This window comes from Cololabis saira, chromosome 13, assembly GCF_033807715.1.
Source record: "Cololabis saira isolate AMF1-May2022 chromosome 13, fColSai1.1, whole genome shotgun sequence".
Taxonomy (NCBI): domain Eukaryota; kingdom Metazoa; phylum Chordata; class Actinopteri; order Beloniformes; family Belonidae; genus Cololabis; species Cololabis saira.
Window position 1 is genome coordinate 22,022,400 of NC_084599.1, and position 144,179 is coordinate 22,166,578.

General features: G+C 40.8%; 4 protein-coding genes across 6 annotated transcripts; 2 read left to right on the top strand and 2 right to left on the bottom strand.

Moving 5' to 3' along the window:
* Nucleotides 1-7,214: 7,214 nt before the first annotated feature.
* tnfaip8l1 (tumor necrosis factor, alpha-induced protein 8-like 1) lies at nucleotides 7,215-32,812 on the bottom strand. Its single transcript, XM_061738291.1, has 3 exons — nucleotides 32,470-32,812; nucleotides 10,728-11,007; nucleotides 7,215-10,260 (listed from the first exon to the last, which is right to left on the bottom strand). Exons 2-3 carry the CDS (start codon nucleotides 10,997-10,999, stop codon nucleotides 9,972-9,974), a joined length of 561 nt encoding a protein of 186 aa, XP_061594275.1. The 5' UTR covers nucleotides 11,000-11,007; nucleotides 32,470-32,812; the 3' UTR covers nucleotides 7,215-9,971.
* Nucleotides 32,813-37,497: 4,685 nt separating this feature from the next.
* cope (COPI coat complex subunit epsilon) lies at nucleotides 37,498-46,700 on the top strand. Its single transcript, XM_061738292.1, has 10 exons — nucleotides 37,498-37,617; nucleotides 37,812-37,874; nucleotides 38,005-38,105; nucleotides 38,698-38,850; nucleotides 39,885-39,938; nucleotides 40,168-40,249; nucleotides 42,966-43,121; nucleotides 44,869-44,937; nucleotides 45,945-46,019; nucleotides 46,398-46,700. The coding sequence occupies exons 1-10, from the start codon at nucleotides 37,516-37,518 to the stop codon at nucleotides 46,449-46,451; spliced, it is 909 nt and encodes a 302-aa protein (XP_061594276.1). The 5' UTR covers nucleotides 37,498-37,515; the 3' UTR covers nucleotides 46,452-46,700.
* Nucleotides 46,701-47,491: 791 nt separating this feature from the next.
* On the top strand, nucleotides 47,492-89,802 carry cers1 (ceramide synthase 1). The gene is made up of 7 exons (XM_061738296.1): nucleotides 47,492-48,700; nucleotides 80,453-80,612; nucleotides 82,332-82,512; nucleotides 82,982-83,143; nucleotides 83,291-83,438; nucleotides 83,551-83,711; nucleotides 85,931-89,802. The coding sequence occupies exons 1-7, from the start codon at nucleotides 48,440-48,442 to the stop codon at nucleotides 85,971-85,973; spliced, it is 1,116 nt and encodes a 371-aa protein (XP_061594280.1). The 5' UTR covers nucleotides 47,492-48,439; the 3' UTR covers nucleotides 85,974-89,802.
* Nucleotides 89,803-91,199: 1,397 nt separating this feature from the next.
* ncln (nicalin) lies at nucleotides 91,200-101,210 on the bottom strand. 3 transcript variants are annotated; one of them, XM_061738294.1, is made up of 15 exons: nucleotides 100,949-101,210; nucleotides 98,440-98,630; nucleotides 97,555-97,696; nucleotides 97,293-97,387; nucleotides 96,317-96,397; nucleotides 96,042-96,145; nucleotides 95,516-95,604; nucleotides 95,160-95,299; nucleotides 94,562-94,788; nucleotides 93,184-93,271; nucleotides 93,049-93,087; nucleotides 92,577-92,740; nucleotides 92,338-92,391; nucleotides 92,044-92,122; nucleotides 91,200-91,835 (listed from the first exon to the last, which is right to left on the bottom strand). In XM_061738294.1, the coding sequence occupies exons 1-15, from the start codon at nucleotides 101,121-101,123 to the stop codon at nucleotides 91,773-91,775; spliced, it is 1,731 nt and encodes a 576-aa protein (XP_061594278.1). In that variant the 5' UTR covers nucleotides 101,124-101,210; the 3' UTR covers nucleotides 91,200-91,772. The 3 variants fall into 3 exon arrangements, with proteins under 3 accessions (XP_061594278.1, XP_061594279.1, XP_061594277.1); XM_061738295.1 differs by having other exon boundaries at nucleotides 94,610-94,788; nucleotides 97,555-97,699; XM_061738293.1 differs by having other exon boundaries at nucleotides 97,555-97,699.
* Between the last annotated feature and the right edge of the window lie 42,969 nt (nucleotides 101,211-144,179).

Here is a 144,179-nt window from a genome sequence, read left to right on the forward strand (position 1 = left end):
GGTGAGCAGTTGAACTTCAATAAAGATGCCAGCATTATTAATCCCCCGTTAGCGAGCGTGTACCCACGTGACTCCTCCTGCCTCTGTTCTCATCTGATTACTCCTTTCGCTGGCTCAACCCCTCACAATTAAATGCTGCTTAGGATACTGGAGCGGGTTTTAGGGAAGAGGGCGGCAGCAGCGAGGGATCAAGGAGAAATGGAAAAGGGGGCATATAATTGTGACCTACACAACTAGAGACCAGCAGTTGTTTGACAGAAACTATAAGCTGCCTGGCTGCAAACAACAGCCTGCCACTGGCACAGCCCTCCCCGGCTCACTTCAGCTGTCAGCAAATAGAATCACATTACATCCCTGTTGTTTTTCTTGTTCTTGTTTTCTGACACACATCCAACTTCCATTTGTTCCAATTAAACAGAGACAGCAGCTATTTTCATTTTTTATTTTCTCATTCAAATTCAAATTCTTGGCTGTCGGCATTCGATTTTTTCGTGTCTGACAAGTTCAAAGATGCCTCCAAGGTACTTTTTCACACAGTTGCTACTGCAATGGTGGGAACCTCCCTCTCTGGCAGGATCTGAAACGAGAGAGAGAGACAGGGAGAAATAATAAAAAAAAGAGAAAACACCAGCAGAGCCACACAAAAGCCCTGACAGTTTGCTGTCACTCAGCAGTGAGACATTCAAAGCATCCGTCGTGCTGTTAGTCAGCACAGCAATCTACTCCTGAGGTATAGTGCTCTTTTAAAATGTGACTTCATTCGCTGACATACTGTACACGGGAGAAGTCAAAAATATAGACACAGGATTGATGTAATCTGCAGGAATAGAAGATTCCCTGCATGGCGACAGACTGCTGACAGCCTGTAGTAACCATTAGTCTGGATTATGTATTAAAAAAAAAAACAACAACAAAAAAAACAGTTATGAGTGGGAGTAATAAAGCAGCCACTATTAATCCTTTAGTCTCTTGTTGCACAATGTGCTGCATCACACAATGAAGTTGGTTTCCATGTAACAGTGGGAGGGTGTCTTTGTGTGAAAATACTCCCAATCTTTATGAAAGCATACATAATGACAATTTTAAACCGAATTGTTCTTTATAATAGCAGATCATTCAAGTTCAGGATCACATTCAAAGGTTAACTGTTCTTTGCCAGCACTATGTTCTGATAGAAAAAGGTAAAAACATCTGATTCGGGAGGGCTTTTAAACCCAGTTGAAAGCATGCTTTTTCTTTTCTTTTCTTTTTTAAAGTGTCACAATTAATATGAGGGAACGTATGTTACGTTTCATTTGAATGATAGAAAAAATAGAAATTTAAAATAAAGCTGCCAACCTTTCCAGCTGTAGCTGCTGTTGTCATCCTCAGACACACATTAGCACGCACAGAGAACTATTTACTCTTTGGCAAATGCAAACTGACCACAATAAGTATAAACTGTGCATCTCTGCATGAAAAGGGATGAAAGGGATACACGGCTGGCCGCAGACCTCACGAGTTGAGGCAATATGCCACGCTCAAACTCAGTCTGTCTATTTAAACTTAAAAGGATTGTGTTTTTGTGTACCATGCCGACTTTTTACAACATGTGAACACCCTTGGTCAACATGTGATATAAAATATTGAAACAGTGTGTGTTAGTTTCAGATGAATCAAACTTGTGTTAACGTGATTGTTCAGTGATTTTATATCTTTTTAAAACTATAGAAAATATTTCACACTGATCTCTGCACATGCTGAGAGCATTTCTCTTTAGCATATGGGTGATTTTCTTTCTAGTTAGTTAAAGGTCAAAATATTTCGATTTTTTTTCCTACAAGCCGATACAAACAGTAGATGCAGTGGTGAAGTTTTATTGTTTCTTTGGTAGCAAATATTTGTGACATTATGAAGTCTAGCATCTAGCATTTTCTAGGTCATTTACGTGAAATGCTTTTGGGGAAGAAGTAAAGTAAATAAAAATGTCATCTCCAACAACAGGGATCCTGCAGCTTCTAAGCTTGAGCAATAGACTGTACACGAAGAACTGTTGATCCAAACGTGTGCAAAAAGAGCCGGGAGGCCACGGTATCTTGGTTACCACCAGTTAACCATTTTAGCTTGACTCACATCCCACTAACCTATGATGTAATCCTATGTTATTTTACGTCATTCTGAATGTATCTGTCCATACATCTTTCTTTCTGTTGTCACTACCCAGACAACATTTGAAACAAGTACTGACAGAGCTGAAACAAGGACAGGCAGCTCTGATCAAAACACCACCAGGATGCTCCACTCACTGACAAATAGAGCGGACAGTCTTTGGGTCGACTGGGCAGAGACCTGGGTTTTGCTGAGCCATGATGCTCACTGCAGGGACACGCAGGAAAGCCTGGTGGATTCGACTGCTTCCCAGCAAGAAATATAGCTCCTTACTAAGCTTTGTCCTCAGACCATTCGAGGCCAACTCACAGCCAGTTGTTTGTCAGTAGCTGCATTAAGAAGCACGGCAGAACATGTTTAAAATAATAATGATTATGCACTGTTTATGTTCACATTTCAGAGGTGATGTCATGGCAGTCCTAAGTGCTAAGTAACTAAAGTGATGACAGCTAGCCATTAACCACAGATGGCCGTAGTCAATCAATTATGCAAACATTTGTGGCTTTATATAATTTTACCTGACAAGGCATATAAAAATCAAACTCTATACAGTTGCCATGGATGTGATATCTAGCCAAGGAGACCAAACCCAGTTTTTGAGCCTGGCTTTAAATATATTTATTTCTACTGCAAAGTTATAGGCCTACATTTTAACATGGAGGGTTGATCTAGATCAGGGGTTGGCAACCCACGGCTCTAGAGCCGCATGCGGCTCTTTAGCGCCGCCCTAGTGGCTCCTGGAGCTTTTTCAAAAATGTTTGACCTTTTTTTTCTTCTTTTTTTCCTTTTTTATTTTTTTTCTTCTTTTTTTTCTTTTTTTCTTCTTTTTTTCCTTTTTTTCTTTCTTTTTCCTTTCCTTTTTAATCTCGACATTTGGACTTTTTTCTCGACATTTCGGCTTTTTTCTCAACATTTGTACTTTTTTTCGACATTTCGACTTTTTTCTCAACATTTCGACTTTTTTCTCGAGTTTGTACTTCAACATTAATCTCGACATTTCGACTTTTTTCTCGACATTTCGGCTTTTTTCTCGACATTTGTACTTTTTTCTCGACATTTCGACTTTTTTCTCAAAATTTTGACTATTTCCTCGAAATTTCAACTTTTTTCTCGACATTTTGTCTTTTTTCTCGAAATTTTGACTTTTTTCTCAACATTTCGACTTTTTTCTCGAGTTTGTACTTCAACATTAATCTTGACATTTCGACTTTTTTCTCGACATTTCAACTTTTTTCTCGACATTTCGCCTTTCGCCATTTGCCTTCATTCTAAGGCTTATACAAGACTTTTCATTTTTTGCGGCTCCAGACATATTTGTTTTTTGTGTTTCTGGTCCAATATGGCTCTTTCAACATTTTGGGTTGCCGACCCCTGATCTAGATTAACTTGCTTTTGGAGTCAGCTCCCAGTGGTCAGTCGAGGAACTGCTTTTTTTCCACTTCATGGTTTGTGTCGGAGCAGCAAAGCCAATGTAACCCAGAACGCCAGGAGTCAAAAACAGGGCTAATGTAGACTAATTTCTTTCTTACATTCTTTCTGAAAAATTGCCTAGAGTCTCCCCTCTGATGCAAATCAAGAGTTTAACCTCATCTATTAAACATATTTTTTTATGTATGATATCTACCACCAACATGGATTTCTGTTTTGAATCTGTAAAGCACCACCTACAGTCTCGGAAAAGTAACATCATACAGCTTGCATAGTCCACATTCAGCATTGAAGGAACTGATCCTGACTACTTGCTGGCTGGAGTGTTTACAAGCGAGCAGAAGCTATGAGGAGAATTTAGATCAAGCTCAATGGAGACCTTAGCAGAAGCGAGGAGGAGTAGCAGTTTGGTATGTTTTGCTGTTGCTGTGAAGCCGGCTGAGCTGATAGGATCTGTTTATAGCTGTGACAGCACAAAATAAAATTCTGTAAGCTCTCATATCTTCCAAAACTGGTAAACTCCAACAGAGTGGATTCGGTTAATTTAGAGAAATGTGAGTGTCCTGTCAAACACATCAGAAAGGAAACAGATCTGGAGTCTTTATTTTTCAGACAGCAAAGAGCAAAGTTTACCAGAAATCCTCAGGGGTTTGATACTGGGAGCTTGAAACTGGAGGTGGAGATGTGGGTGGAACCTGATTAGAATATTTGTTTTGTCTGATTTACTCTCTAATAGCCGACCTTGTTGGGACCTTGAGGGAACCACAGCCTGCTGAAGGAGGAAACCATTTCTGTGGTTAAGCTGTATACGCTGCAAGTGTCTTCATAAGCATAGCTCTACAAACTCTTGGGTGTGTGTGTATCCATTAAACGCCTTGAATTCATTAAAAGTCACAGTTTTCTACAATCAGCCACCCACCAAGTGTAAGACACACACATAAAATAACTGTGAAATACACAATCATTGCTAATTTCAAAGTCAATGTGGAATTTAAAAAAAAGGAAGCCGTCATAGCTACTTCCATTTATTGCTGGCTAAGCAGTTTTTAACCCATTATATTAATGTACTGAATGTGTGTGTGTGTGTGTGTGTGTGTGTGTGTTTGAAAGGAAAAAGAGTTGACGAAGGAACAGGAGAACATGCACCTTTTCAAGTTTCCAGCATGTTCTGTTGTTCTCCAGACTCTCATTTTCAAACAGGAGGCTCTTTTTGTCATCGCTGTGTATCAACTGCGGAAGACAGACACAGCATATGGCCTCCTTGAAACCTCGTCCCGGGCCTCCTGTAGGGCTCCCTCGCTTGCTCTGAATACTGCAACCAGCTGACTGATCCTCAGGAAGCAGCACGTGTCCTACATGTGTGTCTGCTGAACTTAACTATCCCTGCAGGGGCAGTCTCCAGGCTGTCTGACCGTCCTCCACACAGGCAGAGAGCATGCTGATGAAAACATATATAACTTAGGGGTTGGGGGGGGTGGGGACAGACAGGTTTAAAAAGAGAGAGCTTTGAAACGCAGAGAGTCCGGGTCTGTCAAAGGGTCCTGTCCAAAACGGCTTTTAGTCACAGTAAGGATGCCTCTGGGCACTTTGAAACTTTATAGAGCCGCCTGCACAGCAGAGGAGTGTAGTCGGAGGAGAATTATACATGTTGATGTGTCTGTATTTAGCTCTGCATTTCAAGTGGAAATGAGAAGTTTCTTGAGAACATAATGTTCTGTTTTGCCGTATTAAAAATGTAAGTGAGCAGATGCTGTCTTCCCTGAAGTGTCCAGTGTCAAGTTGATGATAATCCTAAGTGGTTGAGGCACAGTGTGCAAGTATGTGTGTAGAGTACAGCAATGTCTTTCTCATCCTCTCATGTGTATATATATATATATATATATATATATATATATATATATATATATATATATATATATATATATATATATATATATTTTTTTTTATAAGGTTGTTTGCTTTTGGATTCCCAGCCCGCCATGCTTTTCATCCTCAACAACACGTCAGGCAGGTGCTCTCTGAGGACTACAAAGTGAGAAAGGAAGCGAGAGACGCGGGGACACCGACAAAAAGTAAAAGACAGACACACAAAAAAGGGGAGGATGACAGAGTTGTGAAAGACTTCTAACTTCCAAGCTCACTGTCATAACTGTGCTTGCCAGAGGGGAGAGCACCTTTAAGAATACTGGATGAGTAACGATGTGAAGGGACTACAAAAGCAAAGTAATACATAATAAGCAGCACCAACACTGCTGTGCTCTGCCAGCTAACCTACATGAGACTGGTCTGGAGAAAAAAAGAAAAAAAGAAAACCGAAGCACTTAAAATGTCAGCAATGGCCTCACGTAAAAGGAGATCTTTTATACGGCAGCAAACGCAGCCTGTAATAAGATTTGGAAAATGTGGATGAAGTTGTTCGTTTGGGATTTTGGCCCTCACACAATGATTTCCATTGAAATGATGAACAAAAAACAGATGACGTGATGACTAAACATAAACCCGCTGCTACTCTGAGCTGCAGCACAAATGGGCAAAAACATGTCTTTGATAGCATTCTACCAAAAACATGATTAAAGCTGGGATCATAGAAATAGGTAATTGAATCACTTTGCAGTTTCTTCTTTAGTGCTACTCATCCTTTGACTGCACTCCCAGTCCTGTTCACGCTCATTAAACCTAAAAGGATTTCTCTCTCTCTCTTTCTCTCTCTCTTTTTGGCCTTGATGCTAAAGAAGAATCAAGTAAGGCTATAGGTTGAGTGCAGCAGCCGCAGCCTGATGTTTGAGTACAAAGTCCTGGGGTTTGTTTTGTTGCACCACCCTGAACTCAAACATTAGGGTGTTTGTGCCCGCATTGACATGCAGCCAGGCTGTGCAGCGCCGTGCCAAAACTAACGGCCTGCATCCTAGTGGGGATGGACTGTGAAAATTGTGCTCAGTTTGTCCTTCCTCACTCAGCCGTACATGCACACAGCTGAGCAGGGGAATAATCCATTTGTCATGTTCTATACCTAGAGACAAGCATCATCCGGCGGCAGTTAAACTCCAGCTTATTTGGTTAATGTTAGGAGTCTAAACCACTGATCATAATGCTGCAATCAAAACGGTAAGAGGGAGAGTGTGAAGTCCTCCACATGCTTTATCTATCCGGCTCCCATCTTTAAGATGCAGACCAGCTCCTTTTATAGTCACTTCATTATGTAGAAATGATAATTATGCCCCAGTGGAGGATAGCTTCACCAAAATGTATTACAGCACCTCATTCACCTCCACTGATAATCAAGTCGTGACTGTCATTCCAAAAAGCGTGTTGGGTTTGTTTTTTTAGGCAAAAAACTAATTTGTTTCTATCCCTCGGGGGCAATCTGTTGACAAGATGCATTTCCTGGCCATCACAGCTGAATGTCCAACAATAGCCCCTATCCTAAACCAAACACAAATGAGTCTCAACCCTTAAAGAAAACACTTTGGACGTGTGGGCTGGTGTTTACAGATGTTCTGATCATGAAATAAACGCACCCCCCAAAAGGGGACAATGGGCAAATTCTTAAAACTTTTGACCAACTCTATTAAATACTTTCAGCTCTTACACAACTTACCCGTAACTGAGGACAAATGAGTCATTCAAGTGAATCTCTGCTTTATTTAACATCACAGGAGAAAGGATGAGACCCGTGAATAGAAAATAAGACGCATCAGAGCAGCACTTTTGTCACAACATGGAGCTCTGAACTTAAAGCCGCGCGCGCACGCGCACACACAAAGAAATGGATATTGAGTTAATGATCATATTAGAGGATAAATGGGCACTTGGTTCTGCAGTAGCCTTTCAAGTGTGCTACAGGGAGAACCCGGAGACACGATGTGGGCCATATTATCATTTCAAAGTCTCAGAAGCAGCAGAGACAAAGACAGATTAGTCTCACTCTAAAACTCCTCAGTGCTCCGTATTAAACTACGGCCAAGCTGAACGTTTAAATGTTCAAAAAACAGAAGCAAAGTCTTCCCGGATTACTCATTTCCTGCTCTACCTTTGACCGTGGCGCGGGTTTGTAGGAAGTGGAAAAAAATGACCCAAGCTTGAATTGTTTCTCACTCACATTAGGTTTGCATTTTTTTTCCATGGGGTCCTGACAAATCCAGGCCAGACACCCATGATCACCCTCCACATCCGTCTAAAAAACCCAAAACAAAAAACATCCAACATACTGAATAGGACACTGCGCATCATTAAGAAAAAAAGAGTCAAAGTTTATTGTTTTAAAAAAGTAATTTGCATTATACTTATGTTGGAATAAAATAAGACGCCAAAACAATTAAAACACAAGTGAAAACAAACTTTATACTAAAGTGAAAATGCAAAATTAAAAAGGGAATATTTCACATGAAAACTTCAGTAAAATAAGTGACTGTTGCAGTGGCTGTTGGTGATTTTAAACAGGTTTGAAAACAGAGCATATAGAGGTGGATTTGAGAGAATGGCATTGAAAAAAAGAAAACTACTGTTAAAATAAGTCACCTTATGGAGGGAAAAGGGATTTGCTTCCAAATGTGACTAACTGAGGAGAAGGTGAATAAAATTAAAAACTACAACAGCCACTTCCTTTGTCCTCGTTATCACCAGTAGCAGGACTATAATTACCAAGTGCATACTGTTTTTTTAATTATTCCACTTAAAAAGAAAGAAAAAAAGAAGAAAAAAACAAGAGGATGTTTTGAGTTACATCAGTCCTATTTTTCTTTGGCCGCGCTACTGTGGAAGAAGTTTCAGCAATCCTATCTGGGAAAGCACAGTGCTTATTACACAGCTCAATTTCCAATTCTCTCACAGGTACATAAACAAACACACACACGCACACACACACACACACACACACACACTCAGAATACAAAATGAAGCCACAGCACAAAACAATCTCCCAGACAGACCGTGTGATACAAAAACAGAGACAAAAAGAAAAAAGACAGCCATTATGTGAGGTTACAGAGGGACAGTAACTATTCATATCCTCCTCAAAAAAAGGAGGGAAGAAACAAAACATCTCTCATTCCATTAAAGATCTTGCCTCACGCGAACAGTGATGGCCGTGACCATCCGTCTGCATGAGGCTGCTGTGTGGTGAGATGGACTGGCTGCCTGACAGAAACAAGCTCCAGGCCATTACAGCGTCCCAGAGTTGGGAGCTATAATTGCAGTGGGAGAGTACAATCAGGTAGTGTGTTTGTCTCTGCTCTCATTCTTATGCCTGGCCTGGCCCTTCACACAGAGCTGGAGTTTTCGGACTCTTTTCATCTGACGGCTTGAGGGGGGGAGTCATTTAAGTTCAGATCAGTCAGAGTCCTTGTAATATAAATGTGTTAAGAAGGCTACTCTGGCTTTCTGCATCTATGATGACAAGCAGTTTAACTGAGCTTGTGCTGAGTTCCCTTCTGATGAAACACCTGAGCATCCTTTACAGCTGGCGCAGCATTGTGTTGCATCCTCTCTGTGATTTTTATTTATTTTTTCTTCCTGTACAGCCCGACACGCATCCGAGACAATCAACAGGACACAGCACAAACACATTCCTTCATGTTTATGGTCTTTCCCTATAACCCAAATACTTCCACTTTGTTGTGGTGGCTAGAAACCAGACACATCAGATGCAAACAGGGTTTACAGTTTCCTTCAAAACAACAAAAAAAAAAAAGGTCTGGCTCTCTGCAAAAAGCAGTTCAGTGCATGGTGGCGAGAGCGGAAAAATGCAGGCTAAGCAGGAATATTCAGCGGCTGTGCTTCACTTGGTTTCACTACTACAAAAGAAAGACAATACAGCGCTTGTTAAAGATTGAGTGCAACACTACAGTACTTTTAGGAAAAAAATTAAACATAAAAAAAACAAAACTAAAAGAAACTTCTTTAGATCCTGTGAAACTCCTTTCTTGGTGCATGTCCCTTAAAGGCACAACACAGAGATACAGCTGAAGGCCTGCGCCTGGATTCATGCCTTCTCTTTTCTTTGTTTGTTTGTTTTTTATTTTAGTGAGAAAAAGAGAGAAAGCAAAAAAAAAAAAAAAAAGACTACATGTTTCAAGGCACAGTTGTCAAGACTCCAACACCTGAATATACTGATAAAAGCCTGAAGATTTACATTCATTTTGGAAACAAAAAACAGAAACATGTTAGCAGAGGGTATGGCTGAGGCAGAAATAGTCTTTGGAAGAAAAAAAAAACAGATCAAGAGAATGTCAGTGTTGCAATAACATCTGAAAGGCACACAAACACAAGCCAAAATATGAAAATACAAATGTTCATGATTGTCATCTTTGAGGGGGGAAAAAAAAAGAGAAGGAAATCCCGCAGGACGCGCTGACGAGAGGTAAACGTGCCTGATGGCAAGGCGAGGTAAAAGGAGGTCAGAGGCTCCCCTCATCAAGCATCTTATTGACCCCGTTACAGATCCTCTGCAGGTAGGCGCGATAAACCTCGGAGGGGCCGTACAAAGCTGCCAGGAAGTCACAGTCGGCAAAGTGATTGAAGACATGATTGACTCGCGAGTGGCTTTTGGCTGTAAGGTGGCGCCTAATGGCCTGGTGCAGGAGTTCGCGGCACTCGTTCAAGATGGCGCTCATGACACGACGGTCAAAGGTGAACTCAATCTGGTGGAAACTGACCGCCGTCATGGCCAGAGTGTGGACCTTTTTCCTGTTGGCGAGAGAGGAGATGTTGTCAGTGTCCGATTTTGACCAGAACAGCAGACGTGAGCAAAAATAGAAACTGCTGTCTTGTGATTTTAGAAAACTTTCACAGCTTCCATGCATGAGTTACAGTACAGTCTTGTGAGAGCAGACAGCTCCATTCTCCAGACCGAGCGCTGGTATGAGCCGAGTTTGATCATTTTTACAGAAACTATACATCTCATGTTACACATTACTCAATACAAAGTCCACAAGCAGGTGAAATATATAATTCGTGAATAGATTCATGATTTGAATAACATGAAGCCAAACACACAAACCTGAGCTTGACTCTTAAGTTTAAAAAAAAAGAAAGAGGAAAAAACATCATGAGGAGGAGACATGAAAGTGTCTTCCTTCCATGCCTCTCTTGAGAAAAGGAGATAAGACTTTGTACGATGTTCTGCTGTTTCCTTAGTGAATCATTCAGCTCACCTGAAGTTCTCCACCAAAATCAGCTCCTCGCCGTTGAACTGGTTATTTCTGTAAAGCACCCCCAGCTTCACCACCATCTTGATCAGGTTTTTGATGATCTTCTGGGACTCTTTGCGGTTGCGGGTGTACTCCTTGGTGACGCGGTACAGCTCGTCCAGCACTTCGCTGCTGGTGTCGTCGATGAAGAGGCTGGCCACGCTCTTGGTGGCCATCTTGCTCATCAGCTTCTTCTGCGCCTGGAGGGCTAAGCTCTTGGTGCTGAAGGAGTCCATGGTCAAGGCTGGATCAGGATGAGGCAGAGCAGGAGAGCAAAGAGAGAATTGCAGCTCGGTTAGATGAATATACGCAAAAGCAGATGCATTATTGTACTACAGAGGCCTTTTAAAATGATGTGTGAACACACATTTGTTCCATGAGGTCCTATAATTCACATAAAACTATAAATGAAAAGGAACCTTTTCCTTAGATATCCACTTTGACTATGTTAATATTATACTGGCAGGCTGCTATGTGTGAGGTTATTGCAAATAACATCTACACTGACACCGTTTTAACTGCAGGGCCACGAACAGCATCTTTTATCTGATAATGAGCTGTGGCAGCTGTCAAATTAGTCCCAGCACCCCTCTGGCTTGAAGCCTACAAGGTGGATAGAGAAGAGTGTGTGTCATTATGCATGTAGGTGTAAAGTCAGTTACGGCACGACCACGCAAAGCTGCCAATGTAATCTGGATGTGTCATCAAAGAAATGCATCCAGAAAACAACGTATGCATGCGCGTGTGTGAGTGAGCGTGAAAGTGACACAGGGAGCCAAATAAGTCGCTGCATTGTGTGTGTCTTATTTATGCATGATCCTGTGTGTTTGCATGCCGAGTGAGGTGACACAATGACAGGCGGCGCAAAATGAAGTAAGCTCATAAATATTGGGAGGTCATGAGGCTGCTGGCTTTCATAGCAGGTTTGTATTTTCCTCTAAAAGAAAAAAAACTAAAGAAAACAATAAAACAGAATTTACTCTCCAAAGCACTTCCTCTCCAATGTTTGCAAATTTCCAAGGTTCATCTGGGAGAACACAAGTGCAATAACAGGCTACAAAAAGGCTGACACATTTTCCACAACAACCTGCTTTCAATAACCACAACAAGAGGAGGAGCAAGCATGATGAAGGGAGGAAGCCTGTAGTACCATTTTCATTCTGAGAAAAGAGCATGACGGGGTCCACGTTCCTTAGGAGGGGAGGCGAACACGAAGTAATCACAAATGATTTCTTCAGTCAAAAATATGATATTTTTTAACTTGTGTGATGATAAAAAGTTGTTCATAAGACTCATAAGACTATTAAAAAAAAGGTAAACAAAGTAAGATCAAGTTAAAGTCCCATTTATGACCATCCTTCCAACAGCACTTCTCATAACCATAACTCGGAGACAACTGTGTGAGAGAAGAGGATGCAGAGGAAAGATGGAGCTGGATGACTTGCTATGAGACCCTGAAGTGAACAGCTGACAGGAAAAGAACATTGGAAAGCAGAGAAATTGGGCTTTGCTTGCATATACGAGTCTTTACGGCACCCCCAGGACTTCTGAAATATGACTACAGATAAGATTCACCAGCGTGTCATACATATTCACAGTCTATGGTCACACATTTGTAACATTAGTTTCTGACTTCTGTTGCTCCAAACAGCTGGTGCAAATCAAACATTTGAACGGTTTCTGTTTACACAAAATCTGAGATTTGGATGTACGTTTAGCCACCACCCCAGCTTTGAGAAGTGACAGTTATGAAAAGCTTTATCGAATTTTCAGAGAGCAAATCGTGAGACATTTGGGCCTTCATCTCAGCAGACAGAGGGCATAGAAAAAAACAGCAGGTCGCGTCCACCACATCAATAAAAATATATGCGTTTTTAAAGATGTTTTAAGCCGTATGATGTTAAAACAGCATGAAACAGATGTGTGATGACATAACCAACTATTTATCGATGCAATGCGAGCTGCCCAGTCAAACTATGACCTGTTCACGCTAGGCACTTGGGGGATATGTGTTATATGGAGAAATGTGTGGTTGATTAGGTCAGTGTGTGTTTTTTCAGAAACCTTGAAAGTGTATCATGGAAATATATTGGTTAGGTTTGTGTGCTCTCAGCAGCCTCGACAATCAGCTTGAGCATGTTTTCTACACTATAACAAGTTGGAGCAGCTAATCTGTACAAAGTTTATATGGGTAGATGGCTGCATGTCTTAAAAAGCAGTCAAATATAAACTTGTATTCATACCAACTACCAATGAGCTTACTCACTGATACATCAGTATTTATGTTATCAGATGTGTGTTGACATGAAAACCACACAGAAGCAGATCCTTTCCCGTCATCCTTTGTCCAGCAAAGCTGCTCAGACTCTATTGTTTACACAGTGGGAACAAAGTTGTTATATTTCAGTAGAAGGCTCCCATTCATATCATGATAGGAGTTAATCCGCATTGGATTTGTATATCTCCACGTGAAAGGAGCCCCAAACTGTCTATCCTGATTAGGGGTGGGCAAAAATATCGATATGGCAATATATCGCGATACTTTTCCAGCCGATTCAATATCGATATTCAAAATTTGAATATCGATTTTTTTTTTTTTTTTTTTTAATATTTTTTATCCCCGATTTTTTTCCCATTATATCACCCAGTGCTCCTACCTAAGTGACAGTCCTGGGCATTGCCACTCTCTACCAACCCTGGGAGGGCCTTGCACTGAGCTCAGGTTTTATTTCACGCTTTATTTCATTTTATAATTTATTTTTTATATAACACAATTGCCTGTCCTTAAAAAATGAAAAATAATGGACAGAGGTTTATTTAATTATGGATTTATATCTATACTGACTGATCACTGTGCCTGTCCTTGGTTTTAGTACCATCTTTCTTGTGTTTATTATCATTTGCCACATAATTAAAGCAACCTCATACTAAATTTAATGTTAATTTCATATGATGTAAATAATATGAAAAACATATACAAATATGTTGTAACTTTAGCTTGTATAGTTATAATAAAACATTGTTTTGACTCAGTTTGTCCCATGAATTGTCACTATAATCTGATGAACGTGCAACTCGGATTTTAAGATCCATCACTATCATCTGATGTACATATATACAACTTGGATTTTAAGATGTGTAATGCATTTTTAAATTTTTCGGTGAACTATGTAGAATATAATAATCGGGATATCGCATAATCGGGATATCGCAATGTGTATCGTATCGTGGCTCAAGTATCGTGATGCGTATCGTATCGTGAGGTCCTTCCCAATACCCACCCCTAATCCTGATGCAGAAGAGAAATCCCAATCCAAAACAGGAGAAACCATGTTAGTGCAGCAGACGAAACGAACACTGACATTTCCCTACTTGGTGACTGGTGTTTTTACTGTTGCTGGTACTAGAAGGCAGTGAATCTGCTGCTGCAGTGTCTGACTTTCATTCCTCTCTATCTGCCCGTCTGCAACGCCTCTCCAAGCATATCAATAAGACTCCTCGGAGAGAGTGTCAGCAGGATGCCTCCCAGAGAGGAAACTTGTAAGGAGAGGGTGAGCAAAGACTGAGGCAGAAACTTGGAGATAAAAGATGGTGTAGGTGTGCTATGTATTTATCCTGGAACATCAAGGAAATATAGGTGTTGACTGAGAGGTCATTTATATCAAATCTCATGGAGAATTTAGTGTTTGCCCTCTCTTGTTTGGGTGCTGGACGTTTAATCAGGCCTCTGGCTGTGCTGATCAAGGAGCGCTGGCAGATCCCCTTCAACTGTTTCAACATGGTTGTAACTAACTTACCGAGCTTCAATCCTCCTCTGATGCAATGTGTGTGAAATGGATAACAAGGAGAGACACTAATGACTGGACTGAAAGGAGAAGAGGGGAGAAAAAAAAGCGCTGTTCAAAATCTTAATTTCTATGCGAGCGGCAGGCGCTCAGTCCTTCAGGTCAGCCTCCAGAGGACGATCACTTATCACAACACTTTAAAAAAAGAAAAGGTCTCTATATTTATCTTCCCCTCTTCCTCTCTGCAATGGATGCTATCAGTTTTGAAAAGTGAGGATGGATAATGGAAAGACCATTTTCTCAGACTGGAGCCAGATTTCATAGTGCTCATTAAAATCCACTCTCGTCAGGGACCGGAGCCATCATAGCTGTCAACTCTTTGAAGCCCTGTGCTGCGCGACCAGAAATACAGAAGAAGAAAAAAGAAGGTGTGGGGGGGGGGGTTGCCTGCCATAGACGTGTATACAAACTGTTCAAAGGCAGAAAAGTGTGTCTGTGATTTCTTTCAAGGCTCAAGAATGACACACACTGACATGCCAGAGTCTGGGAAACCCTAACCAAATGTCTGTTATTAAAAACACTGACGTCAGTGGGATCTCCAAAAAGACTACTTTCAATATCTTTTTTAAAGAAAGGAAAAAAAGAGTAAAAGGAGAACCAAGGGAAATGGGTGCACCCCCAGTGACATAAGCCATCATAAATTTTACAAAAACGTCTCCAAGTTTTTTCCTAGTTCACAGTCATCAATAGGAAAAACCAAATGATGCACATCTCAAAGCTTTTATAAAAAAAGACAAATCAATAACAACAGTAGTAATAAAAAAAATAACTACTCCTCCAGAAACACTATTCAATAAGTAACTGATGTGTACAAAGCGTATTATTACTAGAAGTACAGCTAAATGTTTTCAGATAGCCGTTTCCTAAATCTACAGCGTGCTTGTAGGATTGCCATTTCATGACAAGAGCACCTCAAACTGCCCAGCATGGAGGTGAATCAATCATGCTGTGGGCTTGTGTTGCAGCCACGGCCACAATGAGCATTTTGTGGCAGCAGAACAAATTAAATATCAGAAATTTCTGAAGGCATCAGGTGCACTCTTGGTTAATATCATACATCCTTTGGGGTTGTTTAAAATTTGACCCAAGGACAAGGACAAACACCGTCTCTTTGTCTCTCTATCATGTCCCTCTGCAAAACCAGGTCCTGCACGGGTTCCTGCATCTTTGGTGTGTAGACAATATCCAACAATAGTCATTCTCAACAGCTTATTTATTGCCACATTACTGTATTGTAAGCATTGTCGCTCAAAATACTACTTTTAATCTAATAAATACTATTAAATCTAATGTGTCTCGGAAGTCATATTTTACACACATAGCTTAGACATGATGATCAAATGCCAAAATGTTTGCATTTGTAACAGAACTTTAGCACTTCATCATAATTTTATTCATAAAATAACATTTTTAAAAATAAACCCAGTTTACTCCCTCTATATGGCCAAGGCAACACATACTCTCAAGAAACAAGTGTTGAGTGATGAAAAGGTTTCTGATTCAAATCTTTATTTATATGGGGTGTGTGTACCACAAAAAATGACAAGTGCTGAATCTTACTTGGTCTGTGAATTGCAGTGGGCAAACACAGCAGGTCTAATTGTGGCATGGCATTTCCATAGTATCTTGGGAAGCAAAACGTCAATGAATTTGAAGTAATAAATAAATAAATGAGTCAGAATTACTTTTTGTATCGTTATTGTAACACAATAAAAAGCCAGGGTGATCAGTGCATACAGACAGCAATCTCATGAGCTAAAAATTAATGTAGAAGAGACTTGACAAGCTAAGAGCCCAGCGCTTATAATTGAAGCATTTAGATAAGCTACAAACTCTATACGTACTCACTCAGAACCAGCTAGCTCAATCCTATTCACTAGGATATGCGTCTTTCATGAGGAATGACTCACAGAAAGGAGACTAGACCTGACAACTGTTTGATGGATGCCTTGTGACAGTGACGCACCTGGATAATGGAACCAGACTCTCTTACCCTCCTGCAGGTACATCTGCTCTATCCTGCTATGGTGACATCTCGGCTGAGGAATTGAGTTTAAAACAGGCTGCGATGATGAATAAGCTTTCTGCCCTCCTCTGTAGTCCTTGGAGGATTATTGAATCTGGATTATATGAAGCTGGATAAGCATTTTATTATCATCCATATTTAATTTGCTTTGTCCATCTGAGTTTCGGGGCAAATAAAGTTGATGTCTGCCACGGGGGACACTTATCCTGAATGCCTTTGCAGTTCATTGACAAGTCCTACCAGCTGTCACCTGCATTTAGCATTTCTATAATGTGGCTGACTTGACCTTTAAAACTAATTCAGTGAATAGGACCTGGACAAATTTTAACAACTCCTTGACCTCGCTAGCACAGCAAAGAAGGGTTGTGTAATAAATAGAAAGCTGGACATTAAAATGTCCCTTTGAGACAACCATCATTAAATAGAGTTGTAGTGGATTGTACCACCATCTTCATAAACATATTTTAGTCTGTATTATCTAAACAGAAGCATAACATAATACTAAGACTCTTCTCAAACTGTCAGACTAAAGATCCAAAGAAGGGTAATCCTTTCGTAACTAGGATCTCTAACTGCGATAAAAGTCTTACTAGAGGCCTTTATTTTGTTTTATTACTGAGAAAGAACAATTAAGAAAATGTTTATTGAATGTAACTAAGAGGGGTTTTTTTTGTGCAATTAAGCATAAGTAGTGGAAGAGATGTATCCGACTGAGAAGCCAGTTACCTAGTAGATATGTATAGTTTCACTAACGTAACACACATAAGTAATAGTTGTCATAATCTAAATTATAAATAACTTAGGACTGTGCAATTAATTCCTTCGTTTGTGTGGAAAAAGAGTTATTTAATCAAATATCAACATCACACTGGTGTGCGTCCAAAAACATTTAGGGGATTGAGAGGCTCCACTAGCATTTGCTAGGTTGGTCCAAATAATTCTTTAGCCTAGAATTCATTTCAGTCCACGATTAAACTTTTCTTTGAAACTTTCACCATTTTCAACATCAAATTTATTAAATTAAACATGCTTTAAAAGTCAGTGCTTAATCATCCCATAATGTATAATAATATGCCCGCGCTCTCAGCAGCGGTACTCGCATCGTTACGGCTGATTTATGGTTCCGCGTTACACCAACGCAGAGCCTGAGGCGTAGGGTACGCAGCGAGCGGCCGTACGGTGCACGCCGTAGCCTACGGCGTAGGCTCTACGTCGATTTAACACCGAACCATAATTCAGGCTTTTCTAGGCAACGAAGCAGGTTGACTCCCGTTGCAGAACAGCGCTGCAGAGGCGCTCCTAAACGTAAATGATCATTGATTTTTTTTTTTTTTTAGGCCTGGCGGGGGGTCTCGTTGGCCTGGCCGGCCCCACCAGGCCCATACAGTGGTAGGGGCAACACTGTCCAGCGGCGCTACGTTCCGCTGCGCGGCGGAACGTAGCGCCGCGCAGCGTTCCCAACATTGTGTGCGCTACTGTACATACTCACCGGTATTACGGTATATGAAAAATTCATATCATAAGAAAAATAAACACCGGTATTCGGTATCGACCGGTATACCGCCCAGCACTAATTCCTTATCGCCCGTCTAGATCCCTTTTTAATTCTCTCTTCAGCCACCAGGTTTATGAACATCTGCACCTCAGAGTTGGATCACCAAACAGACTTTTGCGCTGCCATTGCATGTCGAATAAAATGAACAAGAAGCCGCGAGTCGCTCTTTCGCTGATTTCCGCCTCCTGACTCAAACGTCTGACTCCAACCCCCCGACCAACCGGTGGCCTGTAGTGTGATGACGTCAGATGCAGCCGACTCAGCCGCTTAGAACCTCGGCAGAATAGATACAGAAAAAGTAGCAACTCAGCATGCCTCCACCCGCCTTGACCCCGAGTGGAGAAGCGCAAAACCGAGGGGAGTCGAGTCGGACTGAGTAGGTACTAGTGTAAAAGCGCCAAAAGTGGTACTTCAAGACGTGCCTGAACACCCTCTCATGATAGTAGCTATATGCCCCCATGTGATCGGACATGGCATTGCTACATAAACTGGCTTTAAATAATCTTGATTTCAGTGTCGACAAAAATAATTAGGATTTTTTTTCTGTAATCAAGCAGCCATGCCTTAAAGCAGTTCCAATAAAATAATTGGATTAATAAAAAGCAGGGAGATGCTTTATTACTCATTGATTCTATATGCTCATGTAAGCAGTTGCAGTATCATTAAATGCATACGCCAGCTGCATTAAACATCTCACACCCACACAATAGAGTTCGGCAGCAGTAGTTGCTGAGCTGCTTGCTTGTCAAGGTTTACATGGTTTTTAAGGATCGTCTTATCTTTATTTCCCGGTAATGGTCCTGTAATATACAGTTGGCAAACCAGGGAAGGATACTTGGTGACCCAGAAGCAGCAAACCATGAAGAGGATTGTGCAACTAGACTGTGGTTCCTGAATGCCTTTGGTTGTCTATTCACTTGAGAATACCCACGGCTGCACTTACAAACTGAAACGTCTGCAGTGCATGAAAACATTTTCCATTTCTGAGGATCCAACTTGACATACCCGTGTGGATGTCAGGCATAACTGAAATGAAAGTTCAATGTTTTAAAATATATCCAGACTAATGTGGACTAAGGCTTAGCCTGGGATTCAACGGAAATTAATAGTTTTTGGAGCCAGCCCCAAGCGGCCAGGAGTTTGACAGTTCTTTTTTTCCCTCTCTCTTTCAGCTCAGATGTCGTCATTTGGAAACGCCTTATAGTGGAAATTGGTGTATGGTCAAATTCTTAGAAAGTTTACCTACCCACTGAAAATGACTCATAGATATCACAGTGGAAGACATGATAGGGGCTTTTCAAATTCTATAATGGAAAGAAGCATGATAGCTTCATTTATTGTCGGGAATAGTGGACTGACATTCCTTGTGTCTGCAACATTTAATCTAAAGTGACAGCAATAACTTCTGGAACGTTTTTGAGCGCTAATGAAAGCTTGAATGAAAGAAAAAAAAGGACAAAAACTTTGCACGTAGTCTGTTATCAAGCAGAACAGATGACGGTGGTGAAGAAGAATGTTTAACTGATAAAGATTGTCCTCAGTCTGTAAATAGCTGTGTGTGCAGTTATACATTATTATTTCTGTGCATGATTTATTCAGACTTATTCCCAGTATTATGCATCGCCAACTGTTGACATGTTACTTGACGTGAACATGTCTGAAGATCTGTGACTAACACTGGTTACTAAAAAGGGAGCATCATGGATGTAGCCTCTGCATCAACTACTTGCTTGTCAGTCACAAGGAAGCTGAAGTGTGACAGGTGAGAAAAGGCTTCCAACGGGATCTTGACAAGTGTGTGGATGCTGATAACAGTCAGCATAAAGAGAAAAACCAACAAATAAAGTCTGTCTACAGCTCGGCCTCCACAAGCTGATAAAAAAAGCTTCAGCTGTGGTTGTGGAACTTCCCACGACACTTCATCCTTCAAGTGATTGGTTGACGGCAGCTGAAAATGTCACGACTTTCATACTCTTGGGGGATTTGCAATCACGTGGATCGGAGCACTGTGACCCAGAGAAAGAAAACTCCATCAGCAGAGAAAATCCTCCTTGCTTTAGGATGCAGGAGATCTCTAAACATACAAATCCAAGCAGTCACGCAACACAATAAAAAAAGCCTGATAATCTACTCTTGGTTTTAGTCCTTCATATGTCAAAGCATGAACCCAATGGTCAAAAACACAACTGTATCATCAAAACATCACCGGTTTAAGCAGCCACCCGTGATTTCAATAGGTTTCTTCCCATCTCTTCTTTTTTTTTTTTTTTTTTTTTTTAACCTTGTCTGCACACATATTATTGATTGATACCATGACGGTAGAAACCAAAAGTGTATATGTGCATTATTACTATATGTAATATATACATATATATACGCACACATATGCGTACACATACATAAATATACACATACAAACCCAGTTTTTTTTTTTTTTTTTTTCCTTTGTTTTGGGGGGGGGTGACGACATCCACTGCCAATCCAGGAAGCAGGAACACACGGAGACACACGTCAAGCACTGTAAATCTGCAACAAAAAACCACAAACAAAGCACGAAACCGGCACGGAGCCATCCAAAACACGAACAGCAATCGACCTAAATCTTGAGATCTGATCGCAGTCTGAGCTAAGCTATCGCTACCGCTACCTAAACCCAAAAACTAGAGAGCCAGCATGCAGGTGAACAAGCCAGTGTGTATGTCTATGTGTGTGTGTGTGTATGTATATGATCATGCATGTGTGTGTGTGTGTGTGTGTGTGTGTGTGTGTGTGTGTGTGTGTGTGTGTGTGTGTGTGTGTGTGTGTGTGTGTGTGTGTGTAATAAACCAAACAAAGCTCCACCTGAAGTGTATCTATAGTGGGGGAGGGGGGGGAAGCAACCCCGCCACCCGCGAGACCAGAGGCCGACAAGGAAGAGCCCGGAACCCAGGCCACCGGCAACCCCACAGAGGGGAGAAGTAGGAGGGAGGCAACCCACCGCCTGCGAGGCCCCACCCCCACCCGGCGGAGGCCGAGGGGGCTCCGCGGGCGGGGCCCCCACGGCGCGGAAAGAAGCAGCCAGGGATCCCGCGGCGGCGGACCGCGACCCAGGCAATCCCCGGCCACCCGGTCCGGGCCGGACACGCGGCCAGGAGGCCCTCACCCTTCAGGCCAACGACCCCCACCCGGCAGGGGGCCAGCCTGCCCGGAGAGACAGAGCCGCCCCGGCCGCCGACGCGGGCAGGCGCACCCGCCCCCACGAAGTGGCCCTCCAAGACCAGAGGGGCGCCCCGCCGTAGAGGCAGCGGGGGGGACCGGAGACGGGCCCGGAGAGAGGGAACCCCCCAACAAGGCGACACCCGCGCAGGCCCGACAACGGAGGGCCCCAGACTCAGGCATCCCATTCATTCATCCATTCACCTATCCGATACCTATACTAATAATAATAATATAATATACTATACATAATAATAATAATAATAATACTAATACTAATAATAATAATAATAATAATAACCATCTTTGTATAATATAATATTGATAAATTATTAATTTTTTGATGTCCTGCCAATGGAGGCTCAAATCCTCCATGGCAGGACCCTTCCATACCGCATTCTCACCGACACAGACATACAATCACGGACCGTTTCCCCCTCCCCGGGGGGGTCCAGCACCGCCAGAAGGCACCCCAGGCTGCACGGCGGGCCCCGCCAGGCCCGGGTAACCCGACCCACCCGTCCCAGGCCCAGGCCGGTGAGGGAACGCGGGTGATGTGGGACCCCCTCCCGCCCCTTGTGTTGAGTGCATGTGATTAATGCCATAAAAACAGGGAGGAGGGAGGGCCAAGTATCGATTGACACCGACCCCCCCCCCCTCCCGAACTACGTGTCCTTGTCAAGTGTATTTATAAAGTGTTGAATGTGCAGTGTCTATTTTGCTGTTAAAACCGTGAGGCGGGGAGTGCCAGGCCCCGCGGGACAGTGCCCCCCACGACCCGGACCCCCCGCCTTTCGCCTATGTGCGTATGAACCGTGTAGGGGGGGGCAAGAGGGGGAGCGGAGGCCGAAGCCAGGAAGCAGGACCAGCAAAGCCGGCCCTGATAAGACACCCGCGTCCCCCCACCGGCCGTCCAGTAGACGGGGGCCGGCCCCCCGAGCCGGGCAAGGGCCCCACCGTACCTCCAAGGGCACCCCCGGCGCCGCCGGAGCCCCCAGACGGAGGGGGAAACGGTCCAACATCCTCCCATTCATACTGACAACATAAGACATAGATACCTGGGAATGGTGCCACCCCGCCGCCGCGCCCGCCCGTGCACCCCCCGGTCAGGGGAGGCCCGCTCCCCGGACCCGGCCCCACCCACCCCCGAGGCCACCCCGGCGGACACCCCAAGGGTCCCGGAGTCCCCACATCCGCAGGGGCACTTGGCCCCCGCCCAGCGACGGAGGACCAAGGCAGCAATGCCCCCCCAGCGCAGACAGCCACCCCCCACCCAGGCAGGGCCGGGCCCTCCGGGTGGGACCCCCACGTCCACGGCCCCGCCATCTCTTCTTTTCTAATTGTCAACAGACACTACATAAGGAGAGTGAATATATCGCATGAAATTCTCTGATAAAAAAAACAAGACAACTTGTGAATCTGGGATAGACTGAAAAAGGTCCTTAAATTTTGAACCCTTTCTCAAAACAGCTTGTGTTGTAGAGGCCTTGCCCACAAATCAGAAAAATCTGCCTTTTATTTCAAATAATGTATCTAGAAAGCATACAGCATACAATTATTATACAAATAACCATAATAATTACAACATTATAAAAACAGCAACTTTTTTGTTCTCTGTATGGTGTACTCATACAATTTGAAAAGGATGTTAAATGCTTCACACACGTGGATACCATGAAGGAATAATCAGACAATAGATCTTAGTTGTACAAACAACACTTGTACAATTCTTTATAACTTTGTGAAATAACATATGCAGCAATATTTCTCCATTTAACTTAAAAAGAATGAGTTAACATCCACCTTAATTGTAAGAGTGTTATATTATTTGAACTGGACTGTCAAGCTTGAAAACATGATCCTGGATACAGGAAGTGGCCTCAGCTCATGAATGTATGATCGGGAAGTCCCCATTTGTATTTGTTTGTCTTTGTTTGGGGATCCATGTACCTTCAAGACAAGTTCTGCTGTATTTGTAAATTGAATGAATTCAGATGACTAACATGTCGGGTTGGACACAGATGTTTCGATAGTGGGAGTGAGCTGACACACCATCAGTCAAAGACTAACTACTTGCTAGCGTAGTGACATAGAGATCCTGTTTCCAGCTGGGCTCCACACAAAATCATTATGTCACAATGTTAAAGCAGCACAAAGGAATTCTTCGTATTTTTAGCTCTTTGGGTCACTTTAGATGTCTTAAAGTTGCTTTAACAATGCTCTCAGGATTTACTCTTGTTTGGTCACTTTTGTGGTCATCTTTTTTTTTTTTTTTCTTTTGAATGCTTTGGTTATTACTTTCTTGAGTCAGCGATCTCTGACAATGAGTCTGCTGTAACTTTGAAAATGACGAGCAGTTCCAGTAATTCCAAAATTACTTTGGTTGGTCTATGCCCATAACAGGAAAGGAAGATGGCTGCAGTTAGAAGACGCTTCTAAAAGTATGCAAATATTCTGTCATTGAAACTAATATTTAAACATCATAAAAAATAATTTGAGCTGCTTTAAACAGCGATTTTTATTTCTACCTAGCAACAATCAGCGTAACCTACACACATTGTAGCTAGAGTTCATACATCATTTTCTCTTGCCCTCCACCAATCCAAATAAAATATGGAACATGCCCCCTTGTGTTCAATGCAAGGAACTACTGTTTATTTCTTATGAATGGGTTGGCGCTAATGCTCACATCACAAGCTTGTTGCTCCCTCTAAACTATTTTCATACCAATTTTACCATATAGTCAAACAACGATTGCAAGACAAATAATGCTCTGAAGAAAAAAAATGTATTACCAGGAGTTTTGCAAGTATGCCAGGAATTACTGAGGTTGTCATAGGAATGAATGGAAATGTTGCTTGAGTGCACAGAAGGAAGTTGAAACGAGGTGCTGTATTTTCTGTTGTGGTTTGTGTTGATCTGTAATTACAAAACCAAAAGATATGTGGGATTCTTTTCTGCAGTGCTGTAGCTGGCAGGGCTCAGCTTCCTTTTGTATACTTCCTTTATGTAGCTCAGTCATAGCAACAGAGAAAATACACCATATCTTGTGTAAGTTGAAGCTGATAAATATTGCAACAATACATTTTAGTGGTAAAAGAAATAGCGAAAGATGTGTTTGAAGGAAATACATTGCTGCCCAATAAATGAATCACATTTGTTGTGAACCGCATCGATGCGATGCGTACGGTACTTAGATTTCGGGGGAAGTGTGTGTCAGGTTAAGGTGGAGGTTACGAGGAAGGGTTTCCCACTACGGCAGGCGTTTGTCCTTGGTTCAACGTGGAGGTACAAACCACACTTAGGAACATTAAAGACAAACTCTTGCTTAAGCTCTCCCCCATCTGTACAGGAATACAAAACAAACACACGCAAGCATGCTTGCACACACTTTGTTCATAAATAATGAATATAGCTTTTCCGTTATTTTTGCTATTTTTCTCTTATTTTAAACAACTTAATCAACTGCATTGTGATCTCATCTTACTTTGTTTGTACGGTACTAAATATAATCCAACATTTCTGAACCAGTTAAATGCAAATAATCATCATAGCGTCTACTCTCTTGAAAGTAAAAACAAAGAAAATGTATAAACTACCATTGTAAATATTGACCACTTTGGGAAGTTATTTGATACATTTTCAATAAAGCCATTTCTTTTTGAGAATATTAAATTTTGTAACTTACCAAAATGATGTTAGTTACAAAATGATAACTTCAGTAGTGTTCAGGTAGTTTTTTTTTAATTATTTTACTGAGGCAAGCATTCAAAGATCCTTGTCCTTTTCCTCTAAAAACAAACAAACAAAAAAAAAGCTCTTAACAGAGGTTGAAATGAATGTTGGCATCTTGGAGTCCAGTCTTTGTGGGGGTTTGATATTTGCATTTGAATCATCACTTGCAAAAGGAAACAAAAGATTCTCAACATCTTCAGATACAAAACTATCCATCCGCAACATAAAGGTTAAATCTGCATTTCTGACATGGAGCCAACAAAAATATAACATGACTACAACTTCAAAAGCACTTAAGGAGAACTGTTCAACTGGGTTGTGTTATGTCACGCATTACATTTGCATTTCTGTCATTTGGTTAAACTGCCCCTGAGGGACAAAAAGTAAAATAAAATAAACAGAAAATAATCACTGTGTGAAAAACAAAGTCTGTGGGACCACTATTCTACATCCTCTTTCACTGAAGCAGCAAATATGACAAACTATCAAGAGAGTAAGACGCTTGAAGGATTTATATCATTATTTTCTTTCCCAAGCTTTATCCCATCAAGCACTACAAATGTGACAACAATTGTTGCAAAGAAAGGTGGACTCAAATAAGATTTTTCTCAATAGATTGTCCCCAGCTGTAAGATAAAAATCAGTCTGTATTTAGATACAATAGTAAATCCTGGTGGTTACATAAGGCACATCCGTGCTTTGTGTTCTGAGAAGACAAGTAACCACTCAAATGAGCTGCTCCACTGAAACCACTTTACCGTTGGGGAATCAACAGCAGGATTTCAGGACAAGCACATGCTGCAATTTCATCTTTCATCAAGTTTTGTAGGGTTTGTCTCCCTCCTCTCTTGGGATGTTGCATAACAGAGGACGTGCTGACTGCTAATAGGATCGTATGAGTTAGAGACATTGTATTTGCTAGCAACTGACTCCAGCAGCGTATGTATCCAATGATCTCTTTGCACACATCCCGTCCAGAGGATCTGGACTGACAGTCATAGCTGCATGCAGAACAGATGCAGCGCACATGTGGGTAGAGACAACATTCATCCTCTGCATGGAGTAGATCTTTCCATGGAGGTGAGGTTCTTCCACAGTAATTGTCTGCAAAGACTGTTGCAGTAGAGAACCAATCAATGCCTTTCCCTCAGAAACTATACCCTGCTCCACCCTTTTTTTAACCGTTTTCTCAGATCTGTCTGTGCTTGCTGAACAATTAATAATTAAACACATCGGCACATAATGGATCGGGTTTTAATAATTCAGCCTGCCAATTGGAACTAAAATAGACTGCAGGCTAAGAGCAGACTGCTATTGTGCAACAGGTTGTAGGGAAAGATGTGAGAGCAGGATAGAGGCTGAACTCAGCATATACAGTAAGAGACAGTAGCTGTGAGCTACTGGCATTAATTTAGGAACATCAGTCAGTGTTAGGCATGTGTAATAAGCCTGGGAATACAGTAGCTGCTGCGCTGCTCCAGGGCCACCACAGTGCTCACTGACAACATTTGCTCTTATATTAAAATGCACAAGTTGATAGTTATCTAATGGTGACAAATTAGCTCATTTAGAATAAAAGTGAAAGATTAATAAAGAATAAAAACATCAGCCTACCATGCGACTTCACTTTAATTGCCATGTCTACATTTGGATTATATATTATTCACAATATAATTAGCATCTCAACAGCACTGCAAGTGCTGCAAGTGATGTAAGACATAATCAAGGTGCTAACCAGAGCTTGAGCTATGACTGATGTACGGTCCTTTGACATTTTAATTAAGACCACCATAAGTGCAGGATACATTATGACTAATTTTCCTCACAGCAATCCCTGAGAGCTTAATTTGTTAATTCAGTATTTAATAGAGCAGTTAATACAAATATGCTTGGTTGCAAATGCAACAGGGATGGCGATGAGTGAAAACAGAAGGAGACAATGTGAGTCAACAGATGACTCAAGTGGAACCTAAAACGAGTCCAGTCAATTTGCAGACACCAACCTTCACACGTTATTTCAAACAATTGCACGATATAACCCTTTCATGCTGCCCTCCAAATTCAGATAAAGCTGCTTGCTCTGCCTTTTGTGCTCTTATGTCTCACCTGTGTGTTCAGTTAAACTTTGAAGCCCAGTAAAACAATGCTAAACACCTCTTTTGTCTTGTTAATGAGTTACCATGGATTCTCTTAAAACAGGAATGTCAGTGTTTTGGATTACTGCTGCATTTTTTAGCTCTGCCCTTCACACTACCAGGGAATACCATGCAACGTGACTGCAATGTCCTATTTTAAAAGACACTTAGAGGGACCTGCAGATAGAGTTACACTGTAATATACATAGATAAGGCTTACCAGACTTTGCTTAATCCTGCTGTGCAAGTAGTACAATATTATTTATTGCTTTTTAAAACCGTGCAGCCATGATTAATTGGGTATAAAGCATAGACTCTTGGATGAAAGCTAAGCCATCCAAGGTAATGGAAACACAACTGAATATTTTAAATGGCACTAACAATTATTTCCCTTATTGAGTGACTAAATAATCTTTGATAAAAAGAAACCACAGGAAATAGTGATTTCAGCTCCCACTCACTCAAAATGTTTGCTTTCATTCCATTCAAACATATCCATTTGCTAGAATACCTTCAAAAAGAATAAGAACCACTACCTTAAATAAAACAGGGTGAGAAAACTGAGCATAAATGACACCTCGAGGTCTGCAGTTGCCTCATCAAAAGTGCAAAATCCAGAAGGATAGAAGAGTAGCTAATCAATTGTCGCATACGAATTGCATCAACAGCAGCATTTTGTATTCAAATTATTTGACAGCTGTTGTGTATTGTTTCAGCTCATACAGACAGTAACTTTACCATTGCATATACAGTAAATGATTAAACAAAGTTCTGCAATTATTCTGTGATTTTTATTTCACCTTTATTAACCAGCTGGTAGCTGCTGCTACTGACAACAAAGGCACAAAGGGAACCCTGGCAACTAAACTCAGAGAGGGTAGGTTGAAAAATGCCAAATCAATTAACCACACACACACTTATTGCAATGAAAGTTCAGCTCTGAACTGAACTCCAAATCCCAGGCTGGGATTTATTTGACATGTCGGTCTGAGCTGTTCGTGATCATGTGTGCCACTACCTGCCAGGGGCCCGACTGCACAGTGGGGCCATTCATTTGCACTCCAGCCTCGTTACGGCAGGAAGCTTCACAACATAAACATGGAACATGTTACAAAACATATCAGTGTTTGCAAAACGCATGTCCTCCCGCTGTGCAGTGGGGGTGCAGGGATTGAATATGCCTGGATGTGGATGATAACCCGTTTAAACCAACACGCCTCTCATTCTTTTGAGCTGGTTATTTTGAATTTTCATTATACATTGGAAAACAAGAAAATTTGTAGTTTCTGATAACTGATACTAATTCCGATAACAAAGAGGATTACTGTTTTCAAAATATACGTTTGCAATTAAATTAACACTGGTAAAAATAAATAAATTAAATAAATAAAATAAAATTAATTATATAAATGAAATAAATTCATCTCTTCAAATATTTGAACCATCAGAAAGACAAGACTGGAATTTAGAGTGAGAAAGGAATTTGCATTTACTGGATTTACTGGAGTTTGATTTAATAACCTTTTATAATGCTTTATACTTTCAATCTATGCCATTGCAGATGACAGAGTGGACTTTCCACGCAGCTTTAGTTACCAGTCACTTTGAAGATGTAGAGCTTGCAGAACATGTCTAAAATACAAAACTTAAGTAGTGGTTTCAAGCCCTGGGATCGGGTTCTGATTGTACCAGTTGATCTGCCAATACTGGCTACTGATGGCGATCCATAGTGGCTGATACTAGGCCTAGGCAATAAACTGAAATGATCACAACCGACATTCACTGCGATGACCAATGTCAATTTTCCCACGTCGGTAAATTCTGTGTTTTGATAAAATAAAAAAAATGTATTTTTGTCCGTTTTGAGTGAGGATGTGGACATTGTTTGAAGAGCGACTCTGACGGCGGCTTCTTGTTCTATTCGAGCAGCAATGGCAGAGCAAAAATCTGTTCCGTTGTCCAACTCTGAGGTGCAGATGTTCATGAACCTGGTGGCTGAGGAGAGAATTCAAAAGGGATCTGGACGCAGCAATAAGGAACGACAGGATCTACCAGAAGCTTTGTGAGTCCATAGGTGCTTACGGCTACCAACAGACTTTTCAGCAGTCCAGAGACAAGCTAAAAAAAAATGAAGAAGCCTCACTGCTTGAAGCTTCTCTCACTCTCATTTTTTAATTTGATATTGAACACACGCCACAGACCCAGCAGCACAAATACCATCTCCTTCCTTCTTCGTTTGCGTCATACACACTCAAGTACGTCACAGCAGCTTCGCTCCAAACCTGCCTACTTCTGCTCCAGGTACTGGATCGTAATGGAAAATAAACTAGGCCAAGTTGAGATGAGTAGAGCCGAGTAGGTACTAGTGGAAAAGCACCTTAAGTTACATCACGCATCACTGTCTCTCACACACACACTCACAATATCCACCACCGTTCAAGGGGCCCATTTAGGGCTAAACGTGTTTTTCTTTATTTCATTTTTTGTTTATTTATAGCAGAATGAGAGCACTGCTGTTTAATTATTATTATTTTACATCACTAACACAAATTATTTAATAAAGCATGAATATTGTGAAGAGACAATGGGTGGGGGTATCGTGCGTTTATCGTTATCAACGTAAAAGTGCCAAATTCATTGTGATATTGATTTGAGGTCATATCGCCCAGCAACAATTGACTGCTAAGCTGCGAATAAAAAAAACAAACCCTAACAGAACACAATCAACTGTATTTTAAAGATAAAAACACATGTTGTGCTCTTACTTGTACCAGCAAAACATCCTGACTGGCTGTGGGTTGACCAGGAAGGGTCAGAGAATGAAGCTTAACTAAGCAGTGAGTATTAACCATGCATCAGCTGTTGGAATTAGAGCGGTTCGATGTGGAACAGCAAGTGCTTTAAAAGCAAATGCTGCATCGTAAATAAAATAAGTCGCGCAAGTAGGTAGTCTGTATACTTCTGAACAAGTCCAGCAGAAGGGACAAAGTGGAAAAGCACAGTGCTAGAAGTCATGCAGTACAACAGACCAATCACAGTCCTTGCAGTTTGCATTATCACGCTGTGTAGTCAGAAAACTTTGAAGGTGCACATTGGGCGGCGCAGAGGTTCTGTGGAAGGGGGTTCACGTTGCATTGCAATGCTCGATAATGAAGCCTAAATAGGCCAGTAGGGTCTAACGGCGAGAGCGTACGGGCAAGTTATCATTGTAGTCCTTTCAGATATGCCAGCACCTATTTCACCACCAACACTTGAAATGGGGATGTTTGGACAGATTGCTCTGGAATTAATGTAAAGTTATGACAATTAGCATTACATCATAACATAAGCTTAGCCAGTCAAGCGAAATGAAAAAAAAAGAAGCTCATTATGACTGAAATAAGTTGGGCAGGCTCATTCCACCCATCTGCAACATGGCACTGTGCAGTACGTGTAAAGAGCCTATAGCACTCTTCACAAAACCTACATCACAGGGGGTTATCCAGTTCTTCTTATCCAGTCTGAGGGTAAGAGACTAAAGACAAAGCCATTAGAGCACCAAATCCTGAGGCCTTTGCTGTGTGTCATTGTAAATAAAATAAATGTACTAATACAGCTTATTATAGTTAGAAAAGAGGAAAACTTATGCTAAAAATTATACTGGTAGGTCTGCAACAAATTTGAAGTCTAGTCTCACAAGAGTCACAATCATGATACATAAGAACTAGTGCTGGGCGGTATACCGGTTCATACCGAATACCGGTGTTTATTTTTCTTATGATATGAATTTTTCATATACCGTAATACCGTTGAGTATGTACAGTAGCGTACACAACGTTGGGAATGCTGCGTGGCGCTACGTTCCGCCGCGCGGCGGAACTTAGCGCCCCTGGACACTGTTTGTGAGGGGACTGTTTAGAAGTAGTGATGCACCGATTATTCTGTTACCGAAATTGTTCAGCCGAAAATGGCAAAAAAACACTTTTGTAACTGTTGCGCACCACAAACATAAATCGTTGGCCAACCAAAAAGTAACCAAGTAACTGTTGCACACCACAAACATAAATCGTTGGCCAACCAAAAAGTAACCAAGTAACTGTTGCGCACCACAAACATAAATCGTTGGCCAACCAAAAAGTAACCAAGTAACTGTTGCGCACCACAAACATAAATCGTTGGCCAACCAAAAAGTAACCACGTAAGAATTTTACCTAACATTCACCAGGAGGTGGAACCAAAACAACATAATGCTGGGAAATTTAAGAAATTTCAGTTTTTTATGTTCAATATATATTTTCTACCTTGTAATTTTGTAAAAGATCAGTGAGACAACACTTAAAGTCTTTAAGTGTTGTCTGACTGATTCTCTCACTTCATTAGAATCATAAGTGCTGCCATCTCATTTTAAACAGCATCATTTTGTGAGGCCATGCAAACCTGTATCTATACCAGTGTGGACATTAATGTTTTTCTACAATATTTCCTCCTCATGACAGTAAAATAGGCCATTCTAAGCCAATTTACTGCAGCAATTCCTTTCCAAATCATTAGAAAATGTGGTTAACACCCAGTTGTGCACGAAAAAAAAAAAAATACCGTGATATACCGTGAAACCGATATAATTTTGAAAAATACCGTGATATACATTTTTGGTCATACCGCCCAGCACTAATAAGAACTGTCATAATGCAACATTTCAACTTCTGATATTTACTTTGAATACAAGCCCAAATGGCAAGATGGTTGAGACGTAGTTGGTGATTGTCCAGGGTGGAACCTCCTGTCACTTTCAGAGGAAAAAGGGTCAGGCTGAATGTACTCCACACCTTTTACTCATGTTGGATACAAGCATCTGCTAAGTGAATGTAGTTCCGTGTAAAGTGGATGTCTACCATCTACTTGTTACCCTCATGCTTGTAAAACTAACTGAATTACAGGGGTGCAAGGGGGTCTGGTTTGCAACCAGATTTACAGCCAGTCCTCCAGCACACTCTCCAGCTAATAATCCCGGAGTGTTTTCCTCTGCAGGTCAATAAAGCTGATTAGTAATGCTCATTCACTTAATCCAATCCAAACCACCGGCGAGCCTTCTTATCAAAACCCGATTTGAATCAACTGTGTCGGCCTCTTTGGTAAAACTCGGGGGGGATTTCAGCCCAGGCCTCGGCGGTGCTCGCAGCTGTTTTTTTAGGTGTTTTTTTTCACAAACCTGTTGAGATCCCTGGCATGCACTCACCTTTCTGTCAGCTTCAGCGGGACACGAGAGGCATCAAAGTGAGAAGTAGAGCAAAATCCGCTCAGCTTTCCATCGCTGCAGCTTCACAACATGTTTGTCTCCCACTCCCCCCCCCAAAAAAAGTTTAATGTCCACTTGTTTTATTGGATCTCCGCTTTTGTATCTCGTCCTTTTCCTCGTTGGCCTCGTTTTGTAACCACCAGGCGCAGATGTGTAAATTATTGAGCGGCTGTTTTTTTTTTCTTCTCCTTCTTCTCCCTCTTGGCTGCTGCGAGATAAGTTACAAGTTTGCTGTTGCTGTAACCAGATTCCGCCTCCTCCTACTTGTAGAAGAGAGAAAAAAAGTTTCAAACTTGAGGGGGGGGGGACCTGCTGGAGAACTGCAGATTGATGTTGGCTCGGACCAATGGAAACGCAACCAGGGGAGGGGTCCGGCCCAATCAAGGCAAAAGAAAGGGCCATTTAGAGCCTGAGTTATGGTTCTGCGTTAAATCGACGCAGAGCATACGCCGTATGGTACGCGCCCACGCGTGCCGTACGTTGCGCATCGCCGCGTACCCTACGGCGTATGCTCTACGTCGGTGTAACGCGGAACCATAAATCAACCTTAAGAGCCAGCACATTCCCTGCCCCCCATTAGGGTTTCCAGTGATTATCCCAGGAGCAGGGGTGGAAAGTAACAAAGTACATTTACTCACGTTACTGTAATTGAGTACTTTTTATGAGTAATTTGTAATTTTCTAAGTAGTTTTTGAAATATGTAATTTTTACTTTTACTCAAGTACATTTTGACCCAAGTATTTTACTTCACTACATTTGAACCCCCTCACGTTACTGAGTACAAAATGTATGGTGAAAATCTTGTGGGCATTTTATTGTGGTTTATTGTGAATAGCAGGATCCTGCGGGCGTTGGGCACTTTATTTTGTGTTTGAATGCTTTGATTCTGGTTTTAGTGTTGTCGGTTGGACATAGGGAAATAGAAATAAGGGACGCCCTGATTTCAGCAGCGCAGGAGCCAAAAGAAAAAAGCCCCCAAACTTCTAAACTGAATAAAAATGTGTTTATTTTTATATAAAAAAACAAAATGCTTTGATTTCAAGTTTAAAGTGCTTTAATAGCATTGAACTTGCATGACTGTACAGACAGCCAACCATACTAGCAACTGAAATAGCCTCCTATGCTATGTATGTCCACATCAGCCCAGATGTATAATATAGCCTACAGGTGAAGAATATGGTGTAAAAGTTAATTTATTTCAATAATTGAACTAGAATATGGTGTAAAAGTTAATTTATTTCAATAATTGAACTAGAATATGGTGTAAAAGTTAATTTATTTCAATAATTGAACTAGAATATGGTGTAAAAGTTAACTTATTTCAATAATTCAACTAGACTATGGTGTAAAAGTTAATTTATTTCAATAATTCAACTAGAATATGGTGTAAAAGTTAACTTATTTCAATAATTCAACTAGAATATGGTGTAAAAGTTCATTTATTTCAATATTTCAACTAGAATATGGTGTAAAAGTTAATTTATTTCAATAATTCAACTAGAATATGGTGTAAAGGTTCATTTATTTCAATAATTCAACTAGAATATGGTGTAAAAGTTAATGAAAATACGGTACAAATCGTGTCCCGTATTAGTTCAATACGGGACGCAACATTTTTTTCTCAAATAAAGGACAATTCCGTATTTTACGGGACGGGTGGCAACCGGTGGCAACCCTAGTCGCCGCGTACCCTACGCATGGATCTATTATAAAGGGCTCTGCGTCGGTGTAACGCGGAACCATAAATCAGCCTTAAGAGCCAGCACATTCCCTGCCCCCCATTAGGGTTTTATCCCAGTCCGGGTCCCAGTCCCAGAGCTGAGGGTTTCCCAGAGGAAATGCTGCTCAGAGGGAACAATGAGCAGGAACTGCGGGAAGCAGCTTTTCCGTCATGGCCCAAATTGATAGCTTGTTAAATTATATGACATACTTTGGCACTTCAAGTTATGCCAACCCTTTGCAAGTTTGCTACAACACTGCCGGTCATAATTTGTAATGAGAGCATGCTTGTCAGCTAATACTGTTGGCCAGCAGAGAAGGGTAAAAAAATAAAAAAAATCATTACCGGATGTTTTCAGGACAAGGGGGAGTTTTTCCTCATCAGCGTTACAAGGCCAGGGAATTTCCCAAGGTTATATCCTTCTTCTGTTGTTATGTTAACAGTTTCTCAGTTCATTTTGTTGGTATGACATTAATCTTACCAGCGATTATTAATTTTTTTTATCAGCATCTCAGCTGATGCTTAGTATTATCTTCACGTCTCCCTCTGTCTCTCTCTTTTCTCTTTCTCTCTTTGCTCCAAATCAGTCACAATAAAATCAAGACACCTGCGGTGGTGGGATCGATCTCCAGAGCCCTCTCGTGGTGGTATTAGTACATTAGTAAAGGGGAAAACGATTAGTGTCTGCACTGGGTTTCTTGGTTCTCTCTTTAAATCATAAATAACATTGACAAAACAAAATTAAATTAAAAAGTGAGTCTATACTGCACTGTAGACACTATGTCATAACTGTAATAATAGGATTGTTCCTAGTTTCAGGTGGCCAGGGAACACATTTGAGTTTGACAGTACTGTATGTGATGCTGGTCAGTAGGACATGTTTGTGAGACGTTCATACAATAAAGTTATAAGAAAGCATGGATATTGCTTTAAAGCAGCACTATGTAACTTTTCCACCTTAATATAATATTTCCAGAGTCATTGTGATGGTACATCAACTTACAACAGGTTTAATGACACCTCTGTCATGGTCTGAGGGGTCTGTATCGCCTTCACTGGTACTATGTAACTATGAGGAGCATGGTAGGAACCCTTCCACACTACTGGTAAAGCACTACCGCTTTTGTCCAAAGGAGCCGCCAAACTCAACAAAAGCTGAAAGTTACATTGTGCTGCTTTAACCACGTCCATTCTGTATGGTTTAGTAAACGGAACAGAATGAAACAGTAAATTGCCATTATATTTCAAATGAACCAAAATGAAAAGTGAATTCACACTTTCAAAAACACAAACATTTTTTAAGTCATTAAAATGTAGAAACCCCTAATTCTGCTATGTACTGGCCTTTCTTTGCTAGATGTTTGTTAGGTGTGCATGTACTTTTTGTCGTTGGCATGAAACGCATACCTGTCAAGTCTCCCGATTTGGCTGGGAAACTACCGTATTTTACCCCTCTTTCCCGCTGTCCTCCCGTATTAGTACTTTCCCGTAAATTTCCCGTTTTATAATAATTTTTAAAAAGCATTCCTGTGTCTCTCCAAACTGAATTGTCACTAGCCTCGCGAGAGCTGCCACCTGCTGTAGCCTGGTTGACAGTTCTCGCGAGGTTAGTGGCAACACGGGAACAAACTCGGAAAAACATATCAGAAATGGATGGATGAAACGAGAGAGGAGGCATTTTTGCCAAAAAAGCGAAGACTTCGTGTAAATATCTGTAAAAATGGGATACTGAATTTACGTTCTTAAAGAGGAGCAGGATGGAGCTCAGAAACATGCGTCTGTGTCATCAGTCATTAATACCAGAGAGCCACATGAGTGAAAATGACAAATTAAAAGAACATGTAAATATTTCACTTGGAGACAATCAATGTGTATATACACTGAAAATATTTCAAATAAATAAGTGTGCTTTAATTCCCTTTTGTGTTTTCATTTAGGCTCTATTATAAGAATTACATACACGTCCACAGCATTCCAGTGTCAACAAAGGTCGGCCTGTCAGATTCTGAGCACCTAGTTTTAGATTGTAAGTGGTTGACAGGTAGATATTTTAGATTTCTCTTAAATCTGTCTTAAAATGGAAAGGGGTTGGGCTGGTAGGACAGCGGGTGGAGGAAAATATCCCTTATTTTTAAATCCAAAACTTGACAGGTATGGTTTTTATTGGTTCTCTTTTTATAACATAAATAACATTGACACAACAAAATGAAATAAAAAGGTTAGTCCATACTGCACTGTAGACACTATATTATAACGCTTCATTATATTTCAAATGAACCAAAATGAAAATTGAATTCACACTTTCAAAAACAACTTTTTTTTCATAAAAATGTAGAAACCTCTAGTTCCGCTATGTACTGGCCTTTCTTTGCTAGATGTTTGTTAGGTGTGCATTTACTTTTTGTCATTGGCATGAAATGGCGTGAACTCAGTACTCGAGTTGTAAAAGAAAATCAGGGGGGATGGTGGATTTTATCATATGGGGACAGATAATTTGTGCTGATTACAAATAATATAATATATTACAAATAATAGCACTGACCAAAACACCTGCAGAAATACTGCAGGAATGACATAGCAGCAGTTAAATGCAGCCTTCTGTAAGCTTTAAATATCCACTGGGCTTACATCAAATACATCAAAACACAACAATAAAAAACAGTTTTCTGAACTTATCAATATGACTCTGTCCTTCACAGGATAAGTAAAATGGATCACTGCAAAAACTCAAAATCTTAACAAGAATATTTGTCTTATTTCTATTTAAAATGTCTCCTTTTAGTAAAACAATCTCATTACACTTAAAACAAGACTCATCACTGGAAAAAACAACAGTTTCCACCTGTTTCAAGTAGATTTTCACTTGGAAGTGGAACAAGATTTTTTTGCTTGTAATAAGAAAATAAATCTTGTCCCACTGGCAGATTTTCCTACTTATTTCAAGTGAAAATGTACTTGAAACAGGTGAGAATTGTCAAATAAGTTATTTTTCTGGTGATGACTCCAAATGTTGAAATAGCAGTAAAACCACATTCATTGATGAAATGGCATAAGGGATGGAAAGGGGGGATGGCAGTTTTACAGGGGGGATGATTTTGACCGTTTTCATTTCAGGGGGGGGGGGGGTGCCATCCCCTCTCATCCCCCCTCATCCCCCCTCAACTCGAGTACTGCGTGAACTCAAAAAACAGTACTACATCTCCCACAATGCTCCGGGAGGTGTGACGTATGTTCGCTACGTGTCCGGAACAAGTTCAGTAGTCAACATGGCGGGGCAGCAGGGTGATGTTGATGAACTCTTCGATGTGAAAAATGCTTTTTATATCGGTAGTTATCAACAATGTATCAACGAGTCTCAGAAGGTGAAGGTATGTGACAGAATTTGATAAACAAGGATGCTATAAGGTGTTTATGTATACTGTTTTATGTGTATATCTAGCTCACGGCAGCTAACGCTCCGATAGAGACTGTCAAATAAATTAGCAAATATCACAGTTCTTCAGTACTTCTTTGACTGCATCCTCTTAGATACTAAACTGAAGCATGTGTTCTATCTCTAAAGCCATCATCCCCTGAGAAGGAGATTGAAAGGGACATGTTTTTGTATAGAGCATACATTGCCCAGGTAAGACCAAATCATCTTATGTCATAGAAGTGAAACTGTGTCTTGAAGTAAAACTGTTATTGTACATGAATTTCTGTCTCAGTGATTTATCATATTACAATACCTCCCTTTACCTGACTTGTGTTTGCAGAGAAAGTATGCTGTTGTCCTGGATGACATCAAAGCCAACTCTCCTCCTGAGCTCCAGGCTGTAAAGATGTTTGCAGAGTATCTGTCCAGTGAAAGTAAACGGTACAAGCCTGCATTTCACATTTACTTCAACCTGTAGGAAGAGTTTATCTTTTGTTTTATTTAGTACCAGATGTTTCAGATTGAAATGACAGTGAAATCGCTGCATATACAGTAGGTTTGGAAATAATAGGGATAGGAATAATATTGACTTTATAATACTTTGCATAAAAGGAATTTAAGGCAAAATAAAGGGCTACAAGGTGCAGAGATGTCACCTCCATCACCAAAGGTTTTTGTTTTGTTAAATACAATTATTTTTTTTAATCAATTTTAATTATTAATATTGTCTCATATTGCATTGTTTTTTGATTAACTGTCCCCATTCTTATCTTGCTTCCAATTTTCTGTATTTGAAAGAGTTTAAATGATGATCAAAAGACTATTAAGCTTCACAGTTGCACTGTTTGGGTTGATTTTATTTTTTTTTATAAACATACTTGATAATCTGCCATCTTTTCTGCCAGTTATCAACCTCAGCTTATAGATGTGATCATTTTGTCCTTTCGTGTGAAACTATTACTAGCAAAACAAAATTGTAAATGATCACAGACGTGACTTATTTGTTTTATGTAATTTTTTTCCTATTGTTCAGGGATGCAATTGTTGCCGATTTGGATAAGAAGATGACCAAGAATGTGGATGCTGCCAACTCTACTTTCCTCCTCATGGCGGCCTCCATCTACTATCACGAGCAGAACACTGATGCCGCTCTCAGATCTCTGCACCAAGGAGAAAGTCTTGAGTGGTGAGAACATTTGACTTTACAACGTGTCAGTTTGATTGAATGTTAATTCCCCATATTTCACTGTAACAAATAACTACCACTAAAAGAACAACGTTGATACATTTTAGCTGTGATTATAATTCACAAATAATTATTCTGATTCAAAAGTTAGGGTAAGTAATTTGTGGATGATATTGTATCTTTTCATATTTTGAAACAAAATGTTATGGAAAAACCTATGAACACCTCAGTTTAATATGCTTTAACCACTAGGTGAATATCTGGACTGAAATTGAATGCATTTAGATTACCAGGAATAAGACTTGAGAGATGAGCCAGTAGATTTAATTAAGCAGTTGCATGCAAGTGGTCAGAACATACATCGTGCGTCTCAATGCAGGAAATGACAAAGAACAAGAGACGCATAATGATTTTAAACACCACAAAATGATGACTAGTCCTTATGATTCTAATAAACATATTGTAACATCAGAACTCATCTTTTAGGAACAAAGTATCAGTTTGCAGACTGTACCCAGGCCTAAGTTCATCACAGTAGATTTGGTAAATTTTCCATCACACAAAACATCAACAAAATGTAAAGGGTGAGCTCCTCCCTACCTCTCCCTGCAGTGCTCCTAGGTTAAAACAGATTATTCAGAGAATCACGTTTATTTAAAGAAAAAACAACAAAACAAATAAAGGACCTATGCTCTTATGCAAATAGTGTTAACTTAAAATCATCACTTGCATACAAATGGTGTTAATACTGTAACGTGAGGGTTCGATAGGCATATGTTTATGCATAACTAATTAACTACATGAACATTGTAAATATATTTTCTTGCTAAATTAACTTCACCTTTAAATCTTACAATAACATTAAACAATATTCTTTCTTGTTTTGGTAAATTTGATTATAACATTTAAGAAAAATCTAAATGTCAGTATTTAGTTGAGTTTTCTTTTTGTATTAAATTCTCATTTTGTTTTCATTTTAAAGACCTCAGTGTGAAACCATCTAAACTGACCCTAATCATGTCATTATTCATCAGCATGGCCATGACCATTCAGGTGCTTCTGGGTCTGGATCGTGTTGACTTGGCAAGGTAATGAATCATTTAAAATCACCCAAAAAACATGTTTATACATTATGTGACTTAAATTGAACTTGTAGATGAGTTTTAATAATTTCAGAGCATGAAAATTACCTGTCCTGATGCATGTATTTCAAATCAAAAGCTAATTCTGCACTTTTACACTATGCAGAGGTGAAAACTCTATATGCTGTTAAATTGAGGCCGCTGTCTTCTCATTTGAGTTACATTTCTTCGATAGGAAGGAGTTGAAAAAGATGCAAGAACAGGATGAGGATGCCACTCTAACCCAGCTAGCTACAGCCTGGGTTAATATTGCTGTGGTAAGGAGAATGAATTAATACATTTTTAAAATACCAGAACATGTTCCGTTATAAACTTTTGATAGTTGATGAAGCAGAAAAAATATCTTTTAGTTTGCCACATTGCCAATATGTGTTGTTTCTTCAAAACTTCAATCATCCAATCCACCAAACAAAAGTCAGTGGCAAAATTGGCAGAGAAGATTTGGCAAATTTCTGATGGGTGCAACCCCCAAACTCAGCTCTGCTGCTCCTCCTTACAAATGTGGTACCATTTAAAAGTGAAATTTACAGGCCTTCCAATGAAGCATTACAACAAAGAAATAATCTACCAGACACAAATTTCCTTACTTTTTGTGCTAGGTTTATGTATTCACTTACTTAAACGGCTATGGACCGACAGTAACACCTGGTGGCAAAAGCAGCACATTACAGCCATAGAACTGGACTGCATGCAAACTAATCAGTACCTATTAAACCACAAATCCCCCTTAAACTGAAGTGAACATACTTGCAATTGGACATTAATCCTTTTAAAGTGACTAAAATTGGCTTATCGTGAATTGTGGGGCCCCACGTTTTAATAGTAGCCTACTTCTAACAAAAATTCACTTGAGCTTTTATGCATACCAGAACCTACTGTTGCCTTACATGTGCATAAAACATTCTCAGTCCTTTTAGATTAAGTTATGAGCATTGATATTGTATAGTAATTGAAGCTACGGGCAAAATTGAATCAATTAAACAGGATGAAATGGTGTGTAAAAATAATACTGCTACTTTGTCATTGTGCTGGGGTTTCAGTGCACCAGTTATCCCAGGAACTATAGGGTGTTTACTGTTGGAAGCTTTACCCAATGCCAATTACAAAATAATTCAGAACAGTAATTCAAAGTTCTTATGTTAGGATGTAGAGTTACAGAGGGTGTTACTGAGTTCCCCCGTGTTGACCCGATGGTAGTTTCCCTGAACTTTAGGCTCAGGGAACAGGTCTGACTTTTGTAGGTGGTTTGGTTCTCTGTGAAGTTCAGAATAGTGAGCCATGTAGTAGGAAATATGCCAATTGGGTACTGCAACGCAAAGGTGTCAACAGTGAAACCTGGATGGATCTTATTGGAGGGACAGCCTGGCTGATCAGAACCCAGTGTTGTTTATTTATTCAGACTTTCTTGTGCAGCTGTGGAAGCACTTTTAAAGCCCTGCTCATGTGGGATCAGTGTAACCTGTGAAATTCATGAATCTTTTAATGATGAGAATAACACTTTTTTTCTACATGTATTAGTGGTCTCCAGTGAATAGGGCTTAAAGTTTGAAACTGTAGGGTTTTATTCCTGTAGCTATTACTCCTTTGCTACATGTCCTTCAGTCTCATTTGAACCAGCGAGTGCTTGGTTTTTCTATCTAGGCAGTAAGTCAGACTCATTTGTGGTTGGTGTAGCTGCTCCTGAACATTTTTATTTCTGGTTGGAGAAAAACAAAATCTCATGATCATATTTTAGCTTACTGTCTGCCCATGTAGGTGTCATTACAGTTCAAACAACCTTAAATTACACTACATAAGGGTTTCCAGTTCACATCTAAGGATTGCATCTTTGCTCTTTTACAGATTATATGGTCCTATTGGGCCATATTTCCATAATTTAGTCAATCAACCTTTTATGTATATAACACATTTCAGATGGAGGGGCTTGAGTTTGAGCAGACATTTCTAGTAATGGCATGCAGCCAGGATGTTTGGTGATTAGCACTTCCAAATCTGAAACCATGATCCTCGGTTATAATAAATTGGATTTCCCTTCTCAGATTAAGAATGAGTTGCTTCCATAAATGGAGGAGCCTGAGTATTTTGGGGTATTGTTCGCAAGTCATGGTAGAATATGATAGCGACAGATTTAATGGGGGAGAATGTCTAATGTTACAGATGCTGTACTATTCTGTTGTAGTGAAAAAGCTGTGCCAATAGGGTAGATTTTCAATTTACCTGTGAATTTCTGTTCCAATCCTCTGCTGTGGTGACAAGTTGTGGGTAGTGACCACAACAATAATTTGTGACATTGATATACATGGCTGAGATGAGCTTCCTCAGAACAGTGGCTGGCCTCACCTTCAGGGAAATGAGGAGCTCAGTCATCTGGAGAGGCTCGGAGTTTAGCTGCTGATGTTGAGGTGGGTCAGGCCTCTGGTTCAAGTGCCTTCTAATTATCTTCCACAGGATGTGTCTTGGACATAACCCCATTGGGGAAAATGGCTTTGAGTAGAATCGGGAATTACTTACTTCTTGGCTGGCTTGGGCTACTTAAGAGGGAATCTTTTATTTAGACGTCTGCAATATTGGCCAAGGTCCTGATTAGCTGCAGAAAATGAATAGATGAGTGTAAATAATCTTTATTTGTCAATGTACATCTCACGCAACGCACTGAAACGAGTCCCCTGCTTTTAAGACGTCACTAGTTAGACTAGGAGCAGTGGGCTGCCATTTTTCCGGTGCCCAGGTTGCTCAGGGGCCCAAAGTGGTCCTCCAGACCCACCTCTGTAACCGCTACCACTCCCCTTATAGGAACTAACCCAAGCATAACAGCTGAAGTATGGACTTTTTCCTGTTTTAAATTGATCATATTGAAACAAATAGTTCTTGCAAGTCTTGATAGTTTGACACCAATACCATTGAAGGGAAATGAAACAGCCTGGAGCTATTAATTTTAGTTTTCAGTGGTGAACTCTCTTCTCGATGTTCCAGGGTGGAGAGAAGCTGCAGGATGCCTACTACATTTTCCAAGAGATGTCTGACAAGTACTCGTCCACACTGTTGCTGCTCAACGGGCAGGCGGCCTGTTACATGGGTCAGAACAAGTGGGAGGAGGCGGAGGGAGTGCTACAGGAGGCTCTTGATAAGGTCAGAGGACAGCACTTTGCTTATTGTTTGCATAACAAAGTCCTTGATGAATGTCTGCCAAACAAGGGAGTTGGGCCGGTGTTGCTATTTTTATATATATAAAAAAATACACAAATCTACAATGGTACTCTTTGAAATACTCTTTGAAATTAGATTTTGAGTCATTATAGCTTTAACTGAAATCCTAAAACAAGTAAAATGATGTAATTTGTCCCTAACAAAACAAACAACTAACAAAATGCATTTCATTAACTTGAACAGTCATATTTTGACTCTGCAATAAATAATAAATTTTCCTGAAGGATCAAGATACATTTCCATAAACAACTCTTCCACTCGGTGTGAAGTCCTGATTTTAGATTTAAAAAAGAAGCCAGTTAGTTGTAGCTTTTCTCATTTTTTTTTTCTGTTTTATACCATTTTTGGCAAGTGAACCTGTAAGGTCAGCAGTTCACACCATTCAGTCCTTGTAGCGATTACATCAGTGTTTTTCTTTATTTTTTTCTTTATTGTGTGTGTGATTGTGTCTGAATGTTGTAGTTTACTGCAGACAAGGGGTTTTCTCTTTCTTTTTTCTTTTTTTTAGACTATTAGTAGACCACATGCATGGAAAATCTCTTCATGTTGATGTCGTGGGCATGTATGGAATGTGTTCCTCCAAGCAGGCACTAAAATAAGAACAGCTGTGGTTAGTGGTGCCTGCAGTATTGTTTGTATCTGAACTAGTACAAACAGCACCCTCAGTCACTTAGAGTTAAACTGTTACATTTATAGCTGTAATTTTTCTTTTTTTTTTAAATTTATTATTCTTTATTTGTGATGGAATGTAAACCAAAATGGTTGAAAGGAACAATATCTAGTTAAAAACAAACAAATAGACAAAACACCATATGAAGGGAATAACAGTAATTACAATTTACTGAGACTGTGGAGATAAACCATAATAAGCATCATATGCCTTGTTACTGACATGTGACCTGAGTGTTTTGACAGAAGAGCAGCAGATGGCAGCACATACTCTTTTGTACCCATAGGTTTCATGTAAGGTACTTCATCTGCTACAAATTTAAGTTTGACCAGTATTCAGTGTTAAGTTGCAATGTGCAGCAATTTTACAAAGGTGTCATTCTTGGTGTGTTTTGATAATTTCATAAATGTTCATTCTTAAGACTGTCAAATGTTTTTTTTCTGGTTGTAGATATCATAGTTGTCTCTCCAAATCACCACGTTCTTCTTGAGTAGATGTACTTGATACTTTTATATGTGTGCTCCATGCAACTTTAAAAACTTAGCGGTGCTTTCTTGACGTCGGATCCAGCTTCATAGTGTTTAGGTTGGCCTTGTCCTATAGTGTTAAATAGCTTACGGTTTCCATCAATGTCTTTCACTAAACAGCTACAGTTAAGAGTGTAATTTGACGTTCTGCTCTCGCGTTCAACAGAGCCAAAAACAGACAAATGCATTTATAGTAAATTGAATCAATAAACAAGATATTGTTTCACACATTCACATACAAAACCACTTATAATGGTTATATTTCCACTTGCATATAAATGGTAGAGTAGGGCATTTCACTAAACCCATGCATAACAACTGGAATATCTTATGTGACTTAGAGAAAATAAGACACAAATTTAAGATATTACTCATCTCAGTGCCTTGCTTTCTTTTTAAGAAAAAAAACTCACTCTTTCTCTCCATCTCCTTTCTACCTTTGTCTTTTTTTTTTTTTTTTAACTCCTATCAGGACAGCAGCCACCCTGAGACGCTGATCAACCTCATAGTGCTGACCCAACACTTGGGCAAAGCTCCTGAGGTAAGACTTTGGACCCAGAGCTGTTAAAGAGGGTACTGTTTTAACAGCCATCAGTTTAACCGTTTATTTTAAACCAACTTAATGAGAAACGGTTGAGACGGTTTTGTTCAGTAACTTTTGATGCTCAAATGCTGCATACTCTTCTCAGCAATTTCATGTTAACCAGGACAATCCATTCCAGGAAACGACATTCTTCATCAATAAAAAGTATCACTTCAGCATATCACTGGTTTTGCATTGTGTGAGTTGTACAACGTGGGGCTCAGAGTTCATGTGATAAAGACTCAGTTATCTGACTTACATTTGATTGACTCGACAGCAATATAGTAACAATGCTGAGCACCAACAGAACATGGTCATTAAAAAGTGCCCTGTGATAACTGGTCATTATCACGTCTATCTCAAGGTTACCGGGAATTATGGCAGCCTTTCTTTGCACTCTGGTTGGTTGGTTCAACTTGGGCCTCAAGAGACCAAGAAATCAAAACTATTTGAACATTTTCCGTTGCACTTTTCATCAACTATATAAGTTTGTGAGCTCCATAAACTACACAGTCTGTTGTGATAGCAATACATTTTTTTCTAACATGACATTTTTATGTCTCATGACTTGTTAAGCTGCAACTTCTCCAGTGGGAAAAACACATAGCATATTATCTATTAAGATTTTTGACAGAGTATGTTTTAGTTGTACCTATCTTATTGAATAGTGGACGACAACATGCAAAAGTCAGTATTTGATTCATTTTCCATTAGCTTCATCCACTTCAAACTATTGAAAAAAAACATCAGCAAAAACAGATGTAGGCGTTGCATATGTGGAATCGTGCAATCTGAAAAGGATCTCCAGACTCTCAAACATCTATTATTTTTGACACTCCATTGATGTACTCAGAAAACCTGGACAAATATTTACTTAGGAGCGTCAGTAATTATTCAGGAGGTTTTTTTTTATCTACATTTTTTATTTTTGGCTGTCATCAATCATAATCTATTTGTCTTCTCAGGTTACCAGCCGGTATCTCTCTCAACTGAAAGATGCACACAGAGCCCACCCATTCCTCAAGGATTATTTGGCTAAGGTAAAGGTGATTGTTAATCATTTAGAGGAGTATACCTCCATCAACACTTGATTCACAAAACTCATTCACAGACGCGTCCTCAGAATGCTGTTAATCTATGACTTTACTTTGTTGTGATTTAATTACTGGTTTAGTTTTTTTTTATAGTTTAGCAGCACGTGTTCTAAGATCAAAGCTAATAGAGGGCATTCAACTCTGAATCTTCAGTCTGTCTCATGCTGTGTTGCAATTACACAAGAGTGCAGAGGTACATAAACATGCTAAAACTGGGTTGCCAAACAAACTATCACATGCACAGCTGCTCTGACCGTCAGTTTTTTTTGTTGTTTTTTTTCTTCTTGTGTTTAACTGTTTCCTCTGCTCTGTGTCTTCCTGCAGGAGAATGAGTTTGACCGACTAGCGATGCAGTATGCCCCCACTGCTACAGCATGAAGCATCTGCTCTTACCAAAGCACCTTAAAAGTGGAGTTTAGTTAAATACAATGAAGACAGTACTCTCACTCATTCATGTTTTGTTTTTTATTATTGTTTGCTGTAACGTTTAGATCACATTAGCAGTCCTAATTTCTCTCAAAACATAAGGAAACCTGTTGTGATATCCATACTTTATGCATTTACATACATCAGCATTTCTGTGTAATACAACCATTCCTTTAAAATAATAAATCTTTATGAAAACTCTGTCCTTGATGTGTTGCCCAACTAAATATAAACAAATAAATGAATTCAGTTGTGAAATGTAACATTTGTAAGATCCATCTGGTGTAGGGTTGCCACCCGTCCCGTAAAATACGGAATTGTCCTTTATTTGAGAAAAAAATGTTGCGTCCCGTATTGAACTAATACGGGACGCAATTTGTCCTGTATTTTCATTAACGCCTCACACACACACACACACACACATCAACACTTAATTTAACAATACTGAACAAAATAAAACACAGGAAACATTAAGGCCAGCAAAATCTTTGTGGCAGGACAACAGGACCTGCTGCGTCTGTATATTATAGTTGAATTATTGAAATAAATTAACTTTTACACCATATTCTAGTTGAATTATTTAAATAAATCAACTTTTACACCATATTCTTCACCTTTATCTATATTCTACATCTGGGCTGATGTGGACATACATAGCATAGGAGGATATTTCAGTTACTAGTATGGTTGTCTGTCTGTACAGTCATGCAAGTTCAATGCTATTAAAGCACTTTAAACTTTAAATCAAAGCATTTTGTTTTTTATATAAAATAAACACTTTTTTATGCAGTTTAGAAGTTTTGGGGATTTTTTTTTTGGCGCCTGTGCTGCTGAAATCGGGTGTCCCTTATTTCTATTTCTGAAAGGTGGCAACCCTAATCTGGTGTGAGTTTGATGTTAATAACTTGTTTAGAAAGCGTGTCAGACATGAGGTTGCACTGTCTCTTTAAGCCCTTGCTTCTAATCCACTGGTTCAGGGTTCATAAAGAAGATAGCGGGCCTGCATACGTCACGTCCCGCTAGATGTTTTTTCTCCCTTGGTTTTTTTTCCCTTTCTACATAAATGTTGCTGAGACTCAGTCCCTCCTCCGTCTCTCCAGCGTCTCCCCGCGCTGTCAAACCCGCAGCCCCGGGCAGCAGCCGCCTCTTCCTCCGGGACGCACCACTGATGCTCCGCATTTCCTCTTCGCTGGAATAACTTGAGGTCGTGTGAAGTAGTTTTTTTTTTTTTTTTTTGCAATTTATCTTTCTTCCTGCCCCCCTCTTTTTTTTTTTTTGTGAGTCTGGGGGATCTGCAGCAGGTTACATAAAGGCGGATAACGGACTGAGATGAGCGCCCGAGTGACGGCGTAGCGGCAGCTCCAGTCCCCGCCAGTGTGGCCGGGTGCGGCGCGGGAGAGAGGACGCAGGAAAAAGAAAAGGGCGATCTGGTCCCCCGCATGTGCGCTCACTTACACTAAAACACAATTCCCCCACGGGGTCGGCTGGATGGTGTCAATGCTGGGCGGTTCAGGGCTGTATCCGAGCAGGATCAGAGCTAGGCCGGTGCGCAGCGGAGTGAAGACGCGGACCAGCCGTCTCCTCTCCGGCGCGGATGGCTCGGATTAACCCTCCAAACAAACCCGTTTAGTAATAAGAACTGTGTAATTATAGCGTAATAGCGCATGCAGTCGGCGCTTGGCCTTGAAAGTCATTCATAAAACTAGTGTTGAAGGCGATGCACAGGCCCATGTCTTAATTTGGAAACAAAGAATTAAGGCTGCTGAAGGAAGAGAGAGGCTAAGCTGGGGGAATAAGCTGATTCCGCCTGTGTTGGTTTAACCAGTCCAGCTTCCCTTTAGTGGAGTCATTTCTGTCAAACCCGGTTTTTTTTTTCTTTTTTCACGCTTTAAGTTGTATTTATTTTTTTAATTTGGGTTTGAGTGTGCCACGGCACCAGGATGGATGGGAGTGATGCCGGCAGCGCCGGCAGCGCCGGGCCGGCGGAGGTGGAGCCCATGCCGGGGTACCTGCAGCTGATGTCCCGCGGCTCCGGCGTGCTGCTGGCCGCCTGGAGGGACTGCAGCAGCTGCGGGCTGCAGCGCTCCAGGACCACCTTCCTGGATCACGCCTACTTCACCTGGACCGAGATGGCCCTCTTTGTCTTTTGCGCCTTTTTGTGGACCATGGTCAGGCGGGGACTGACACAAAGTCTGTTTAAGGTGGGTGATTTTTTTTTTTTTTTTGCACCACCAGTGAGCCCAAATTAAAAGCATCAAAATATAAAAAAATCTAAACAATTTAATAGTCTCATTCAAAAATAAAACACACTGCAAAACAATGTGTTCGAGAGGGAACAGGAGGAAGCAGAATGCTTATTTATGCCGCGTTCCATTTGTCCTCGGAAATCGGAACTGGGAACTGGGAAGGGCAGCCTTCTTGGAATGGTAACTCGGGGGTGGTGAAGCTTCTCCCACTTTCCCAGTAGGAAATCCCACTTCGAGGGGCGTTCCAGTTGAAAATTCCGACTGGGAACTGGGATATTCCTACTTCCGAGGACAAATGGAACGCGGCATTATGCTGCGTTCCATTTACCTCGGAAGTCGGAACTCGCAACTGGGAATGACGTTACGGCCGAGTTATCAGCGTTCCAGTTACAAAGTCGGAAAACAAGTTTGTAGTTCGCATATACCACATGATAAATGTGAAGTACACTATAGCAGCATATATATGCCGAACAATACTTGTATACGACTGATTTAGTGTGACCAAAACTAGAATGAAGTGCTACGAATTTTTACAAAGCTCTCTTCTACTGTTAACAACCGGGGCAGCCATCTTGGAATGTGAACTCGGGGGTGGTGAAGACTCTCCCACTTTCCCAGTGGGAAATCCCACTTCGAGGGGCGTTCCAGTTGAAAATTCCGACTGGGAACTAGGAAATCCCCACTTCCGAGGACAAATGGAACGCGGCATTAGTCCTGTCCCTTCCTCACAATATTATATCATATATAACCTATAAAAATAAATAAAAAAAAAAGAAAAGAAAAGAAGGAAAGGACAAAATAACGAAAAATAAATACAACACACGCAACCAATAAACCATATCAGTCATAATGAATTGAAAGCCCCGGTGCTGCAGACGCATGGCCTCTGTGCCCACACACGCACTCTGCCGGGAACACAGACTGGGGAGGGAGGAAGGAAAGACAGAGCCATGCGTGTAAAGCATAAATTATAGTTCTGCGTTAAAACGACGCACACCGTACGCCGTAGGCTCTGCGTTGGTGTAACGCAGAACCATAAATCAGCCTTAAGACATGGCAGCTGGCTGCGGGTTTAAGATAAATACAGAATGAATAGGTGGGGGTTTAACGCCTTTCAGATAGCTCAACTACACAGTCAACAAAATATTAACAGGCTACCACAAGCACTGCTGGTCACCCCACACAGTCTGCTGGAGGGTTTTTTTTTGGTCCTGTGAGTCATTCAAAATGGAGGCATTTTCAAGTAGGCTAAGTGTGCACATGTATCTCAGTTAAGCCTCACCAATGCTGCACATATGGCATCTCCAGTGCACATGCTCCCCGGCCCTCACACCATGTGGTGCTGGCAGGGATGACAGGAGACAGGAGAAGCAGCAACCTCAGCCGCACTTGTGTTGACCAAACATACTGTATGGAATTAGAATAAGGAATTATTTCATGTTTATATATATATTATTGTATTATATTGTATGAGATTTCCCTTTCATTGAACTGCATGCCTTTATTTTGAACCACAGGCAGCCGTTGCTCTAATACTGAGGAAGTGCTTATTCTATGGTTCAATACAGGGCTTTCACGTGACGTCACCAAACGCGAGTCGCCATTACGGAGATATACCCCCCACCCCCCCAGACCAAAACAAAGCCAGAGCGTATGAGAGACTGCACATTTCTGCTCCTTCATAAACCGTAATCACAATCCGCGTGGAAAATGGTCAATTATTGCCGTGTGTACGGTTGTACAAATCGGTCTGACCGAGAAAAACACCTGGAGTTTTACAGACTTCCAAAAGTTATCACAAATCAGGGAGATACTTGCCGAAACTTATCAGAAGGAGACGTCTGTGGCTTGCTGCACTGAAACAGAACTTCACGGGCAAGAATCTTGACAACATTCGTGTTTGTTCTTCACATTTATTGTCAGGTAGCCTAAGTGAAAAATAAATATAATAATATAATAATCTACTGTATATTTAGCGTTATTGCTCGCATTTTTTATTCATTTTTATTCATTTCATAGCCTTACAACAGAGTTTCTCAAACTAAATTTCTAGCACCCTACTCTGCCAGTGTACAAATGGGGGTCCATTTGGTAAAAAAAATGAGGTAATTCACGATGTCAGGATATTTAATCGTTGGCAGAATAGTCGGGTCATCCGTGGTCCACGTTGTTTGCTCCAGCTCGTACGGATCATGGCCACCTAAAAGCTTTAATTTCTCTTTATACCTCGCCCTTTCTGGAGGACCAAGTCCTTCCCGGTATCTGGTATCTTCCCCACGTTTTGCCGAGGTTTTCCGTGGTTTTGACATGGTCAAATTTTACATGTTAGCCGCTTTGTTGTTGTTGTTCAACCTCCAGCCCTCCACAGCCTCCACTCTGCCTACAAATAATCCCGCCGCTATGGCTGCCGGGTCGCGGTACCGCCCATTTCGTGACGTCGGTGAAAACCCTCTATGGTCTTTATGATAATCTGCACCATTTGGTGATGAGGGTTATCATCACCCAGATTGGTAAACAGTACACAGATGTTTGAATGCTCTCAGAAGTGACTCCAAACAATCGGACACCACTACTGAGAGAAAAGCTCTACTGCGCACTATTTGGGAATCTTTTGTATGGATGACCCTCCGTTCTACGAGCAGGGGGTAACTAATGTGTCTCTTCAATCCTGCGTTACATCATATGTTTATAGATAAATAAATTAAGCTCATCCAGAGATGAACACCCTATAGACAACCATGGTGGAGGTTTATCATGCTGTGGAGCTGCTTTGCTGCCTATAGAACTACCAAATATTTCAAATGAACAAAGAAATTGGTAGCAAAATGTGTTTCCCTGGAGTCAGAAAACTAGGCCTAAGGTGAAGGACTCTGTTCTTTCAGCAGGACAATGACCTCAAGCACGTATTAACGCAGAAAACAGTGATTGAAAAACAAAACATGAACTGTTGTGAACTGATCATCAGTCAGTTGCCACTTGAAAATCTTTTGATAAAACTATTCTTATGATTGATGGCACTAATAAGTCTGAGCACGTCTGCATGTGTCATTAAGAGTCCAGTGATCTTGAACTGTCGTCTTTCTGCCAATCCAGTCACAGACTAAAGCAGTTTAACAATTATTTATTGCTGAATATAATTGCAAATCTTCTAGATATCTCCTTTTTGGTTTAAAGATGAACTTTTTCTTTTTTTGTGAAAATCTGATATATACAGTAACATCAGCAGTAATTCAGGTGCATCTGAGATGAAGATGGACATTAAGTGTCTCCACATATCATACAAAATCAAATGCATATAAAAATCACGAGGTCTTTTAGGGACCTGAAAATGTGCCTTTATAGAGCTGCAACATCTCTGAATGCATATGGACAGAATCTTACCCTGATGTGTCTGTCTGAGGCCAGACACACGAGCTGTGGTCAGACACATAGTCCCCCTGCCCAGATCACCCGGGTCTCCTCTCCCGTCCCAGGCCACAGTACCTCAACCATGTGATTTCCCAAGAAGGGTTTCTTTTTCTGAACTGAGTCTCTGGCATGTTATTCTTCTGTCATTGTGGGTGGGGGTGGAGTTTCTGCACATGGTAGAGGATGAAATTATGCTAGAATCCGGTGCTCAGAGCACCATGTGCAGCAAGAGTGGCCTCATAATGTAAAGAATGAAGGCTGTTTTCCCATTTACAGTATACAAGTGGGCCACATCTGTGTCTTGTGGAATATTATCGAAGTGGTGTCTGCTGTCCAGAGGCTATTTTAATTACAAGTTGAGTTATGACCCAGTCAGGGTTCTTTTATTATTAATTATATGTGTATAATTTCTAATATAAGCACCTAGAGGGCACTTATGTTTGAGATACAGTTAAAATCTATATCAGTAGCTCATTCCTGTTCTACATAAAAGACAAACAAAGATCAGCCGGGTTGTCCGGGGAACACATCTGACTTATTTGAGATCTTATTTGAGTACAGCGCAGGTTGCTGACTTGGAGCAAAACTTGAGGCGTTTCCTCTTATGAAGCAGAATGTCAAGGTAACCGCAGTGCAGTCGGTCTAATAACTTGTCCGGGAGCAGTGATGTGTGGTTTTCACTGGGCTGAATTCTGTACAGTTGTTGTGGTTTTTAAACTGCAGTAAAGTTGCATAAGCGTAATTAATTACAGCAGAGACGACCACGTGCACTCATAGATAAAGAACACCCTCTTTCAGTTCTAAGATTGTACACATGATAATAATCATAAAAACAAATCTGTTGTTTACACATGATTCGGTGGCTACTTAGTTTTTCAAATGCTAGTAGAGTAGTTCTGGCCTACTCTTTTTTCATGTTAAGATCATTGAGTTTTCTGGATATAAGTTTATGCACAGACTGTTTTTACGGCCTGGCAAAGTATTTCAAACAGGTTGAGGTCTTTGACCTTGACCGAGCCGCTTCAACGCCTTCATTCCTTTCTTTTTTTCAGCCGTTCAGTCGTATAGTTGCTGGTGTGCTGCGGGATCATTGTCTTGTTGACCCAGTTTCAGCTAAACTCAAGCTCTCGGACATATGGCCTCACATTCGATTCTTAAAGATGTATTTATGTTTTTGAACAGCGTGCGATTTAATGACAGAGAGGTGCCCTGATCCAGTAGCAATGCAACAAGCCCAAGTCCGTCCCTCTCCGGCACCATCCTGGACAGTTGGTGTGAGGTTGCTGTGTTTGGTTTTCATGGCAAAGCATTTGGAAAAAACAAATACATGTATATTTAAAAAATATATTTAGGATAAAAAACATCATGCTCAAACACCTCCACATTTGTATCATATATTCAAAGGATATTGTTCCAGAAGTCTTGTGGTTAGTTTAGGTCCAACGTTGCAAATCTAAGCTCTGTTTCCATGTTGTTTTCAGGAAGAAAATAGTTTCTCCCGGCATGCCTTCCAAACAAACCAAACCACTTCAGTCTTTTTCGAACTGTGCTTTCATGACTTCTAACATTTAAAGTGCTAACAGAGGCCAGCGGAGTTCCAGATGGAGCTATTGGATTTATTTGCAGTTTCTGCAAGCATTGCATGTCCTGACCATGGGATGAGCCTCCAGGGACATTCACCCCTGGAGAGACTGGAAACTCTTTTCCAAGTTTTCCGCTCATTAATAATCTTTCTCACTATGGAATGACGGACTCCACATTATTTGAAAACGGCCTTTTAACCCTTCTCAGACAGACAGATATCTATTCCAAACCAGCAAAGTGGTAAAACTCCTGCTTTTACAGACTCAGTCACGCATGTTGATGATCAATTTAATCAATTTAATGTATATTATTAGCAACATCTGGCTGCTAATTACCCCTTTATTATTTATTTACCACCTTGCCTCTGTGCTTCAGCTTAGTATTTGTTAACTAACTAATCATGCAGCAGAAAATCACATTTTATTTACATTAAGTTGTATATAACTGACTTTAAGACCTGTTAAGGACCAGATTAACTTTTGTTTTTATTATAAATGTTAAATATATACATAGAGCAGAGGTACATTCTTTTTCATCTTATTGCACTTGATTGGGCTTAAAGTTCATGAGATCTTATGAGATCGACTCTGCCGATTGATCTGACGTGAGGAACCAAAGTAAAACAGTGTTTATGGATTTAAATTTACAATATGTTGTGACAGCAAAAGACTATATAAATAGTTAAATCATCATCATCATCATCATCATCATCATCATCATCATCATCATCATCATCATCATCATCATCATCATCATCATCATCACTGTTGCAGCTCGGTGTCTAACGTGCTCCTTGCAGATGTTGCTGGGAAAATTATTTATCTACACAGAACCCCGGTGATGCTGGCCGATGGTTAAAAATAATTAGTTTCCTGTTTAGTTACTTACAGCACTCGCAGTCACATTTGAAGAGTGGAAGCTGACCCAATTAAAAATGCAGATCACTTACTGGGCTCAACATTTCCCTCCAGATATGAGAAGTAGATAAGAAGATGGTTGATTTTGTAGGTGTTTTTCTTTTCTTCTTCTGTCATCAGCCCATCTTGCTTTATTTAGTCAGTGAGTTATGCAAACGTGCTCAAAAGAGGTATGTCTTTAGGAATAATTGACCCTTGTGCACTAGCAAGGTTTAAATTCATGATTGAGGAAAACAATTATCCATAAAGCCATTAAGTAGTCCATCTATTTGAAGTCATAGTTGGACTTTTTTAGTTTTTTTTTTCTTCGACTTTACATGGTGTATGAACTGTGTACAGGACTGTGCAGAAGCTTGTACTAAATAAGGTCCAGCGAGGAAATGTACGCGTAAGCGCCAGCCTCTCTGTATCTGTGTCAACCAAAAGAGGCAAAACTGTGCTCCACATGTTGCCATCATTTCATATTACGCAGAGCACGCTGTCGGCTGAGGTGAGGGAGCCTGTTGGGGGTTGCGTTTGTGTGCAGTAGGATGTAGTTTTCGTTGTGTTTTTTCAACGTACTACCAATTTGGTTTGATATGTGAATGTACGAGGTTATGATACTTGTTTTTAAGCCACTTGGGGTTGTACCTTTGCGTCAGATACCACGGTGCATCGTCAGTGTTTTCTGCTTCCTCTGTTAGCACTATTAACAGAGTGTTTAAGTCTCTTCTGAGAAACACGTATATAGAAACCGAGTAAATGTCACACATGTGGTTCTCAGGTTTGACATTAGCACTACTTCTTCCTCATTTTCTTTTTTCTTAAATTTGTACTTTGCACAAACATGTTTAATAATGTGTGTGCGACCTCTCTGTTTTTACATGCTTGCATGATTTATCTGATGCTTTATAAGCCGTGCGTTGTGTGAAGTGGTTTCAGATCTTGTTTACATGTTCTTTGTCAGTCATAAAAGCGTCTGCGGCGTTTTTAAGAAGGAACTTCTCAACCTCAACAAGAGGGGCTCAGAGAATCATCACACTTGTGTGTGAAATTGGTTGTGAAGTGATGATACTCGAGTTGGGAGGGGAAGAGATGGGGGGGGGGGGGGGGGGCGGGGGGGGGCGGGGGGGGGGGGGTTATTAAAAAAAAAAATGAATCAGCAAATAAGGAAGTGGAAGTTGGAGAAGGCAGGAGGGAAGTGAGTTGTGAGGAGTTTTTGCATCTGGGGCCAAGCTTGCTGACTCAACACGCAGCAGCCAATCATTAACCCATCTCCACACATCCATATGTTGGTTAATGAACATGTGATCTATTACACACACACACATGACACTTCTGCTTATTTACAAATGTTTCTGTCCAGAGGAATTATGTATGTGTTCTGGGAGCTACACCCGATCAGTAGTCAAGTGTTTTGAGCAGAAGCAGCAGCAGCAGTTTATAACTGCTCTCATAAATGCCTCTTATGGTCCCACACACGCAGGCACGCACACACACACCAACACACCACTGCAGTCAGGCCGACAGGAGAGCAGCCGCGTGGTCTCCAGCTTCAGCCTTGCTGCAGAGCTTTATCTCCCTGCACTGAGTGGCACCGCATCCCCTGCTGCTGCTGTTCTACATGTGAAAGCAGCCTGAGGTTTGACAAAGCTGACCACAGATCCCAGATCACTTTCCACTTACCTATACTGCTCAATCTTGCGCATTAGAGACGCAGAGAGAGAAACCTGATCCGGGAGTTGTGGTTTTAGGGGGAGAGATGTACATTCAGTGAAAAGTGCCCACTCAGAGAAAACTTCCTTGTAGTTTTGACACTGATTTGAACCTAATTGTTATTTGTGATGATGCTGTTGTTAGTCCTCTGTTCTTCTCTGCTCTCATGACTCTGAGGTCAGATTAACTATTGCATTGCAAGCATTACAAGCAGCACTTAGACCATCAGTATGCATGTGATGTGTTTCCACTATAGGGTTCAATTTATGATACATTATGAATACCCAACACTTACGTGTTCACTAAGCCGTTTCCTCTTCGTGGAATGGCTGTACCTAATGCAGTTTGTCACTGTCATAAATCATTTATAGCAATAATACACACTTATCACCTTCAACATAGAAAACATACTGATAAGTAGTGATAGACATTGTTTAATCTTCTTTTGTGGCTGTGACTTTGGCATGTGCCATTCACATTACTGCAAACTAATACCTTGTTTCATTTTGCTTTTGTGCACTTATGTGATATGTCTGTTAGTCCATTCATTTCTATGGGAACTGCTGTAATTTCTGATATAAGATGGAAGGCAATTAGGAGCAGCCTGACTGAAACTACTCCTCCTGATTTGGCATATTGTCATATGTCCAGGCCTCCTGAAAGAGGTGCAGCTCAAGCTGTCATCCATAAACCTGGTCTCAAGTGCAATACTATTTACTACTACTACTACTACTACTACTAACTGAGTAGTATTTGAAGTTCAAAGTATCTTAATCACTGGCCTAGAGCTGCAGCTGTCGAATATTTTAGTAATCGAGTATTCTTCTGAAAATTCCATCGATTAATCGAGTAATCGGATAAAACCTATTTTTGTTTAGTTAAAGAGCAATTATAAACATACATAAGATGTTAGATGTTAATTGACATTACTAAGACTAAATTATATAATACAGTAGGTTCATGGCTGTGCATTTAAAAACCCTGAACTTACACCAGTTGACCAAGTTCACTGCCTTCACTCAAAAAACTAAGGATCTTACCAAGAAATGTTCTTATTTCTAACCTAAAAATGCCATTACACCTGACCTGATAACACACATCACTTAAAAGATAAGGTGTTTTTTTAAACGTAGGCCGGGCGAAATACCTGCTTTGAGCTGGCAAAATTAAACGATTTATTAAACGATTCCTCGAGGCAGAGAAAATTCCTCGATCATTTTTTGTAATCGATTACTCGAATTATTCGAGGAATCTTTTCAGCCCTACACTGGCCCTACAGCCTAATCATAGGAATCCCAAATCTGCTGTTTTTATATCTAAGTTGTCAGAATATTTATCTTTTGCAAATGCTTAAATTAGACTGCTTACATTTGGTGATACTGCCATTTGTTAACTTTATCCCTTTCATCCCAACCTCTGAGCTCTTAGATCCTCTAGACTATTTTAACTTCTCTCAGTCTGTGAAACACTCTTAAGGAGACACTTTAGAGCTGATGCTCTCATCTGGTTTCATCCTTAACTCTTAAACCACTGGATAGACTCATCAGCAGCTTATAAGGCTGTTGATGAGTCTATCCAGTGATGGGCTGTTGTTGTTTACGTGCCGCTTAATCCTAATGGTTTTATTGCCAGAACTTAGAAATGTGCCGGCATTCTCAAAGCTGACTCTGCAGTAGAATTTTGCAGCGCATCCAGTTGATGTTTGAATCGCACTAAATCGCTGCTTGGCCCAGTGGTTTTCGTTGGAATTGTTTAATGATCACTGGCCTTTCACTTTGCTCCAAATTGCTCTGTGGAAAACCAGTAAACAGAGATCAAATAACTTCCCTTAGCTCAATGATTACACTTAAGCCCTCAAAAGACAGAAGAAAATATGATTATTCAAAGGCCATTAGGTCATTAATGATGTACATCTGGGGATCAATAAAGGACTATCTTATCTTATCTTATCTTACTGCTGAGTGCAATTAGTCACAATTAGTCAATATTGAGGTGCTTTTTTTATTTAATTGTCTTTTATTTAATCAAAACATATCCTGCAGTGTTTGAGGTTCTGGGTTGAATTTAAGGACTCAGTTGTTCAGTTTATTATGATCATACCACTTCAACAGAAGCTTTTCAACCAATTGCAAATACTTTTCCATCTCAACAGCTCAGCTGATTTGTGGTATACCCCAGGGGTCATGCCTAGAAACCCTTCTGTTCTCTAGTTACATTCTACTTCTTAATGCATTTATTCAGAATCATGACGCAAATAACTATTTTTACATTTACTTTCCACATACAGTACAGTACCTCAGCAGCCTTACAGATTATACTACTTGTGATTGTAAAATAAAATCCTAGATGTCCCAAAATATCCATATTTGGTAACTATTTTTTATTTATTTATTTATTTTTTTTGCACAGTGATAACACAATAATTTTTTTATCATACAAGGACAAAAATAATTTGTGCAGGAGAGGAAAAGAAGCCCGAAGGGCTTATAAAAAAATCCTCCCCTCAATACAAAATCACCAAAACAAATCAGTCAATAGCAAAAGAATAGAAAGGAAAAAAGAAAAGGTAAAAGAAACAAAGAAAAATACAATAAGTACACAAAAAAATATCCATGAAATGGCAATTTCATTTCAGTAAGAATAGCCTGTTAATTTTGTCTAAATAAAAGATACCCCACCAAGCTGGTCCTAAACATTTTTAAGGATGACGCTAACTTAAGAGATCTATCTAAACAGTTCCAGAGTTGAGGGCCATGGAATTTGATAAAGGATTGGTGACTGGAGGTACGACAAAGAGGTAAATGAAAGTTCTTCCCACCTCTAACTGAATAAGAATGAATATCTGATGATAACAGAAAAAAAAAGAAAAAAATTCTATTTTAATATATTCTATTTTCATTCCCCAAATTCTTTTGGTCATGTTGGTTTTAATCTTGACTATGTATCAAACAATATCACTTAGGCTGCCATGAATCTAAAAGGAATAATTAAGGTTTTATGCTCACGTTAAACATGTTGGTCAGTCTGGGCTTTTTTCAAGCTTAAAACAATCTCTAAAATAAGGTTTTCCAAGTTAGAATTTCTTTCTGCTGCTATCTTACAGAAAGCTATACTTATATTCGTCTTTTGTTTCATCTTGACCTTTGTAATGCACTTTACTCCAGGTATCAGTCACAGATGCCCCCGCCATCTCCAGCTGGTTCAAAACACAGGAGCTAGACTCATTATCAGGACTAAAATGTACCAACACAATTCCACTGCGCTTATCTCCGTGCACCAGCTCAATGTTAGGTTTCATATTCATGTAATTAAACTTCAGTTGCTCTCCTAACATATGCTCTCCTAACTATTGAGAGATGATGACTGTTTGTAGATGATTACTTGCTAACTCTTCCCAGATTACAATTTGCAACAGCGAGAGATCAGCCATTTTTCACTTACAGCCTGCATATTATGGAACTCTCTCAACACTGAAATCAGACACATTAAAGCTCTGGCTGCCTTCAAAGCTCTCCATAAAACACTCATTTCGCTTAAAGCTTTTGGCATTGTATGGTATATTCAAGGGGTGTAACAATACACTAATCTCACGATACGGTACGATACACGATATTGAGGTCACGATAACGATACGACACAATATTATAGCAGTATTTTTTTTAACAACCTTGAATGAGGAACATATGACTGGAAAAAATTGTCTTTTATTTAAAAGACACAAAATACAAAACAATGCTGTACGTTTGCCCTATTGTTCCAGTTTGTAATGCTTTATAACTGTTTAAGTTTTAAAGAGCAAGCCAGGCCAACCATTTTCCACAAACTGAACTAAAAGTAAATGTCAGGTTTGCATTATGCATCTTCAGTTTCATACAAGTACAAATATTTTGCCACAAACTGAATAGTTTCTCTCATGTATGATTTGACTTTTTTCTTTTTTCGGATGCGCGTTACTAGTCAACACAATAGATTAATATTAATATTCCAATATCGCGATACACTTTTTCACCTCCACGACACGTATTGTGACGTTTTTGTATCACGAAATTTTGTGGCACGATATATTGTTACACCCTATATTCATACGCAACCCTGAGCTTTCAAACTGATAAGTTACTTAACAGAAAAAGGCAACTGTTAAATAAAGTGCATTAAGTATGTGGCTCCTTTTTTGGCTCACTTCTGGCGTTTTGAACCATTTAAAATAGTGAATAAACATGTGATTAAAGAATTTGTAATTTGGGGGAATTTTTACAAGCTGAGATGAATGTTGCAGCATTGTTTGTGTTTCTATTGAGATGGTATGAAGACACCCACACAGCTCCCACTCGCCTCCCACTTGTCAGTTCTCTGTTAATTGTTACTGACTGTAGGCAAATGTGGACACATGCAGAGCTCAAACCATGGGTGGACAACACGAATAACAACTGAAGTCTGATTTTGAATAGTTGTGAACTTGTAGGCTTTGCTTTAACACGGTATTTGGAAGACATTGTGTTTGACTGACATTGTGGAAGGCAGGTTTGTCACCACCTGTCACCATGCTTTATCATTATCCGTATTTGTATATATCTGCAGTATACTGTAGAAATGCACAGAGCAGGGCCATGAATCAGCTCTGTTTGCTGAGTGTCTGACAGTCAGATTCCCCTCTTGTCAACTGGAATGTGCTCCGAGGCCTTGACCACTCACCATGGAGTACTCAGTCTTTTTCCTCTTCCTCTCTCATTCTGCCCTATTTCTTTTCCTCCAGCTGCACACAGTGGAAGGCTTTCATTGTGCAACAACACACAGCCACTGCAGGGCTCTCATTTGGTAGATGACTCTCCTTTAACAAGGACACTTTATAACAGCATACGAGGACTCAGTGGTCAGAGGAAACTAGTGTTTACTTAATACTGCTCTGTGTTGTGCTCACATCATATTTCATGCATTTTTAAGCCTTGCTCACCATCCTTGTGTGGTTTGTTTGTTTACTGCGGCTATGGGCAAGTTCTAAAAGCCAAGCATTCCTTGGAAGCAATTACACCGGTTTTCCTCATCTGGGTCTGTCTATTGTCTTTGTCTTTTCCTCTGTGCAAGAAACTGCAACGTTAACATGGAATTTCAATGACGACTAAAATTTGTAGAGATAATAGTTGTTGTCTTTTTCTAGAATTTACCTCACGTTCCCGTTGTCGATATTCTCTTTTTTGCTCGGTATAGCCACGTAGCTGATGAGTCCAGAAGTTGACAGTGGGACCTCAGAGTGACTCACTGACATCTGGCGGTTATTACAGTGTTGTAAATTGTCACGCCACTCTTTTCCCCTTGAAAACTTTGATTGGCTCTTAAATCTTGTGCAAGAATCACCACAATGCAGTCCACAGTCCAGCTATAAAATGTAGTGCCACTGGTATTAAATTGTCTTAATGTAATATACAGTTACAGAATATTGGACACAATGGCTATGGTCTGAGGTCAAAGTGACCTATCTCTGATTACATAAATAAAGCAATATACTATGTTTGTTTGTTTAAGATAATGTTTTATATTGTTTTTATAGCAAATAACAATTTCATCCAATTCAATTCTATTACAAGACAAGTTGTCTCTAGGATCTTTCCAGAGACCCAGAACATGACCCCTGAGCAATGATTACATAAACATAAACAAAGGCAGGTAAAAACTTCCCTAGTGGGAGAAAAACCTTAAGCCAAACAGTGGCAAAGAAAAACTCCCCTTTAAGAGGGAAACCTTGATCAGGACCTGGTTCATAAGTAGATCCTCCTGCCTGAGAGATAGTGAGGAGGGAAGGAGGAACAGAGGGAGGAGAGACACAGATATATTGTCAAAGATACACAGAAAGTAAATGGCTGTCTGTGTGTTAATGTAACGAGTCTTCTGAAATATAAGCCCATGTTTTTAGATTTGTTGAAAATCCCTTTCTTTTGTTCACACAAGTTTAATTTACTGGTTGTTACAAGGTCACGAGTAAAACTTGTTTGATACTGTCAGCAAGAACCAATCGAGCCCACTCACCGGCCACTTTATTAGGTATACCAGGTGTAGCTAATAAAGATTCTGAGAGGCTTTTGTGCCCTTTGTTTGTTTATATCGATGTATTATATTATGCATATTGCATATGTTTACAAATGTGCTTTTTATATTTCTGAATGAACCAAAGCAAGCCATATTTTTCCATTAGCTCCTCAGGGTGTTCAGCCAGCCATTGAACCCTGAATGTTTTATTTTTGTATTTTAGCTTCTCATGCTGTAGTGGCAGTATTAAGACAGGAAAGGTGAGTGGAGAGAGAAGGGAAGGCCACAGGCTGGGACTAGAACCTGGCCCAGCAGCATGAGGACTGTAGTTTCTGTTCAGAGGGCGTCTGCTCAGCCAGGTGAGCTGTCAGGTACCCTGACCCCCGAACATGGTTTGCCAGCTATTACACTAACCAGCTATGTTGCGTTTTTCCTGTGCATCACCACACTCAGCATGTGTTTTACCTTTTTGTTCAGTCAGTGCACAAACAGAAAAGTCAACATTACCCACACTAGGGCTGGGCGATATGGACCAAAAGTCATATCTCGATATTTTCTAGCTAAATGGCGATACTCGATATATATCTCGATATTTTTTCTGTGCCTTAATTGGGGTTTCCCCCAAAGCATTATAGCATAGCATCTCTGTTAGCTTAATTTTTTTCTGAGGCAAACCCTTAAAAAAACAGTCAGTTTTAATACAAAGCCTCGTGCCAAATGTCACACAGGTACCTTTATTAACAGAGGTCTGCACAATATCAAAATGTATAAAACAAATGAAATAAAAATAAACTGCCTGCATATATAGAATAAAAATGCTTCTTGAATAAAATAAAACAAATATCCCTTTCCTGCATAACAATTAAATTAAAATACACTGTGCAATTAATACAATGTAGACAGTAACAGGCAGACTTTTCCACTGAGGTTGACAGTTGTGCAAATAACAAAACATTTGTGCAAATCTCAAATAAAACATTCAAGTCAATTTGTCACAAAATAAGCTATATCAAAATCATTAAAAAAAAAATGTAAACATTTTTTTTTTTTAAATCGATATAAACGATATTGTCTCGTACCATATCGTGTTTGAAAATATATCGATATATATTAAAATCTCGATATATCGCCCAGCCCTAACCCACACTGAACGTAGTAAAACACGACAGCGATTCCACAATTACCAGGAATCAAAACACATAATTTAACAACACAAATTGCATACTTTTAAAAAAAACAACATAACCATTATATGATTTTTCCATTTCCAGCAGTCTGTTTCAGATTAATGTGCATGAAAGGTCTTTGATAGATTTTGAGTCTTTGATGCTTTGCAGCAGGTAACGGCCTGTGGGTTTCTTTGTAGCCAAGATATTCAGATTTGCTTAATTCTTCACACTTTGTCTATAATTCTGTGTTGAAAGAAAATAGCTGATCGTTAGCCCATAGTCAAATCCAAATGACATGTGTAGCCATTTGGAAATTATCAGTGATACTCAGCCTCTGAGTGGTCATAATGTTTTGCATCATTAGCTATGATTGGCCTGACACACACAGTCAGACTCATGGACAGTTAGTCTGCTGTCTTTGTCCCTGTGTTGTGAATAGTGGGTACTATATTATGAATGACCACCATATGTCTTCCAGCTGTCAGTTAAACAGAGAGCCAAGTGTCATGCAGATTTACTCTCTCATATGTAACACATACAACATGAATGCACTCTTGCTTTGCATAACTGATTACTTTATAAGGGTAAAGATATATTTAAAGGGGACGTACAATATTTCAGTCAATATTTCTTCTCTATAGTTAAGCGCATATACAGTGTATTTGAGTATTTAAAGTGAATTTCACGATTATCCTTGTAATCTTGTCTCCATGTATTAACGTCACAACTTCAAATCATGCTGCATTTGTGGTTTCACTATTTTGTTACAATAATAATCATAATAATTATGATTATAATAATAATAATAATATTTTACTTCTCATTTAACAGCTTTTCTTGTGAATTTGTTTGGAAGTTCTGGTTTGTCGGTTGTCATTGAACGCGTCAGTGTACACCACAGGGACCAGCCGCTGCGATAAGAGCCTGCATATTTCCTACAGTATGAAGCCCTTCCCGTTGAAGTGAACTCTGTAATGCTCGACATATCATACTTGATTCATTAATTTCTGAGACCTCTGTGTAAAACAATAAATGAATACATAAATAAATACATTAAACTGCCCAATGTATATTCACAATTATACAAAAAAATCATTATTTAGAATCTGTTAAAGAGACAATTTAGGTTTTTTTTAATTTCATAGTAAACACTTTAAATAACAAAAAGTATTTTCTGTGTATTATGTCATATGTCAGGAGTTAAAGAGTATCTTAGCTCCTGAAAACTCAAACAAAACTAACGGACCAACAGTTATGTCAAGTGTTTATCAGACCTACAAGTAATGGAAAAATGATTACATGACTTTGACTGGTTCATTATCCGCCAGCGGGCTCTTACATTACTTCAGTGTTCCTGTTCCACACATGACTTGCTACAAGACTGTATCTAAAAGTGGGCACACCCATAAATTGTCTGTTACCAAACTGCAGATGAGGAAATTTTAATCACTCGAGACTGAAATTGTCAGTCAATTTGCTGTTTGTGTTTGTATGAACTCTCAGACAAGCTCCCATACTCTTTACATAACTGAGCAATTTGTGTTTGAACATATGTTTGTGTAGCTGCACAAATATACTTCCTAAAACAGAATAGAGGTGTAAAGTAGGACTCAGAGGCGGACCATTGTGTATCTGTGGTATCTTGATGAAAAAATGTAGCCGAAATTTTGACGTGATCTCAATAAGTTGTGCCAACTTGAGCATATAGGGCCAATCCCAATACACCCCCTACTTTCTACCACTAGCCCTCCCTCACTACCACTACCCCTAAAAAAGAAGCCACAGATTTTAGGGCACTTGAAATCTTCCCAGGGCCCAGTCCCAATACGCCCACTACTCCTACTTTTCAGCACCACCCCTAAATTTTGCGTGCTACGTCACTGCATGGTTTACGTTCGGGTACGTAAGCGACTGCGTAGTTACGTTTGCACATACGTCACACCATATCAGGAAGCCGAGAGCTAAAAGATGTTTTAATTTCAGCTGTAGCGCTGTTAATATGCCACTTTATTAAGTTTTAATATTTTTTCAGGCGTAAAAGTAACCGTTAAGATCCCCAACCTGGGCTCAGTTTATCCAAATAACACTTGTTAAGAAATTTGATCCGATGTTTACGGAGAAGAGCCGCCGGCTCGGAGCAGCAGCAGCTCACGGCCGGGTCAACCTGCAGCTCTGTGGAGAATTACCTGCTGGCTGAAATAAATCAGTTAGGAAAATAAATGTTGGTTTAATAGATTAAATCTAACAGTTGTAGCTAGGCCTTTTTAAGAAATTTGATCCGAAAATTTAGAGATGAGTACAGCTGGCTGCCGGCTCGGGAGCTGATTTATGATTCCGCGTTAAATCGACGCAGAGCCTACAGTGTACGGCGCGTGTCGCCGCGTAACCTACGCCATAGGCTCTGCGTTGGTGTAACGCGGAACCATAAATCAGCCTTTATTCTGGCGAGGTTTGAAAAAGACTTCGCAACAACGGGCAACGAGTGATTATGTACATTCACTGAGTGAATATTATGAAAGTAAAATATATATTTCTCGCTAGAAATGTAATCAAAACGCATTTTTATGCAGAAACTAACTCAAAATATTGATTTTATTCACTAAAAAGTAAGAAATGTCCACCATGTTTTTTTTTTTTTTATTCAGTCCGCAAATGACGACGAAAAGCATTCTGGGAAATCTTTCTGGCCCTAGTTCAGCTAGAGTGCATCCGAAAACCTCGATCTGTAGGGCCAGATTCATAGCCACTACACTCGTTTTCTCCACTACCCCTAAGTGAAAAGAGGAATTGGGACACCACTACCCTCACAGGAACGCGCAAAATGTAGGGGTAGGGCTGAAAAGAAGGGGTAGTGGTAGTATTGGGACAGGGCCATAATCATCAAATTTAAGGTGCATGGTGTGTTGTGAAGTCCTTTTGCACAAAATAAGAACAATTGGATTTATTTGATACAAGCCATGATTATCTTTCATCTCAACTCAGGTCTCCCAGCATGCAACAGTGCCGTCCCTTTCTATCTACAAGAACCACTTGAAGACACATCTCCTTTGATAGGCTCTCCTACCTTTACCCATCTAACCTGCACTTACGTGGCTCTTGTGTACTTGTTCATTTTGTACTATGTAATTTAAATGGATGTAAATAGATGTAGCACTTAACGTGTTTGCCAGTGTCTCTTACCGTTCTGAAGCTTGAATATTGTTACTTACTTACAAAGTGTCTTTGCATTTAACTGTCAGGTATGGATCTGTGTAAATATGTGGTGCTGTCTGCAATTTCTGCAGGAAAACTCTTTTCTTTAATGCAAAGTATCCTGACACATCAGTGAAGCTGCAAATATTTCTCTCCATGTTGCTTTTGCAGAAATATGTGCAGCGTGACAAAAATAGCCAACAATGCATGAATAAAAGCATACATAATTGGGGAAACAAAGATATTGTTGACAGATATTTTTAAAGCTGTATGCTATGGTGGTCATCAGGCAGAAGTAAAAGCCACATGAGCAAAGATCACAAGTGTTGTGGTTTGGTATTTTAAAGAACCCAAGTGCAGGGAGAGAGAGGGAGGCCAGAGGCAGGAGTTCTCAAAAACAAAAGGGTTTAATCCAAAAAAAGGCAAAACACAAGGCGCTGCAGAGCAGGATAAACAAAAACCAGGAACAGGGAAAAACGACGAGGAGCACATGGAGGGAAGAACCAGTACGGACCGACAGGGAACCAAGGAATGACAAGACAAGATATACTGAGGGGATAACGAGACAAGACGAGACACAGGTGTGGACACAATCAGGGCAGATGGGACACAGGCGGGGCAAGACAGAACTGAAAGTTACAAACACTGGGGGGGAAGTGTCAAACCCTGACAGTACCCCCCCCTCAAGGGACAGATCCCAGATGTCCCCAGAGTCCTAACCCAGGGTGGGCGGAGGGGGCCTGGAGGAGGGCCCAGGCCACACACGGCCAAAGTTCCGGGGGCCGACCTCGGGACCGGGCAGACCAGCGAGACCGCTCGGGGGGGCGTCCCCGAGGCCAAGGTCTGGGTCTTGGCGGGGGGCGTGACGGGGATTCTTGGCGTGGCTCGGGGACTTGACAGGGCTCGGGAACCTGACGGGGCTCGGGAACCTGACGGGGCTGCGGGACCGCCTCAGGAACCGAGGGCTGCGGGACCGCCTCAGGAACAGAGGGCTGCGGGACCGCCTCAGGAACCGAGGGCTGCGGGACCGCCTCAGGAACCGAGGGCTGCGGGACCGCCTCAGGAACCGAGGGCTGCGGGACCGCCTCAGGCACCGAGGGCTGCGGGACCGCCTCAGGCACAGAGGGCTGCGGGACCGCCTCAGGCACAGAGGGCTGCGGGACCGCCTCAGGCACAGAGGGCTGCGGGACCGCCTCAGGCACAGAGGGCTGCGGGACCGCCTCAGGCACAGAGGGCTGCGGGACCGCCTCAGGCACAGAGGGCTGCGGGACCGCCTCAGGCACAGAGGGCTGCGGGACCGCCTCAGGCACAGAGGGCTGCGGGACCGCCTCAGGAACAGAGGGCTGCGGGACCGCCTCAGGAACAGAGGGCTGCGGGACCGCCTCAGGAACAGAGGGCTGCGGGACCGCCTCAGGCACAGAGGGCTGCGGGACCGCCTCAGGAACAGAGGGCTGCGGGACCGCCTCAGGAACAGAGGGCTGCGGGACCGCCTCAGGAACAGAGGGCTGCGGGACCGCCTCAGGATCCGGAGTCGGGGCTGACAGGAGGCGGGGAGCCGGAGTCGGGACTGACAGGATGCGGGGAACCGGAACAGGAGCAGACAGGATGCGGGGAACCGGAACAGGAGCAGACAGGATGCAGGGAACCGGAACAGGAGCAGACAGGATGCGGGGAACCGGAACAGGAGCAGACAGGATGCGGGGAACCGGAACAGGAGCAGACAGGATGCGGGGAACCGGAACAGGAGCAGACAGGATGCGGGGAACCGGAACAGGAGCAGACAGGATGCGGGGAGCCGGCGTCGGGGGGCAGAGGATCCCCGGAGCTGCCCGAGTGGGGACCCGGGTCCGTGGCGCTGGCTGCGGGGGTACCCGGGTCCGAGGTGCCGGCTGCGGGGGTACCCGGGTCCGAGGTGCCGGCTGCGGGGGTACCCGGGTCCGGGGCGCTGGCCCCCCCTCAAGGGACAGATCCCAGATGTCCCCACAGTCCACATCCAGGGCGGGCTGGGGGGGAACACGGGTCCTCGGAGCTGGCTGAGGGGGGGCACGGGTCCTCGGAGCTGGCTGAGGGGGGGCACGGGTCCTCGGAGCTGGCTGAGGGGGGGCACGGGTCCTCGGAGCTGGAGCAGGAACAGGGGTCGATGCGTCCAGGACCACCGCTAGAGCAGGAACAGGGAGCGATGCGTCCAGGACCACCGCTAGAGCAGGAACAGGGAGCGATGCGTCCAGGACCACCGCTAGAGCAGGAACAGGGAGGGATGCGTCCAGGACCACCGCTAGAGCAGGAACAGGGAGCGATGCGTCCAGGACCACCGCTGGAGCAGGAACAGGGGGCGATGCGTCCAGGACCACCGCTGGAGCAGGAACATGGGGCGATGCATCCAGGACCACCGCTGGAGCAGGAACAGGGGGCGATGCGTCCAGGACCACCGCTGGAGCAGGAACAGGGGGCGATGCGTCCAGGACCACCGCTGGAGCAGGAACAGGGGGCGATGCGTCCAGGACCACCGCTGGAGCAGGAACAGGCTGGGGCTGGCGCCGTTGCTTCCCCTGGGGCTGAGAACCCCCGGGCCCGCCTCGAGCCAGGCGTGTTCCCCAGAAGGGGGGAACAGGCTGGAATGCGTCCAGGACCACCTCGGGAACAGGAAGAGGTGCGTCCAGGGCCCCCACCGGAACAGGCTGGGGCTGGCGCTGACGCCGTCGCTTCCCCTGGGGCTGAGAACCCCCGGGCCCGCCTCGAGCCTGGCAGGTTCCCAGAAAGGGGTCCCCATTTTTCTCTGCCTCTCGGCGGAAGAACTCAAAAAGAGTAATATACTCTCCCGCTGGGTCCATGTTGGTCGGTCCGTTCTGTTGTGGTTTGGTATTTTAAAGGACCCAAGTGCAGGGAGAGAGAGGGAGGCCAGAGGCAGGAGTTCTCAAAAACAAAAGGGTTTAATCCAAAAAAAGGCAAAACACAAGGCGCTGCAGAGCAGGATAAACAAAAACCAGGAACAGGGAAAAACGACGAGGAGCACATGGAGGGAAGAACCAGTACGGACCGACAGGGAACCAAGGAATGACAAGACAAGATATACTGAGGGGATAACGAGACAAGACGAGACACAGGTGTGGACACAATCAGGGCAGATGGGACACAGGCGGGGCAAGACAGAACTGAAAGTTACAAACACTGGGGGGGAAGTGTCAAACCCTGACAACAAGCTTTAGCTGTTCATGCAGAATTAGAAAGGACAATTTTTTTTAATGTTTTTCTTTCTTTTTTTACTTGAGCGCATGTCTGTACTGTCCTTTAGATTTGGTCAAATAACTCTTTAACCAAAAGTCTTGTTTTTTTTCCTAAACTGCAAATCAATTTATTGGATATTAATTGATTAAAGAGGTTTGTTTTGTGTTTTTCATTAGTCAACCAAATACTATTTACAAAATAATTTGCTCACCACATATTCATGTAATAATGACAGTGTGGCGATAGAGGATGTTCACTCTAGTATGTAAGAAAACGGGAGTGTGAAGCCTTAGATAGCGAAGATGAAGAAAACTGCTTTATCTCACGTCACCAGGGAGGATATTGAAATAGGACATTTAGCCTTCACATCATCTTGCGTTTGTCATTAGGAAACTTTGGCAAAAAAATGATGTATATATATTTATACATATATGTACATGTATGTGTATGTGTATATATATGTATATATATATACAGTATATATATTCAACTGTCAATTTGAGATATGTTTTGTTAATTGTCAAAGGTTCATAAGCCCATCCATTCATTTCATTTACTTGCCTGTTTTCCTGAAAGTCCAAAGATCACAGCTGTTCAGTTTTAAATTTAATCCTTGCCCCTGTGTACAGAGACAATTTATGAGAGTATGTTGTGAAAATGATTACATCCACATATTCTTTAAAACTATCCATACAAATTATTCTTCAGTTATTTTCTGAAAGAGTCTCAGTGATGCTCATTTTATAACACGTCATGTAGTTGCAGGATGATGCACCACATCCTTGTTATCACTCGTGTCCCAGCTTCTTTAAAATGTGCTGCCGCCATTCATTTCGAGAATGTAACACAATCAGACAGATGTTTAATTTTTTTAATAAATTTTTATCCTTTAATACCATAGTTCCAGCATATGTTTTCATTTATATTTCACATGGTTTCCAGATGCTTTTACAAAGGCTGCTGCAACATTAGTAGTTCAACCACTTTAACTGACGAGGGCTTCTTTAGAAGTGTTGTATCATTTTATGAAGTTTTTTTTTCTTTTTTAAATTGGCACTATTATCATGGTTGAAGCAAGTCTATTTTAAACTCTAATTCTATGAATGATATTGCCGCGGAGGTCCCTCCATCTCTTTGACTTATGCTGAATGAGTAGGGGTGAATGTGCATTCTTTATTTCCAATGCCTTATTTGAATGTAACCATAGTAACTTATATATGCAACAGGAACTGAAACCACTGGTTTATTTTAGCCTAAAATCACTTTAGTTGTGCCTCTGGATGTGTGTTTCAATTAGTCAAAAGATTTACTGACGCAGGGTTTAACTTTGATGGAGCTGGGATATTTGCTCTCCGAGGTGAAATGTCAATCAATCGGCAAAGTCACAACTTTTTGAAGGAGTGTTTTTCTCAACAACCAAAACTTGCTTACAATCACCTGTCCTTAATAAATCGTACTCCTCCAGGTGGATCATCCGTGGTCATGCTTTCACATACTCATTTGCAAAGTTGCTCATCTAATTGTTTGTTTTTAACCAAATCAAATTCAAATGTCTGCCCATCGGTTGCTCAGCATGAGTTGGACAATATTAAGTAATGTAAATAGTCCTGCCATCAGCAGGAGTGGGGCAAGCCAAAGATGATCCCATGCCTTTTTATCCCATATCATTCTACATGGGTTATTAGAAGGTGCAAAATTCAGTTTTTCTTAAAAATGTCTTTAATTCTGTTTCAGAAGATAAGTATACTGTATGTAAAAAAACGATTTTTTCCAAACTCATTTTCAGTGGAAAGATCAAAATCTGTCTGCTCTGCTGCTATTTGATATGTATTGCTTATAAATATTTGTTAGTGGCTTCCTTGCCTTTTGTTATTTTTGTCTTGTCAAAATAGACCAAATCCCTTTCAGCCCAGGCTGGCTCCAAAAGCCATTCAGTCTTTATTGACAACCCTGTTAACCCTAAAATGCTCGTGTACCACCCTAAAAATCAAAAAAGGGTTTCATACAAACCAAAGAAATAAAACAAATAGATAAAAAAATACACAAACTTACTTTTTGTATTCATAATGATTAAGAAATTGTTAAATACAAAAATTGGAAGTGTTTTTGATTCAATACATAATGAACACTACAAATACAAACAAATTGATTTTATGGTGTCTTATTTCATGTGTCAGGTATTAACGGGTTAAGATATCCAACTTAAGAGCAGATATGAATATATTTAAAGCCTGGGGCAAGAAAAAAATAGTGTCTAAAACTATGACACTTACAAGGGATTTACATTTTTTTGTTCCTCATCAGGCCGGTAAAACATTTAAATAACAACATCAGAAAATTAGGAATGCACAGAATAAATGTAAGGGAATGCAGTTAGTTGACGTGTGGTGAGCGAGGTTAGGTGGCCACTTCTCTCTGAGGCTTGTTCATCCGGCGTTGGCAGGACTCACTTCCTTTCAACATGGTGCCCGTTCAGAGGCCTGAACTGTTGATGCAACAGCGGATTTGTCCAGTTCTTGTTATAAAGTCTACAGACTCACCACATGCTACCATGAAGTGCTGTAACTAGATATGAAACGACCGATCTTTATCCTGTTTACCCTGTTGATGCGTAGAAACATTCAGCGGATGAAAGTGGGCTTTCATCTGTTTGGTTACGCTGCTCCGTCTGGACCGGGTGCTGTTTCTGCGTGAGCCGCACTTTCTCCACATTCCTCTTCAGACATGGCAGGCTGATTCATCCCAGGCCCCCCAGACATCATCCCATTTAGTTTTATTAAGACATATACAGATTAACAGCTGACTCATTTCCCAGCATGCATCTCAGTCTGCCTCCGCGGCCGGAAGCTGTATTTCATTAGCAGAGCTTCCGGAGAGTCGGCAGGAAGTGAAGAGGTCAGGGTGAGCTGCTGCTAGTATTCAATCTGAGTGAGCTGATGAGACGGGCTCTGCATGTGCATGGTACAGTATGGCACGGCGTGTGAGAATAAACGGGGTACGAGTCCGACATGCGGCAAAGGAACCCAGCCGAGAGCCAATTATGTCAGTCTGGGTATGCGCGGAAATCAGCTAGTTTGTCCCACTATTTTAAAACCTTTTGTTGTGACCTCAATCCTACGTTACTGTAGTTTTTATTGTTGCTGTTAGACATTAGGAGGCTTCCTCTTCCGTTTTCGTAAAACTCTAATGACAAACTGCTGATAATTCCTGCAGGGACCCCGAGGTGATCCCACGAAACATTTCAGCCTTTTGTAAAACACACATAAGCACAAAAACACAGCCAAACAGAAAATACTTTGATCAAAACAATAAGACATTTCAGCCAACATGGTACACTGGCATTTCTCAAAAGTAGTACAAGAAAACCAAAAATCAGGGAGAGAAATATATGCACAGAAGGAGACGGGAAACAACCCAGTTTTATTTAGGTTTGTTCTGTTTTTTGGTTCAGTGTTCAGAAGTGAACCAATCGTTTTTGTCCTTGTGTTCATATTGTTTAGTCTGCAAACAAAAATACGTCATAATTAGGCGCAGACATCTCAACCAATGGCAATGGAAAACAGGAGTGGTCTCTGATATCACAAATAAGTATTAAATAAAGAACGCTGTCCGCTGATCAATTTAAGATGAAGCGGTGGGTGGGATGAGGTGAAATCACTCTCTTTACACAGATGATCTGCCTTTGGTGAAATAAAGTGAATTGTAATGTAATTAGTTTTGATGAATAAAGAGATCACCAAAGTCATGTCCAAAGAGTGAATCCTACATCTCTTATCGTAAAGGTGTACGAGATACCTCGAATGACACCGCAGCAGTCTTTAATCACAGATAAATGGACTATACAGTATTAAGCCAAACATGTGTATATATAGTTTAAAACTCTGACCGTCCATTGGATTAGCATTTGTAAATCCTATTTACCCTGAGCCTGGAGCAAGAGTCAAGAGAGCATCTGTGACAGAATTGGGTCTAAAGGGGACACCGAGGTAAAGGTCCGGGGTGAGGGCAGTTTACAGCCGTGTAGTTTCATGTACAAGACATGCCACCTCTTTTTGTTGAGGAAGGCCCTCTACATTTAGTAGTCCAGATCCTGAGACCCCCTAGTTTGACTTATGGGAGTTTTAATAAAACATATGGTTTCACTGCTGTCACTATGCTGCTCTCTGCCACTTTCTATATTACTAGGCTTCTTATCAGTGGACTGGGGAGAGGTTTTTTTGCCCTGAAGGCCTCTTAAGTGCTTCAGGGCCAATGAGCTTCTTCCGGTTCTTCAACAAGAAGCTTGAAGTACAGGTCTTCCGTTACACATCTTTGTTGTCCCTCATATTCACAACTCAAACATCAGGAGCCTCTGAACATAGATTTGATGTAAAATCCATCATGTCCACTTTTTGAATGTACATGTTGTTGTTACCTCATTAGGAATTGTTTCGTATAATCACTCCACTTGTTGGGACCGTAGGTCCTTGTGGGAACTAAAGCCCAGTCCCAAAGAGGCGGAGTGTCATTTATGAGGTCATGGTTGGGGTTAAAGCTAATGTGTGAATAGATAGTTAAGCTTGAACAGGTTTTTAGATCTCTCGTTTAATTTTCCCTTCAGATGGTATTTGAAGAAGATTCTTTGGCTGGTGATTTTGACATTTTGCGTGGCAACATGCTGACAACATGACATTCACTAGTAATGATCTCTTTCTTTGCCTTGACTAGCCAACTACGGCACTTGCTTGTGCTCTCGAAATATATAACATAAAATATTAATATTCCACATTCAGCTGCAACATAGTTCAATATCTTTAGTCTTTCACATGTAAGATTGTTTAAGTCCCCACTCAAATGCTACATCGTGAAGTTGAATTTAAACAATCTTGTGAAGCCAAGCTGTATAGTGATGGTGAATTGGTATCTGATCCATTACAATTTTGATGGTATGCAGCCTTCACTGTGTAAATTAAAATATGTACAAGTTGAGCAAACTTAGTGGGACGATCGTAGTCAGAGGAACCAGCTGGACCACAGGCCAAACTCCTAAAGGGACCACTGGGAATGCAAAGCTCCCCATTGGCTGGTCTGGCTTTGAGACGGCCAGAGTGACGTCAGTCTTTCCAAAAGAAATCCAGGCTATACACAGCCAAAGGAATAAAAGAGGGAAACAAGAGCACAAGACTGAACAGACAAGAGCCAGCATTTTGACTCACTGGCAAAGTTTATCTTCTTATGCAACAGGGAAGAATCCACTCACCCTATTTCATCTGTCATCGGCTGCTTTCAGGTCGGAAGTGCAAAATAGGGAAGGTGAGAAGTCTTAGAGAGTGAAACGAGCAGCAGCGGGGTGCATTTACACAAAGGGTAAGGACAATGAGGACAGACTGTGTGGAAAGAAGATGGAGGTTTTTAGTTGCACTGAGGGGTTTGGCCAGCATCCCTGCGTGGTTGCTAAGAGAATCGCTCATTTGTTGTCAAGCCTATCACACTAACTCTTTCTCTTTCATACACAATTAGCCTCTGTCATTTTTTTTCTTGATGACTCCTCCTTTTCTTTTCTCCTTCTGCGTTACAGCTCATCTCTCTTTGGCAGATAGAGAGGCAGGAAGGATAATGAAATGAAAGCCAGTGATGCCTCAAGCTACAGGACAAGTTTAGCCCGAGTCTGTCAGCCAGAGCGGGATAGATAGAGGGCGAGGGGTGGAGGGAAGGCGGTAGCTGTAGAATGGTTGCAGGGCCTGGCAGACTGTAACCCAAGGCCTTGTCATCCATCTGACAGAGGACGTTTGGATTACCCGGGTGTCATTGACCCACTATACCGTTACTGTGTAGGCTGGCATTAAAAACTAAAGGGTTATGCACAGAGTGGGTGGATAGCACCCAACGAGATGGCTGGTGGCACACAAAGAGGACGAATGGAACCATTGGCAGGTTGTTATATAATCCCTCAGAGTCTGCATTTGAAACAAAGATTTAGGTCCTGCTGTGTTGTTTTACTTGCTGAGACCAGAATATTGAGAGCTAACCAGTTCCCCATGCTAATAGGAGAGAAAAGGATTCCATTCATTAGTATTCCCCAGCTTATATAAGTACTTTAAAAAGAACAGAAAGAAACAAAAATCTTCAGCAGGCTGTTAAAATTAATTTTTATAATCAACAGAAACACATCATATTAGCCATATTAGCTCATCCTATACAGACATTTGGTCAGGACATTGTTTTTGTTGCATTTTAATACAGAAGTTAATCTGGTAGGCATAAAGGAGTCTGGTAATCTTCATATAAGTGGTAAAAAAACAAATAAATGTTATTGTCATAACTCCTGAGGTCTTTGTAACTCAGAAAATAAACTAAATACATGCTGTGAAAGGGAATTGCTTTAACTAAGCTAATCTCCAAGCCAAGAAATGTTGGTGCCTAATCCTAACCAAGTAGTTTTAGTGCATAAATATCATCTAATACTTATGTTGGTATATACTAGCGACCTGTCAATGGTGTACCCCTGCCGTTCACCCATAGTGAGTTGGGAAATGCTACAGCACATTTATGTGAACCTGCTCCACCTGATCCACTTTTGTTGGCCAAGGGTTACCGGATAGCTTCTGAGCAGTGTAAATGTCTAAATATTATCAAGATACCCTCTTGCCCAAGTCTGACAACATTTTCAGTACGTAAAACTACTACGTGGTTTTACTAACTAAGTTTGAGTAAATAGACTCAGTCTCTAAAGCCAACCTATCTTAATATTTTTGGGTGTTTATCCAGCAACTGAAAATGGACAATTTAATTTGCTATGTGTACAAATGACACATTTGCACTGGCAAATGTTGTTTTCTACTCGTAGGCAAAAATGTTGAGAAAACCACATGGATAAACCTTTTGGGTTGACTTCACCAACTACTTAACTATCTCAGTTAGTAGTTGTAGTTTCTTGTCAGTACTCAGGACTACGCCGAGCTGTCTCATACTGCCAGATATATTAGCATGCCAAATATTTGGTGCTATTAGGGGACTCTCTCTCCATTTGAGCAACAGCCAATAAGAGTGGGATTTCTCAGCTGTGACAGGAACATCCTTGTGATATGCTGCCCCCATTTGGTCTGGAGTGGTATGGTTACATAGTGTGCCTTTAAAAGGAGAGCGTAACAGTAACGAGAAACACATTGTAAGATCTCAATCCCGATCGTCAAACAGGCATTCAAGCCTTCTGATTTCTCGTGTGTAATCAAATCTTATCAATATGTCATCAAATGTTTCTAACTGGATGTTAATATGTTAGGAACTTGGAGCTAAAGCCTTTTGACTCACGTGTTTTTGGTTGTGGTGTCACTGCACCCTATTGATTACATAAGTATGAGTTTCAGAGACAAAAAGAAGAGAGGAGTGATACATTTATCTTGGGTTCATCATAATCTTGAAACAGCAGTGCTGGTGAAACGAAGGAAGCCTAAATTGCAGAGTCACTGCTGGTGTTTCCACTAATGTGTATTCGCTCCGAGTGTATTTCACCCTTTGTCAGTGTTCATGTTGGTGGGGGGGGCTTCTATAAATAAATCTCTGAGGCAGTGGGAGACAAGAGGAAGAGAAGGCTGGGTAGAGAGGGAACAAGGGAGCTAAGAGGGCAAGGAAGAGAGAAAAGAGAGAGAAAGGAGAAGAAGGGAGGAGACAGATGGGATGACTGATAGTAACTGATGCAACTGAACCGAGGGACCTAAAATACTGTGGAGAGTGTTGTGCGGTCCGCTGTGCTCTGACCAGGCCTTTCTGAGCAGACTCTACATGCAACCTCTCTCTCACCCAAACAGCTGTCTCAGCTTGGAATCACGCGCCCCCCCCCGCCGCATACCGGCCATCTCTCAACATGTGTCACGACTGCGGGCCGCAAAATGGGTTGCTGTTGCATTTTATCTCACATCTGTTGCCCTGTCAGCTTCCTTCCCCGTCTTGTTTTGATTCCCTTGTGTGACGCAGGAACTCCATCAAATCAACAAGGCAGAAAAAAGAGATTAAGAGTAAGAACAAACATAGGAATGCAGACAGAAAGAATGGAAGCCGAGAAACAGGTGAAAGACAGGATTCGGTGCTGTTTTTTTATTTTTAAATTACAGAGACAGGAAAATTATACGGATAATGAAAACCTGTTTCTGAGCAGAGCTGTACTCAGGCCATTAATTTGTCATGTAAGCGGTCACCGATCCTGGTAGCGGGCTTACAGCTCAGTAACAACGGACTGAAATTGGCTGTATCACTGACACAGACAACTTTCCCTTTCCTGCCTCCAGTTACAGCGTCTTTAATCTCCACATTGGTGTGTGTGTGTACGCGTGCATGTTATGTGTATGAGCCAGTGAGCTGGGTTTCCTGTCTTGACGCAGCTTTGAAACACTCTACACCTGCCTGTCTCACTTCCTGACAAGACGATGTACCTCTTGTCCATCTTACTTATCTGCTTCAACTCCTGTGTGTTTGCCTGCATTTAGGTTTGATCATGAATGTAAAATGTGAAGCATTTCCTTGTTTGTTTCCCCCTTTTTTGGTCCAATTTCATCAAACAGAGTTTGTATCTCAAAGAGGATGCAAAAAGGAGGGAAGATTGGTTTGGCATCCAGATAGCACGGTCCCACTAGTGGGTGGGTGTGTGAAGTTACATTATCAGGCCACATCGGTTCATCAGAACGTCTTCTTTGCAACTTCCTCTTTTATTGCTCGCAGAGCAAACCGTAAGCACACAAGAAACACATTTTTCTGTGGCTAGACAGTCACATGTTGCAGTGTAACTATCTGACGATGTGTGGATTTTTTTCGAAAGGAAACCAATGAAAAGAGATAAATGTGTCACTTTATTAAAAAACAAGTGCTGCTTTTTGCAGCATGTAAAGTGTCTGCATATACAACTCTGCTAAACAGCCAGCCGGTAGTGAACCATGTTGCACTTCTATAGTCCTCTTTGATTCAGTTCAGTTTTACTTAAATGGTTTATTTACCATAACAACCCCTCATGTGGCAGCCAAGTCTTTAAATAGAAATCAGAGTTCAGCTAAGTAGAAAATATGATTCAGTCATGGTTTAGTACCTTTGCAGCCATGCATTTCACAAACTAGTAAGCAAATTAACGCCGCAGCTGGACTCAACTGTCAACTGTACAACCGTCTTATCAGCTTTGATGTGCATTTTACTGAATTAGAGGACATTTTTAGTCAAAGTGAGTTAAGTATCCGGTCCAAAGACAATTCAAAATGTAGTGTAAAGAGGCCTGTAACTAAACCACGAGCTTCTGATTATAGGCGACATGCTCCGTCCGCCTAAAGCAGCTACATGAGAACCATCCACAGCTGAGTCTGAGCGGCTTCGCTCAACCATTTATGTGATTACAGGCTTTCTAAATGATCCCAGTATCGTATATATTAAAGGAAAATGTAATATAAAACAGCCATAGGTCTATTATTAGACAGTAATGAATGCAAACCTTTGTTCGAGACCAAAACGAGATGAATTGAAGCAGTTGGAGTCAGAAAAAAACACTGGTTTGAGTTATAATGACCATTAAAGTTAGTGAAATGTCACCAGACTCAAACGAACCGTGGATAAAGTCCCTGCATGACAAACCAAGGTCATTTTAACTTTGTATGTGTACAATAAGTGTATCATGAGGACCATTTTTACTGCAGCTTCAATTCCCCTTCTCCTTTCTTGTCAATTTTGTCATAAACATACAGGTGTAGTAATGACTTAATAATCAGTTAGTTAAGAACAACAGCAATAATAATAAACGGATTAATAGTTAATCATTTATTTAATTTGCTGTTGTGGATTGATGAAGTATTTTTGAGCTGAATCGTCATCCTGTTGTGACTGGATGAAGGTGCCCGTGAGTGCAGGGTGACACAACAGCCGGGCTATAAATTAGGCCTTTATTAAGATTGGATTGTCTCCATTTTAATTTAGTGAGTTTCTGATTCAGCTTTCGGTCATTTTAAAGCTTTTTGCAACGTGAAACTGAATTTCAATTAACTGATTGATGTTCATGTTATTTGGATCATCCCGTTTGTATAAATCAGGACTGATTAAATATTGGAAACACGCCTCAGTTCACTAAAAGAATAATAAAAACTGAATATTATACTGTACTTTCCACCAGGCAGATTTACCTCCTTTGCTGTAGGTGTAGCCTTTTATTAAAATGTTAACATTTAGGAAGATAAAATATTAAACCCACAATTTGAGTATTTCTAAGATAACATAAGTCAAATCCAGTCTAATGCAAAAAAAAGTAAAGATAAATGAATGATTTCATCAGGCCTGCAGCCACAAAGTACTTAAAGAGATTGTGACCACTGATGCTTGTGATAAATTGTAAAAGTGCAAAAGTAAAGCATCTAAATATACCAGTCCTGTCCAAAAGCACTCAGGGTTTTCTATTAAAGTGTTGTAGAAGCAGTTCTGTGTGGGACTTCCTCTCCTCTTCCTCTTCCTCTCTGTCTCACTGCTGCTTTGTCTCTGCTCTGTCTCTGCAGCCTCTTGCACAGTGGTGCAAGCTGCTGCCCAAAGATGCTGCCAAGATGCCGGAGAGCTCGTGGAAGCTGGTCTTCTACACCATGTCGTGGTCCTACAGCACCTACTTGCTGTTCTTCACTTCCTACCCCTTCTTCCACGACCCGCCCTCCGTCTTCTACAGTAAGACACACACCAGTGCACCTAAGATCAGTGCATATCAGCGCATGCGGTCATTTCAAGCTAATGGAAACTGCAGGCGGCAAGCGCCACTTTGAGTATTTAAATGGGCAGATATTTATAACACTGCGTACAGGATATGCGGGCGGGTGGCTCACGCATTTTCTGGTTCTTGGATAGATCTCCCTTTCTGTTGTTAACGAAGCCATGAAGGTTTGCACTAACAAATCCTTCTGTATAATTGCAGCTAATGGAGACCAGAGCCATTACAGACTGGCGTGATGCTTATCACTCCATTGTTAATGGAGACATGAAGTCTCGTCCTCCAGAAACGGTGTCAGAGCTCCTGAGTGGAGTTCACAAAGTCTAGCTGACAGCGCCAGTTTCAATCCCACTCCATCTCTAATACCCCTCAGCCGGAGATGCAGAGCGACAGCGCCGGACCGGTAGTGAGCGAGGGAGTGTGAACGAGGCAGAGATGTGAGAATTTGGAAAATTCGGAAAAGCCAAAGTGACAGAGAAGGGTTGTGTATCTTGAAAACAGGAGGGAAAAAAAGCTAAAGTTTCCAGTAGAAAAAAATAAAAAGCTTCTAATTCCCATGCCTCCACTTGGCAGCTTCTCCGGTGAGATCCATCCGGCAGGCATCTTCTTAATGTTTAATGACGGATGATCCAATCAATAAACATTACACAAAGCCTGAATGAAACCCCTTCTCACAAGAGACGAACCTTTCACAAACATTGGAGGAGAAAGTTTCTGTCCGGCATTCAGCAGGTTTCAGAGGCTTGGCATGCTTACATGTTTGTCTTTGGAAACTCTCTGAATGCTTTTGAGGGTAAATTTGATCCTTCCGACTTCCTCGCATACTAACTACCCCGCTGACCTCGTTACCCTCCAAAAAGATTATATTTACTGTATATCCAGACGGCTGTGTCAATGTAAACAACTATTATGGTTATCTTTTAATGTACATTAAAGTCTTATTTGTGTTACCAAAACTTTTCATTAAGTACAAATTTCAACTGAAATTCGATGAACATTTTTAAAGCAAAAAGCTCTTAGCTAATAACTAGATTGATGGGAATTTTCCTTGCCAAATATAATTAGCATTTTTCTTAACGATAAACAAGAGGTTTGCTTCCTCTCCTCCATGTAAGGGCATATAGGTGTTTTTCGAAATTGCAGGGTAATCTGACAGCAAAGCAGACACTTTTTGGCTCCTCAAATAACTAATCTCAGCCCTTGATCGGGCTTCCTGGAAACGTGGTTATAAATCTTCTAAATCTGCGGGTCTGCACTGAAATGCACGTGCTAGTAGAAACCTTTTATCAACATATTGCTCTCTTCATTTCAACACTTGTGATTGCACACATGGATGAGAAATGAATAATGGCTGTGCATAAGGATGTGTCGCGTTGCTGCCCCCTACAGGCCGAGAGCCGATTCATTTTATTTATCGTGAAGGTGAAATATTAAAAAATTGGCTTTAATATATTGTTTATGTAAAAGGTTTGCCAACTAATTCAATAATGTGATCAAGCTTCTTCTGTGATTATATATGTAATGATAAAAAATATCAGGTATTTACAAACTCCAGTTTAAGAAAAAGGAAATTCCCCAAAATCTGACCTGCAAAACAGAAGTGTAGGTACTTTTTAAAAATGTAACACAGTAATTGAATCCGTCCAGTATGCTAAAATGTGCCTCCCTTTCCCCTCCAGACTGGAAGAGTGGTATGACAGTGCCTACAGACATCGCCTTGGCCTACCTGATCCAGGGCAGCTTCTACGGCCACTCCATCTACGCCACCATCAACATGGATGCGTGGAGGAAGGACTCGGCCGTCATGGTGGTGCACCACATCATCACACTGGCGCTCATCGGCTTCTCCTACGCGTTCAGGTACAGTCAACCAGGTCACATTTGTAAAGATTCTCATCACATTTGATCCACAACTCAACAGCTCAGCACACAAAGACGTTGCGGATGCAGACTTTGTGATAACATACCTAGTGATCATTGCAGTTAATGCACAAAAGATCATTTAATCTTGCTTTGGGGATTTCTGTGCTCAAAGAAAGCAGAACTAAGACTTACGTGGTTACTTTGCAGCTGTTTTTTTTTTTTTTTTTCACATTGCTGAGCACGAGCCAAAAAATGCAATTTCAATTCCCTTTCTATACAGAAAAAAAAAAATAAAAGCCACAAAAACTGCAGAAAATTGCTTTACCTGAAAATGTGGACATGCTTCTGCTGATTCACAGTATTCGATTATAAATAACAGATTTACAGGAAGGGTTCATGAGAGAGCACAGGATGAGGAATAAAGAAAAACATGTACATGATGTAAAGTTTGATCCCTGTCCATCAGATACCACAACGTAGGGATTTTGGTGTTATTCCTGCACGACATCAATGACATCCTGCTGGAGTTTACCAAACTCAACGTGTACCTGAAGTCCAGAGGGGGCGGCTATCACCTGCTCAACGACGTGCTGTCCAACATGGGCTCCGTCAGCTTCAGCATCTCCTGGTGAGGGTCAACACTGCACTGTGGCGTATGAGTCAGTTTCTGTCTCTGCTCTTCGTCTCTGGTTCAGCCGTGAGCACGAAGATGAACTGATGTGCAGCAGGTTTCTAGTTCTGCCGCCCACTCTGTTCCCGTCTTTTTCTCTCTCAGGTTCTGGTTCCGTCTCTACTGGTTCCCACTGAAAGTGCTGTATGCGACATGCGTGTCCAGCCTCCAGTCGGTCCCCAACATCCCCTTCTACTTCTTCTTCAACACTCTTCTCTTCGCCCTGCTGCTCATGAACATCTACTGGTTCCTGGTGAGGAAATGTTCTTTTTTCTTTAATCCAAAACCCAAAACAGCTTGGTTGTATGGAAAATAACCACACAGTCTGATCTCTTTGTGTTTCTTGTGTGTGTGTGTGTGTGTAGTTTATTGTGATTTTTGTAGTGAAGGTGCTAAAGGTGAAGGAGGTGAACGATGTCAGGGAGTATGAAGACGAGGACGGCAGCAGGGCTGCAGCAGAGCTGCTCGGAAACTCTCGGGCACCAAAACACGATGATGATGCTGGACATCACAACGCTGCCCATGGGTCAGTGGCACTTTCACACTCTATCCTTTTTTTTGTGTTTTTTTTTGTGGCAGGCATAGCATCAATTAAATTCCAATAAAAACTAAAATAAATAATAAAACCCATTTATTTCTGTTATAGCAAAAAAATAAATAAAAATTACATTTCAAATAATCAGAATTAATTATAGTGTATTTGTTCGGATTTGTTCCATAAAAAGCATCCAACGTAAGCACAATAACACTGCATTTAATCGTCACTTTAAAGCAGCTGATTCTTGATGCAGAAATGAACCACCGTAAAGACAGACCTCATTCAGTGCACCCTTTTATGTTTTTAATTTGATTTCACAGACTAGTTTCTGTGCAACATCAACAGAGGTGCACACACACCAGGGAGGTAGAAAGCAGAGCTCCTGCTGGTTTGTTTGTCAGAATCATGCAACTAAACAAAGATGACGAGACAGTTAATGACAGAAAATGTTCAAGATTGTGTATTCAGGTCGGTAAAACTGGATTCCTGTGATTCTCGAAGGCAGTGAAAGTCTCTGTGGACAGTTTGTGTCTTAAATCTAAACTCTGATCTTGTTACATAAGACTTTATCTCTTGTATTAAACATAATTATATCCATCTAAAGGTTCTTATATATGCAAATATAAACACTTGACTTCCCAAAGATATGTAAATCAGGCTATGCAGTTACTCAGTTGCAGATATATACTGTAACTAACTTTCATGAGTAGCTGGTAATCAAACTATATTTGATAACACATTTATTGATTATAATCAGCACAGAACTAACAATGTAATCAGTGCGGCTACTGTCCCAGATGAAGGTACCCGTCACTCATGTCTGTACCGTTGTTCACAGAAGGTTATTGTAATTTTTACCATACATACCTCTCAGTCAAATCATATAGAGATTTTAAAATGACTTTTGTACTCTGTGCAGCATTGGCGTACATTAGGCCTGGGCGATATGGACCAAAAGTCATATCTCGATATTTTCTAGCTGAATGGCGATACTCGATATATATCTCGATATTTTTTCTGTGCCATAATTGGGGTTTCCCCCGAAGCATTATAGCATAGAATCTTTGTTAGCTTCATTTTTTTTCTGAGGCAAACCCTTAAAAAAACAGTCAGTTTTAATACAAAGCCTCGTGCCAAATGTCACACAGGTACATTTATTAACAGAGGTCTGCACAATATCAAAATGTATAAAACAAATGAAATAAAAATAAATTGCCTGCATATAGAGAATAAAAATGCTTCTTGAATAAAATAAAACAAATATCCCTTTCCTGCATAACAATTAAATTAAAATACACTGTGCAATTAATACAATGTAGACAGTAACAGGCAGACTCTTCCACTGAGGTTGACAGTTGTGCAAATAACAAAACATTTGTGCAAATCTCAAATAAAACATTCAAGTCAATTTGTCACCAAATAAGCTATATCAAAATCATAAAAAAAAAAAAAAAAAAAAAAAATTCAATTTTTTTTTTTTTTTTTTTTTAAATCGATATAAACGATATTGTCTCGTACCATATCGCGTTTGAAAATATATCGATATATATTAAAATCTCGATATATCGCCCAGCCCTAGCGTACATTAAAAGCAATTTTATGGCACATTTCCGCAGGGGTCTGCTCCATGTGTTAGATGAATGCACATTGCAGAAGTGACCTTTAAGAACAGAAAATGCTAACTAAAACCAAACCTGTGGGTCTTTATCTGCGGGGCCGCCTTTAATCTTGTGACTGCCTGCCACGTGCAGCTGCTATCTGCAGCTGCCGGCTATCTCGCAGCCTTTGACCACTGCGTTTCTGAAGACCCTAAAAACCCTCTAGTGTCCTCTTCACTCAGCCACTTCAGGGTTCAGACCTGAAAATGAAAAACCTGAAATGTCACATCTTTGATCCGATTTAAAGACCTGACTTGCCCAAGAGGGTTAAGACGCCTTCGCCGGTGATGTTTCCTGAACCTGAAGAAAGGTCACATGAAGATGCACAACAAGCAGATCTCCCTCTGAGTTTGTTCAAGCAGCAGATCGATGTGATGTGATTATGTGGCGCTCCTTATCTGCCCACCCTTGAACACTTCTGATATCCTTTGTGCCAAATGTCTTAACATCTGCTCGTCTCCCCACCCGCTGAGCTCACCCCCCCCCCCCCCTCCCTCCTTCCAACTGTCCTCCTTATCACTGTCCTTTTGCCTGTCTCTTTCTTCACAGGAAGCACGTGCAGAACGGCGTTACCAAGGAAAAGCATCTATAACAGGCTCTCTGGCGCCACCACCAGGAACCAGGCTACTAATACACTCAAGACAACGCGCCCTCCTTCAACAGCTTGCGTTCAGGACGTGGCCCGAGGCAAAGAGCGTCACAAAAAAATCCCAACAAAAACCCCCACAAAAAAAAAACGGAGGGGAAATTTAGGGTGCAATGAGTTTCATTCTTGTCCTTTTATTCTTTTCTTTCTTTCTTTTTGCTGTCGTTTTGTTTTTAGAGCACTGTGAATGTTATTACAACTGTCTTACTGTTGTCAAGTTGACGTTTGATAGAAATAAGAAATCAACCTGTTTGGGTGAGAGCGGGACTGTGACTGTCCTGAAGCCCCGACAGCGAGGAAAGGTTTAGGCCTGCACTGAAGCAACAGTAGCAACCTGGTGAACAAACAACCAAGTCTCCTCTTCGGCTTAGCATACGAGGAGAAAAGGTTTAACAAAGAAAGCAGGACTGGTGGTGCAGGAGAGCCAGCATGATGCTCTCCTGTACCGCTGCACCACGCGCATCGATTTTCATCCTAATCCACAAATTTAGTGGTGACAGCTGCACAGCTCTGGCTCCCTGCACCCATTAGTTGGAAATGAGGAGCCAGACATGTGAGTGTGTCTGTGTGTCTGCGTGTTTTACGATGTGAAGAGTGTGGTTGCGGCTTTTAGAGAAACAAAAAACAAAACAAACGAAAAAAAAAAAAAGGTTTATTTTTGAGTTTGTCTCTGTACTTTTGTCTCTGATGAATCACATGACCCTGACTTGTTCCCTTGACATTCCTACAGTTGACATGTTGGCATTTTTGTCCTTCTTAGCATCTGCTGCAAAGCATCTGTTTCTGCACTGACATGAAAGCATACAAGCTTATTGCTGGTTTAATGACAGCAAACAGCTAGAATTGATTGACTGGGTATCAGAGTCATCCTCGTGATTGAATTTGTTTTAAAAAAAAAAGAATAGATGAATGGCGTTTATATTTACAGCTAGTTCATGGGTGATGGGGGGGCCGCGTAGTTTATAGAAAAGTGGAACCCACACCCTGAACTTGTGAGATGATAAAAATAAAACATTATGTATGCACATGCTACGGTATATGGTATTCAGGAATGCATGTAATCGGAATGATTATGGAAATGTGCTATGATTTTATCAAGAAAATCCTCCAGCTATGTGATTTTGTTTTTATTTAATGTCTAAAACTAACTCTGAACGGGAGGTTTGTTTAATGCAGCGCTGGCCACTGAGCACAACATGTAAACAGAAGAAGCAGCGCGTGACAGGCGCTGCTGTGGCATTTAAATGTGAGCCATTTAAACAGGTGTGGCTCACCGAGGAGCTTCTCACTCATGTACATGAGGCCTACATTTGGGGAAAGGGAAAAACAGATTCAGGAAGAAAAAAAACAACAATCGTGGAATTAAGCTACAGAGAAAGGGAAACTGTTGAATTTGATTTTTTTCCCCCATGAGCCCACTGGTTGACTGCATGTGTGTAAAGAAAACAGCTGCTGTTTCCATTCTTCCCACCTTCTCGATCAAATTCAAGCTCTTGTTTTGATGAACGGCATGCTTGTGCTGCTTGAGCAGGCTGCAGATGTTGCAGTCCGTAGGAGAGAGCGTCTTTGCTGAGCTTTTTTTGTTTGTCTGTCTTCCAGCATCCCCAAATCAGTGTCCCGGGGAATTAAAACTAGCTTATGATTTTACATTAAACAATCTCTATTATCGCTGTAGTTGTTTATTTTTTAATATATATATACCTTTTGATTTGCTGCTGTTTTATTATTTGTTCCACTCTTTTCCTGTGAGAGCACTGTTTATATTCCAGATGTGTGGATGTATTTTTGCTGAGTATGAGTCAGGAGTATTCTGCTCAGATCACATTTTCATGGACCACGAAAAAGCAGTATTGTTCATCTCCATTATGAACATCTGGATTTAATCGTTTTAATCTGAATGCTGGTTTCCTCTCATTTAACTGTAGCCCCTGCACACCTGTACTGTCATTGACACCGTCCGTCCAACCTGCTGCTATCATGTTCAACTGTGAGACTAGATTACACACAGTTATATGATGAGAGGAACAACATCTGAACCGGGTGGGGAAATTTGCATCGAGCCCACAAAGATCTGCAATCTGGATTAGCTGTGACTCATCCCAGAAGTCCGCTGTGGGCAGTGTTCTTCAATCCAGGCCCTCGGGCACCTCCCCCCCCTTTTGCTGCATGTCATAGGTGTGTTTAAGCAGGGAAACATAAAACATGAGGGGCGGCGACTCCTGAGGACCTGGATGGAGGAACACCGGCCTACAGTCCGGCGTGCAACAGATTCCCCAGCTGCCCGAACCTTGTAGACGTCACAAAACACATGTGATGTTATGTTCAACTAAATCCTACTAGATGTGAGCAATGTTATTATAAATACCACTATATAAGACTACACTGTTTACATTATGGTTTCTGCTCTCATCACACCTCAGGGTTTTATTTGGCTTCTGTGGAAGTTTTTAATCAATCAGCAGTTTCATTGCAACATTGGATCAATTTTATATGTCAAATAAGTGAAACACAAAACTTAATTTAAAAAAACAAAACACTTTTTTTTAATGTCTAGTGACATTTTCAATAAACTGACCTCTATCATAACTTAGAACAGACTTCCCATCATAAAAGAAACTAAGCCATAAAGATTTGGCTTTCTGAAAACACGATTCCCACTTTGAGTTTTGATACATTTGCTTGTAGACTTTGGTTCCAGGTATTGGAAACACGCAGCATAAAATCGCCTTTAATGAGCTGCATGAAACCAAACTCACATCCGGTGTTTAACCTCTGACAGTGTCACTACTTGTTGGTACACAAAGAAAATGATGTCTACAAGCCAATTAAAAAAAACAAAACAGTTTAACACAGCAACTCAGCACAGAAGGTGCGGCGTATCTGCTAGATATCTGCTAGATTTCTGCTGTGGGCTCCGGCTGCCTCACTTCCAGTCCCCATACTTCAGGCTCAGGGAGAGACCAGAACAGAAGCTGCATGTGCAGACTGAGCAGGACACCAGCAGAACTAACGGGGCTTCCTTTCTGGCTACAGTTGCACTGGCGTGTCTAAATGAGAGTATGTTAGGGTCCACGTGTTGGTTGCATTTACTTAATGTAAATTAGGAGGGTTTAAAAGAAAAGGAAGAAAAAAAAGTGGCATGTTTTAAAATGTACAGCTGCAGAGGTGATAGTGCGAAATCAGCAGAACATTAAATATGGATCTCTACAACTCTGCGTAGTCATTTCTCCAGTTCCAAACATGCAGGTCGGAGCAGGAAAGATCAGGGAGTGACAGTTAAGAAGAAGAAAGAAAAAAAAAAAAATCCAAAGTATTTTCATTCATGGTTTGACTGTGCCAAAACGTCCACCAAAAGCTGATGCAAATGTTTGTGGGAGTGGGGGACCACTGCAGTTGAGAGCTGGTTCGAGTGTGACGGGCAGAGACGCCCTGCAAGTGTCTCTTCTGGATTGCACTGTAATTTATTAGTATTACTTTTATTGTTCATTTGTAGATCAAAACTAAAAAGGGTGAATTTGTGACTTTCTATGACAATGACTGAAGGATCATGATCTAACTTTCACTTTAAAATGTATTTTATTGATTTTTGGACCACTGATGCACACTGTAAGCTCTACACATTAGCCCGAGTTTTTCAAACTGAATTTGACCACTTTCAAGAAAAAATGACTACTTGATAAAGACCTGTATTTGCTCTTTTATAATACAGTTTTAATACCATTAAGCCAATGTTATTGTTTCTGTATCTCATGAAATAAAACCCGTCAGTAAATAAGACGTGGCTGGCTTTAATTCTTCATCATTTATTTGTCATCACAACCGGTATTTCCATGGCAAAGATCAAGTGTCATGAATGAGGTGAAACAGGTGGGGGTGGTGGGGTCATTTCAGCACACAAATGAAAACAAACTGCTCCAATAAATTAGAATCCATATGCACCACAGTTATTCCCCTTGTGGTGTGAATTAAAAGTCCCGTCACTGTTACCGTGGTAACTGGGACACAGGGTCATGCAGAAAAAACAGAAACGCAAATAAACACCATTTACCAACGAGGAAAAGATCAAGGCAGCGTTAAAGTATTCATTTAACACAAATATCCAATAAAATGTATAATCTAAGTGTATTTCAGATATTCAAACTTAGTTATTCCAATAATATTCATGCAACCTCCTTTTTTAAGACGTCCAGTGTTTAAATACTGCTGTGATGGCTTTACAGTCGCACCTTTGCAGCTCAAGGAAAAAACAGAAAAGGTCCCAGGTCCCATTCATTACAACATGTTTCTACAGATAAAAAGGATTAAAGGGGTTCATGTATTTGTTACACTGCAAACAAACAAGCTCCGATTAGATAAGAGAGGATGTTTGCAGAGTGTGATCTCGAGTAACCTGCCCTCAGATAAACGCACATCACCATTATGATTCTTTGTACTTTCATCGAGGACCTAAAAAAACAAACAAAAAACACAAAAAAGACTGGAGCAGTGAAAATAAGACAGCAAGTTGCACAACATTAAAAAGCATGACTACAGATGTAGGTGATGTAACCAAACGGGGAAGAAAATGACTAAACACCTACGTGAAGTGGGGAGATTCGTACATTAGCGGGTGAAGCAATAAAGATTACCTCAACACGTCTTCACATTTCATGTGGACAGGTTGCTTTTCTGTAAACAGTGTTTTTGCTTGTGGATTCAATTTTCATACATTTCTGTTTATTATTGCCTTTTTTTTTTCTTCTTCTAGACTGCAGTTCAAGCATGCTCAAACGTACTCTGAAAGAGTTAACTGAGGGATCGTTGCTCCTGAAACCACATGAGCTCAAACCTTTTAAGGCAATTTGTCAGACATGCAATTTTATTGATTTAAGCCATTAGTGTGACATAAAATTCCACTAAAGATGACATGATGCACCGAGAATTATAAAAGTAGCTGTTGGATTAAACTTCAAAGAGCTGATAGACAAGCTGCAGTTGTTTCTGTGAGATGTACGTTTAGATCTATTTGAGGCTTTAGATGAAGCTCAACATTGCGTTGTCATATCCCAGCTTTTATAGCTTAAATATTCCCAATCTGCTTTTGGGAAGCACACAGAGGGTTGAAGAGGTGATGTCATAACCAGAAGCCAACCCAGAGCTACATTTTAAAAGGCTATTTTTGTTTGCAGTGAGTGCATTTAAGAGATCAATAACTCTTTCAAAGCACATTACGTGCATGTGTGTACTGCACTGAGGAAAAAAGAAAAAAAATACAAAAATCGGAAGCTTTCCTGTAACAGGTAGCTGAACACATAACTTGTTTTATACACGTTACTCCTAGCTGCCAGATGGAATACACATCAGTTTGGCTCCGAGTCTACTGAGAGGGAGGACAAAGAGTGACAAAACAACACCACAAAACTCATTCTATTTCGTCTAGACCTCCGGCGTTTGGACAGACTCACCATTCCTCAAGAGCCAAATAATAAAATAAAGTAAACCCAGATGACACGTTTGTATGAGTTGCAAAATGTCAGAAAAATGATTCCTGATAATTCTGGTCCATGAGACCACATGGACGATGTTGGCAGCAAGACAGGATCTGACATCATAGTTTGTGCATCTGGATGAAGTTAATGGAAGTGATTCTGCTGGTTTTGAACCCATCGTGTGAACAGCAGCTCGGTCCAGCTTCTGAATTCTTACTGGCAAAAGTGTCTTGATTTGAGGAAAGTAGTACAGTAGGTTCTGAAATATTCAAACACCTTAGTGGGCCTTGGCCTTGGGTTGGGTGATTCTACGGACGACACTGTAGAGGACTCCAAAGTTCTGCAGAGAGACCGGAGAAGACAGCGATCATTTCGGGTTTCCAAATATGACAAAACTAAGAACAGTCAAATAAGTAAACAGCACCACAACCTGCTCCTGCTCTTTGTAAAGTGATGGTGTACTCGCCCACGGATTGAATTAGACACATTTCTGGAGTGTGGTGCTCTGCAGAGGAATTTTAGAGACCCTCAATGACACACTGACTAACCTGGATAGCGAGATACATCATCCCCAAGTAGGCTGCGATGCAGACAGCCAGCAGCAGGTCAAAAATAGCCGGCTTCACTCTGAGAAGAAGGAAAACCACCAGAGTAAGATTTGGAGAGGAGGAGACAGAAAAACATATTCTTGGAAAAACACTCTCTCACTGATCACATATAAGAACTAATAATGTTTTATACATCTCATCTACAGCATAAATACAAATAACCTTCACCAGCGCTGATAAAAACCTTACAGGGTGATGAATACAGCATGACAAAATCATCTCACGAAGACCTACCTGTAGGCATTCATGGTCTGTTTTAGCTGGTCGTAGAATACAAACTCTGGATCCCTGCAGGAGAGAAGGTTAGAAGTGTTGATAATACTTTCTAGGTATTTAAGCATCACAACTAAAAGCATATGGCAACAAAATTACATATTGTAATGCTTCAAGATCAGAGGGAAAATTATCACAATAAAAATTTGTTTTGCTTGCTTTTAATTTATTTAAAAAAAATTATTTATTTTTTTATTTACCTTTTGTCAGCTTTCACATAATGTCTCTTGACATCCTTGAGGTAGCGGCCGAGGTGGTACTCCAGGGTGGAGACGACGCTGCTGTCTTTGTCCACCAGCTGTGCAGCTCGGGGCTGTGCTGTAAGCCACTCCACGACTGCTGACAGATGCTCCTCCTGCACCTTCTGACGTTACACACAAACGTTTGTCACGACACAGATGCTGTATGAGCACAGCGCTCTCCAGAGATCAAACTATATGATGAAAATTCATATGTAAGGAAAACTACAAATATATAAATGTCCACTCAATGCAGACTGAAGCCGTTTTTTTTCGTAAATATAAAATTGTGTCAATTATAGCTTAACCTAACCAGCCCTGAGATGTTTGACAGGCATAAGTTTACGCTATAAAATAACTAAGACATGTTTTCTCATTCATTCAGAGAAAAAGTTATGATTTTGTGTGACAATAAGATGTCTGAAAAACATACCATTTGTTCTGTGAAAATCTGCATGTCTCCAGGTGCTCCCTTGTATGAAAGAACAACAACAACAAAGTTATATAAGTTTATTAGCAGAAACCAGGCCGAACAAATAGTTTCACAGCAGTGCATTACTTTCTGCACCTTTTCTGTGAGGTTGTAGATGACCCGGGCCAGCGCTTCTGCTAGCACCTTGGTGTTCCTGCCAAGCTTCTTCACGTCCACATGAGGCCTGTGAGAGACAAACACGTTTGTAGACAGTTCAAGCAGAGGCAACACTTCAGAAACCAGGAACACTGAGGAACATAGAAGAGTGAGGGCAGAAACAAAAGAATGTTATCATAAAGGTGGACTTCAAGGTAGAACATTATGTAGTCGTTTTTGTTAATCTGCAATTATTTGTTAAAAAAAACTTCCAATCAAAACAGTTTGGATGTAAAACTGTACAAACTACAAATAAATAATGTTTTACTGCATATAAAATTAATGTGTATTTGTGTGAATGTGAAACAAAAACTTGTTTTATTTTGTAAATTCATATTTTTGTTCTTCTCATTTCAAAGGTTTTGAATGCAAGGTTGAAATTTTCCAAGTTTCCTTTGGGAATCCTAATTTATTACAACCAATTTCTTTTTTTGCGAGTTGCTTGGCTCACTTCCTTGGTGTAAAACATGTTCTTATTGGCCAATCCCAACTGAAGTAAGAGTTCAGCAACATCCAAAGTATTAAAAAAAAAACCTTTATGGCCAAAAGAGAAGGACGGAGCGGAGATGACAGAAAATATACAGGAATATATTCACAAACCCTTTTTTGTTGGTAGTTTAGCAAAAGTTTTCATATTTGACCTGGTGAACAGAGACTACTTTTGTTTAACTATATACGATTTGCAATTTCTGTATCAAGGACGTGGATGTTGCAGGGGGTTGCTGCATTTGGGACTGGCCACAAGAAAACTTGTCTCACATCTTTTAGCTTAGGTTTCACCCAGGAAATCGAGCCCAAGCAGCTCACAAAATGTTCAGATTTGCAAACGGCACACTCAGACTCAAAGAGGTGACCTGACCTAGGTGTACACTCGGCTTTCACACAGAGAGAGCTGGGATGGATGAACATGCAGAGTATCAAAGGTCACGTTTATATGTGCATGTGGAAATGCAAGTAAAAATATATATTCATATTGAATATACTTGCAGTGAAACATTATTTAATTGCAGTCAGTATAAATAAGCTCTCAAACTGTTTTTTTTCCTGTATGGAAAAGAAATCTAAAACAACAAAATTATACAGAAAATATAAAGAAGTCAACATAAAAGGAATAACTACTGGAGACAAAACCACAAAAGGTGGGAGATGCACACTGAGGAGATATCAAATTCTAAACCTCATAAATCCAACAGCGCATCATTATGAAAGAAGAGATGAAACGAGAACAGCAAAAGTGTAAACATGAAAGACAGCAAAAGGGAACTAAAATGGCAACTCTTCTTTTTATGTTGGAAGTGACTTGCAGCAATGAACCCACCCAGCAGGGGGCTCTCCCGCTCCGTGGCGAGAGGAGAGGGACACTGACCGCACGTCCATGATGCTGGAGCGCTGAGCCGAGCGGTGAGAGGGCAGATGGGACAGAGTGAAGGCTGGCAGTCGGCGGATCCCGAAGCGCTCGTGTTCCCAGGCCAGCATGTCGTCGGCCAGGTTGATTTTCTTGTGGACCATGGAGAACTTGACCTCTGGGTACTGAGTCATAGCCACCTGGAAGACAGTGAGGACAAGTATGATTCAAACTGAACGGCATTAATACACAATCTACATCCACACTTGGTTCTGGGATTTTAATTTTAGTAAGTAAAAATATATTAGAATGTTGTTATTTAATAAAATAATTAGTTAATAGTTAAAACCTAGCAAACAAATACAATAATTTGAAACAAGGAACTTTATCAATGATCAAAACTGCTCATGTTTCAAACTTACATGATGCACCTTAAGAACTAAATAAAAACTTCTGCAGTGTGAAATGGGTTTGAACACTGAGTTGTAGTTTAAAAGACATTTTCAAAAAGAGAAGTTTATTTCAACATATTTTGTCTGTAATTTAAACGTCAAGTGTCTGGGTCTCCCACCGTCTCCAGCTCTTTGAGCAGTGCAAACTGAGGGGTTCCCTCTTTAGGGGGTTTGGACACGTGGAGGTGCAGCGCGTCACTGTTGCCCAGAGTGTCCAGACACAACACGAAGGCTACGTTGTCCTGCAACAAACTGGAGTCTGTCAAGAAAGGGGAAAATGACAAATATGAACAGATGAAATAAAAACACTGCTCCAGAGTTTTCTCTTCTGTCTACTTGATTTATAGACTTTGTGTTCTACTTTAAAGACTAGAAACAAATGGTGTTTCCTAATCAGATGTGAGAACTGCATTAAGAATTGAGCTGCATGAACATTGTTTTATCCCTCTGCTGGTAGATGTTGGGATTACAGCACCTGTGTGGTCCAGGTTGTCCTCCAGCCAGCGTTTTGTACCCTGATAGTTGAACTTTCCTCCACCTGAGAGGAAGAACAGCAGGTTGTACCTGAAAACACAAAAACACAATTTTCACATGAGATGAAGTGACTAAAATTGTCAAATAAAGAAGTAGAGAGAAAATTAAAGAAGAGGATTCCTCAAACAAAAAAGGATTTCAACATGAGAATGAACCAAATGTGGAAATGTCTCTGATGGGAGTTGAGTGAAAGATAATATGGTAATACCGTATTCCAAATTTTTACCCATTGTTAAAAATTGGAAGTGGTGTAACTTTGATTTAAGCTAGATTTAAAGTGAAGTGCATCATTTTAGGGTGGTGCCTATGCTCGCCCAAATATGTACAAAATATGCTAAATTAGTTATTTTAACTTATCCACAGTTGTTTCACGAGTTCACAAGATAACGTACTTCATAAATAGCGGTAAAAAAAGACAGAAAAGAAAACTCCATCAAGCTGAGATGAGCGATGGCCTCTTGACTTACGCAGCATGCGTCCTCTTGTAGGTGTAGAGCTTGGAGAAGAGGCGAGCCAGCTCTAGTAACATGGACACTCCACTGCCGTTCGAGTCGGCGCCGTATGACAGCCACTGGACACAACAACACCGTCTCATCACTTTGACATCTTTTTAACAATAATTAGCTATTAACCCAAATATTTTCTGATATTTGAAGGCAAAATATTTCAGCTGCAACATCAGCAGAATGTCTTAAAGTTGGAACAGATGACAAACAGCAGAAAGCAGAAGGAGGTAACTTACAGGGGCAACACCAAAGGAATCATAATGAGCCACGACAACAATAGTGGGGAGGTCCTCTCCTCCGACTCCAGCCAAACGACCCTGGTTTAAAAAAGTAATGATGAAAATGAACCAAGAGTCTAGAAAAATATCAAAAATGTTTCTAGTTTCTATCAAAGCCTTCAACATATTTCTATGAACATTTAAAGAGCTGATAAGGAACAGTTTTACTAGGAATTTAGTAAAATCCCTCGGTAGAGAAACTCCAAACACTGGTTGACATAATTGTTGAATCGAGCTAAAATAATCCCATTTGCTCAGATGCACAGCTTTAAGAACACACAAGGGTTTTTGTTCAGGAATTTAAATCCTCCAAAACAAAAAGTGCTGACAGAGCTGAACTGTGGAGCTCTGTTCTCCGGCCAAGTCAACACAAAATCCGTTTTAAATTGTTTTTTGTGGTGTATTAGTGTTTTTTAGGTATAAAGCATTTATCAGCCCCCAAACTCCCAGATGAAACACCTGGATTAGTGGTACGGGTCAGGGTCTGTATGCTACACAGTGAAGTCAATAGAGAAGGTGATTTCATTTAACTCTGAAAACTTTTACCCTCTTTTAAAGAGTCTTCTTTTACACTGGCGTTTAACTCCAGCGAGCATGGTCAGTAGGCCAGTCCTTGCATTGTCTTTTTATTCTTTATCTTGGTGACTTTGCTTATTGCTTTTATTTGTATCTCGTGGTTTTATTTGTTGCATTTTTGTTTACCTGTATAGCACTTTGGTTGCCTTATGGCATGTTAAAGTGCTTTATAAATAATGTTTTTGATTTATTTAGATCATCCCTGCTAAAACTAAAACTTACACCTCGATTAGAAAAACAGATGAATGAAAAGCAAACACTCTGACTATATAAAAAATAATATTTCCACTACAACCTAGCCTCTGTGTTTCAGTGAGTTGCTCCATTTCTAGTCTCTGATTTCAATTTGCCGTCTCACCTCCAAACTGGTGATGGCCCAGTCACTGACGGCTTTGCTTTGAGCTCCACTGGTCACCATCTGAAAGCCATTGGCTGTGGCTGTATGAACTAGCACTACAGAGGGGAGAAAAACACACAAAAAAAACACAGCCTTACACACTGCATGAATTAACTGATATTCCATCTATTGTGTTTTGTCTGGCTAAAAAATCTAACATTTGAGTCGTGTTAGTTTGAGTTCTGTGTATGATGCAGGTCAGGTGGGCAGGCTTCAAGTCTACCTTCAGCTGCAGATAAGGAGCCCTGTGTGGAGGAGGAGGTGAGGGTTTGAGTGTAGATGGACAGTAGCTCATCATCCTCCATGGCAAAGTAGACCGGGACGATGGTCTCAGTAGCCAACATCTCCGGTTCCAACTCCATGAACTGCTACAGAGGATAACAAGTGAAGAGCGGGGGATTTAATAAGATAAGACGCGTCCATTTGGTGGGGCGCTGATCAGAATGAACTGTAAGGCAAGGTAAGTTTATTTCTATATCACAATTCAACAACAAGGTGATTCAAAGTGAAAGAAAACAATCTGATATAGTAACTTCTCACCTGCATGACATACATAACATCTATGTTAAGAACAATGAGAAGAAGCTAACTGCTTTACAAATACTGTAAACTATTTGTTCTTTTACTATTATTTTGTCAAGAAAAAATATGTCCGTTCATTCAATAATTCAGGAGAAATTTGTAAGCCATGCAACAAAAAGAACAACCCATCAAATGCATCTTTTTGGAAAATGCCCACTCAGCATGGAAGGTTTAATTAGTCAGGACATGAACTTCGAGACCCAATATTAAATCTCTTGGCTTTGTCACAATTTCCCCCCAGAATCTGTTTTTGAATCTTACTAATTGAAAAGGAATCAAAGCTGGGCCTGTTAAATAAACTGTGGATTGCAGCACTTTCGTCTCTGTTCCCAGCACTGCCGCAGCCTTCAGTATGACATTTAGGTCAAGCGAGTGTTTTTTGGATGGAGAGAAATGGTTGGATAAATAACTGATTCCCAAAGCCAAGTTTACTCTGGCATTTTACATGAAAACAAGGAACCTTAAGTCAAACAGAGAGTCAAAGCATTGTTGCATCGTGACTTTAAGCATTAGAGTACGCTGTTACCTGTACTATGTCCTGTGGCATAGCAGACATGTTCTTGGGCAGGATGATGACCACAGCCCCCGCTGACTGCCGCAGGGCTTTCTGGTACTTATCATACGTGAAGTCCGCTAACCGCATGATAACACAGCGACGACTTAGTACCTCTGCCTCCACAGTGCGGGCTTCCGTATTCAGGATGGCATTCCTGGTACCTAAAGAAATAAGACACAATATTTGTGAATTTTGAGTCTAAGATTAGATAGTGTATTGTTCATGAATATTGTTGTAGTTGTTTTTCCATGACCAATAATCATTATCAGACAATGCTTATCAACGATATTACCATTTAACACTTGTGCTTTATGCCTATGTCATGGTACTCGAAGAAGTGTGGCGTTTGAATGAATCAGCAGAAAAGACACTACGCTCTGATTTACTATGACATTGTTAAGCAATACTCTGCTCTGTGGTGGTCAGTTATGTTGTTAGCAGTAGACGACTAAATATTTGCAAATTAATCAAGTGAAACATAGTAACAAAGCCATTATAGACAAATTTTTTTCTTGTATTATGTTGAATAGAATTATTACAATATGTACACAATGCAGGTGTCAAGAGTATAGTTTAGATTACTGATAGATCTAGAAAATAACGTGCCAGATGAGGGAAATAAAAAAAAAATCCCATCTGAAGATGCAACTTATTTAAAAAAACAAACAAAAAAAAAAAACAGTAATGGCCCATCATTTCACTAACAAACCACCTCATGTAGGCCAACAAAGCCTCCAGGCAATCAAGAGATGTGTCTTTACAGAGGTTGCCAGCTGCTGCAGATTAAAGAGAATAACTGCAGTGCCTGACCTGGCCTCACTACAACCACTTTTAATGCATCAAATCAGAATCAGAATCATGTTTATTTGGCCAAGTCCGGTCAAACAGGACAGGGAATTTGACTCGGTTATTTTCGCTCACTGTACAGTAAATGTCAAGATATGATACATTTCTGAAGGACTATAATGTTAAACAGGATATCCAACCAGTATGCACTTTGCAAATTTTGACAAATGAACGTTGGTTGTCTCGGATGGGGGCTTTAAAGAGACTAAAGCTAAAATTTTGCATTTTCAACAGATGAGACCCCCCCACCTTTTTTTTTTTTTTTTTAAATTGTGGTTACATTAATGTACATCAAACTAGTGATGTTGTCCCTCAAAATAGTATCCATAAATGAGCATCCTCTTGTAAGTCTTCTTTCTGCTTTGTTACACAGTTTGACACGTTACAAATAAGTATTAATGCCAGCAGGATGAAAAAGCAGAGGAGAGTGAAGGGTGTCTCTGTCAGCAGGTCCATGTGAGGACAGAATCCACCTCCCTCTCCTGTGTTGGTAGCCATCCCTGATAGTTATCATTTACCTCCATCGGAATGCAAATGAGGAGAACATTTATTCATTAAGACTGACAGCAAGAATTTAGGGGCTTGCAGATAACACTATTATATATATATATATATATATATATATATATATATAAAATAGTAATAGTATATACTATATATATAATAAACACTATTGGGTGAATGAGTAGATTTTTTTATATTTATGTACAGAAATTGGCAGCTAATTATATGTGTATGTATGCATGCATGTGTGTGTGTGTGTATATATATATATATATATGTGTGTAGGACGTATGTATGGGTGTATGCGTATGTAGAGGTATATATATATGTGTGTGTGTGTGTAAGTAGATATATACATAGTTATAGAGCAGATGCCATAGTATGGTGTAAATAAGTATATTTATATAAATATTTATATGGGCATGGGGGTACAAATATATAGAAATATTCAACTATGTGTATGTATGTATAGGTATGTGTGTGAATATAATTACAGTATATAATTATAAAAATAATAATAATAGTAATAACAATAATAATAATAATAATAATAATAATAATAATACTGTTATTTAGCAGTGTGAGTACAGTGTGTGAGTATTTATGTGAATGGGGGTAGGATTAAATACGTTTACACTTCTTCCTACTCATTTTTGCACATGTAAATTAAGATATCAAGTGTTAAAGGGTGGAATTCTTTGTTTTGTTGTTTTGTTTTCTTAACTTCTCTTGAAGTGTTGTTTTTTTTACATGTACAAAAATAAAAATCAAATCAAAAATCAAAGATTAAAGGAGAAACGACGCTGTTTCGGTGTCACAAAACGACCTGAGTGCTAGCAGAGCTAGGCTACGTTAGCAGCTAGTTAGCCTCCGTCCTGTCACTGAAACGCTTTACGGCTAATTTATAGTCCCGCGTTACACTGACGCAGAGCGTAAGCCGTAGCCTACGCGGCGACGCGCACACGCTACGCCGTACCCTACGGCGTAACCTGTGCGTCGATTTAACGCGGACCATAAATCAGCCTTTAATGGTCGCTGTAAACGACAACAAACTCCTGAAACAAGCCATGCATACACAACCAGTAACCCCGTCCAGCCCCAGCCCGCGGAGCGGAGCAGCCCGGCTCACCGTAGGGCTGTCCCTGGAGGTCGTACTGCTGCATTCGGTACACCGTGAACTCGTGCGCCGCCTCGGCCGGCAGGGGCGACACCAGGATCAGCACCGCGGGGATGAACACGATGAACGTCAGGGGGAACGACGACTTGAACATGTTGTCGAACACCTCGCTGGCCTCCTCGAACATGTTGGCGATTGTGTGTATGGTACAGCAGAAGGACTGGGTTGAGATTCAGCTGTCACTGCTCACACTGACAGCAGCAGGAGCGGGTTCTGCTCAGGCGGAGGACTGGACCCCCTCTGCCCCGGAATATATTACTCTATCATAGGAATATAACGCTGGTGGGGGTTTCTGAAGAATGTGACTTGGGTTTAATATGTAACAAAGGCTATATGATTATTTAGAGTAATATTAGAAAGGGTATATGTGTGAGGTTTAAATAAACTGGACAGGCATCTGCTAGAACACCTATAAATACAAATTGGTAAATTATTTAACGTTAGATGGCGCCCGCGCTGCACCGAGAGACTGTACAGGACTGTGTCAGAAAATTAGAATATTGTGATTTTCTGTAATGCACTTACAAAAACAAAAATATCATACATTCTGGATTCATTACAAATCAACTGAAATATTGCAAGCCTTTTATTATTTTAATATTGCTGATCATGGCTTACAGTTTAAGAAAACTTAAATATCCTATCTCAAAAAATTTGAATATTCTGGGAATCTTAATCTTAAACTGTACAATAGAAACCACGGAAACCATAGAAACTAGGGTGGAAATTGATGTCTAATAGTTACTGAATTGATTGAAAAATACAATTATCAAAGTGTTAAATTCAGATGAAGGCAAGGCACGTTTATTTGTACAGCACAATTCAACACAAGGTAATTCAAAGTGCTTTACATCAACATTAAAAGCAGCAAGACACAATTAAACAGTAAATAAAATGATAATAAAAGAGGTAAAATAATAAAAAGCACAAGTTAAAAAGGCAATGCAAGTTTATTTGTACAGCACAATTCAACACAAGGTAATTCAAAGTGCTTTACATCAACATTAAAAGCAGCAAGACACAATTAAACAGTAAATAAAATGATAAGAGATAAAGAAAAGAGATAAAATAATAAAAAGCACAAGTTGTTAAAAAGGCAAGGCAAGTGTATTTGTATAGCACAATTCAACACAAGGTAATTCAAAGTGCAAAGACACAATTAAACAGTTAATAACAAATACATTGAAATAAGGTGATAAGAAAAGAGGTAAAATAATAAAAAAGCACATGTTGTAAGTGGCAGTAGAGTACAGCAGGTAAGTATTTAATTTAAGAGTACGTTTCAGTAAACAGTAATGTTTGTAGCCCTGATTTAAAGGAGCTGACAGTTGGAGCAGACCTCCAACTTTGGAAGTTTGTTCCACCGGTGAGGAGCAGAATAACTGAACGCTGCCTCACCTTGCTTGGTTCTGGTTCTTGGGACACATAACAAACCAGATCCAGATGAACCTCAGGGGTCTGGGAGCTTCATAGGGAACTAACAGATCCAGCATGTATTTTGGTCCAAGACCATTCAGTGCTTTGTAGACCAGTAGACCAGTTCTTTGTAAGATAGAAGCACTATCTTAATCTGGAGTTTGTTAATATTGTGCCTCTTTGTCTAGCTATAGGGAAAAATTGCTAAAGTAGGTTTATTTATATATTTACTTACCTAATTGTTAGATAATAGGTGCATTATTTCGGAGAAAACGTACGACTACTAATAAATGTAGCCTACTGTTTGCCAACATTTGTGTACATGAGGAGGTCTGTAACATTTTTGCTTTTGTTTCAAAAAGTATTTAATTTTATTGATTTTTATTGGCCACAGATTTATTCACCGCCGAATTTTACATGAAATGTGATGTACCCTAATGAAAAACTGTCATGGAAACCACATTTCTGCCACTGTGAATAATGAAGTGACTGTTGAAGGTGTAAAGTTAAGGCCATGCATAGATGAATAAAAGACTGATCAGCTGTAAAGGAAAGAAAAAGAGCAGACTTTGAAGTCGGCCACCATTCTGTCTAAAGAAAGGTTGATGAAGATAAATTGGTTTCAACAACAGGTTAATGATTCTTCCTTTGAGACACCGAAGCTAAAAGTTATGCTTGTTTTGCAGTGGCCAAAAGAATCATCATCTAAAATGGATGAATAGCCTTGCAAACAGCAGTGCATGCAAGACAGCTGAACATCTGAATTTGAACCCCAATTTTCCACAAAAAAATGATTGAAAATCGTCCATATGAGAAATTAAACTGTCCAAGATGGCTATAAGCATTTACAAACTAGAATATTTTTTAAAGGAGATGTTGATAAAACTTTTGGTTCAGGGTCATCTCCTTTGTTATTTCCAAAACATTCGGTCTAATTCAAATCACTTAACTATTCACAGTAACAGAAATATTAGAACCAGAAAGATTGCATGCAGCTGCACTAAAGCTTTTTTTTTTAATTAGCTCTTCCTCTTCTATCATTGATCATTTATTTGTGTGATGTATGTGTTCTGTTCATGCTTCATAAACAGTTATTTAGTTGGCATAAAAAAAACGGTTGTCTTTGTCTATCTGTGAACAGTTTTGGCAAGGTGTTGTTGGTGTACTGGAAGTAGCGCTACACAAATCAAAGTGAAGTGTAACTGCAGATAAACCTTTAAAGAATAATGAAAACATGACTTGCAAATGATTGTGTGCTATTGTCTGCCAAACAGGTCTAAACATTTGAAAACCGAAGGATTTGGCCAGATTGTGGTCGTCTGGGAAAAATGAGTAAGCAAAATAAAAAAAAATATTTTGAGCAAAACTTTACCTCGCAGAATAAAGTTATTAAAAATGAAAAGTCAAGCAGGGAAGTGGTGAAAACTATATACTCTCTCTTCTGCCCTCCATCTTCTTCGCTCTCCTGGGGCTGCTCTGCTAAGTGGGAGATTAATGCTGATATGATGTTCTGCTATCCCACTTAATGGACCTTGGCGTCATTATTTCCTGTAGTATGAGTAATCCATGCCCAGGCTGGTGAAAGGACTGCAGGCAGCACACAAAGCACAAAGCCAATTTAGCATGGATGTTGAATCTCATTGTAATGATTTCACATTACTGAGAAATTATCATCTGGAGATCCTCTGACATGACCCACTGTCTGCTTGAAGGAAAACAAGCTGCTCAAGACAAAAGCAGAAAGGAACATTTGTTCAGAGGGGAAAATAATGGTCTTGTGTGGTCGGTGCGTGAGCGGCACGGCCGGCAGCAGTCACATCACATGAGTCTAATTCCACAAAATTCATAACATCCCGTTGTCACATGGTCACTGGAGCTCAATCAGTGGCTCAGGAGAAGTGAACGTGGTCACATTTTTCATCTTCTTGTACAATTTTTTTTTTTTTAAGATGTGGAGACTGGGTGATACACACACACACACACACACACACACACACACACACACACACACACACACACACACACACACACACACACACACACACACACACACACACAGTCCATGCATGGGCTCTTCAGTGACCTCAGAACTTCCCAGTGTTCCTGGGAATGTCCTGAATCAGGCCTGCTTTAGTCCCAGCTCCGGGCCACTGAGAAACACTTTCTCTGTGCAGCCACACAAAGGATGTAGTCAGTTTGTGTCAGGTTAAGTACCATGGATTAGTTAGAGATTATCGTCCTACCCACAAACCCCCCCTTGTTTTCTTTTTTTGCTTCTTTCCATTCTCAGAGGATGCTGTCATGTTCTCACCACTGCTCAAACACGGGCCACAGCGAGTTGCTCCAAGGTGAGAGCCACTGAATAGCACTCTAAGAGGGAGTGCTCGTTGGTTAAAGATCTTCATGCCACTATCAAAGCATGATGGTGGTCTCTCTTGTGAAAAACATTATAACAGCTAATGTGCTCACTCTTTATGAGCCCACCGTCTATGATTCCCATGTAAATTAGCAGAAGGATGAGAAATAAAAGATCTTGTTTGATGGATAAACGTGTATGGGCTCATGATATTACAAAGTGATGATTTCCTCTGCAGTTACTTCAAATCAGTAAACAGACAACATAGCAAATGTTGAAATTGAGATTTTTTCTTTTCTTTTTCCTTTTCCTGTTCTTAAAAATGCAGTTCATTTTGAACTTGATGCAAGCACAAAGTTTCAAAAATAAGTTAGGACAGGGGCGTGTTAACCACGGTGTTGCATTACCGCTTCTCTTAACAACAGTCTGTAAATAACGCATGCAGTGTTAACTAATGCACTCCTGAACTATTACAGATACTTCTGCATACAGAGTTTTGAACTGTGTTTTGAATTTCAAGCTAGTTTGTCTGGATCTTGGTCCAACATTGCTTCAAAACTCATCAGAATCATACTGACAATGGTTTTTGCAAGTACACTTAGGCAGGGATTTCCACTTCAGGAACGTGTCACATCTTACTGCTGTGCCATCTCATGACCACAAATCCCTGGGGAACCAGTATTGTTGACAGTTCCAGTAATCTATTCTATTATGATACGATATAAAACTACAATATCTCTATGTCAAGCAACAATAGATAGTAACTCAAGGGAAGACCACCCAGAAACAAGCAGTGCAACGCTCTCTTGCCTGCACAGTGCAGCATTTGTTCCTCATAAACTCAGTAACTACACTCGCCGACCACTTTATTAGGTACAACTGGTGTGTACCCAACAAAGTTGTTAGTTTATAAAGTGTATATGTACATACAAGATGGTTACTTGGCCCATTAATCCATCAAACATGTGTTTAATTCTCTGACATGGCGTGTAGCTCTCCTTAAATGTTGCTTCCAGTAACATGAATCTGATTCTTCTTCATCCCAATATTCCTCTGAGTTCTGCCAGTTCCCAAATCAACGTAATTGGCATTTCCCTGATGAAAGCACAACGACTGACTAGTTATCAGATACACAGCAAATGGCCATGGCCAAATTTGAGGCGAAGTAGACCAATTCATTACATTTCAGTGCTATGGGTCCAGTCTGCTTGAATTCCTACTCTGTGACACATGCAATTTCTTCCTTTTCCAAAGAAATCTTGAACAGGAAATCTTTTGAAACTGCTGAACAGTTGGTCTCCACGGTTATTCAGTTATGTAAGATGTTTTAACGCCGTGTGTCTGACACATAGGATAACGGCTTTCTTTGTAAAATTTGCTTTACCAGGATTTTAAAAAATAAAATTATTAAGAACTCTTTACATTCATTGATACTTCAGTAGTAACACTTGTACGTGTACGTTCTAGCTTCATGTTAAATCTACACTGTGCTTGTTTGTGCGATGCAAATGAATCATGTGTGTGACTCTCAGTATGACACGCGACCATCCTCTTCCTCTCCTTGTCCTCTAATTTGAAATAGTTTATTGCCACAGAGCTGGAGGAAGCAATCTCCCCCTGGTTTCTTCATACACCAGACAATTAATGTACCAGTTCATTTTCATTAGGGCTGGTGGAAATAAGACAAAGGGAAAGCAAGAATATCGCGTGCGACTACTGAGTTGCACCCGCCGAGACTGTGAGCCTCTTTGGTTGTGCAGGGCAACAGTCAGATAATGGATGAGCGGGCCTCTTGGAGCCAGTTGTTCCATTAGGTTTTGTTAATGCAGTCAGAGGAGGTTGGTGTGGCTCATCTGCCTTCATATCCACTTTCAGAGATGCTCGCTCATTCTGGCTTGTGGATCCGGTCCACCTCCTCTCCTTATTGTCTTGCTTTATGCTTCCCATTAAATCGTACAGTAGCCTATATCTCAGTGTTTCTTTTTCCAGGCTTTTGCTTTCTTGTTTTTCTCCCTTTTTGCTCTCACTCTTGTTTGTGAATCATAACATATTTTAAACGCACCCGTTTGGTATTTTCTGTGGTTTACTTACAGCTTTGTCAGAAATATTGCACAAGAGTAAAGTGCACATTGTCCCTGATCTCTGAATCAACAATGCATTCACAGCTCCACTTTTGCAATCCACAAATTTTATAAGCATTCTTTTTTTTTTTTTACTCGAGTGCTCCTCCAATGCTATGCAAGCATGCAACCGTAGTATATGTGGCAAACTGGGAACTCAAGGCTTGTGAAAGAGCTACATGAGTCATGAACCACTTTCAGTACTCTGTGAACTGTACATTTAAGGGGCGTGACAGAGAGAAATTCATGAATGGAGACATGGGTGTGTTCTTTACGTGAAATGCATGTGCCAATCACCTTATGCATAACGCTGGGAATCTACACATCATGATGGGAAGCCTGTTACCTCTGTCGGGCTCTTAGAAAGAGTACTGACACAACTTACACATTGGGTTTGTGAAAATGTTGTTTGTTGCAGTGTTCATTCCAGCTCAGCTTTGGCCTTCATGACCTCTGGAGGTACATTTCTATCTATTTAAGTCTCCATTCTGTTCACTGCACATCCACTGGCCTTGTCTGCCTGCCTTTCGTCATAAAACAGGAACATGCAGTTCAATTTTTTTCTGTTGCTGTTGCAAAAAGATAGATGATGACAGTCTATGTTACTCTGTAATTCAGTGTAATACAGTTAAAAATGGTATATCATCTGCTAAACAGTGTGGATAAAGTAGTCCTGACGCAGATTATTGTGTTACTCTAAAGTGAGCTGATGCATATTACACATGTGCAGTCACTTAAGGCATTGATAACAATAAACATAATCTATCTGGTACTGGCACAAAAGGTACCAAGTCATTATTCATTCAAAAAGGTTACATTTTATTCTGAAGTTTCTTCCACCCTTCCAAAATGTTCATGGTCATAATCGAGGCAGTCTTTTACCTTCCGCATTTCAGCATTCCTTTAAGGCCCTTTTGCATGTTCATCAGACTAACCCTGATTTTTCCAAGGCTGTGTAGGCCTGGCACTCCGCGCCTGTAAATCCCTGTCATGTTTTCATCTGCCCAATTGGTGCATCACAATGGATGTCTGTGCATGCCAGACTCCCTCTGACCTTCTCCCTCCTCCCTCGCTCAGCCGAGCGCAAAGCTGCCTCTCAGCCACCCTAATAAAAAAGAACAAAAAAACAAACAAATTGCAGCAGGTTAGAAGCATGCAGCGTGGGCCGGAGTTGTTATTGTAATGAACTTGGCTTCATGGAAATACGAGGCAATTAAACTCCCATGGTGCCTCCCTCAGGCCCAGACAGGCAAATCAAATGTCTGTGTGTGTGTGTGTGCCGGCCGGGAGGAAAGGTGGTGGAGTGACTGATCAGTGAGAAAAATGGGGGGGCTTGGCAAAGAAAAGAAAAGGCATTTAGGAGGCCCGCAGGAGTGGGAAGTGTACTGACAGTGATTGAGCTTAAACACCAATTAGTCATGAGGCCACCTCATCCAGAGGTTATATCAGACCTGTGGGAGCACTGGTGGACCATCACTCACCCTCCCGTAGTTTGTTTTGGTTGTTTTCTGGACTGATTGGCCTGATTGCCGGCTGACTACGAGCCAGGTTTGGGTCATTCAGACAGTGAAACACTAACAAGAATCAGGAAAGGGATCAGTGTCGAGTAGGTTCATGGATCCGAAGCTCAGCACCCAGTTATGTGGATCCTTTTTCCCCGTCCGTCTCAGGGACACCACTTCACTCAAGGCCCAGTTAGCTTGTTTGTGATGAATGCAGCAATTTAGGTTTTTTGTAGTGTACGACGCCACATGTGGAATGTATGTGGAACATATAACACAATTGTCACAATTAAAGTACCGTATTTTCTGGACTATAAGCTGCTACTTTTTTCGTAGGTTTTGAACCATGCGGCTTATACAAAGGTGCAGCTATTCTGTGGATTTTTCTTTCACCGCTCGGGCGCTCTAACCGGAATTAGAATCAAAACTAAGACAAAATAAATGCAAAGAAGAATACGCTACTTCTTCTTTAGCAGATAGAAGTAGGTAGAAGCAGATTTCAAACAGATAAATAGATAAATAAATACTGGTTATTTTCTCTTGGTTCTGTCCAGTTTTAATCAGCAAAGTTGCTGCCGTGTTAAAAGACACTGTTAGAAAAGGATCTATTTAGGTACAAACATGTACATCATTTACAGTTCAAAATGGTTCTGTACATGTAAAAAATGTCTAATCTAACAACATAAATATTTGCGGCTTGCATATCTTTTTTTTTAAATAGAGCGGATGCGGCTTATATACAGGTGCGGCTTGTATATCTTTTTTTATTGTTTTTTTACAAATAGAGCGGATGCGGCTTATATACAGGTGCGGCTTATAGTCCAGAACAGGGGTTCTTAACCTTTCTGACCTTGGGGCCCAATTTTTTCAGTACAGAGTGGCCCGAGGCCCGTTAAATATTAACACTGTATAGCAGCAAAGGTCCAGAACATCATAATAAATATATATATATATATATATATATATATATATATATATATATATATATATATATATATATATATATATATATATATATTCAAGTAGCCTCATAGTTGTATCAACATCTGCATCTGACTGTTATATTAAAAAAGTACATATTTGCCCATTAACATGTGTAACTTCAATTACACATTTTTTTCTCTTAAAAATAAAATAAATAAATAAGATTTTATTTTATTTTTCAAATGCTATCTTATTTTATTTCTTTACCAGCAGTTTGAATTTCCCCTTTTCTTTGTTAATTGTCTCAACACATTTTTATAATAAATTAATATAAACACATCTTAACAATTTAAAAGTTTTGCAGTTTTTCTTTCTTCCCCTTAATCTTATGCCCCCACTTTCTGTCGTTCAGTGAGAGAACTGAGCTCTAACTTCTCCTGCCAGGACTTTAAATCTGGGCTGGATGGTGTCAGGTTCTCATGCACATGAGAAGGTGCTCATTGATGAACCTGGAACGATATTTAGTTTTAATTATGTTCATTGTGGACAAAGCTGCTTCACAGCTGAAATGTGGACCCAAACATGTTTAAGATGGTCAGCTTATTTTCTGTGACTTCAGTTCAGACTTGAGTGAAAATGTTTGATGAAAAACTTTGTGTTTTGTTTCAGTGGCGTTTCACTTTCGCACTTTGAACGCCACGGTCTCTGAACGTATGAGACACTGGTTTTGTCCCAGTGGGTAAACTGAACCAGGATGAATCTGTCCATTCTGGGTTGAACTTCCCTTTCCACCTGTTAGGCTTCTCATCTCTGTAAGAGTCAAGCTAATTACTTACTAAGTAACTTACTAAGTTTTATTTACATTAATAAGTTGTCAGGACTGCGCGTGTCGGATTTCATCCGAGCCTGATCATCTGAGCCGGGCAGAGCCCGCAGCTCTCTGGCCGCTGCAGCAGAGTCACTTTCCGATGCTTTTGCGAGCCCGAACAACAGTCCAGTCCAGCAGACACATCTACATGTACAATCCTTCAGCAGTAACGACGGAGCCCACCGACCTCCCCGGCCGCGCGGACGAGTCAGGATAAATGATCACGCCGCGCTCGCTCGCTCTGGGCGCAGACCCAAGTAATCGATCCCTGATCCTGGCGGATCTAAATCTACTCTGTGCAAAATGAAGGATTTTCTCTATAAATACACACCATTTCTCTTACTATTACACCTAGAGCTAGCTGAGGGTCTTCTTCTCCTCATTTGGTCGGGAGTTGCTATGCAGTCCCGCGGCCCCCGCGGCCCACATGTACAAAACTGATTTCTTTTCGCGGCCCACTAGATGGCGCTCGCGGCCCAAGTGTGGGCCGCGGCCCTATGGTTAAGAATCACTGGTCCAGAACATACGGTATTATAACAGTATTTAACAGATTTTCATTTTTACTGTACATGAGGTTGCCAGGCAACCAAAGGAGTCCATCTAAGAGAAGCTATACCTTCCAGAGACCTAGCCCATCACATAACTGCAATAACTATTTTATTTGTTTTCACATCCAAAGCTTTTAGGTGAAATCTCACTGCACAGCAGTTGTCATGGAAAACAAATCCTAACAGGTCAACGCTTCAGTGATTTTCAGAACATTTTTGAAAACCTTGTATAAACCAGAGTCTGCTGTCAGTTTTCAGTGTTATTTAACCAAATGTTGAAACGATCTGTTAACATGTGTTAACATAAAAAACATGTGTGACACCAGCTGAGACTCCTCCTCCACAACTCTCAGATGCTCCCAGAAAAACCCAAGTCAGAATCAGACTTGAAATGTCAATTTACTTCAATCAGGAGGGCGCGATTCTTGGTTTTTTGCTCCATCTGGTTTGTAATTGACCATTTTGCTGTAAGGATGATGCAGAGAGCTGTGTCAACAGTTGCAGGCTTTCTCGTCCTCCCGCCAGCCTACCAGTGGAGGGTTAAGAAGCAGGTCTAATTTCTGCCAGCAGCCCATCACATCTTGGATCAGAGTGTACTTCCAGAGCCACACTGCCGGTGTTTTTGTGTATCAGTCTCTCTTCTGCTGTGGATTCATTGTTTGTTTTGAATGTAAATATCGACTGGTGTTTCCCAGATGCAGGAGCGTGAGAGAAGAAGGTTGAGGGAGGAATGACTGAAATTCTTAGTGAGCGATCAGGAAGTAATCTTCACCGGGGCATGTAGGGGAGCGAATAGTTTCCGTCTGCTTCTGCTCTCGCTGAAGTTTGGGTGAAACTATCCTTTTTCCCCACATGGTTCACACCCTGTCTTGTCTTTGTCAATATCTCAATACTGACTGACAGACTATCGATCAAGAATGATCAGCAAGTGTGCAAACACGAAACATCTGTGCTGCTGGATCTTATAAAGCCAAATGTACATCTCATGGAGAAACAAGAAGGAGCTCTTCAGTTTGACAGAACTCAAAATCTCCTGACTTTGAAGCTGCTAGAAAGCCTGCTCTTTCACCCAGCACAGATAACACCCAGGCCTTAGCCATAACTCAGCTCCATCAACCTATGTAGGACATGATGAAAACGTGATCAAACGAGTGAGGAAATCAAGACGAGTGAAGTAAAAACAATGTAGCCAGCATGTGATCAGTTGTAACCTATTCAGTTTGTAATAACACCGTTTTTTCTCCAGGTGGAGATTTTATTATAATTTCTTTCAATTCTTAGAAAAATTGAAAAGCAAAAAAAAAAGCAGAGAAAGAAGAAAGGTTAAAATGTAAAACGAAATTAAAAGTGCTCTCCAGTCAGCGCATCATATAAAAATAAAATAACTGAAAAATAAATAAATAAAATGAAATAAAAAAAAAAAAAAAAAAAAAAAAAAATATATATATATATATATATATATATATATATATATATATATATATATATATATATATATATATATATATATATATATATATATATATATATCTAGACACATTCACCCCTCCACACATACATCAACATACGGACATTACAAGAACTTTCATCAACATACAATCATTTTTTGTTATTGCACATTAGCTCCTGTTTTTGTTAAGGGTGGTTATTGCTGTTGGATAAAAGCTGTGTTTGAGTCTGTTTGTCCTCGTTTTCATGAGTCTGTATCGTTTCCCAGATGGCAGCAATTCAAACAGTAAGTGTCCGGGGTGTGAGGTGTCTTTTATTATATTTCTGGCTTTTTTCTGACAACGGGAGTGGTGGAGGTGTTCCAGTGTGGAGAGAGGGCAGCCGATGATCTTCTAGGCGGTGGTGACGACCCTCTGGAGGTCTTTCCTCTGAGCTGCTGTACCAGATTCAGTTACAGTAGGTCACAATACTCTCGATGGAGGCTCGGTAGAAGGACACCAGCAGCCTCTGTGTGATGTTCTCCCTCCTGAGGATCCTGAGGAAGTCCAGTCTCTGCTGGGCCTTTTTCAGCAGCTCAGAGGTGTTCACACTCCAGGTCAGGTTCTCCTCCATGTGGACTCCCAGGTACCGGAAGTTGGCTACCCTCTCTACACAATCCCCGCTGATAATGAGCGGAGGAATCTTTGTCTTTATCCTCCTATAGTCAATTACCAGCTCTTTGGTCTTGGAGGTGTTCAGGAGGAGGTTATTGTCTCTGCACCACGACGTCAGCCGCACCACCTCGTCTCTGTATGTAGACTCATCCCCCCCCGAGATGAGCCCCACCACTGTAGTGTCGTCAGCAAACTTCACTATAGTGTTGTTATGATGGACGGGGGTGCAGTCATGCGTGTAGAGAGAGTAGAGCAGGGGACTCAGCACACAACCCTGGGGGCAGCCGGCTCTGAGGCTTAGGGCCGTGGATGTGTGATGGCCCACCCTGACTCTCTGTCTGCAGTCAGAGAGGAAGCTGCTGATCCACGTGCAGGTGTCGTCTGGAATCCCCAGACGGGGGATAAACCTCTAGCTGGTGTTGGTAAATCTCTAGGTAGTGTAAACTCTAGTGTGTTAGTCAGTAGTCATAGTTGCAGCTATAGAACAAGACTATAATAGTTAGTCTCAAATATAGCTTCGTGGTAGATATGCTGCTATAGGCCTATGCTGCAGGGGGGCACCGACATGATCCACTGGGCGGTGCCTCTCACCCTTCTTCTCCTCTCCTCTTCCCTTCCTCTATTCTCCATTTCCATTTTTATTTATTATAAGTATCTCAAAGCTATCATTTTTGTCCATCGTACCTGTAGTTTCTTGTGCTGGCCCCCCTTTTTTCTCTTTTGTGCATGTTTGCAGGTCGGAGCTTCGGGAGCTGCGTGATGGCCTGTGGTCCCCAGGTTGGTGTTGAAGGCAGAACTGTAATCCACAAAGAGCATCCGCACGTAGCTCCCCGGCTGCTCCATGTGGGCTAGTGCAGCATGGAGTGCCGTGGCCACTGCATCCTCCGTGGATCGGTTCGCTCTGTAGGCAAACTGGTGGGGATCAAGGGTGCGGGGCAGGGCTGCTGTGATGTGACTACAGACAAGCTTTTCAAAGCACTTCATCACCACTGGGGTGAGTGCAACTGGTCTGTAGTCGTTGAGGGTGGAGATGTGAGTCTTTTTGGGAGCTATGGTGGAGGACTTCAGGCAGGATGGAACAGTGGACTGGGCTAGGGATTGATTGAAGATCTTAGTGAAGACTCCAGCCAGCTGGTCTGCACAATCCCTCAGAACCCGTCCCGGGACGCCTTCCGGACCCGTTGCTTTTCTTGGGTTGATGGACCGCAAGGTGCGCCTCACCTGATGTTCCTCCAGGGTGAGGGTGGTGCTGCTGTGGGCCTGGTGGGAGTTGGCCCTATCAGGTGAAGGTTTCTCGAGATGTGGCTGCAGGAGCATGGTCTGTCCTCCAGTATCTCTCTACATGGATGTCAGAGGATGCAGGTGGATACAAGACCTCAGACAGACCCATAGGGCTGGGATGTTACTGTTTATATTCATGCTGAGAGAGTTCACCCGTGATATCTGCCGAAACCTGCTGCATGTGACATCATCACTACAGTGTTTAGTTTAACATCACTTTTTACTCCCTTATGTATAATTTACACTTCAGCAAGATATTCAGTTTAACTCATTTAAACTCTTAGGTGTAGTACTATTGCATAACAAGTTTATTTTGAAATTAGGAGTAAAAAAATCCATAAATTGTATGTGAGGGCTCATTAATAGTCAGAAGGAGACAAGCACCTGAAGAACTGCGGGAACCATGAGATCAAAACACCCTTTTTTTTTTCTTCTGCTTTTAGTCACAGTTATTTTTCATTTTCTGTTGATTAGATTTACAAAAACATCCACAAGTGGGATGAGGAATAGCATCTTACGCTGGTCATTAATTAAACAAAAAAAAGACACATCTATTCATCAAAATGAATTATTAAAAATGTTTTCCCTGAATATTATCACACCTCAAAATGGTCTGCGTAGTTTGGTTTGTAGAGAACTTTCCTCTTCCCTCGACGCTTGCCTGCTGTCTGCACCCACCCCTCCGCAGCCACGAAGAAGTCTGTCTGCTGCTCTGACGTGGCAGACATAATGCTGGCTAACATCCGGAAATTTGTGACTTTTTTATTTATTTGTTTTCTCGGCAAGGGAGGAAAGCCCAATTTTTAATTTGTAAAATCAGGAGGCTCCACAATACAAAGAGGGCTCTGTCCAGCTGGCTTAACACTTACAACAAGTTTTTCATTTACAAATATGGGAAACATGTTGTATCCTCTCCTCGCTGCCTGTTTGTCTGTTCTGGCTGGTTCCACTTTATGGTCTCTCTTTTTTTTCTTTTTTTTTTTTTTTTCTTGTGACAGAAGAGCGGCGTGTGCGTGGGAGAATATGCTCTCTGTTCCGGACTCACGGCCGTGCGTGCTGGACGACACACGGACCAGGGGTCAACCAGAGGAGACGCAGCACAGAGACCAGCCTTGATTTTACGAGTGCGGAGGCACACATGAAGAACAGAGCAGCAGCTGAATCTTGAAAAACAAAGTCCAAGCCTTCACTTTGTTGACGTTACCACGCGACAATATGTGTTGCTAATTACTAAAACACCTGGTCCCTGATGGCTGTCCCTGGGAAATTAGCCCCATACCAGAAGATTTTCACATGTTTTCGATTTAAAGAAAAAAGAAAAAACAGAACCCAAACAGTCAGTTTTAACACGAGGCAGTGTTTAACTCTCTATCTGTGATTACTACATGTTAACCAGCTCCACATCCTACCCTGCCTTGAAGTCACAAACCCACAAGCTCTAAAAACAACACCTGAAATCAATTTTAAACATCCAGTGTTTAAAGGATGTGGTGAAATCTGTCAGTATCGGATGCAATCATGTGAAATCTTCTGACTCTCTCCTTCCATTTATGCTGGCTGTGATGAATTTACGAGGTCTGCTCTGGTGCCAGTGTTTGTTTTATCCCTTCTGCTTGACCACTGCCTCAGTTTACACTTCATTCTCTAATTTTGTTCACATCCTGCCTTCCTTTCTTGTTCTCCCTCTGTTCTCCTCCTCCACCAGCTCCACATCCTCCTCCTCCTGCTGCTGCATATTCACTTGCTCATCTGCATTAGCTGCCCTGATTCCCACACCAGTGATGGATTACTCCTGCTTATATAACCTCCACTCGCCCGTTTCCCAGTGTCGCTTCGTCTTAGCCATGCTAGCAGTTCAGCCATACTTCCGTGTGTCTCCCTACGACATCGTGACCCTGCCTCTTGAACTTTTCCTGGCTTCAGCCGGACTCCCTGACCTGGTTCCTTGTGTTAATCTGACCTCCTCAGCACCAAACCCTTTGGATTTATTAACTTTGTTTGGACTAATTACCCGCCAGCCTACCTCCCTTTCTAATTAAACTCCAGGTTTTTGCGCTGACTGCTTGTTGTGTCATGTGTTTGAGTCATCTGTTCCACAGCAAGTCTTAATTTATTTTGGGTTGCTATATCAACACGGTAGTTGACAAGGAGTGGGATGTGCAGCATTTTTGGATATAAATTGCTTGTTTGGTAGGTAGGCTAGCTATATATAGACTGATTTTCTTTTCTATTTTAATGCAATTTAACATAAATGAAAACCACATTTTCAATATTGTTTCCCAGTACACCCTCTTAAATTGTACACAGCTCTAAAAAGCTGATTAGTATGATTCTGACTTCATTTAATTGTAATTTTTCAATCAGTAATGCATATTAGTGTTTGTTTAAATTGGCTCTTCCAAGTCTGTTGTTTTCAAGATTTCCTTGAATCATGCAATCTTTCAGTTCAATTCAAAATTGTACTCTACAGTCGGAACTGTGAGCAATGAACTCAGATCACTATTCTGCACATTGTTGTGTGGTCTCATGGTGCAGCGTGTTAATGACTGTCCTACCTCAGGACATAGAAGTTGCATACATAGTCTAATGCACTATAGGATGATGCTGTTCTCTCTTTAAGGCTGAATCCCAGATGAGGATGTGTTGAGGACCAGACAGGAGTAGATTCATTATCCCTCACAGGCGATCCATCAGCAGTGGCAGGCAGAGGCCGGGGGAGAGCCTCAGGAACATTTGGTCTGCGTACCCGCGTGGGTGCTCAATCCAACATGTGCTTCAGAGAGCTTCCTGTAGAGAACATCTCCTCTTACAACATGCAAAGGTAGTTGGCAGGAAAAACTGTAAATTAACTTTTAAATAATACATTTTTTTTGCCCCATTGAATTGACTGTTGAAAAATTCCATGATATATTCTATAAAAACGTGGTCAATATTTGGGGTCATTTATTGTTTACAAAGTTGCAACAATGGATGTGATTGTTGAGTAATCAAAAGTCTGATTTTATTCCCTTTTCTGCAAGGACTTAATGGATCCAGTCTGGAGAATTACCACAAAGTGTCGAGGTTCCAAGCCTGAAGGGCTTCCAATAAAATGCTGGTCAGAAGAAATGATTATTTTAATGTGTTCAAAGATGAGGAGGGTCTTCCTATCTGGGTACAACGAAACCCTTCAGGGATGAGTACATTTTTTGTTAAGAAAATACCACTGTTTTCACAAGGGATTAAAGTTCAATTCATTTCAGCACAGTTTAGTTTAGTTTAGTTCTATATTGTTCCACAAAGACAAATGATGTTGCAGAAACGGTCTGTATTTGAGTTCCTCTAAAGAGTCAGAGGGTATAGCTGTGGGCGTGAGCCCCTTCTGAACCTGTGGCCTCGTTCCACCCCGGTCTCTGCAGCTGCCTCTTCACCTGACTTCTATTATTTCATTTGAATACTATTGCTCTTACAATTTTAGAAAACTTTGTTGTTTTACTCTGTTTTTATTCTTTTATTTTGTTTTTAATTAGATATATTTGCTTATTTATGTTGGTGATTTTCATGTAGTTTAGCCTGTGCAGTACTTGGGTCTACTGAGGTTGTTTTAAATGGGCTTTGGAAGTAAAGTTGAGCTGACTTAAGACAGGTAGGTTGGACAGGTGGGCCCACCATCTCCTGATGTGGTGGGATGCAATGATCTAGCAGCACCAAGGTCCCAAGGTGGAAGATGACACATTTGAGGTTTGACAGGGAAGCAGGAAAGCTGTGGGTCAAGGGAGGGTGGGAGGTGTGTGTGCCAGAGGCGGGAGAGGAGGATGCTGAGGTTATTTCTGAACTGAACCTATTGAAGAACATGTTGAGTTCTTTGGCTCGGCCAAGCCTTCAATCTACCTGGTCCTCCTTCTGCTTGGAGCCTGTGATCTTTTTCATCCCTGACCACACATCTCTCACACCTTTCTGCTGGAGCTCATCACCCCAGCTCTTTCCTTCCTCTCTCTAATCTTGAGCACTTGGTGCATGCACATTTTTTAATTGGAAGAGGGCGATGTTTGTTTCATTCTGTATCTCTACGTATATACCGTATGTCTCATCGTACACTTGCACCTGTGTAGCTGTTCACCGCATCCACTCCTTTGATGTAGGGCTATGGTGCTTCATCCAGATGTGGCAGCAAAAGAGCAAAGAGTTCAGCTGGTCCCAGGGGACAAGCAGGGCTGCTGGAAGTGCATCTTTTCTCTCACTTGTGCTCCTGCTCATGCACTCATCTTACCTTTGCATCTTTCTTCCTCCTTAAGTTTTATCACTTTGCGCTTCATGTTTTGTTTGCCCTTTGGGAAGCCTCTTGAATTCCTAGCTGCAGCTGATGTTTGAAATATTTACTCTGATATAGTTATCAGAAACGTTTATTTTCTGAGACCAGGGTATAGGGAAATCTTGGACTCTCTACTGTGGTAAATTTGTTTCACTTCACAGTCTGTGTATACGTGTTTTGTCCCCTGGGGCCTGATTTGCTTCTGTACATCATCATCATCACCTCAATTCAAAAACTGCATTTTGGAAAGGAAAAGCTGTGCTTCTATATATATATACATCTCTACATACACACACGTGTGTATGTAGAGAGAGAGAGAGCGGGACAGAGGCTGCAGGCTCTGTTATTTCAGACTGTCACAACTCACAGAGAAATTTGTGTGAGGCATTTTCAATGTTATTCGATACACCTGTCCTCTCTCTCTGCTGTGACGAATCAAAATGAAAGACAACTGGACAACACAGAAAGCAGCATAGTAAACATTTTAAAAGCTGTGCAATCTATCACTTCCGACAGCCTGGAAAAGGGAATGCATTCAAAATGTACACACGTATGGCTGTGGACTTTGTTATGAACTCGGCTACAGATGATTTTATGCTTGAGAAGTATGGGAAAGATAGTGGGAATTCTAACAGAGGGCCCTCCAGGCAGCAATCACATGCAAACTCCCTCTTTAAAGGGCTTACAGCGAAAAGTCCCTGAGCTCTTCTGTGTGTAGCGTGATCACCTTCACTGCAGTAACTCTTTCTTGCTATTTAGAAAATAGATGCCACATGGATGTTGAAATGGTCAATGGAGTTATCAGTGGTGCAAAGATGTGCAGTGCTGTTTAGTTTAGTTTTAATTTTGTTTTGGGTTTTAAGAAATTGACTAACAGATAAGCAAAATAAATCTAGGATGAAAGAATCCTTAGTGCTATACAGAACAAAAAGTCTTTATTCTTTCTTTTGAGTAATGATAATTAGAAAAATAATTAGTAATTGGAAAGATGAAGACACAAACATAAAAAACAAGCAAAATGAAAATGAAGGAAGTGAATTTATAATGAAATTTTATTTATTTAATTCTATTTCGTTTTTAAATTAGTTTTGCATAGTTAATTTTAGTTTTATAAAAAAAGCTTTAGTTTTTATTTTTATATCAGTTAATGCTATTATTTTTTCAGTGTTAGTATCAGTTTTAGACTTAGTTTTAGTTCACTATAATAACTCCTGAGAACTGTGTAACTGCCCCTTGATCAATAATCTGAACAATCAAGCTCTTTCACTTTCAGTTCTGAACAATTTTAAAAGGGGATCAGCATCAGTTTTCAGAGAATTTGAATACAAAAATCCTGTTGCTCGATTCTTCATCTGCTGCTGCCGTTTGTGAGGAGGCGAGTCGGTCTGGTTTGGTCTGGAAATAGGATGTGGGAAGGAGAACTGGTCACCCGCCACATGCCATGGAGCCACTGGAGCTCATTTGCATAGGTTATGATTGTGTTGGTGTGTAGCAGTGTGTCTGGTGAAATCCTTGTGTGTGTGTGTGTGTGTGTGTGTGTGTGTGTGTGTGTGTGTGTGTGTGTGTGTGTGTGTGTGTGTGTGTGTGTGTGTGTGTGTGTGTGTGTGTGTGTGTGTGTACAGCTCTATTTTTCTGTTTTTGTGTGTATGCCTGCACATTTTTTGTTTATGCCTCTGTTCAGTGAAAAGTTGAGTCTGTTCAGCATGCGAGTCTGTTTCCGCCCCTGCTTCAAAGTGTAGCCTACGTTTCCTGGCAAGCGCCCTGCATGGCATCCCCGCTGGCACTGTCTTCAGCCCACCCTGCTGCATTTCTCGCCCAGTCTGTCATCAGCCTCTCCTCTCCATCTTTCCGCGCTGGCGGTGTGCGGTTCAGCATTCAAAGCGGTATGAGAAGACAAGGCAGGAGCAAAGTACAACAAAAACATTTGCCCAAACAGGCAAACTGGTCGATGTGTCACATTTCTCTAAATGAAAACATGTGCATGTGCAATGGCTGTAAAAAAAAGTAGCAGGAAAAAAATCTGACATGAAGCCCGAAGTCCAAACATAATTATGGAAATGCTGTTGAGTCTTTGTGCATTGAAAGAAGTTGATCTCAGTTAAAAAACCTGTCAACACATTTATGAAAGTAAAAATGTTGACATGTAATGCTTCGGGCTCCCAAAGAACTGCTGAACTGGCTTTTGTCCTGTATTGCACTTGAACTTTTTACCCCATGTGAAAACATATACACTTAATATTCAACAAATAAAATGTGACCTGCTATGCTATGCATGCTATGCTATAACCCTATTATGTAAAATCCTTATGATTAGATCGTATTACTTTTTGACAGTTTTTGCATCTTCACATCCATTTCCACTGGTTCAGGGAACAATGAACAAATCACAACAAGGTAGGGATGGGCTTTATGCTATGATATACAGGAGCATATAAGATTCAAAACAACCTGGCAAAACAACCGTGGCTGCAGAATTGCTGATAACACCTTTGATTAACAACTTTTTACACCAAAACTGACATTCATAGTTCACTGCACACCTTTCTGGATGTTTTTTGTTGATAATGATCTGATTGTCGCTCTAAACACATCATGCTGTGCTGTATTCCTGTTTAATGGCAAAGAGAGTCCGTTTCTACGGCACTCATTGGTTCTGCAGGCTGGAAATGTTAGTTTAATCCAGAGGAACCTTCTTCCTACCCCTTTTCAGTCATGTTAAACAGGATTTGTATGTTGTGTGTATTGTTATGCGTGTCATGTACATAGGTATGTACAGTATATATAAATAGGTGTGTGCACATTGGGTATAGATTTATTTTCATAGATTTATTTATGTATGTGTACATTCAGTAAAAATCGATTTATTTACTCATATACATTTATTTATAAGGGATTGTCTACTGTATGTTCAAAATGTGTGTGTATGCATTTGTGTATATGTATATGTGTTTGTATGTAGATGCATAGATCCATAATAGAGTTAACATTGTTATACAATGGTTTTGACATGTCTGGAATGAATCAATTAATGAAATGAAATGAACTTTGAGGTTGAAGGTCATCAACAAGCTCGTTGAAACTCATCTTATAAAGAGCGCAACGACTCCTCACCACATCCCTCACTAACAAACATCAAAAATGCAAAGCGACGTAAACCTGGCTGCCCTCATTCAAATAGGTTGCAGGTTGCATCTGATATGTTTAAAATCAAAATAAGATAATTTTGAGCCTCAGGACCATTACCATAAAACTTCCCATGAGCCACAGCTGCTGTTAGAGGACTGCAACTACTGCTTTGCAAAAGTGCCGGTATCCCCATACAGCACATTTGTAGACATTATGTTATAGTTTGAACCACAGTTTCCATTCACTTGTCCAAAAATTGCCTTGAAGGCAGTAAATGTGCACCCCTGCCCCGCAGGTTATATTGTAGTTCAAGTCAGAGAGAGCTGTTTTTTGCCTGACGCAATGTGCATAAATTTAAGACTGAAAATAATAAAAACAAGTTTAAAAACAGGCCGTTTCATTTACTTATTGTCATTTAATTTTATATGGTGGAATGTGCACAAAGAATAGAATTAAACTGAAAGTTCTATTGTTTTATATTGTTCCAGTAAAGTGTATTCAGGTTGTGCATCATGTTTTTGAAAAGTAACTAAGTAAAGTAACTAGTAATGTAACTAATTACTTTTGAAAATAAGTAATCAGTAAAGTAACAGGATTACTTTTTTGGTTCAGTAATCAGTAATCAGTAACTAATTACTTTTTCAAAGTAACTTGACCAACACTGGCCCAGACATGTGACCCAATATGGAATAGGGAGCCTGACTTTGGACATGTAGTTGCTTTCTAAAAATGAGACCACATCAGACAAACATTGATTGACACTGCGTATATACTGCAACGTAGACATGTGTAACTAAGTCAAACTCTTTGCATGCCACAAAACCGCTCTGCTTGGTATTTTAGCAAATGTTTGGTTTTAGTCACTGAAAATGAGGGTATGATCTCGGCCGGTCAGTCTGCATCTTTTCTTCATGCTGGCTGCGTCTGCTGGAAAGTCTGAACGTTTCAGACTACTTCAAACAAACAAATAAGCCTTCTGGGAAAATATGAGAAATGCAGACGAACATCTGCACCTTGGCTTGAATAATGAACATCTCTGCCTGAGAACGAGGCTTGTTTTGTGCTGACATGGTGTCACCTATTTAATCCTTGATTGATGTTGTCTCCAATGTCTCTTTTTATTCCACAAAGCTTTTTCTTCGTGAATGAGGATTCATTTTCTGCAGTCTTCACAGTGGGTTGTAACTATGCAGACATGCTTGATTTGATGGGTTTTTTACATTTCCATGTGTTTCTGCCTTTACTTCAGTACAATGGAGATGAATGGGATTTTTTCTTTTTTGTTTGTTTGTTTTACTTGAAGTCTTGCCAGTCTCTTAAGGATTTTTTTTCCTCAAATCATGTTTTTCTTTCCTCTCACTATTTGCAGAGGGAGCTGACAGCAGTTTATCATTTGGATTTTTTTATTTTTTTTATTAACATAGTTGCTCTCTGAATCATGGGCTGCATGCTTTCTGATCTTTGCTGAAGACCATTGGCCAACTAAGCTTTTTTTTTCAGGTCTAGAAATGGGCATGTGTTCCTCGTAAGCCAAAGCCAGGAAGATGACAACAAAGCTAACTGCTCCTAAAATGGAAAACAATATAAAGGCCGCCAAAGTTAAATACATGGTTGTTACATGCACGAAGAACACCAACCACTTGTGTATTTCTAAAAAGAACAGGAAAACTTCCAACACAAAAAACTCTATGCTTCTTGAAGTCAGTAAAAGTAAATGTCAAACAATATATCTGACTGAATGTTATTTTTAGTAAAACTGTTCAGTTAACTGTGTTTAATAAAAAAACAATTCAATTTTGTGCTTTAGACGTTAACAACGTTAACAACGTTAACGTGCTAGACATGAAAAACTGGTCTCGGTGGGCGGATCCATTTACAAAACTTCCCAGGCCACTTAATGTGCCTGAATAAAAGGCACCACGAGGAATATCCCCACTCCATTTTGGCTGACATTTGAAGATGTGCATATTATTTGTAGACACATCCAGGATACAATAAGTAGCTACCATGAACATGCACAGTATCTGCCATCTGAGGTGAACAACAGTATTTGACAGTATCTTGCACCTCTAATCTCATGGTCTGTGGATGCTTAAGGCACCTGCATACTAGCAATTTATAACATTTACATAAAAGTGGGCCACCAATTTTAGTCCATTGCTTCTTTTAACCTGGTACAATCTGTACCTGGCCCCAGACATCAGCTCAGACACACACTGGATTTGGTTCTTTCATATGGTCTACCTGTTTCTCACATGGAAATCTGTGACTCAGAACTTTCAGATCACATGTCTGTTTTATTTGAAGTTCCTTTGAAACAAACCCTAGTTAAAACTTGCTTCTATTTGATGTTGCAGGATTTTTAACCCTTTATCTGCCACCCAGTTCTCTGCTACTTTTAATCCCTCCCGACTTGAATGTCTGCTTGGAAGCCTCACCTGAAATGTGTAATGAGTTGTTAATATTTTTTATTGAAAAGGTTACCACCCCAAGAGCTCTGATCACGTCTCCTGACACTGATCCTTTTGTCTCAATCCCTTGCTCTGCTGTCTTTCATCAGTTTGAGTCTGTGACTTAGTCTCTCACTTAGAGGATATGATGCGTCATCTTAAACCCTCGGGCTCCCATGTGATCCACAATTTTTTAAAGAGATTTTTCCAAGTATAGCACAGTGTTTTATGTCATTAAAATTTGCAATCTGTGGTCTAGTGTGGTCCCGGGTTAAACTTAAAGACGGAGTACTACAACTTCTTGAGAAAGTTGGTCTTGACCACAGCTGATTTTGGAAGTTGCTGTTCCTTTAAAAAGATTTAGGGATCTTTCCATCAGCTTTTAAGGCCCTCCATAGCACCAAATTAGCATTTTTCAAGAGTCTTTAATATCTTTTTGGCATTTGATTCTGGTGACCATGTTGTGTTCGTTTTGCTTGACCTGCATGCTGCCTTTGACACGTTAGACAACAAGATTTTGATATCATGCTTAAATCACCTAGTGGGCTATTGTGACACAGCACTTGGTTGGTTTAGTTTATATCTGGCTGATAGGTCCTTATGCGTCAGGATTTCAGGCTCAGAATCATCCTTTGCCTCTCATGTGGAGTCCCACAGGGCTCAGTTCTAGGACTACTGCTTTTCGCCCCTTTTTTGGGTTCTATCCTTAGGAGGCATGGAAATGCATTCCACTGCTATGCTGATGATTGTCAGATTTACTGCCCTTAAAGCAGAAGTACAGGTTCTTAATTAAACCAATCTTGGATTGTTTGCAGGATAATGAAGCCTGGTTGGCCCTGATTTTTTCTTTATTTATTTGAAAAGAAAAAACAGAAGTAATTGTGTTTGGACCAAGTGGCCCCTGTGAGACCATCTTTGTTGGTTTGGGACCCCTGACAACATATATTACCAATCTTGGTTTTAAGATGGACAGTGATTTTAAATTGGACTGCCAAATTAGGGCTGTTGTTAAGTTCTGTTTTAATGATTTAAGGCGTTTGACAAAAGTAAAATCGTTTCTTTCCATGCAGCATTTTGAAACATTGATCTACGCGTTCATTTCGTCCTGTTTGGATAACTGGAATGGATGTTGGAATGAGTCAGTCCCTGCCAGTCTGCAGCTGGTTCAGAATGCATGACTCCTAGAAGAGAGCATATCACCCCCTGTCCTAGCGTCACTCCACTGACTGCGTGTTTTATTCTTTGGCTTTAAAACTCAGTGAGACTTTGTTTCTTTATTCAGTCTTAGGTTTTTTAATCAGTCTTATTGTGTTAAATAAAAATTATTCTCGGGTCATGTTTTTATCTATGTCTGATGTTTTTATCTGTTTTATGTTTTCTATAATAGTTTCTTATAGTTCTTATGCCATGTGCAGCACTTAGTTTCAGCTGTGGTTGTTTTTAAGTGCTTTATAAATAAAGTATGGTATGATATGGTATATGATGTGATCAGAAAGTTGTTAGAAACTTTCACACGTCTCACTCAATTTAGGAATGAGGAGATGTCCCTTACATAGTCAGCTGGTCGTTCCTTTTTTACGCCTTTTTGTCTATCCTGGGAGGTGAAAAAAGGCACCGGGACCAGTAAAAGGGAGAAATATTCAAAAAGCCAGTATGTAAGGGCCTTTTAGTTTTGCTTTAGATTTGTCTAGATGTTGTTTTCTTTCTTTTTGTAAAGCTCCAGTACTGTGTTTTAGTTAATAGGCCATTGCCCATAAATTTGGATACTGTACATTATCTTTAACCTTGTCTAAGTAAATAATTGTAAATGAAAAGATGAATAAAAAAAAGAAAAGTTTTTTGTAAACAAAATTGCTCCAACTTTATGGGCAACATTTTGGCAGTTTGGTCATCCTGTTTAATTTTGAAGTTCTTGTTTTCATTCACTTCAGTTAGTTTTGCTTCCTGCCTTTTCACTCACATAACTTTCTAACGTCCCATAGTGATTTAACACTGGGTTAAACCTTAAATGTAAATTGGTAAGCTTACCGAAGTACAACAAGATTAGATTTCATTCTTAATAGTTCGGCTGAGGAGACAATAGTTTGGACGATAGGAAGCAGTTCAGTTGTTCTGCTACTGGGATGGCAGCATGCTTTCACACTAAGCGCTCACACACATCTTTTAAAAATGTTGAAAGACATTTTTCAAATAAGCTCTTTCTTGATAAATAAACCATAAATTCAAAGTGAGAAAATTTAAATTTTTGGAATAAAACATCAAACTACAAAACTATGGTATTTCAAAATTATAGGTTACAGTTGGGGCGCCATCTCGTACTTTCTTATTGGTGCTCATTGAGGTATCCCAGAAAAGCATTTTGGGATATCTTTGCCATCTTATATTTACTTGAGTTTCCATGGATTTGGATGCATCAAGGACAATTGATTGTTCTGGGCTAAATGTAGAGTGTCGATTGCATCAGTACTTGGTCCGGTGATGTTTCTCAGTACTCAGTATGCAAAACCAAACACACGGAGGGAGCGTGTCCACTGTACAGTAAATACCGCAGAAGTGGAAGGTGAACTTGGGTAAAGTTAAAGGTGTTAAATCTGGCCTATTCTACTCTGAGCTCAATTGGTGATGTAAATACAGAAAAGGTTTTAACTTAATGTGTTTCTTTGAATGCAGATTTCAACACCACAGAAAAAATGTGTACTCACTCTCTTTCCATTTAGCTTCCATTTTAGGATAAATCTCTTACAGAAATCTCAAAGCCCACGTACATGTACCTACAGGATCACCAGCCCTTTAATAAGGTACACCTGGTATACCCAATACAGCGGTCAGTGTATCTGTATCTACATATTTATATACAGTGTACTGTATGAATCTTGGTACCATTAGAGATAAAATGAGAGTATCTGTATTTTGCAGTTTTTCTAATAAATATGTCTGCCTGTCGCACTTTGGGCACTAATAGGAAGAAAATCAATCAATCAATCAATCAATCAATCAATCAATCAATCAATCAATCAATCAATCAATCAATCAATCAATCAATCAACTTTATGTCTAGAGCACTTATCACAGATAAAAATCACAAAGTGCGTTACAATAAAGAAAGCAGAGCAGGATAAAAAAATAAAAAGAATAAAAGAAAAGTATAAAATAAAAGGGAAAAAACTGTTAAAAGTTCACAAATATATTTTGGGGCTGGGCCGTGAAAAGCTCTAAAAGTCAGTACAAGAATTTTAAAATCATTTCGTTGCTTTACTGGCAGCCAACATAAAGAAGATACAATATGGGTGATGTGGTTCCATCTATGAACACCAGCTAAAAGCGTGGCTGCAGCATTCTGGACAATAAAGAACGCTTGCTAAAACAGGTCAAAAGAGAGGTCAACAAGTCCAGTCTAGAAGAAATAAAAGTGAAAGCATCTCCAAGTCGGCAGGCGAAAGAATACTCTTAAATGTAGAAATGTTCCCTAGGTGGTAAAAGCAATTTTTTGACACAGCCCTTGAGTGTTTATCCAAAGAAAGAGATGCATGAAGCAACACTCCCAGGTTCCTGATGCTCGACTGGACAGAGCAGCCTAGAGGCCCAAGGTATTGCTTGATCAGTGGAATCATTTCATCAGGGGCAACGATCAGGGATTCCGTTTTAGAAGCATTTAACCGAAGATAGTTGTTTATTAACCATTTTTCGATGGAATTTACACAATTCAATAAATCAGCTACAGTAGCACTCCAATCTCCAACTCATGAAAGGAACAATATAGCTGGATATCATTAGCATAAAAGTGGTAAGATACATTTCCAAAAAGCCTTATAAGGGGGAATAAATGTAATAAAAACTAAATTGGTCCCAGCACTGAGCCCTGAGCAACACCACAAGAAAGATATCCCAAAGTAATTTTGATGATTACATGATCATCTGCATCAAGAGCAGCTGTCAAGTCCAGTAACACTAAAACTGTATACTGACCAGAGTCAGCAACACATCATTGGAGATTTTCAGAAGAGCCGTTTCAGTCGAAAGTCTTTTCCGAAAAATAAAGATGTATGAACTGTATCTAAGAAAGAGGAAGAATGTTTTATCTTTTTTATCAGGGTCTGAATGTCTTCAAAAGTAATGAGTGAAAAGGAACATCAGTTATGAGATGGGAGGGATGTGAGCTTGGGCTGGATGCCATCAAATGCATGGATGTTTGACCTCAGGAACCTTATTTACAAAAGAATGGAGTAGATTATTACAATCCGATAAAGAGTGAATGTGGATTTTGGAACCTTGATGTAAGACAATTTTTTTAATTGTTTCAAAGAGAGTTTTGTTTAAGGAGACTAATTGCTTAAAATACGCTGATCTGGATTGTCTCATGAACCAGTTGCCTTCTTTGCTTAGAAACTGAGAAAACTAAGCCTGGAAAAGACACTAAAATCCATTTGTGTGCAGTGAAATGACAGATTGCACTGATAAATTACGTGACTGTGAGTTACTGTAAGAGACGGACAGAGAACATTGCAGGGGCTGTTCTTGACTTCCAAACTGCTTGTGTAAGATATTATCTAACTTCAAAGAGAACACTGGAGTTTAATTAATGAATGTTATGTCCGGACACACAATACCCTTTGAAATACAGTCTAATCTTTTCTGCTGCCCTCTAATCATTTTAGATTTACAGCAGGGAACAGTTGGAGCTTCTGGAGCCATGTTTCTACCTTGGAGGGACATCAGTAGGCTGTTCCTCATGCAACAACTCAAAAAATAAAATGGTTACATATTTTGTTTTTTCAGAAATAACATCCATCATTTTTTTATGTACTGTGAGCACATTAAAAAAAGCTTTGGAATCACTGTTGAAGAGACAAAAATCATGACATTTTATTCACAAGATGTTTTTCTGCATAGTTTCATGTCAGGGCCTAAAAGCTGAAACTCAAACTATTCCTTTCCGTTATCTTGTCTGTTGTCATGGTTTGTGCAACATCTCACGTGGTGGGTCTTTTTTTTCCTTTTCGTTATTACTTTACATAAAGCATCACAAAGGACTTTATGTTCATATTAAGACGTACTTTTCAGTTTTATTTGAAGACATATTTGCTCACTTTTGGAAGCCATCATTTAGCTCCTGTCATCTCCAGAATTGGGCCATCGACCAGGTTATGGACCATTTTAGTTGATTCAGGGACCTACGTACGGATGTCATTTTATCTTTGATTGTCAAATTATATTGCAATTCCAGTCAGTTAATCTTTACAGCCCTGGTAAATATACCATATCATTACTGTATGTTGAATATTAGTGCAGTAAGAAAACCATTAGTTCAACTCCAGTTTGATTTGAATGTGTGAACCTCAGTACAATCCTGTCCAGTGGCACTGAAAACTCTTTGGTAGGGTTACGCTTAAATTTACAAAACTAAGTCAATGGGGAAAAAAGTTGTTTTTTTTACTTATTGTTTCATTGATATGGCACAGTAATCTCCTTTAATGGTGCATTACACCATTAAGTCCACAGTGGCGGGTGAGCATTCGCGGGAGTCATAAAGCAAACAGAGAAAGACAATCGATGCCCCTAAGCTTCCAGAAATGTAATCCTGCACCTGGATTCACTTAAAGTACCAAAGCACCTGCATGGAGGAGCAACAGAGTGACTGTGTCCCTTTAAGAAATAACTCACAGAGGAAAATGAAAAACTGCAAGGAAGGAAGAACAGGAGGTGTGTATGCATACGTGTACATGTCAAACTGAAAGACACTTGGGTGAGACAGAAAAGAAGAGAAACAGAGGACAGAAAGATAAGGAGCGAGGCAAAGATGAAGAGACAGCATTACATTAGACACTAAGAGCCATTCCTCGCTCGCTAAAGGCTAATGCAATTGCCACACAATAAGAGTGTCTCAGTGGAGACTGTAAAAAGATCTGGAGAGGGGAATGTAAGAGGAGAGGCAGGGAGGGAGGGAAGTATGAAGGGAGGGAAGGAGGAGCAGGACTGGCAGCTCTGCCTTCAGACTCTCATTCGGATCTCCTGGGACAATGGTTGAAAGTCTCTCTCTCCGTCTGTACTCTAACTCTGGGCTGAGTGTGAGTGGCTTGGTGCTCGCCGTGTCTCCAGAGTGATTTATCAGGTTTGCAGGGAGGAGAGGCAGAGGGAGAGAGGGGGAGACAACTCCGGTAGCAGGCAGGCAGCATTTACCAGCCAGCTGGCTGGGTGTGTTAACTCCACATCTGACCTCTATGGGAACAGAGCAGCCTCCTCTACTTTCCTCTCTTCCCCTGGCAGACTGTGGGAATAGGGGGGACAGAGCTTGTCGCCCTCCCCTCCCTCACTCGTTGCTTCTTGCTGGGCTGTCAAGCTCAGGGAACTGGTCCTGGACAGAGAAGGGCATGACAGGACAAGACAGCTTTGGCATCGAGACCTCAGTGGGAGACCCAGGCTCTGAGGATTGCACTGCTGAATTATTATTTTATTTTATTTTTTTTTAGGGGGGGTGAAATCACACACCTTGCTAAGTCAGTTGGACAGCCATGCAGTTTTTCTAGTAATTATTAGCCAGTCAGATGGTTAGTTAGCCAGTCAGCAAAATGGTCACGGGGGTCCTTCCCAAAAGAAGTCTTCCACCTCCTGCATAGCCTCATCTGAACTCAAGCAGAAGAGGACCTGTGGACACAGTGAGTGGCAAAAACTTCCCTCTGTCTGTCACATGCTCCTTCTTGTTTCTTCAAGTCTTTTACTCCTGTGGGTGCAGCTTTCCATGTCCCAGTTTTATTATTTTATTCATGTTGTGCTTCCTGGTATTTCTTTTTCTTTGACAGCTGACAGCAGGTCAAATCAAAGTTCACGTGTGATGTATCGTGTTTATGCAGTGATCCTAATCCAGTTTAGATCTTCTGATGTGCATCTTCTGTACAGCGCGTTGTTGCCGTTTTAGCTAAAGCTATTTCGTGTAAGGGTTCAATTGTGCTGCTTACGAGGGTTAAGAGGAAAATTAAAACAACATAGTGGATTTCGTAAAGCTCAATCAATAAGCACCTCATAAAGGTTGAATGAGCCCGTCTTACATTTTGATCCCTGTGAACAGAAAAACAGATATTTCACACATACCTGCACTCACACACACAGACACCTGCATGACTTCTGGCTGCTGTACCAGCACGTCTTTCCAGTAATCCCATGACTGTGGGGGGTTTTGCACAGCACCATAATCTCCCTACTGTTTGGAAAAGGAGTTTGAGTTGATAAACTGACCCTAAAGTCAAGTGCATGATACTTTTTTTCGACAAATAGTTCAAATATTTGAACGTGCTCCAAGGCTTTATCTTTCTTCCCATGTGTGCGAAACTTGTTATGCAAGAACCAAGCTAATATATTTGGAGAAGTTGCATAAGTGTTAATGTGCAATCAGTATAAATATAATCATCATTAAAGGAGCATATGAAGTGATATAGATCACATGGGTTGATGTTATCTCTATCTTTTATTATATTTGTATTCTCGCTTTCGAATGAGCCACATAGTCTGATACTTATCATTAATCTTAATAAATTGAACCATATAAGCAGCCATTCAGCCGAGTTTCTGCCGCCTGCCTGCAATATTGCAACTGGAACTGAGCATCCAGTGGACTGAGTTAAGCTTCTGTCATGATTACAACTTCTTTATGTGAAACTATATCAAGGGTCAGTTAGCCAAACCAAAGGAATAGATGCTCTACCTCAGAAACAGGATTTCATTTGGCTGAATTCAACTGCTTCAGCCTAGCATGCTAGCATAGCAACATTGTGTTTCTGTTCTCATGGCTTTTAGCTTGGCTCAACATCAAAACTCTTCCTCAGAATAGGCCAAAGTATTCACAAGCAGATGCTGTCATGGGCGTTGTCTCACAAACAATGAACAGATGTTGCTACGTTTCGGCTCTTAATTTTGTTATCATCAATCCGGTTAATGTGAGTTCAGTCTTTATGATTGCATGCCTACGTGAAACCCAAGTGTGGTGTATATCTGTCTTTATTATGCATTTGTATGGATGACGGATAACTCCACAGTAGGTTTCGTGTGTTGGTGTCCAGTGTGCGGTCATATGGCCCCGCTCATGGTATTCCTGAACTTTATGTGTTCACTGGTTCCCCTCAGATCATCTGCAGAGCGTTCAAGTGGATGGGACAGCATGGCTCCCCTCAGCCCTTTCAGCTCAGCCACGCGTCTACCGCAGAGAATTTCTGTCTGCACACAGCACACATCCAAAGCCATCTTAGCCAGCAACCAAATGAAGGAGCCTTTGATAGGCCCCAGCTGATGCATATTTACTTTTTACGACCAACCAAGTCGTAAACAGCTTGCCTTGATGGCGCTGGAGCGAGACCTAAATACTGGCCTGTTCGCACACAAGCATGCGTGTAAACACACGAACGACGGCAAAAACAAAGACCTCTCAAAATACTCCTTTAGTGCAAAACAGAATTGTCCACAGCGGACACCACCAGCTCGATCTGTTCGCCAGTTGTTGATTTCATAATCAGGTTTGTTGTGCTATGCCTGGCTGCTGCAGACACAGCAACAGCAGCAGTAGCCTCCAATTGAAGCCATGTGTGGTGGAAAAACAAGTCTTGGTTTGTGGAGAGATTGCATGCTTGAAGTGGGAGGGAGCCTGTTGGTTACAGAGGTCACAAGCCGAACACGCCAACTCCCCTTGGCCCTTTCATATGGCATGCTGACGAATGCATCTTAGTAATTTCCCCCAAACCTCCTTTGACTCCCTCTGTTATCCAAAGTCACTGGAAAAGTGAATTGTCCCTAAAACGTTTTATTTTTGACTTCAAAGCTTCCCCAGACAAATTAAGATGTCTCAGAAGAAATACTCTAGCAGTTGGTGTGAGAGACCGAGGCTTTTTCAGAGTCTTGCTACAAGTTTCGAACGTGCAGCAGGAAACTTTATTAGATTTGTCTGTACCAATAGCAGCACTGGCACAAACTACGACTAACCTGACATTCTCCCGTTGTTGTGTCTGAGACTATTTCCTCCACCACTACTCTACCTGGCCATACTTGACACGTGCGTCATATATTCTGCCACACACGCAGACGTTTACCCTCATTTTTTCCATTGCTTTCTCTTCCCTGCTCCTCCCCGTTCTTCAGCTCCTTTCAGGTTCCCGCTTAAAGGCTTCCTCTTCTTGTCCAAATGCTATCAGCACAGCCACAGCTATTAGCTAATAGCTGGAATAGCAGCTACTATCAGATTCGGATATAGCTCATGCCAGGCTTTAATGCAGCTGTGCCATTTCCCCTCATGCATTGTAATCGATCATGTTCCTGTCAGAGCAGAGAGGCAGATCATCTTTTTCATTTCTCCATTGCTCCTATGAGCACTGCCGTTTTAAAAATGACATTTGTGATATTTTACTTCTTTTTTTTTTTGCATAAAATTTCGAAATTAGTTCCCTATTACATATCTTATTCTGTTTCTTTTCTGCGAAAAAGTTAGGCAATTATTGATTCTGCATGAAATTACATCCCTAGAAAATTGCATTAACGCTACGTAAATTGGATTATTGTTAATGGGATATGCGAAAAAGCTCCTGCGTCATGCTTGTTCCCATCATCAGTCACATGCAGGGGCCGCTTGATCAAGGCCGACTGATCTAATGAACTCGATAATGAAACTCAGACTCGGTGAACAGTGGTATTAACTTTTTCTTACTTGTGTCCTCTTTAGTTACATATAAAAAGCTGCAGTCGCTTGACAAAAGGGTTTCACATTTTATCTGCTAGTGTGTTGTAAATGCTTTTTTTTCTTTCACAAAATGTACCGTATCTGTCTAACACGAGTGTTCAGGGTGGACCGGCCCTGAAATTAATTGTTAGTGGGGAAGTGAAAAGACAGGTACTTTGGAGAAGAGTACATTGTGATCATTAAAAAAAAAAGAGAAATAATGGTGTGTTATTTTTGGCTGCCCTCACTCTCTTTAAAGGGTAGTCATAATGTTGCTTTTTTAGAAAAGAAGTATAACTGTACAAATCCCTGTGTGGAGAAGTCCCATATTGTTGGTTAGTAATGAAATTGGTCATGTGTTAGATTGTTGCATGAATGGTTTTAGGAGCTTCATTTCTTCTCTCTTTGTGCTGTAGGATGCATGCAGTAGCTTAATGTAATTATTTAATGTAGTGTTGTATTTGAAAAGACATCAATTTGTATTTAGCCAGGAACAGAAAAGACAAAATTATGGTCATATTAAAAAAAGAAATTTAATTCAGGCAAGAACTATCTTTCTGTGACTTCACAAATACACAAAAACGTGACTGAGTTGTGCCAGAAAGACAAAACGGTGGCTGGTGTTAAAAAAAGAAAAGAAATTATAAAAAAAACAACATGTTGTATAATGTAATTCAGAAAACAAAAAATTGTGCTCAAATTGTTCTAAAAGCTACTAAGCAATATGCATCCCCCGAAAAGTGACACAAAATTAGCTGCACACCCAAAAACTGGATAATTTCATTTAAAACTTTGTGTAAAAAAAACTCAAAAAATGTTGTATTTTAGAAGTGCGTCTTTGTGCGCATTAAGCAGGCTTTAGACCAAAACTTTTCTAACACAGTTACACCTAATCTATCTCTGCTATCTTTCTCATGCGCACACTTTCTCCCAATCGCCTCCATCTCTTGTTTCTCTTGCTCCCTCTCAACACTTTTCAGGTGTTTTGTTCAAGAAGAGTGACAAATCACAGTGGCATCAACGTGAGAAATGCGGGGTGACGTCAGCGCTGTGAGGGTGGATTCAGAACCGTATGCCAGTGGTCTTCGCCACATATTTCTCAATGTCTCCTGTGTAAACACTGCCAAATGCATGGAGGAAAGTCACAGGAGAAAGTCTTTTTCAGCAAATGGTGTGCGGCTTTTGTCGTTCTCAGAAGAAAATGGTGGGCGAGGCAGCCATGGTAGGATAAAAGCCAGACATTTGAGGATATTAAGCATAAATACAGTACATAACAGGTGGATTCTTTTTCTTTATTTTTGGATAGCGTAAAGCTTTTAAACTTGAGGGTTTTTAAGGCAGTCAAGAGCCACCTGAGCTCAGTGTTGTTGTCTCTTTTTCTCCTTTAGTCTTTTGCCCAGCAAGCAGACTGCATGAATGAGGTCAGTTTGTTCGTCTGAGAGTGCAAGCCTTGCGCTTTCTAAATGTGGCGGCTTGTTCACATCTTCAGGCTTCATGCAATAATGGGCTCCATCAGGCTGTAAATTCTTTTGATTTGGACTCACACAAACGGGAGACATTGTGCTGGGATTCCATAAAGCACCATGAAAGTCCAGTTTAGGAACTGAGGAAATTATATTAAGCTGAATGAGTCAGTAAGGCAAAATACTGGTTCTGTGAAATTAATGCCTTTGCCTAGAAAAGAAAACAATCAAAAAAAAAAAATAACTGAAAGGTTTTGCAGTAATTAAAAAATACATTTTCTATTCATTTTCATTGTGTTGATCCATTTTACTTTGTAGATCTCATTTTCCTGGATTTGCTTTAATGATTACTTTCAGAATGACATTTTACTCCCACCTGATTTCCACATGTAACCCTCTAATTTACAGCGCTTGGTATAAATATGGCCTATTTTCACACCGTTCATTTAAACCCAACCTTAATGTCGCCAATCACTCATTTCCCATATCGCGCTTCACACCCAGTAAACAAACACTGACTCATCAAACTGCTCGGGCATGGCCACTCCCTCTATTCACTCACAACTTTGGTATTGTCTTCTGCCTTACAGACGTCACGCTCCAACTTGTGCATGTAAATGAGCACCGCTCACTCAGACGATCCCTCATTCCACTGTACTGCTCACCGAGACTTTATGTTCCAGATCTCACAAACTAGATAAACATATTTATTCATGATTCCTGCACAGGGAGGGGCAGACTGTTAACACTGCTTGACAGAACAGACATACTTTTCTGTCTGGAAGGATTCTACATGCCTTTTTGAAAGTTGTGCAACACAAACGAACTGTGACTCTGTGCATGAGCACCAAGGCTGTGGAGGACATAAAGTATGTACATAGTGCATTTGGTGCTCCCGCCATTTAAGACAAATCCGCAGTACGTTGTAGGATTGTTTCATTGTTCATTGATCACATTTAGAAAAAAATAGGTTTGTTTTAATTATGGGTGACATTTAGTGTTGCTGGATTAAACTGTTGGTTCAGTACATCACTTAAACCCTGGGGAACCTTTGTGCATTCATGGATGCTCAAAGTTTGAAAGTCACTCGATTGATGAATGACGTAACTTTGAGGAACTTTTTCAAATTTTACTCCAGAGGGTACACAGACATGGAGGTTAAATCACTTTTACTGCACTTCCGAGACTAAATGTTTCTCTCTTCCTTGGTCACGCGCTCATTTTCTCCTCTGTCGTTACTTTCTCTGGTCTCTTTGTTGCCTCTGCCATGATACCCACTTAAGATCTGCGAGGTACAGTAGTTTCATCCTTACTGAAATGTGACAAAGTGCCATAAAGAGATAAGCGACTGTCACAAGAGATGGCCTGGATGGGAGTCTCGTCAGGTTGGGTGATTTCGGCTGGAAGCAGGGATGGGAAGCTAGATGGGAGAGTAAGATGACACTTCATAAAAATAGTAAAAAATCTTAAAAAATATATTTTAAATGATCTAAGATCACAAAAAAATGTTGATATCTTTGCTGGGCTAATTTATGCCCTGAGGAGTTTATAAAAGCATCAGATCCCACAGGAAGTTTCAGAGTTTAGAGATTGGTATTTAACCCTGTAATAAAGCTTTCAGTCATTGTTTTTACATCTTTGTAACAAAAGTGCACTTGGGCAATTGTAGTTAGACAGATAAATTAGAGTGCTGGGATCATAATTGATAAAGTGGGTAAAAACTCACAAATGTACAAGCACAAAACAACAACAAACTGAAACATTTCTTCCATGGTTTGCCGACGGCTTCATTTTTTTGCAATAATCTAACATCCAATCATCGAACATGCATCTGCAGGTAATGCATGGCCATAAACAGAAGCTCATGGTTTTAGCAAAATACATTCATAATCTTATAAGTATCTGAATGACCAGAGACCCAGAAAATGCTCTGGGTCTCTGGAAAGTGCCTAGAGGCAATTTGTATTGTAACAGACACAATATAAATAAAACTGAATTGAATTGCACTTTAAAGATAACTTGCTGATACAGCCAGGCTCCATACTGTCACCCCTCCTCATTAAACAGATAGTTGCTATTGAGCTGTTAGTCTTTTTTTTTTCAAATCCAATATCCAATATTTTCCATTATACATCCACAACCATTTTTCTTGTGCTATTACCCTTTCCCACAACCCACCTCCCACAACCGAATTTTGTGTAACACAAAGATATTAGGTAAATCTTTGGTCCCTTTGTGACTGTTTCTGTTTGTCTCAGGTCTTGATGTCAAACTTAACCCAGTAGCTGATGGCTTAAACCTAAAACTGAACAGACTAAACAGAATCCTGTGATAGATCAAATAAAAAGATGATCAAATTTTAACCACCACTCTGTAAAATAAATCTGCATGACAATAAAGATAATTTGGACTCCAAAGTGAGGTAAAAGAAGTTGCAGATGTATGAAAAATGATCAAGGAGAAACAAAGTTGGGACTCGGCTCTAACCTCCTCCTCCAGACCGCCAGACAATCCTGTCATTATTTATTCCCAACCGGGGTGGGCCTGGAATTTTCTCAGCTAAACAGCATAAGCAACAACAACAAAAGGTAATAATACACAGCTATGCTATAATTTTGCAAAAGGAAGTCGTATAAAGAGAAGTGTTTGTTTTCTTTCTCCGCGTCCCCTTGAGAACCGGCCCGGCAACGTCTAACTGTCGATAATGGAAAAAAACAAATCAAGCAGTCCTCCCTGACCTGAAATCCCCTCAAAACAGAACCAAGTCCATTTGTTGTGGATGGCTTACTATTTGCTAAAAAAGAACACAAATCTCCTTCTGGTGCCTGTTCTCCTCGGCTGATATTTTATAGTGAGTGCACTGATGTCCAGGAGGCCCAGACATCTTGCTTTGGCTGTGCCATTTCAAACAAGAGGTGTTTTCTTTTTGCCCTTGAGTTGCTTTAAACAGACTTACCAGGTCACTGGCCCTGCGTGTTCCAACTAGACTCCACGTCTGCAGCCTCTTGCTCATCTGTGCAAAAGAAAAAGTCTGCAGACTCATTCCACTAATGTATTTTTTTCCCTTACAGATATCAAGTAGCATCATTTTTCATCCCAGGCTTGCAAGAGTGCTCTGAAGCGCACCAGCACTAGATCTTAAAGTTCACTTTAAGATCTAATGGTTTTGTTTCTTAGGTTGTCCATTAAAAAGTGCATTCAAAATGTCTTTTTTGCTCTTTCTCTCAGGTCACAGGTGCTCCGCAGCTGCTAAAGGGGAAGGCATCTGGAGCCCAGAAGGATGCGGCAGCAAGGAGGGGCGGAGAGGAGCAGAAGGGGATCCAGCCTCCGGCCTGGCTGCGGTGGGGAGGGTTCCTGGCACCGTGATTTGATGCAAAAAGAGAAACAAAAATCACATTGCCAGGGATTTCCACTCCTTCACAGCTCAGCAGGTGACCCGCCACGTCCTTGTGTTTCCTCTGTGGGACATGTTCGTTTTAGGCTTTTCATGTATTTCCAATAGATTTCTGACTCAGATGTTGCTATGGAGTCAAAGCAATACGCGTGGGAAACATTAGAGGAGAAAAGGTTAACTGGTGAGATCATTTTTTCCCACAAAAACCTGTGAAAGAATTTCCCTGCCTTGTCTACAAGCATTTAGTTAGTGTGCAGCTGTCTGAAATTTAAACTGTCCTCCTCTAATATGCCAGGAAGTTGATGTAAATGCACGCGAGACTCACAGAGCGTTACATGATAGAGCTCATTTTTGGAGGGAGCTTATGTTTCAGCTCTTTGATTTTAGGATTATAAACAAGGACACGTTTAGATATATGAGATAAAGGGTTGGATTCGCCAGAGGACCCGCCCTCTGAAACACACTGCAGGCTCTGCAAACGACGACTTTTCCACTGAGAAGTCGCGTAAAGGTCTGCGTGCGTTTGTTCCCTCAAAAACCAGCCACCCACTTGCTAAAGGCACAGAGCTTAGCTAATTGGTGAGCACTGATCCCTGCTATGTGTTGTTCACAGTGGCTAAGTTCAGTGCCTGAGGTGAAATAGTTGATTCGGCTTTGGGGATTTGTTCCAGTGAATTGTCAGAACTTGATGATCGCGGATATGAAGAAAAGAGGAAAAAGAAAGATGGAGCAAGATGGAAAAAGATTGACAAGAGGCCCTCATCTTTTTTTTGTTTTGTGTGCGTGTGTGTGTGTGTGTGTGTGTGTGTGTGTGTGTGTGTGTGTGTGTGTGTGTGTGTGTGTGTGTGTGTGTGTGTGTGTGTGGAGACCAAGTAGAGGATTTGCTTGCAGAATTCGGTCCAGACGTGAGACAAGCTCAACCATTTAATTGTCTTCCTGAAGCTAAATCTGGTTCATATCATGCATCTGGCAGAACTCACCAAGCAGGCCAAATATACTTGACAACCTTTAGATCAGACCCTATGCCACAGATTTTATTACAATTTTAGGAATGTGGCAACAAATGTCAGATCCTCCTGCACTTATCAGTCAGCTCAAGACTGCTGCACCATTAAGGGGGTTTTATGACAGTATTGACAGTATATAAAGTTCGTTAACTAAAAGAAAATGTGTATTAATACATATGAATAGATTCAAGATTGCTGTTTTTTTTTATTTTTGTTTGATTTTGCAATAAAAACAAGCATAAGTGGACAAAAGTGTAAAATAAGCTCACTTCTAGTACTAATTTGTTTTTTTGTTTTTGCATCAGACAGTTGTCTGTACCTGTATTACTGTGGACTTCTGAAACATCATCAGTTGCCGACCTCCTATTCTATTTTACAATCTGCATCTAGCCAAGTTACATTGACTTCAAACAACACTATAATTAGACTATCAGAAGGTAAGGAGATATTATGTATTCCACTTTAATGCACTTACATTTATGACTCTGAGGTTATATCTATACATTATAAACCATGAATAGTCTGCAAGAAACAAAAAGCCCATTAAGCGCCTGATTCTTTTAGCCCCATAAAACCTATACAGCACTTTTTTTTATAATATATCAGCTTGTCAGAAGTGTAGATTTTTCTCCATCAGTTCTGTGTTTATCAAAAGGTAAAGACAAAAAGTTTAAAACCATGTAGTTGGATGGATGGTTGGATGGATGGATGGATGGATGGATGGATGGATGGATGGATGGATGGATGGATGGATGGATGGATGGATGGATGAATGGCAACATTTCATATGAATATTTAGTAATCTAAAACATTAACATCTCCTGATTCAATGATTGACCTGTTATTAGGAAATTTATTGGGATTTGATGCAGTTCTTATTTTTTCATTTTGAAAATATCACATAACAACTAGGGGTGTCAAATTAGCACATTAATTGCGATTAATTAATTACAGGTATAATTAGCACATTATGTTTTTTAATTGCTTAATCTATTTTTTAATCTCTAACTTTACTTTTTCTGTTTGTGAATTGCCTTTATTATGAAATCTGTGTTTGTACGGTGGGCTTCCTGTGCTTGAGTTGTTAGGGTGGAAAACTATGGTCAGTCACACCTTAAAGTGGACATTGATTGGCTGTCACTGTTACCCCTTTTCCACCAAACCGGTTCCAGGGCTGGTTCTTGTCCAGTGCTGTGTTTGGAAACGGGCTTTCTGTTCCCACTGACAAACAACTGGCTCTGGGCCAGAAAAAGCGGTTCCAACGTAACACCAACTCTATGCTGGGCTAGAGGAAAGAACCGCTTACGTAAGCAGAGTTATTAAGACCAACAGCAATAGCAAGACTGCGAGATGGCGACTTTTTAAATTTAAGCGACAAATTAATCTGGATGCAACAAAGCAGCAGTGGTCTGTGGAGGAGACAACCTGTCTTTTAGCGATATGGTCCACGGAGGGTGCTACGCGGACCAAGTCCGTATTAGAGCAAATACGTTGTGGTTGCTTCAACTGTCAAGCCAATGCAAATGTAGCAACGTACCGGACGTTTGCAGTGCCGTAATGGCGTGGCTCCCCTCAGCACCCAAGCTATGAAAAAGCCAACGGGTGTGAACCAGCACCAGCACTGGCCCAGCACCAGCCCTGGAACCGGTTTGGTGGAAAAGGGGTAGGCCCATGTGTTTGGGCTTGTTTATTATACACTGGTAGGCTCCCATTGTAGCTGGACATGCATGGGGAGGAACTGTGAGTAGTGGAGAAGAGAAGTGAAAATGGAGGAGCATGTGAAAGTTGTCGGTCCAGTGAATGGGGGATTTACATTTCTAAAACACCCCGACGGCACCGTTGATAAAGGTAGAGTGATATGTGTTCTTTGTGGAAAGGACTTTGCTTACCACAAATCAGCTGAAATTTAACCTACCACATAAACGCACCCGGTCACGAGCGCAGCCAGAGCTAACGTTAGCAGCAGGAGTGTTAATAATTTATTAAGCAAGAGCAAAGTTCTTCCCCAAACTAAACCCCACGCATGCGCGTCTGCGACCGAGAGGCTGGGGAATGTTCTTGCCAAGTGGATGTAAATAGCTAGGACTGCATCTGTTCAATTCTGTTAAATAAATAAATACATTACTTTATAAAGCCACTTTTTTCATTAAATATCAATCTCTTTGATCTGCCACGATAATGTAATAAATTTAAAGGAAAACACGTCGAGTTGAGGCCTTTTCTCAGCACTTTTTAGGTGAGATTAAAAAAGAGATTAATTAGTTAAATTAATTACAGATCTTAATTAATGAATACATTTTTTTAAATGGGGGTGGTGGTCCATCTCTTTAAAAAGGGGGACCGGAGAGTGTGTTCCAACTATAGAGGCATCACACTTCTCAGCCTCCCCAGGAAAGTCTATTCCAGGGTACTGGAGAGGAGAATACGGCCGATAGTTGAAGCTCGGATTCAGGAGGAACAATGCGGTTTTCGTCCCGGTCGTGGAACACTGGACCAGCTCTAAACCCTCCGCAGGGTGCTCGAGGGTTCATGGGAATTTGCCCAACCAGTCTACATGTGTTTTGTGGATCTGGAGAAGGCATTTTACTGTGTCCCTCGTGCCATTCTGTGGGCGGTGCTGAGTGAGTATGGAGTCCGGGGCCCTCTACTAAGGGCTGTCCGGTCTCTGTATGATCGAAGCAGGAGTCTGGTTCGCATTGCCGGCAGTAAGTCAGACTTGTTCCTTCCAGAGTCCTTTCCATGTTGGACTCCGGCAGGGCTGCCCTTCGTCACCGGTCCTGTTCATAATTTTTATGGACAGGATTTCTAGGCGCAGCCAGGACCGGAGGGGATCCGGTTTGGGAACCACAGGATTTCGTCTCTGCTTTTTGCGGATGACGTTGTCCTGTTGGCTTCATCGGATTGGGACCTTCAGCATGTGCTGGGGCGGTTTGAGGCCGAGTGCGACGCGGCAGGGATGAAAATCAGCACCTCCAAAACCGAGGCCATGGTTCTCCACTGGGAAAGGGTGGCGTGCCTTCTCTGGGTGGGTGGGGAGGTCCTGCCTCAGGTGGAGGAGTTCAAGTATCTTGGGGTCTTGTTCAGAAGTGAGGGAACGATGGAGCGGGAGATTGACAGACGGATCGGTGCAGTGTCCGGTCGATGTACCGGACCGTTGTGGTGAAGAAGGAGCTGAGTCGAAAGGCGAAGCTCTCGATTTACCGGTCAATCTACGCACCTACCCTCACCTATGGTCATGAACTTTGGGTAGTGACCGAAAGGACAAGATCGCGGATACAAGCGGCCGAGATGAGTTTCCTCCGCAGGGTGGCTGTACGCTCCCTTAGAGATGGGGTGAGGAGTTCGGTCCCCCGGGAGGAGCTCGGAGTCGAGCCGCTGCTCCTTCACATTGAGAGGAGTCAGCTGAGGTGGCTTGGGCATCTGTATCGGATCCTCCTGGACGCCTCCCTAGGGAGGTGTTCCAGGCATGTCCCTCCTCCCTAGTGAGGTGTTCCAGGCATGTCCCACCGGGAGGAGACCCCGGGGAAGACCCAGGACACGCTGGAGAGACTATGTCTCTCGGCTGGCCTGGGAACGCCTCGGACTCCCCTCGGAAGAGCTGGAGGAAGTGTCTGGGGTGAGGGAAGTCTGGGCATCTCTGTTGAGGCTGCTGCCCCCGCGACCCGGGAACGGATAAGCGGCGGACGATGGATGGATGGATGGATGGATGGATGGATGGATGGATGGATGGATGGATGGATGGATGGATGGATGGATGGATGGATGGATGGATGGATGGATGGATGGATGGATGGATGGATGGATGAATGGATGGATGGATGGATGGATTTTTTTAAATGCTTGACAGCACTAATTACAACACTATATTATTACACTAGCAGTGTCTCACGTCAGAAATGTTGAGGTATTGTCAATATGAAAAACAAATGTAATAATATTAACGTTGCTTCAAAAAGTCTGGTTCTGCACTCTCACACTTGTAAATGTTACCTCAGTATCATGTTTATCCCTTTTCATTTATCATCTTTTCTGCATCAGTTGAACATTTAATGTTTGCAATTTGTTGTTTTGAACAACCATATAAACGGTCACTCCTCATTAACTAGCATCATTGTACTGACATCAGTTTATGTTTTCATTCACTGGTAATCCTTTTTTTCATTTATAGAAGTTCTCTTTTTGGAAAGAAAAAGGAACAAGAAAAACATGAACACAGCAAGGTTTTTTTTACAGGAGTAAGACATTTTAACGATTTCATGGGAATAACATTTTAAATTAAATTATTATTAAATATTAATTATTTCATTTATTCACTATAACCATCCATTGCTGTCGTAGTCGTAGACAAGTAGGCAAAACAGTCTACTTTCTTTTATCTGAAGGGTAAGGGTTGTGGTATTACTAAGATATTTGATTCATAAATGCAAGTCACTTTGACAGGGTTAGAAGCGTCAGTGCAAAGCCTTTGGTCTTAGTGTATCTGGAGCATTTCTGATGGATTCCAAACAGTGTTTCTTCTTCGACTGAAGCTTGCACTGTCAAACGATCTCCGGGCTGTACCCTCCCGTGCCTACTGAACTGGTATCAGTGTTTTACCTGAAAACTGGCTCAGTTCAGCAGGAACAGGAGTGGAGCCCACTG

Excerpts from the sequence above, each read along its gene's own strand:
- tnfaip8l1 (XM_061738291.1), bottom strand. The coding sequence starts at position 10,999 with ATGGACTCCTTCAGCACCAAGAGCTTAGCCCTCCAGGCGCAGAAGAAG. Across the intron at positions 10,261-10,727 it reads ATTTTGGTGGAGAACTTCAG|GAAAAAGGTCCACACTCTGG; the intron begins GTGAGCTGAATG and ends TCTCGCCAACAG.
- cope (XM_061738292.1), top strand. The coding sequence starts at position 37,516 with ATGGCGGGGCAGCAGGGTGATGTTGATGAACTCTTCGATGTGAAAAAT. Across the intron at positions 38,851-39,884 it reads CAAGGAGAAAGTCTTGAGTG|CATGGCCATGACCATTCAGG; the intron begins GTGAGAACATTT and ends ATTATTCATCAG. Across the intron at positions 40,250-42,965 it reads CCTGGGTTAATATTGCTGTG|GGTGGAGAGAAGCTGCAGGA; the intron begins GTAAGGAGAATG and ends TCGATGTTCCAG.
- cers1 (XM_061738296.1), top strand. The coding sequence starts at position 48,440 with ATGGATGGGAGTGATGCCGGCAGCGCCGGCAGCGCCGGGCCGGCGGAG. Across the intron at positions 82,513-82,981 it reads GGCTTCTCCTACGCGTTCAG|ATACCACAACGTAGGGATTT; the intron begins GTACAGTCAACC and ends CCTGTCCATCAG. Across the intron at positions 83,144-83,290 it reads GTCAGCTTCAGCATCTCCTG|GTTCTGGTTCCGTCTCTACT; the intron begins GTGAGGGTCAAC and ends TTTCTCTCTCAG.
- ncln (XM_061738293.1), bottom strand. The coding sequence starts at position 101,123 with ATGTTCGAGGAGGCCAGCGAGGTGTTCGACAACATGTTCAAGTCGTCG. Across the intron at positions 95,605-96,041 it reads TACAAGAGGACGCATGCTGC|GTACAACCTGCTGTTCTTCC; the intron begins GTAAGTCAAGAG and ends TTGTGTTTTCAG. Across the intron at positions 93,088-93,183 it reads TCTACAACCTCACAGAAAAG|GGAGCACCTGGAGACATGCA; the intron begins GTGCAGAAAGTA and ends CTTTCATACAAG.